The sequence below is a fragment of the Erpetoichthys calabaricus genome, chromosome 8 (genome assembly GCF_900747795.2).
Source record: "Erpetoichthys calabaricus chromosome 8, fErpCal1.3, whole genome shotgun sequence".
NCBI lineage: Eukaryota > Metazoa > Chordata > Cladistia > Polypteriformes > Polypteridae > Erpetoichthys > Erpetoichthys calabaricus.
The window spans coordinates 30,337,595-30,481,773 of NC_041401.2; the positions used below are offsets into that span (position 1 = coordinate 30,337,595).

General features: G+C 37.4%; 1 protein-coding gene across 3 annotated transcripts; it reads right to left on the reverse strand.

Moving 5' to 3' along the window:
* Positions 1-28,593: 28,593 nt before the first annotated feature.
* Positions 28,594-88,916, reverse strand: tank (TRAF family member-associated NFKB activator). 3 transcript variants are annotated; one of them, XR_007935527.1, is made up of 10 exons: positions 88,698-88,916; positions 73,467-73,577; positions 45,492-45,592; positions 44,158-44,279; positions 43,313-43,465; positions 40,150-40,226; positions 39,938-40,056; positions 36,833-37,296; positions 29,141-30,064; positions 28,594-29,110 (listed from the first exon to the last, which is right to left on the reverse strand). XR_007935527.1 is itself a non-coding variant. In XM_028806407.2 (10 exons), exons 4-10 carry the CDS (start codon positions 45,580-45,582, stop codon positions 29,873-29,875), a joined length of 1,218 nt encoding a protein of 405 aa, XP_028662240.2. In that variant the 5' UTR covers positions 45,583-45,592; positions 59,323-59,456; positions 73,467-73,577; positions 88,698-88,916; the 3' UTR covers positions 28,594-29,872. The 3 variants fall into 3 exon arrangements, 2 of the variants coding, with proteins under 2 accessions (XP_028662240.2, XP_051786543.1); XM_028806407.2 differs by adding an exon at positions 59,323-59,456 and having other exon boundaries at positions 28,594-30,064; XM_051930583.1 differs by having other exon boundaries at positions 28,594-30,064.
* Positions 88,917-144,179: the final 55,263 nt, after the last annotated feature.

The window sequence follows — 144,179 nt, forward strand, 5'->3', positions numbered from 1 at the left end:
GAAAGCTTGCATATTGTAATCTTTTTAGTTAGCCAATAAAAGGTGTCGTTTTGCTTGACATCTCACTACAGTTTAAGCAAAAGAAGATTAAGAGGAGACACGACTGAAGTGTTAAAAACTATGAAGAGAATTAGTCCAGTGGATCGAGACTGTTATGTTAAAACAAGTTCAACGAGAACAAGGGGTGGAAACTTCACACAAACATTAGGACGTTTTTCTTTACACAGAGAACCTGAAGTGGATAGGACTGATGAGCTTTGTTGGGCTGAATGGCCTGTTCTCATCTAGATGGTTCTAATGTTCTATAAGCGGCATTTCATGAATGAAAACCATGAGTGCTTTGTGACTGTGCTAAATATGAAAAGTGCTATGAAAAATAAAATGTGATTTCCTAAGATCAAGACAGGCAGATGAGAGGAGGAGGAGGATGGCGCATGCGCTGCGCTGATAGCATGCTGCTGCACCCACCACACAACAAACCACCTGGAAAGACAGTGAAGTACTTGGACTTGTTAGGGCTTCCCTTCATTTACTCTCAAGCACAGTCCTCTCCAATGTAGGACTAGGAAGTGAGGAACAGAGAGCTTTTTAACGGTTTTGGCATGAGGGTTTGGGTTGAGGTTCAACACCTATTGTGTATAGTCAGGCCTAGAAAGGCAGCGGGTTTGTTATTTGGTTCTTTTCCTCTCTTTTCAGATTCCCTCTTTTGTGTAACTTCTTCAGTAACAGTACATGTGAAGATCTGCCACTCCTGTCATTATAAATACAGATGATGCTATGGAAAGACCTAGTATGTCGTATCATCTTGGTCAGTGGAGTTGCTAGGTTTTTGTCTTGCAGAATAAAACACTGTGTACATACTCGCTTCTTCCCTTGTTCTATGACCGGAATGAAGACATATTTGGCCATCACCACTACCTCATAGCATCAGGAAAGACCTAGTAACTCCAAAAACTAAAAAAACATTAAATTTTGAAAAAAATGGCAGTTCCTAATTTTTCCCATTGCACGTGAGCAATATGTACAGTACACTGTCTACTTCCAGTCACCAGGCCATGCAGCAGCCTTTATTGAAGCTCTTTCTCTTTTTTTTCAATTATGTTTTTGGCCTCCAGCTTGTTATTATAAATTTTTGAATGAATTTTTTAAAACTAAACTGAAGAGATTTTGCTGTTGCCGCAGACCCAAGTGCTGGCCCGTCTCAACTTCTCAACCTGTAAACTTGAGAAATGTCACATGCTGAACATTAAAGATCTGTTGGTTGCCTATGTCTATGGCATCTGAGAATGAAAGTGCCTCTAAGGAACATAAAGTGGGATGTATTAAATATTGCTGTATCCAACCCCCACCCCCACCCCGGTAGCACTGTGACCACCATCACCTTAAGAGCTCCATTAAGCCCTATCAGAGGAGCTGCTCGTCCAAAGATGTAAAGGGCGAAAGGGTGATAATCCAGAGAGGACAAAGAGGGTTTATACATGGCCTGACATCATATAATGAGAACTGTTTGATTGCTTTTCAATAAGTTGTATGGACTGTTGTACCTCATAATGAGTGACAGCGAGTTCAGGTACTGTGACATTTTATGGACTTTGGAGAACTCGCTTAAACATTCTATTTCAGATGCTATTTTAGTGAGTGGAAAAAGCAGGAGGAGGACTGGACGTTTATGTGAATGAGCAATGGTGAAAAAGGGAGCACAGAACAACTAAAGCTAAATGTGTGAGCCAGAAAATGTGGACTGAATCTGAAGAAAGTTGTATCATCCTGGCTGAATTAGCAACAGAAATGATTCACTCTGTATCAATATGTTAATCATGAACCATTCTGAATGTTGATGACTTCAAACAAGAAAACCATCTTCTATCAACATGTTCCACTCATGGACACTACAAGCTGGACCTGCTCTGTTCAGATGCCTTTTAACATAAACCTGTGGTCCAATCTGAGCAGGTCTGACCTCAGCAGCAGCTCTCTGTTACTTAAGACTGAAGTTCTAATGTGTGTTTGGGAGCGTTGTTGTTTGTTTTTATTACTATTTATGATAATATACACTCTATATATAGTTATACAGTAACTATATAGTTATATATACTGTATATATAGTTACACACACGCGATTAGGGAGCGGCCAATGGGCTCATCAAAACGCGAGAACTCAAAGAAAGTGGGTTTCGAACAGAGTACTAATGTCTCTCTCTTTTATTTAGCTGAAAATCAAGTGAATAAACGCACCACTTGATAGACACACTGAGGATCCTTCTTCCGTGTTTCATAACAACTACCTCCCTTCCGTCCCGATCTGATGACTTCACTTCCGGCTCCTAACTTCCTCATCTCCGTCAAGTTTGTTTTCCCATCAGTGTACGTCATTTCCTGTCCGTCTTGTATATAAATCCGGTCATCTCATGATCCTGTTGTCCCTTGTGATGATTTCAAATCCCTGTATCGGTCTTAATAAGCTACCGGACCTTGCAGTATACGGGGAATTCATCCCCAAACCTTTATGAGTGTGATGTTTCTCATTTATATCTTCACAATAGATATATATAATTTTTTTTTGAGCTTCTGTAAAATTTTAAATTTTGTGTAATGCTTTGAGTTTGGGTGACTGTGATGGCCTGGGTCAGCTCCACACCACCTGTTCCATCTGGGACCCTCCTGAACCTGGATTGTTGACAGTAGTAACTCACTTGAGCTGAGCAAATGGGGACACACACATCCAGCCAAGGAGTAGGTGCAAAAGGGACAATGCTTTTATTAAAAATAATCCAAAATAGTGTTAACTAGTGCAGGTAAAAAATAAATAATACCTAACATTCATAATGGTGGAGGGTAAAACTCATCCAATAATGGAGAGACGTAATCCAATAGGCACAGGCAACCTTCAGTCCTGCCCATGCCCTCGCTGCTCATCACATGGCTTTCCATGGGTCACTGCCAAGCCTCCACACCTTTGACTCCCACTGCCATCTCCGGCCTTGTGGGGGTCGGGGGTGGGGTAGGGGAGTTTGGTTCTTCCAGAACATGTTGGTTGCTCCTGCTCCCAGACAGCTTAGCAGGAGCAACCCTCAACCTCCACTTGAGCATTGGCCACACGCTTCATCCCTGGGGCTTCACTCCCATCTGCCTGCTTCCTCACTTTCGCCCCGGCTCTCTCTCACTCGCTCCTGTCCTTCTATCCATCCTTTAACCTCCACTCTTGTTCTCTCTCTCCCTTCTATCCATCCTTTAACCTCCACTCTTGTTCTCTCTCAAACCCTTTTCCTTTTCTTCATTTCATTTTTCTCAAACCTGTTCTTTGTCTTCCCTTTTCTGTCCTGTGCAGGCTCCTTTATCTTGCCTGTTTAATTTGATGCTGGTGCAATATGCCGCTCCACCCGAGGCACAATTGAGGTGCCCAATTGATCTGCCTACCTCCGTATATGTGGGCAGTGCGATCAGCCAAGTACCCTACACACTTGTGTACCTGATTACAAGCCAGCACGCTACCTGGGACACAATTATTTATTTAAAAAGTGCCCTGCACCACGGACCACTCATCTCAGTGTCATATTGGTTACAGCTGCTGCCTCACACCTTCCAGAATCTGCTTTCAAATTCTCTGTAAGGGTGAAATTTGCACATTCTACTGATTTTATGTGGATTTTTTTTTTCTGGGTACTGAAATCTCTCTTAATCAGTAATATCGTGCCTACCAAAAACGTTCGACAAAGCAAGAAATTGCAAGAATGACTCAGAAAGGCTCAAATGGAATTACTTTTATAAAAGTCAAGTGGCAGAGATGATTTGAGGTTGGTTTAATTAAAAGAATCAATAGAGGTAGCCAAGTTTATTCTATAAGTCAGTGATAGCCAGGGCACTTCAAGAGAGGCCCACCGAATCAACAAACTGATGAAGAAAGCGGGCTCAGTAACGGGATGGACACTTGACCTACTGGAGGTACAAGTAGTGAAGGAATGAATGAAGACAGAACTGATGAGCATTAAGAACAAAGCCACACATTCTCGTTGTGACACACTAGCACTGAGGACTTTCATCCATCAAATTATTAAGCAGAAGTGCGTCAAGAGACGCTAAGGGGGCTCCTTCATACCATATACTGTATAATACCTTACTGTGACTGCCCTTTTTGTCTTTAGTCAAGTCAAATGTTTTCTTTTCTTTTAGTAATTGTAGTGTGTATTTGAGGGGGTTTGTTGAAGTATTTATTTATTTATTGAGCTTCTGTAAAAAGTTTTAAAAAATTTAATTTTCTGTCTATCTATCTATAATCAAACTTGTAGCCTACATTATTCTGAAAAATAGGTGAAGAATTTAGTCTCTTACTTGATCTTTCCTTCATTTTGCAGCAAAGTTTGGACAAAACTTTAAATGTGTGACCATCTTATGTAACATTGCCTTCAAATGTCACGGGCTACACTGTACCAGGGCTCTCTACGGTTTACTGTTGTTTAATGTCGTCTTCATTGCCCTGTTATATCTATAAAAGCAGTATCCCTATCATACACTATATATAAGAATGGGACTTCCTGTAACTCAAACATCAGGTTCTGAATCATATCTCTCTATTATAAAAAAAAAATCTTGGGAGGGAGACTAGGGAGATGAGACGTGATCTTCTCGGAAGACAATTTGACATCCCGCAAGAGACACTTTAACGTCACACAAGACAAGGCAGTGAGACAACATTTAAAGCAAGTTCATGGACCTAACCTAGCAGTTGTTGGAAAGCTTTTGGCAGACACACTTCATGAGCTCCCAGCTCTTAAAACAATGACAAGCAGAACACACAGCTCGCCAGCAGATGATCCGACCGCTTCTCCTTAGCGTGCGTTCACCAACCCAGAGCAACATGAGCGGCAGAGACACGAAGTGGCAAAAGGACAGCTGCTGTACAGGCTTTTAAATAATCGACGCAAAGCGTGACAAGCAGAACACGCAGCGCAGCATCAGCAACAAGCCGGCAGATGATCCAACCGCTTCATCTTAGTGTGCGTTCAGCCGCCCCCCCCTTCACAACGTGAGCAGCGTTATACGTCCTGCGAGAGAGAGATTTAACCACGCCTGGGGCCGGAAATAAAGGACAAGTACTGTTTTTACAAAAGTTTTAAAGTAAAAGTGAAAATAATGCACATGTAACAATTCCCATGAAAATAACAATCTCTTTAAATTGTATATCCGGTAAACCAAACCCGGGAGTGGGTGAGTGAAGCGAGCAGGGGGCAGAGGCCCCTAGTGGTTTAAAAATGAAAAAAAAAAAAAAAAAAACAAACAAAGGGGGCCATTTGTTCATTTGTTTTACATGGGAGTTCTTACACCAAGTCGATTGAGCTTTTTTCTCTTTCACCTCTGTCAAATGCCTGCTATCGTTGCCGATCAATAATTGTCACATTTCATCTGGACACATAGCAGTCACCTTGTTTATTTGTGGGACTCCTTATGCCTCCATCCCTAGGGCCATCTGGTTTTCCCAACTGGATTTTCTGATGAGATTCTTTTGGTTTATATTCACCAACTTCATCTGTTTTGAATTTCATACCTTGTTTTTTTACCATCTATTACAGAAACTTAAATAATATTGGGCTGTGTGTTGGTTGTGGTATTTATTATAAATAGTTTTGCACCATAGCATAAATATATTTAGAACAAGGAGGACCATTTGTAAGAAGACAATGGGTGTGTTGTATTGTTAAATCAGTTTAGAATTTTTGTAAGAATGAGCCGTTGTAGTTTAATTGCAGCTACCACATCTGTGCTTTCCGCCAGATTTTCATTGTACCTGCAATTACATTAAAAGATGTTTACTGTTGCCTGTCACCTTCATATAATCAGTTTTGAAGTTTTCCTCTAACATTATAATGTAGGAACTGCATGATATGGCTCACACAATCTGTCACTACAGTATTTAAATTACTAAGACAAACAAGAAATTTTAAAACATTAGAACAATCTTTACGAGAACAGGCCATTCACCTCAACAAAGCTCACCAGTCCTCTCCACTTAATTCTTCCAAAATAACATCAAGTCAAGTTCTGAAAGTCCTTAATGTCTTACTGTCCACCACACTACTTGGTAGCTTATTCCATGTGTCTCTGGTTCTCTGTAAAAAAAAAAAAAAAAAAAAACACATCCTAATATTTATGGAATATATATCCTTAACAAGTTTCCAACTATGCCCCTATAACCTGACATTCTGTTCATTTTCTTAATGGCCTCTGACTGCTGTCTGGCTGTTGATAATGTCGAGTCCACTATGACTCCTGAATCCTTCTCATAAGGTATAGTTTCGATTTTGAGACCTCCCGTTATGCGTTCAAACCTAATATTTATAAACTGTGTGCCTTCATCCATACAGTCCCTGCATTATGGCGTCAAAAGCTAACTTCAAAGCTGATTGGGTGAAGGTGAATGCCTGTTGTGGAATGATGACTTTTAATATCAGACTACCACAACAATGATAACGCAATGCACAGCACAAAGTTCAAGTTCATTATAATGTACACACAGATACAATGCAGTTCATGACTCCCACAGACTACTGACAATAATCCAGTATAATACCAATAAAACACAGCAGATCCAGCAACATTCAATGCAACACATACAGTTAGGTCCATAAATATTTGGACAGAGACAACTTTTTTCTAGTTTTGGTTCTGTACATTACCACAATGAATTTTAAATGAAACAATTCAGATGCAGTTGAAGTGCAGACTTTCAGCTTTAATTTAGTGGGGTGAACAAAACGATTGCATAAAAATGTCAGGCAACTAAAGCATTTTTTGGAACACAATCCCTTCATTTCAGGGGCTCAAAAGTAATTGGACAATTGACTCAAAGGCTATTTCATGGGCAGGTGTGGGCAAGTCCGTCGTTATGTCATTATCAATTAAGCAGATAAAAGGCCTGGAGTTGATTTGAGGTGTGGTGCTTGCATGTGGAAGATTTTGCTGTGAACAGACAACATGCGGTCAAAGGAACTCTCCATGCAGGTAAAAGAAGCCATCCTTAAGCTGCGTAAACAGAAAAAACCCATCTGAGAAATTGTTACAATATTACGAGTGGCAAAATCTACAGTTTGGTACATTCTGAGAAAGAAAGCAAGCAATGGTGAAATCAGCGATGCAAAAAGACCTGGACGTCCACCGAAGACAACAGTGATGGATGATTGCAGAATCATTTCCATGGTGAACAGGAACCCCTTCACAACAGCCAACCAAGTGAACAACACTCTTCAGGGGGTAGGCGTATCGATATCCAAGTCTACCATAAAGAGAACACTGCATGAAAGTAAATACAGAGGGTGCACTGCAAGGTGCAAGCTACTCATAAGCCTCAAGAACAGAAAGGCTAGATTGGATTTTGCTAAAGAACATCTAAAAAAGCCAGCACAGTTCTGGAAAAACATTCTTTGGACAGATGAAACCAAGATCAACCTCTACCAGAATGATGGCAAGAAAAAACTATGGAGAAGGCGTGGAACAGCTCATTATCCAAAGCATAGCACATCATCTGTAAAACACGGTGGAGGCAGTGTGATGGCTTGGGCGTGCATGGCTGCCAGTGGCACTGGGACACTAGTGTTTATTGATGATGTGACACAGGACAGAAGCAGCCGAATGAATTCTGAGGTGTTCAGAGACATACTGTCTGCTCAAATCCAGCTAAATACAGTCAAATTGATTGGGCGGCGTTTCATGATACAGATGGACAATGACCCAAAACATGCAGCCAAAGCAACCCAGGAGTTTATTAATGCAAAGAAGTGGAAAATTCTTGAATGGCAAAGTCAGTCACCTGATCTTAACCCAATTGAGCATGCATGTCAACTTGTTGAAGACTAAACTTCGGACAGAAATGTCCACAAACAAACAGCAACTGAAAGCCACTGCAGTAAAGGCCTGGCAGAGCATTAAAAAGGAGGAAACCCAGCATCTGGTGATGTCCATGAGTTCAAGACTTCAGGCTATCATTGCCAGCAAAGGGTTTTCAACCAAGTATTACAAATGAACATTTTATTTCCAGTTATTTAATTTGTCCAATTACTTTTGAGCCCCTGAACTGAAAGGATTGTGTTAAAAAAATGCTTTAGTTGCCTCACATTTTTATGCAATCGTTTTGTTCACCTCACTGAATTAAAGCTGAGAGTTTGCACTTCAACTGCATCTGAGTTGTTTCATTTAAAATTCATTGTGGTAAGGTACAGAACCAAAATTAGAAAAAAGTTGTCTCTGTCCAAATATTTATGGACCTAACTGTATAGCATATACAACACATACAAAACACAACACACACAAATGTTATTTTTAAAGTCATAACGGTGATCTCACTTCGCCACCATTTTGTCATGGCCGTGTCCATCTTGTTTGCGGTTACTATGCAGATTGCTACCATGCAACTCTCATCATGTTACGTGTAACATCCTCCCCTGAGAGTACTTCAGATGGTGAGGCGGTAGTGTGGACATTTGTGTAAAAAAACAAACATCTCTTCATGCCTCTTATCTTTCCTTTTTATGAAGGAAATGCCATTTATTAGTATTTTCTTTGACCTTGCCTCACTTATTTCACTTTTCATTCAGTCTATTGTTTAACTTAACTGAATATCTCTCTTCCTTAAAAGTTAATGGACCTCTGCTTTTCCTTCTGACTACACATTTGCCTTTTCTACTTCAGCTCTTCAACTCCTGGTCATAATTTCTCCAAGGTCCTAGAGAACACTCAGTTTTGCTTCAGAGTGCATCACAACACAAGCTGCCATTGTAGACTGGAAGACTGGACTGGGGAGGCAGACGTTACTGCAGGTAAAGCAGGACAGAAGTGGTAATCGGTACAGAAAAGACAAGACTGAGGGAGAACTCCACAAATAATAGCTGAAAAGAAGAAAAAGTGCCGATAATATACTGCAATTAAAATAAATATCCGTCTGCAATTTTTAATCCCTGTTTCAGGGTATTCCTATAGTTATTAATATTCTTTTTTAAAAAGAAAAGCTATTATCAATTATTTATATAGAAGGAAAAAAAGAGCATGTATTAAAAAAAAAATCTTCATTACAAATATCAAAAGCAGAAGGTGGCATGGCGTTGCCCGACTTTCAACATTGGAAAGAGGTCGAGAACGCTGAATGTGCAGTTATAAATGGCTGGTTTTGGAAAGACAATCTTGTACGGCGCCCACTCTCTGTATGGCTCTGTTCATTGCTAGTTTTAGCGAGTATACTAAGGACCAGATTTTTCTTCATTCAAAATATGGATCCAATGCAGAAAACACGTTCAGGAAAAGACATTGCTGTCTGCTGCATGTAAACTTTATTTCGAGCCATTTACAGGATTTACTGACATTTCGACTTTCAGAAATCCTGAGCTTCCGTAAATTGTGATCTGCATCTCGCATGGCATTTCGAACATTTAAAAGCCTGTACAGCAGCTGTCCTAATCTTTGTCTTTTATTTCCAGCCCCGGGCATGGTTAAATCTCTTGGCACAAAGTCCCATCTCGCAGGACACGAGTTCTTGATATTTTTTAGTTTATAATTTAAAAATGGAATAGCAATCTGAAAATCTAACCACATCACATTAAAGTTTGAAAAATTCTGAAAAGAATGATACCAAACATATATATATAGGGTTTAAAATAAGCCTGATTTAAAGCGTGACAAAAAATGTGACATAAAAACGTCACCGTTGCACTTTTAGGCTTAGAATTTTATATACAGTAGATTGTCTTAGTGCTCACCACTAAACGTCCTTCAGCAATGCTGGGAAAGAGACCACTCTATCAATACTGCAGGCAAGGTGTGGAAATCAATCATTTGCAACATTCATTTTCCTTCAGTTTCTGCAAAACACGCTGTATTCCAGCGGAAAACAGTCCACCACACACACCTTTCTAAAATGTATCAGGGTTGGACCCCAAATGTGAACGATTCCAAGCAGCTCCAGCCTCACTCAGGCATATGTTTTGGGAATGTCCACATTTACAGCAATTCTTTAAAGCGTTTTTTTCTTATCATTCAGACAGTGTAGGATTTATGATCATTGCAAGTCACCCACAGCCATCTTTGGAATTATTCCAGATAAGGTCAGACTGGTGATAAACTGACCTATGACCCCTACACTACATGGTTAACACATCAGTGAATTTTCCTCAATTTAGAGAATCCTTATGCATCCCACAGAAATTAATGGGAAAATAATCTCTATATATAAAAGTCAATGTATGTATGTGTGTGTATGTATGTATGTTCCAGGATCACGTCCGAACAGCTGGAGCGATTTCCATGAAACTTGGTACACGTTTCTCATTGGTCAACTAAAAATACTGTAGGGGGAAGTCAACCCTAACCCAAACCCAAACCCCTTCTGATCTCACGGTCTTGTATGCATGTTATTATCCAGTTGACACTCGGAACGACCACCAGAGGGCAAACTGGAGGTGACTGGCAGCATTCTTTATGTTTGAGCCCCACTGCGCCCACCTGTTGCTTTTGAGATTAAATAGAGTTGGCCAATTCCGAGCATCAACTGGATGATAACATACACACAAGACGGCAAGACAAGCACATTAATGAGTCTTCATTGTTTGTTAATTTATTTTTAAAATTGTGTTTTTTTTAATGATATTTTTCTAAAACAATTAAACAAAAAAATGCTTTATTTTCCTCCCAGACAATGCTGGGTATTTCAGCTAGTACTTTATATTATTTAAAACTATAAACTATAATGTTTTTGTTTATGTGAAACTGTGAAGAGTGTCTTTAGAATCAATCACAATTTCATTAATGTTATTTTAAATACCTTTGCTGAACTGTTGCTCGTGGTTCAGCTAAACTCCTATTGTTCTAATAAATAAGAGGCTGTATAACATAGCATGCCTCCTCTTTCTCTTTTTTCCCCATTTTTACTCCTAATTAGCTCTCTGTTCGGCGTAAAGGTGTGGGTTATGATTATACATTTTGATTCTTTCTGTGATGTATATGGGATCATTTGTAGTTCTGATTGAAAGGCCTTTTTAAATTTGTTTTTCCAAGTCTTATTTGTGAAAGTCATATTATTAATAAACTTCTGTAATGTGTTTATCTGGAACAGCGAAACCTTTATATTCAAAAAAAAAACGGACAAGCAAAAAAAAAAAAGAGAATGTGAACACCATAAATTGAGTCAGTGAAAACGAGCTCCTATAAAAGCACCTCATGATTGTCAAAGCACCTCATTTTCAATAAATGATGTCAAAAAACAGGCATGAGTGGAAGCCAATGAATGGATATTTTGGAAAGAGGGCCACAGAGCGATAAGGAATACTAATACAAAATGGCGGTGACACTGTGAGGCCCGATAAACAACGGTGTGTCATCTGCTGTATGTGAGTATCACATGACGTGGGTCAGAATACGGAGTCATGCTGGGGTTTCCACAGGACGGTCATGCAAGGCACAGAGAGCCCAAAGCACCACCATACCCAAAAAACAGCTGCGTGCCATCCACCGTATCTGAACTGTTAAATCAAGGAGGGTAAAACAGGAACAAACTGAAACATGACACAAGAAATGAATATTTTGGCCAAAAAATAATACATAATGGAGTTAAATTAATAGAATACTTACTGTTTTTTACATTTTTACTTACATTATTTTTATTACCTTTACAAGTAGTTTTCATAAAGTGTTTTACCCAGTTACCATAGGAACAAATGATTTTATTTGTATTTTTTTGAATCTTTACTAATATTAAAGTTTCACAGTTCTTCACATACACAAAAAAATATAAGCAAAATATTTTTGGTTCTAATTGTACCTGAAAATAGCACCTGTGAAGACTGGAGAGCGGAGACCATTATGCATAAATAAACTGTTAATTTGGGTAGAACTAAATATGCAAAAAATTCCTATGAACTCATCAGAGAAAAAAATGTTTTGTTTTTATTGAATGAAATATTGAATTAACTGAATAATACTTTTGTGTGTGTGTGTGCGTGCGTGTGTCGGGGCCCCACAACTCCTTTGAGCTGACGGTACACGTGAGGAACAACAGCCAACAGTCAAAGATCAAAATGGAGAAACTGAATGAGCCGCAATGTGCTCAGTGGCACTCTGTGCTCTCAAGATCACAACTGCTAAGATACAATCCCAGCATATCACCCCACCTGTCCTCCAGCACATGAATATTCAGCGATGCTTCATTACTACTCATATGAAGAAGTATCAGTATATTACCTTAGAAGGCTGCTCCCAGAGTTCTGATCACAGAAAACAAACGCATCATCTCTCAACTGGTTTGACCACCCTGACCCTCAATTGGAGTCACACCGTAACAACTTGTTCTCCTGCAGACAGTAAATGTTCAACATGCTGACATGATGCATTTACAATCTTATTTTATTTTTTTCAGAGTGGAATTCACCCAACCTTCGTTGGGTAGCTCAGGTTCACAATAATCTACCATGGCGAGCGGCTGGGGGCAGTACCCAGCCTGGATGCCTGACAGGACCAGAGGAGAGATTACGCCTCCTTCAGACCATGAGGGGGCGACCGCACTGGTGGCTATGGGGACCACAGGGAAGGAGCAGAGAAGCTCAACCCTATAGGGGCCTGGTGGTCACCACCAGGGGGCGCCCCGATGCCTGAAGAGCCAGGGCCATTCTTAGCAGTTTGGGGGCCCTATGCTGTTCAGAAATGTGCAGGCCCCATATGGGGAGGGGGGTTCCAGGGGGGCAGAGCCCCCCCTTGAGCTCAGGAAGCTGTTCTAATAAAACGTCCGGAAAAGGCCTTAGATGACCAGTAGGCCTACATGTACACTTGTGTGTATGCAGAGTGGTAAAATATTGACTTTGTTCTGGATCTGGTAAAGGCTGGTAATATAGGGATATTTCATGATTTTATGGGGATCTCTCTGAATGAATCCGAAACAAATCTCTAAAATTAATATTTGTTATAGTGCATTTGGCAAAGTTACGACGGCGTGACAATATTATTAGAGATTTAGGTGAAGATTGCAATTTGTATAATAAATTACCATAAGACTAAGAGATGCACTGAACTGAATTTCCTGGGACTGGCACAGACGGCAGGGGCATGACAGGGGCCCCAGGCCCACAGCCCGACAACATAAAAAAAAAAAAATTGTAAGTCACGGTCGGGGCGTGCCTAAGAACGTCCCTGGAAGAACCCTGGCCCTCACCCGGAAGTGCTGGGGGAAAGAAGACCAGGGACACCCGGAGTGCTTCCGGGTGCAGAGCTGGCACATCCGTCATACCAGTGAGTGCCGGGTGGATATAAATGGGGACGCATCCCTCCATTCGATGGCTGGAGTTGGGAGGAAGAAGGCAAGAGCTTGGGAGGAGAGGAGTGGAGGCGGATCTGGAGAGAGAGAGGCATTGTAGAGAGGCCTGGACTTTGGGGGGTGAAAGTGGGTTGTGTGCTGTGTCACTTTGATAATGTATAATAAACATGTGCTGGTTTTGGAACCATCAGTGTCCGCCTGTCTGTGCCTGGGTCATCTTCCACACTACTCTATATATATAAAATCCGAATTTTAATGTGATGTTGTTAGATTTTCAGATTCTTATTCCCTTTTTAAATTATAAACTAAAAAATATCAAGAACTCACGTCCTGCAAGACGAGACTTTGTGCCAAGAGATTTAACCACGCCCGGGTCCGGAATTAAAAGACAAAGAGTGGGACAGCTGCTGTACAGGCTTTTAAATGTTCAAAGTGCCTTGCGAGATGCACATCACACAGCACATCAGCAGCAGCAGCAAATCAGCAGCTGATCAAGCAAAGAGGAGGTTTAAAAAAAAAAAACAAACAAAAAAAAAAACTGTTTGTTTCCCATTGTATCACCATTTAAGAGGGGGTTTCAGAGGAGCAACTGCGTCTCCCTGGGGTGCGTTCAGCCCCGCTCTTCACAATGCGAACGGCAGAGACATGAAGTGGCTGGCGCGTAGCGCAGACCGGGGTTTGGCAAAAGAAGCGAGAAGGGGTGAGCCCCCTATTATTAATAATACATTTTATTTATGCACTCAAGGACACTGAACAAACAATAAATAAAAAAGCACATTATAAACAAAAGTTAAAACATCAGAAAATATAAAAATGAAAACCAAACAAAGCCACTGTAATTATAAAGTAAAAGACATTTTAAACAAATGGGATTTAAGTTTACATCTGAAAGTTGAAAATGATTTGATATTCCAAACCTCAGTAGGTACATGCTGAGTATCTCTGGCACTGCCCACCAATGGTTCAAGTCCTATCTGACTGATAGGCAAGAGTTTGCTAGTCTTGGCAAAGCATATCCAGTCACACAAGGAGTTCCTCGGGGCTCTGTCCTCGGCCCTCTTCTCTTATGTATTTATATGCTTCCCCTTGGCCATATTATTCATAGCTATGGACTGGGTTATCATTTTTATGCAGTTGACACTCAGCTCTATTTCAGTGTCAAAAGTGCAACTTCATCAGAGTTTTCTCCGCTCACAACTTGCCTCAGTAAAATTAAAACCTGGATTGAGCAGAACTCATTAAAATTAACTTGCAAGAAAACTGAACTCCTGCAAATTGGCACTAAAGCGCTAATTAAGAAATTGAGCTCCTTTTCAGTCACTCTTGACGGTGATCTCATCAGACCTTCTTCTGATGCAAGGAATTTTGGTGTCATTTTTGATTCCTCCCTTTCTTATTCCGCCCACATTAAGAAACTTTCTTACTTTCATCTCCGTAACATATCCCGTGTTCGCTCCTTCCTCTCCTTTTCTAATGCTGAGAAACTTGTCCATGCTTTTATCACATCCCACATTGATTATTGTAACTCGCTGCTGGCAGGTGCCCCTTCTAATCTTGTATCACAGCTCCAGTTGATTCAAAACTCGGCTGCAAGATTCCTTACACGAACCAACAACAGTGAGCACATCACACCCATCCTGCTTCGCCTTCACTGGCTCCCTGTGTCTTACAGGATTGAATATAAAATTCTATTAATAACCTACAAAGCTTTAAATGGCCTTGTACCGGACTACATCGGTGACCTTCTAAATCACTATGCTCCTGTTTGCCTACTAAGGTCCTCTGATTTTGGTAACCTTGTTGTGCCTCATACTAACCTGCACTCTATGGGTGACAGGGCCTTCAGCTCTGTAGCACCCAGACTTTGGAATGACATCCCGAAATTAATTAGATCAGATGACTCCATTCATTCTTTTAAAAAACAACTTAAAACTCATCTGTTTAGGAAGGCTTTTAACTTAACATTCTGCCCTTTCTGCCTTCTGCCACTATGTCCAGGTGCTCAGGATAATTTGTGTGTCTATTACATCACAAATTAGGTTTTTCTTTTAGTATTGAATTTAGTATTTTACTCTGGTTTATTGTCCTTTATTCTATTTAATGTCTTTGTTATCTGTTTCACTGTTCTATTCAGGAAAACATTTGTATCCAATGTTACATATACCCTGCTGTTTTTTTTTCCCTAAGACTCTGTGAAGCGCCTTGAGCTTGGGAAAGGTGCTATATTAATAAAATGTATTATTATTATTATTAGGTAGTGAGTTCCAGAGCTTGAGAGCAGAATGGCTGAATGCTACACTCCCCGTGGTGGTTAGACGGGTGAGAGGGATGGTCAGATGGATGGAGGAAGAGGATCGGACAGATATGGAGGAGTGAGGTTATGAATGGCCTTAAAGGTTAACAGTAGAATTTTAAAATAAATTCGAAACTTAATCGGAGCCAATGAAGCTGCTGAATGAAGACCGGAGTAATATGGTGAATAGATGGGATTCGAGTAATGATGCGAGCAGCAGAATTATGGACTAGCTGAAGCTTATGGAGAGATTTATTAGAGAGACCAAAGAGGAGCGAATTGCAATAGTCCAGACGAGAAGTAACCAGACTGTGAACAAGAATGGCAGTGATATGAGGAGTGAGGGAGGGGCGAATACAATTAATATTATGTAGGTGGAAGTAAGCAGACCGGGTGATGTTATTAATGTGAGAGTACTATCAAGGATGACACCCAGACTATAAGGACTGTGGTATTACTCTTTAGCAATTTGTTTTTTCACATACTTCCACTGAATCACAAAGCTGCAAAGTTTGGTATCCAATATATAAACCTGTCTCTATCACTAATCTTGTTATTGTCTGAATACACCATCATGGAAGTCTCTATAAATGTTTCTTTAGGTTTTTGGCTCCTATACTTTGCCACTGTCGGCAGACGTCTGCCCAAAAACCAACAAAGATTTACAGTAAGGAGAGAGTAAGCCGTTGTTTTATTTTATTAGGAGTTACCATCATCGATGATCTATAGTAGGCACAATGCATCTTGGCTATCATGAAGGGGGCTCGTCAAAGCTTTCACTTCCTTAGACATCTGAGGAAAGCCTGGATGTCTCCACCCATACCAACCAACACCTACAGATACAGAATGGTGTCCATCCACAGTAGCTGCAGTGGCACCTTTGTGAACTGGTGATACAGATATGGCAAAAGGGGTGAAATGTCTCTAGCATGACCCACAAACCAGAGTAGGACCTTCACTGGCCTCACCTTAAGCACACTGAACCCAAACTCAACAGGCTGGCCTGCCCAGGCCTTAAAATGGGGTTAATACTTGTGAAGTTTAAAAACATGCTATAAATGTTCAAAACATAGAAAACATCCTTCAAGGAAAAAGACAAACCATCAAACGTCTGGCTTGAAAGACAAACATCTTTATTAAATAATTCATTTAAATAGCAAAAGGAAAACACAAAAAATAGGGCTAAACAGGAAAAGGGGCAAAAAGATTTGGCAACAATGGCCACCAATTCCAAATTGAAATCCAATTATCAAATCTGAAAACAAAGCAAAAAGTAATCAAAAAACAGAACAATACAAGATGTACTTACAAAATGAATAACAATCCACATCTTCTCAATGAACTCCCTCAGCTGATTACAAAGGTGCAGGGGAGTCTCAGCCGCAGTGAAGTCATGGTGGCCCTGCCTCTTGGGGATCCACCCACACAATATAAGGATTCTAGCTGTAAGGTGCAAATAAGTAAAACATAATAATTAAACAATATTTAACTAAAATGATTAACAAAATTCACATAAAATAAAAAAAACAGAAAAATAATAATTCAAAATTAATAAAAATGAAAGAAACATAAATAAGCCTGGGGATAAATGTTGGCTGGCACATATTAGCACCTGCTCAGCCCAGGGCCACTGGCGCACACTTGCCTTCTATATAGGACACGCTGTATATAACACGTTTTCTCAGAGTTTCTAAAGCCCCCGTCCATCCTGCGCAGTCAGTTCTCTCCCTGCTCCATTCAGGTCTGTTAGCCCTGATCCAGTAGATTCGTGGACAATTTTTATCTTCAGGTCATGAGGCCATTCAAAAGCCAGTTGTACTGACAATCGCTATGCTGTCCCTTCTATATGTTATTTAAGGTTGTATTTAAGATATGGAGTTGTGCTCACCGTCTGTTCTTGGCATGGTACTGCTGTCACTTCTCTGTGGGAGACATGCAAGTGAGAATTTCATTGTTCTGTGTACACATGATAATGAATTTGATCTTGAGCTTATAATGCTCATAGCACACCAAAAAACTCCAAATTTCACTCTTGCACTGCTATCTCAGGATTCATTTTATGTTCTAACTGATAAGGCTATGTTTGACTCTACTCTACTGTGTATCGCCTCTTAATTATCTCTCGTCCTCTATCTACCAATAACTTCTTACAGCCCTCTTAATCCAGTTTAGGTTTTCAGGAGACTGTTAGTCAGCCCTTGTGCTTATTTAGTCGTACTTTATCAGAGATTTGAATTTTTTTGAATCGTGTTATTTTGAATAATACTCTTGAGGGCTGTGTTAAGTGTCTTGTGGTATTGTCCTCTATGAAAGGTGTTTTATTAAATACAAATTCGCTGTTTCACCAAGCTTGTATCCTGTTATCTAGTGTGCACACCAGAAGAAGAAAAGGAACCAAAACTGGCAGAAGAAAGATCACAAGTTCATACAGATGCTGATGACACCACTATAAAAAAAAAATGTGAAGAAGATTTGATATCACTTACAAAATGTTGGACTGATGCTATATTATATATATATATATATATATATATATATATATATAAAGAAGAGCAACATTTTATCAACCGTATACCTAAAAATAGAGGCAGATAACGAAGATATCAGGACTGTTTAAGATATTTTGGTAACAAAGAGAATGCATTGGGCATAATGAAAGAATTGGAAATTATGCTCTTGAAAAAAAGGTAATTGGGGGAAAATGTAAGTGGTTAGCATGATGTCACATTAGACAATTTCTGGTAGGAGGGGACATCAAACTGATTTTGTTACCTGAGCATGTCATATTACATGGCTGGAAATTGCTGGGGATGTCATATTTCCAATGTATCATGAGATTGCCCCTTTTTCTGACAGCAAATAACATGTTGGCATGCGTACAGGTGCAGTGAGCTCAGCCACAAACCCCCATCCATTCTATCAGTCCCACAAGCCTCTCTTCTGTTTGCATGGTCCAAAACACTTGCGTTCCAAATCCCTCATCTCTGTATTATATGTATTGTACTTCTGGGGGGCACTCATTGGTTGTTAGCTCTCATGCACACAAAGCACACCTATACAAGTAGACAAAATTTAACCCTTTTGTAAAGGCAAATCACAGGCTGGTATGATAGGTTGCTGGTATGTCACACTACACAACTGAATTCATGACAGTGTGCCACGACAGACGAGCTGACTTGCTAAGATTAAGTACAAGAAGCATTTCACTGAAAATCTCTGGAAAAGTCGTATGAAGTGACATGGCCTTAAGAGGCAACCTCAGACCCATTCAAGGGATTACTGGGGACACACTGAATATCACCTGTTTCACATTTATTAGTAGGAAGGCACCAGCACCACGTTTTAACATGATACAATACAACTTATTTTTGTATAGCCCAAAATCACACAAGAAGTGCTGCAATGGTCTTTAATGGGCCCTGCCTCTTGACAGCCCTCCAGCTTTGACTCTCTAAGGCAATAAGAAAACACTCCCAAAAAAAACTAGTAGGGAAAATGGGAAACCTTGGGAAAGGCAGTTCAAAGAGATATCCCTTTCCAGGTAGGTTGGGTGGGCAGTGGGTGTCAAAAAGAAGGGGAGAGGCAATACAATACAATACACAGAACAGAATACAATTAATCCTTAATACAGTATAATAGTAAAATAGAAATATAAAAAATACAGAGCAGAATTCAACAGTAGATGATATCACATAGTAGGATTCAGATTTGTTCAGTCTTGGAGGCCTCGGCCCTCAAGCTGCCTCCACCTATTAGACATTCCACAGCTGAGTCAGCGCTAGGCCAACCAATCTGATGAAAGGAATACTCTACCCAATGATTCCTGTGATCCTCCATCAGGGATGACTTCACCTTAGGCAGGCAGAACAACTTGGCAGGTGGGCCGTGGCACCAAGTATCACATTTGAGTACCGAGAAGAAAAACAGAATAGGTGAGGGTTAGCAACAATATTATAACTATCATACTACTTATATTTTAGTGCTTACTGTATGACTAACAGCAGAAATGCAGTATGTACAGTTAATCTGCAGCTCTAGTCAGGATATGCTAAACTGAAGTAGTGAGTCTTCAGCCGGGATTTGAAAGCTGAGACCGAAGGGGTATCTCTTATAGTAGCAGGCAGACCATTTCACAGTTTAGGGGCCCTGTAACTAAAAGCTCAACCTCCCATTGTTATTTTATTAATCCTTGGAATCATAAGCAGACCGGCATCTTGAGATCTTAATATGTGCTCTGGTTTGTAAGTCATGATTAGTTCAGATAAGTAAGCCGGACCTCAGCCATTTAAGGCTTTAGATGTTAAAAGGAAGATTTTGAAATCTGTCCTAAACATTACCGGGAGCCAGTGTAAGGATTTTAGAACTGGTGTTATGTGTTCGTATTTTCTTGTTCTTGTAATAATTCTTGCAGCAGCATTTTGGATTAACTGGAAGCTGTATAAAGAATAATTTGAATATCTAGTGAGCACTGCATTGCAGTAGTCAATCTTACTAGAAATAAATGCATGAATTAATTTCTCAGAATCCTGCTTACTTAGACAACACCTTCATTTCCCAACATTTTGAAGATGGAAGAAACATGATTGGGACAACTTTGTAATATGCGCTTTAAAAAACAAGTTAGAGTCAAACACAACTCTTAGATTGAGGGCTGACTGAGCAAAATGAATTGGGACTCCACTTGAGATACATGATGACAAAATATTGTTGCGATCAGCGTCATTCCCTCCAATAATTAACATCAACACCGAGTACTTAATGAGCACTGTAGACCAACACTGAGTACCAATGTGAGCGAGTACTTTTATCAGAAAGACAAAATGACACAGCATTTTCAACAACAAACATATGAGAACAACAGATTTTAATTTAGTAGGCCATAGTGAACGAAACACATTTTGCTTTTCTTTTAATTTTTTTAAAAAAACAATAAACAAGTGTAATTTGAATGACATTTATTAAAATTAATAACTCTTGTAAATCTTGTTAATATTTAACAACAATTGATATGAATTGGAATTATGACTAATAATAAAAATAATAAAAATTACAACTTAATTCTAATTCTGAATTAAATATCTAGCTTAAGTAAACTTTGAAATGTTAGATGCAGGTTCTTTGAAAAACACAATAATATTTCAGCTCTAGTGCAGATGAGTTGATTTTTCCCATCACTCCTGAAGCTATACTAAAAGCCCCTCACTATCCACACTGGTACACAGTGCTGGCAGAAGCTTTCATGCTAAAGTAGCCAATGAAGGACATCTAATATTACTACTTGCCCAATAGTGAAGAAAGGTGAAGAAACTGGAAATGTTTAAGACAGAAAGCACAGTACTAAATGGTAAATTACCTTCAGGGACAAAAGGAAATGTTGGCTCAGCGTCTGGCACAGGTGTCTCAACCATTTAAAACAACTTAGAAATGTTCCTGCACAGTGTGTTGCTGCAAAGAAAACAAGCAGGTATAAAAGCAGCCAGCAGACATTGTAATACATGAAAGACCACAAAAAATGGGCCAAGGAAGTCTTATGGAGTGATCGGTCCAAACTGAAATTTTTCATTCACAGTATGCCATTAGAGGAGTTGTTGTGAAACACTTGAGGTCTGTTGGTGGCCTTCTGTGAGGCACAGTGGTGGTTTTGTTGGTGTCTGGGGGTGCAAATCAGCTAACAGTATAAGACAGTAGTTCTCAAACTCAATCCTGGGGACCCCATGTGGCTGCAGGTTTTTATTTCAATCAACTTCTGGCTTTAATTGAACTCCTCGTCTAGTTAAGCAAGCTGGTATTTCCTAGTTTCTATGTCTTAGATCAACGTAGAAATAATAAAACTACTACAAATCTGGCTAATATTTATTAGAATGTACCAAGCATTAATGAAGGATACATGGGGATAATTTGTGTTTTTTTGTAACCTGGATTTTAAGATTTTTCATCAAGATTTTCAGTCTGCTTTGTTTTTTAATCCATTATTTACTAATAAGCACCTTAGTGGGACTGACAATGAAGTAGTTGCAGCCTTTTAGCATTCAGTGTTGTTAGCATATTATCAGGAAAACATCAAAAGTATTAAAGCTGTAACAAAAATACAAACATTTCTAAATGTCTTATAAAAGTAAAAACACACTGCTTGGTTTGTATAAGAATAAGGGAAAAACAAACTGCTCAATTAAAGGTAGTGTGGCACAGTGGTTAAGGCTTTAGACTTCTAAATCAGAGGCTGTGGGTTCAAAACCTGCAAGTGAAATTGTTTGACCCTGAGCAGGTCGCTTCATCTGTCTGTCTGTGCTCCAATTGGAAAAAATCGGGAGTGGTCTCCCCTAGACTTACTGGTATACTCAGATATGGGGGTGGATATTTGAGGAGTAAACTGCAAGGTAATGATTATATTTTTATATTATGTATGTTAAAAAAACATTAACATAAAATCAAGTTAATAATATATTGAAAATTTTTATAAAAGTAAAGTTGAATAAATCAGATTCTGCAGCTGCATGAATAAAAGGTACTACTTCCAATTAGTGGAAATAGCCCAAAAGTTGATAGAAATCGATGTTTTCTACCTAATATACTTGTATGTAAACTTTGGTTGACCCAGGTTAAAGTGTACTCAAGTTATCGTGTTTACACACACAGACATAATTCTAAAAATGGTATTTTCGGACTCAGGGAGGTCTAAAATGTTGAGATTCATCAAAATCTTGAAACAGAATTTTTCGGAAGATTCCAATACTTTCCCCAAACTTCGTATATGAGAAAGTAAAAACAAATGTAACCAATTGTATCTCAAATGTTGTAAGTTGCCTTGGATAAAAGCATCTGTCAAATCGGAAAATGTAAATGAGATCAATGTGAGGTAAAATGACTCACTAATTATGAAACCGATTAGAACAAAAACCAGCAGCCACATGAGGTCCTCAAGACAGAGTTTGAGAACCACTTGTTTAGAGGATAAAGACAAAAATCAATGGAACTATGACAGCTTAAATTACAGATTTCAAATCACCATGCTGTAGGTTCGGAAAAATGACTTAACAAGAATAACTTAACTATTCAGCAGGGTAACAACACCTAAATGCACTTGAAATGGAACAGCAACTGTGTCTAAATGTCCACCTCAGAGTCTCAACTCAAGACAACTGAAGCTGTGTGGCATCACTTGAGGGGAAAAAAAGCAAAAAGGTCTAAAGATAAGTGATGGCAAATCCTACAAGACACTTGAAAGAATTTACCACTTAAGTGCTTGAAAAAAATTACACTGCAGCATACCAAAGAATTCCACATGAATTGCTACGTTTTTCCCATTCTAAGAGAGGACACACAAAATAATTGACTTGTTTTTAAAGAACAAGACATTCTTGTCAGTTTTTATTGCATCAATGCTTATTTGTGTATTTTCTAAGGCTATATTTCCAGAATATCTCTTGATTTTCTTGTTAAACAAATAGTGCACTACTCAAATATTATAATAGTTGTTTAAATAGTAAATATTAAGGATGTATAATGTATATAAAATTCAAAGAGCCAATAGTATAGCATTGTGTTTTGAGGTACCTGGTCCTATTTATTCAAAATAAATAAAAATATAAATACACTACAATTTCAATTCTCTGTATTTAGAGGCCCAATTTAAAGGACCTCAAAAGAAGAGTTGTCGAAATATATAAAGAAGGAAAAGCCTGCAATGTAATTATTAAATTGTAGGACTTTATTAGTCCACTGTCAGGCAGATGATGTACAAATGGAAAAAATGAAGCAGTACCTTTGGAGGCTTCCCATGAAGATCACAGCAAGGGCAGACTGTAAAACCCTCACAAGGTAACAAAGAAGGCATCTCATGTAGAAATCTATCACAAGAAAAACAATATTGTAATTATGGTGTCCATTGAACATTAGCACACAGAAGACCACATCTCTAGCAAATGTTTGATTCGGAAAGATCACTTGGATATTCCACAACACTTTTGGAAAAATGTTGTGTGTTCAAATAAGGCAAGAGTTAAATCTTCTGGTAAAACTTGATAATGTTATGTCTGGTGAAAATGGCTGGGCTGTTTGATTCCATTACATTCTAGGAAGAGTTCTGTGCATATGAAATTGATTCATTGGGCTTTAAAAACATTCCTGATATGTGGACAAAATAGAAATCTTTATTATGTAAAAGGCTACCTAGCAAGACACTAACAGATCAAGAAAACCTGAGCTTTGCTTGTGTTATTTATTGTACTGTATGTAGAAAAAATCCTTTTAAAAGCATGAACCCATTAGTATTTACTTATGGATCCTGATTAATAACTACATAAATAAAGGTTCTTTCTGGATTTTTCATGGGGACGGTTCTTTTGGGAACTGACCACTTTGGGACCTTTACTTGTAAGAATGAACACCAAAATCTCATCCACCATTTTGGTGTGGGACATCTTACATCATTATACAAAAATTCTACAGGGGAATACCAGTGGCTCAAAATAAAGCTCACTCCAACAGCAAGACCATGCATGACCTGACACACAATAGTAAATTGACAACAGAGCAACTTAATAAAAATAATATTCTATTTATATAGCACCTTTCCAACATGCTCAAGGTGCTTACTTAAACAGAAGACATCCTGCATTTTACAATGGCCAAATGTAACTAAAATGAGTGTGGTGTGATTCACTGCCAGCTGTTCATGCATGAAATCCTAGACAGAAAAGGAACTGCAACAGAGGAGCAGATCAAACACCTTCAAAATGGTGCACTGCTCTGACCAGCAGACTCAGGAATTATTGTTATTGTGGTTACTGCTTTTTAAGGAGGTTCCATCAGTTACTAACTCTACTCTAATAACTAACTAAGAGTTGATAAAATCCAGAAAAAGAATATAATGGTCAGCTCCAAACTGGCCGTTGTGAATGTCACAGTGTGTGTGTGTGTGTATCTGTGAGTGGATCCTGAAGTGAACTGACACTCTGCCCTGCCTTGCAGCTCCCTGTGACCCTTAATTAGATTAAGCAGGACTAAGAATTAGATACGTTGAAGCAGTACTGTATGATAATGACCACTTTGGTCATTGCTATTTGTTTAATCCTATATCATCTTTAACTATTATTCTGACTTATATGGAAATTACATCACATACATGAAAAGAATCCAGAAAACTCCACAGGATTCACAAAATACCTAATTTTAGCTTGATAGTGGCCTTTAATATACCAAATGCAAAGTTTTCCAACATCTGTTTCTTCTGCATGCATTTTGCCTGCTCAGTTACTTTGTTATGGATTGATGTGGGTCCAGCTATAAACAAGATGAAGTGGCCGTGAGCCTTTGGGGCTTCAGACCTGTGAAAGTGACAATCTGGACTCAAGTAAGATGACACAGTTCAGACGGTCAAGGAAATGATAAGAGCTGGGAACTCAGGGAATTCCAGATGCCTCAAAATCACATTCTACTTGGATACAGAATCCAAGGTATGGAATACATCATGTTAAGGGGATTTTTTTTTCCATTAAATACAAATTAAATTGTTATTTAACACATAGTTTATCTTGGTGCAGGAGAGTGGAGATGTATTGCATGCTGGCAGACATGCAATCAGATTCACTCTAAACTGTACATGTGACAATACCAAAACTATTAAAAGATTTTATATTGTGCAGAAGTACTTTTCCCCCTTTCCACTATTCTTAAATCCCCTAAAATGGAAGGACACAGGTAATTTAAAAAATAACAAGTGTTAAGCTGCCTACTGAATTAAATATTTTTCAGTTTCATGGTAGCTGCTGTTTTTCATCCGAGTGTTTCTCCAGTGTATACTAAAACTACATGTAATTATATATTTATTGGAAATGCCCCTAAATCACATTATACACACTTTTTTGTGCTATGATAATGATTCCCTTGACCGTTCTGTTGTATGTAGAGTACAGTGAAATTCTTAGTCGCATGTTAGACCAACCTGCAACACACTACCATTCTCCAGCACAGCATAAACAAGTTCACGGCCAGTGATGACAGCAGTCACTGCTGCCTTGTTTAGTCCAGCGCTGTTACTCTGCTTTACCTGATTACTGAAGAAAAACCTCCAACATTATGTAGAGATATTCTTGTTAGAAGAAAAAAAAAAAAAAGGATTTCTATAAAACATTTATAAATGCTGGGATGCACTAATTCCACCAGGACACTGAGTGGTCTGCTTGTGGATTGTGCAATAAAGCTTAATATGCACATAGTGGCTTTTATAAACAATATGTGAATATATCAGAAATAAACAAACAATTTGTGTTTATGTATGCCACAGTTTTATTTTGCAAACCTTGAACTAGATAGTGCCAAGTAGATTGGTGTGTCACCCTAGCTGGAAGTTGTACTATGCTGCTTAACCGTATTTAGCTTATAAATCATTACTGAAGTGTTCAGAGATTATACAATGTTTGTTCTCTTACTTTTGTTTAAACCAGTCTATTATTTTCACCTCTGTTTACATACATGTAAATGTAAAGACTACTGTATATCTAAAGTAGACGGTTGAGAATCTTTACTTTCACAGACAATTGAACTTAAAACAATATCCTCTATAATGTTTTTGAGACATTTATGCACATCAACAGAAACACTTAAAAAATCTTGTTGACACACTATGCAGTAATTTCTCTGCTTTGCATACAGCAGAAATAGGCAGACTAAAATTTTAATGCATGAATTTGTTTTCATATTAAAAATGTACATTAAACTTACTTACATATGTCCATGCTCCAGAGTGATTTTAAACTAAATAGCTCCAGCCTAAGTTGCTTAATCAAAGTTACATTAATCTGATTTCATATAGGCCCAGACTGTATAGAAAACAGAGGTCAAACTTTAAAAATCATAATGTTTAGGTTCAATACACAAAGTATATAAATAGACTATTATGAGGAAAAGATGCAGTTCACAGCCAAAGTCCTAACTTTGATTTGCTGCAATAAAGCATTCAATTAAAAACAAAGAAGTCTGATACTGTTAAAAGCTAAGGAAATTAAATACAAAGTTGTCTTCTCCCAAATGGTTCACCCAAAAGAACAATATTTACATGACAAACTTTATATTGCATTTGGTGCATATTTCCAATTTGAAATATTTTATTAATGAAAGTAAATTAATTAGGGAAAGCCTGCTCTCCTTAGGCATCTGAACTTTATTGTTGCAGTACCAATAACAAGGAATTGCGGTTCTGTCTAATACCAATCAAAGTCTTTAAGAGCAGTTTTTAGTTGATGTAATGCATGCACCGCACCAAAGGTTGAGCAATACTCAGAAGCAGAAGTAATAAAACCAGTTAGCAGTCTTCACACCAGCTCATCGACATAGCACAAGTGTTACAAATCCACATTAAAGGGGCTGCAAGGTCCTGCATGATGCTCTGTTTGAACAAATGATCCTTTTTATAGCACATCATCTTGCAAGTTTGTGAAAATTATTAAATTATTTGCCATGCTGTTAATAAACATACTGCTTAATCAAATGGAAAATTCAGGCAAGATGCTAAAGCATAACATGCACTAATTTGCTTGTACTGAAACCTAAACCTCGCACACATGTATAAAATGTGGAGAAATTTTTACAGACACCTACGTTTTATTTATTCACGCCTTGCCCTTACCACAGAATAAGATAAGATTACCCAAGCACAATTTCTGTTTTGTATATCTCCCTGATAAAACACTATATTTTGCCTTTAGATCACAATGGAACAATAATGTTTTCCCCAATGACTCCTATTTAATGAAGAAATGTTTGGGCCTTTTTTCTTCATCACACAATGAGCTATTAATTAGATCCTAACCACGCAATGGCAGAAGAAAAAAATACCCTCTGTCTCTTTTGTAATGGTTCCAATTTTTTTGATTAAATTCCCACAAATCTGCACTTCTTACTTACTGTTTGCATGTTTAGATTTACACTATTTCTGAATATTATGGTTTTTCCCAGAGGCCATAGTGTACATGATCATAATCTGAAAGATTAAATAAGTATTCCTAACTGATGTTAACTTTAAACTATGGTTATAGAATAAGCCTGAAGATAATTCCTGAAACCACAAGGATAACCTACCTGATGTTTCTAATTTGATGCTTGAATAGTAGCTAGTACCTGATGAGTATTTTAGTCAGGATTCTGTAGTATATCACAGCATGCACAAAATCAGCCATTCTTAAGTCTATAGGGGATGATCGAGCACTTTACGTGTAATGCTATAAAAAGGCAGCAACTGATTTTTGGCTGATACTGCAGCACCAAATGCCTGAATACAGCCTTCAGTCTTGAATAGAAGTTAGTTGTAAAGTCCTACATATACATTCTAGTGTACTCTTCTACTTACATTTAATTGTAAAATATTTTTTCTTAAAAAGCAACCTTTATTACAAAAATGAATATATAACATACTAGTACCTGAATGCACTCATCAACAGTATACGCCATTTAGGGTATTAAGAATATTTAAATAGTGTTACTTTCCACACATTTCTTCAATTTAGACTGCAGACACTGTTCTACAAGATCTTGTGCCATAAAAGATGCACAAAGCATTACATGAAAAATGAACCTCATTTAATAACTATTTTAAAAAGACAAACCCAACAACAGTATTTAATATGAGGTGGTATTAACAGACAAAATTTATACAATATAGTAAAATATTCTAATACTTATACAGTATATCTGCAATAACACTTAGCCAGAGCAAAATGAGTGCACTATGATATGAAATTCATTCACAAATTAAAGACTTTTTTCCAATAATGTACATGAAAACACTGAGTGTGCTAATGTAGCATGTTCAAATGTGCTGCGTTAACAGCATAATTTATTAGTGGAACTTGCACAAGTATAGTATTAAAGCAGCCATCTGGAAATAATTAGATGTTCTTTATACATACCATAACTTTTAACATGCTACTTGCATTCCTTATCAAATAGTCTTTCTTTTAGCCATATTTGAGCAATGGAATTATAGTTGTAGATTCAATAAGACAATTTTTAAAACTTGAAAAATGGTCACATAAATGTGATTTTTATTATTCATATTCTTTGCATGTGCCAAAACACTATTCCTTCATTTTAAAAAGTTCAATTAACATGAAAAAATACAGTATATCTTCCTAAATTTAAGTCATTTCAAAATATATGTAAAACTGTTACTTAAATGTTATATAGCTATCTGGCCTTCAAAATAAACCAAATTTAAATTAAAATCCCATAGTAAAAGGAGTATACCGCCTAGAAATCCCACCTAGTACTCTGAAGCCAACAGATACTAATATATAGTATTGAGAAAAAAAAACAAACTTGATAATAATTTATAATTGGCCGAAAGATATTTAAAACAGACATTTGTTAATGTACAACTCACTCCTTATTTCCACATAAGCTTATCTACACATTGAGTCTTTCTGTGGTAAATCTAACTGTCTGTATATACATTACAATTAGGACACCTGTAGGTTAAGTGACTTGTGTAAAGTACCAAGCCAGGTAGTTAAATGGTTTATCCTAGTAGACCATACTGACTGACTGAGCATCCTCTGATGCCCTCAAACCCCTCAATTACACTGCACTTTAACTGTCTACCGTATTTAAATGCCAAAACTAAAGACTATCCGCAACTCTAGAAAACACCCATCCTACAGAAATCCTGGGGGAATAGGAAAGGGTTACATATATAAATACAAATAATTTGAATACCCATATTATGTAGTGAAACAGTACATACTCTTCAGTATTTTGATACATTTATTTTCTGCCATTATGTACTTACAGTGAAATAACAGTTAAGCATTTCTTTTTCCTGATTTCCATAACTGCTTCCTAGGTTAAAACAACTTGGAAATTTATTAAAAAGAAATGTAAATAAAACAAATGGAATAACCCTGCAAGAATAAAATATGACTATCTACGTAAATATTAAATAATGCTTTTCAGTTTAAGACAATTAACAGATATTTTCTTTAAAGGTCAAAATCAAACTTGCATGTTTCCTGTATTACAAGACAAAAATACATGATGTAACATTTCTTTTTTATTATGTAAAATATTCCATTTAATTGCATTTTACCTGTGCACAATGATAAAATCTTTTAACCACAGCTTAGGGGATTCAATAAAACACAAGTTTCAGACTTGGTATTTATTTATTCCCTAATTAAAATAGATTAATTTATTTAATATTACATTTACAGAGAAATAATACAATTTCCTTTTTTAAAAACAGTTTTCCATAGTTTGAAAAAAAAAAAAAAGTTCTTTTATTCAAACGTTCAAATGTTTACATATTAGAATCCTTTGGTTGCTGAATCTACAAAGTGTGAATTAAGATGCCTGAGAAGTTCCATGTTGGATTGAATGCCTGCTGGGAGGAGAGCTTGGCAGAACTCACACCTATTGGGGCTTGCATTTTGTTCAGTATCAGTAAAGCCTTCCTGCAGCAATTCTTTTTCTCTGCTGTGTTGGGGGCTCCAGAAGGGCTAAACATAACGGGAAAAAAATAATTAAGTTGTGTTTTTTTCTACAGAATTAATGCAACACAAATTATTTTCAGCTGTGCTTAAATTTACAGCTGAGAATTTGGCAATGCTCACATTTTAAAATTAGGAACCCAGCATTGAATCATATTTTCCTTATAGAAGATATTTTTAAACAAAATACTCGGTGTATTACAGTGATCAAGACCATGCTAACTAAGCTACTTTTAAAGTATGCACAAGGTATATGGGCAAGATCTGCTACTTCAAACATTTTTACAGCTCTTGTAAAATTCCATTTATTTAATATGCATTAGCTCTCATAACAAGTTTTGTATATCCCAGTATTGTTCCTTATTATTTGTCTGTACTGAACACATACCCATTCCAAATACTGCATTTGTGTAAAAGTAAGGTAGAAGCAGTCACTTAAAATGCCTAAGCATTCAGCACTTTAGCCGTGTTAGGGTATAACACGATCACTTCTTAAATACTGCCGCAAGCATTTTAGCATTAATATATAACTATGTTCACCATATCATCAAGTTCATATTAAAAAAATATCAGTTTACTCTATTATGAAAAGTCAAACAATATAACCAGCATAGAATTGTCAAAAATTAGATATTACCTTCAGAATTAACAACAGTTCTTTACTTTACAGGAACATGCGTTTTCCTCTTGCTTTAAGCATTTGGTGTCATTGCAAAAATGTAATCAAGCTATATACACATTATAAAAAACTACAAAACCAGACATAGTGCATTAAATTAGGCTTATACTGCAAAAACAGGCAAATCCATTTCAAACTGAAATGTTTTGAAGGCAGGAAAGTCACAAGCTGAATTTTGTCTCTTTTTTTAACACCCTGTTTCCTTCTACAGGAATTAAGATTTCAATTCTTAATTACTAAGATGTGTCTACTTGGTTATATTTATTAAATCAATGATCATACACAGACATTTCATGATTTCTAATAAGGTGTTAATCTGAGAATTCCTAAGCTGGTAAGTTATCAGTATACAGTATTTGGCAAAATACATTACCCACATATAAACTGACATAAGTAAGTAAAGATGATTTGTATTCCCTTTTTTCTATATCTAATCCATAAAAAGTCTGATTATTTTACAAGGAAATGCACAGTTGTGTTTCCTGAAAGTTAAGAGTCACATATAACTGCAAAAGTATATAAACTAAAAAAAAGATTTAGATTAGATGAGAAAATTTACAATTAAATTAAATTTGGAAATAAACATAAATAAAAACCAAAAGAACATACCACTCTCTATTTACTGATCTTATTTAATTCTGTTAAAGGGTTGCAAGGAACTTGAGTCTATTGTATCAGGACTGGGCCCAAAGCAGGAACCAACTATACACACTGGTCTGTCACAGGGAATAGTCATGAATACACCTAAATTCGGTCATATAAGCACAATCTACAGGTGCAGTTAACAAACTATATGTTAGGAATAAAGGAAGAAACCCAGAGAGTTCTCATAACAGTGAGGCAAGTACACAGAGAATATGGAAGTCCAGCATTAACAGTGACTTCATAATGATTCAAACATAATCACCTAAAGTGTAAACAGCAGCATTTACTATTACACCTATCTGTTAAAACCAGAAACTTGACACAAAGATAAAGAAAAAATGTCATGCTGTAGAACAAACAGTTACATGCACATGTGATAAAGAAAGATATCTGAAATAATTAGGACATTATACAAAATTATACAATAATTAAATACAGTATGAGGCAATAGCTGAAAAAAAAAAAAAAGTCTCTATCTGTTAATAGATTAATAATGCAATACCTACACAGAAAAGATAAAGAAAAGAACAAACCTTAAAAGGGTTGTTTATTCCATTGCCTTCTCATTTTTGTTTTGTACATTTTTTGTACTAACTTAACTGCAGCATTTCTGTTCAAGACAGCAGTTTTATTATCCGTGACACCTGTTTATGATTTTACAACAGACTACAAGAAAGCCAGAATGGGCAGAACCAAATAACCCATAGAAAGGGAAGTTAGTTTTTTTTGTTTTATTTTTTACATGCAGCATGAGTGTAGACATCAGTGAATGCACACATGGTTCTTGGACAAAATATTTATAAAGATTCACCTACATCTGTCTGTCTCATATCTACACACATGACTTCCCAACAACAATTTATATCTTACTTCTTATAACTTGTGTTAAAAATACTGTGATATTTACATATTAAAGGATATTAAATCAGAAAAAATAACCACTGTAGTTACTCTTGCTAATGCGGAATTGTAGAAAGATTGGTAATTTCAGATACATACAAAAAGTTAACTCATGAGTCAAGTAAATAATTAATTCAATTAGAACTAAGTTCACTATCAACTTTGATTAACTGTGTAGTCTTCCATTCAGTCTATGTTCTGAAAAATAAAAACACTGTGTTAAATGAAACCATAAAGCTGCTTAGAGACATTTTCAGTTGAAAGGAGTCTAATTAGCATCAAGACATTTTATAGGTTTCAAGCATTCAAAAAATGCTTAAAAAATCACAAGTTGCACCAACAACCAATTGTTCACTTTGCTTGTAACAAGGTGTAGGAAATGAACCTGACTTGGGTTTCAGATTAGTTTCAAATGTGAGCTACAATTATGATGACCATCAGTGATATGCATCAGGGTCACCAGTAAAAGGTAAACGAGAACAGAGCTAAAGCATGGCAACATCAGGACACTACGGAAAGCCACTCACTCACAAGAAGGCTTACAGAAACAGCACCATCAAAGGAATAGAGGATTTCACAACAGGCCCTAACACATCAAATATGGACACTCTTACTTTCTGCAGTGATGTGGCAACCTCCATGGATTGCCAGATAATAATTTGGGGGCTAATCAAAACTGAATTCACACATGGACACTATGCAAAAAACAGTGCAAGGGTGTACTTTTGACTGCCAAATCACCAGTGTCATGGCATAGTGAACTAACACTTAGGATAGTTAATTATCTCTTCTGCTCATCAGGGGCAGTTTGGCCACATGATAAAACATAAATGTGACCCTGTGTCCTATTATGGGACCTTTTGTGACAGCAAACCTAGTATCAGTTCCAATAGCAAAATGCTTGACCAAACCTGGGAGATGGCTAAGAGGGAACATTTTCAGGAGTAATGCACACATACTCAGAAATGATGCTATGCTTTAGTCATATTAATAATAAGAAAGAAATAAAAAAACAGCCACATCCTGGTTTAAAAAAATGTAAATCAACCATGCTTGTATTTACAAGAACTGGCTGCATAATGTTTCATGGAGTGCCTGTTACTGTAATGTAAGAAAAAAAAAAAAACACTTTTTTCAAACTGGAGTGCAAAGTGAAGGAAGTATTTCTCCTTCTCCAAGACCTCAATGAAGTTGCTACAGTCAGGTGATTAACTTGTTGAGTCATCATAGTACAAATTTACCTTACACACATGCTATATAACCAAACATGCAAAGCTGCAATGAATAATATGTAGGTTCTACAGCAGGTTCCACAATTAAAAAATGTCTAGCAAGTACTTTACATTTTATTCATTTAATGTTTCATGTCCCAGTACAGATGTTTTGGTATTTTAGATGTGAGTTAAGTTTGGGTTTTTACAAGGTTGTGCTAGCAGCATCTACAATAAGGAATTCAATTTCTTTAATTCCAAATGACCAGAACTAACATGCATTATTACTACTTTCTCACTACTAGAATTGTGTGTATACCAGCTCAAGTGGGGTTATGACATTTTATTTTATTGTACAATTATATTTATATATAAAGTGTATGACAGTAACTATTCTCTGAAAAAGCAAATACTGTAAATACTGTACATATTAACAGTCCAAAAATGTTTTCCGCTACTTAACAAGTAAAAGGGAATACTGCAAAATTCTGAGTATTAATTACATAAAAGCAATTATGTACATATCAACCATTGTCATGTGCTCTAGCTTATAGTAGTTTACAATTTAATATTCTTTAAGCAGGAACTTAAAAGCATGGCTTAGGGTGCACATCACACTTCTTTGTTACAATCTGAGTGTTGTAGCTGGTGGATTATAATACATAAATTCAAAGAACTTTTTCAGCTTGCATTAAAATCAGCCCTATATTTTGTAAATAACGACAGTAACACATCTCTTAACTTTTACATTGAAGGACCTACTGCTGGTTCAGAGCCCAATTATGAATAGATAAGTTGAAATTCTGTGTATTTTTTGGGTTTAGAAGTGTTTTTTTTGGTATGCAGTCATTACTGTCCATCCTATAGGCTGACAGATGTTAGATTAATTTATGTATTTAAAATATACAGTATTACAGTCTTGCTTATATATATATATATTTTTCCCCCTAAAAATAAGGACAGCAATAGTACAAAACATTTTCAAGTGTGCCTTAAGGTAATTAAACAGAATAACATTTTGAAATTTGTTACGTCAAACAAAAAGACTAAGTGTGATGCAAATAACTTCATTGATTTGATATACTTTGATTTACTACTAAGGTTTGGAAAGTAAACAATACATGCTTGTATTTTACTGCATATTACATACTGTTTTCACATGCGTATGACATTCATAAACAGGAGAAAAGACCTTAGTTAATTTCCTTTCAAATTATTAAAAATTAGACAAATTCATCTGCAGTTTAGACAATGTAAATATGAATCTGCCACAAAACTAAATTAGACAGTTGTCTAAATTATAAGGACATATTTGAAGAATCCTTCAATGGCACAGCATACTGTGTATTCTTAGAATTGTAAATACATATGTGAATAGAAAAATTCAGTTGAAATAAAAATTTTCAATAAAAGTTATTGTTGAATTACCTTACTCTGTCTAAAATATGGAAATAACTCTATAAAGTAAACACATCTGTATGAAAATAGCAGAATAAATTATAATAAACATATATTTAAGGCTTAGATTTATGGCTAGACTTAACAGCTAACAACAATATTGGAAAAAGTAGAATTCCATTAGCACTGAAACTATCCCAGCCTCATTGAAAGCAATAAGATTGTTTACAATGTAATTTTATATATAGCTCAATGGGAACAAATAAAATTGTCACTGCATTACAACTACTACTTTCGATGCGACCCATTATCTTTTCATAACAGAGGAGTCTTCAACACATTATTATCTGCAAAAATGTCAATTATCTAACCCTCTGCCCCATGCTGTGTGACAGCTCAACACCAATTCCTTTTTTATTATTATTTTAAAGCCGTGTACTTCACTATAAACTTGTAATCACATACCAGCTGTTTCATTTATTTTAATGCAGTTGGCATGGTACAAAGCAGGGTGCCAACAAAAAGAAAAAAAAGAAAAAAAAAAACAGCTACACAACACAACTAGTAAAAGAACAATCAAGAGAGATAATAGAGAAGAAAGAACAAATAACAAGTTAACATAATGGAATGTGTGTTTCACAGCTCCACGGGACTTCTACATGTCATAAGTGAAATAGTATAATTTAGATCACTAAAACCCTTACCACTACAGCTGTGAAAAATAATGCAAAAAACTATGCACTCGCACACTATATATTATACATGTATACACACACACATATATATATATACATACATACACACACACATTATAATATATATATATATATATATATATATATATACACACACACACACATACATACATACATACATACACACACAAACACACAAACACATACATATAAAAACATTTAGCTGGATAAATCAGCATTAGATAATTTTAATAAATAACTCCTGAGACTTCTGAAACTTGACTAGAGTTGCATGCCTGTAAAATGGGTCATTAGACAGTGTACAATGAATGGCAATTATAATTTACTGTTAAGAATCAAACACTTAAAATAACAGACTGTTTCAAAATAGGCAACCCCTGTTAAAGTGTTAATTTAAGACAACATAGTTTTAAATTGTGCAGAATACATATAAAGCATTTGTTATTTGTAAGTTTTGTCTTGGATGCTTCTGCTCTAGTAAATACTGGTACTGTAATACACAGGTAAAACACATCTGAGTTTGTTATGTTCACTCTGTGTGAAATAACTAGATACTAATATGGTAAGCAAACAGGTCAAATTTTAAATTATGAAAAAAATAATAATCACATGCACTTGACACTGCTTTTGTAGATAGTTTTTAACCTGTAATTTCCAGCACTGGAAGACATTCAACAAATACTTTTGAAATTGTGTTATAAAAACAACACTTTTATCTAACTTGGTTATAAAATTACAAAAAATAAATAAATACACATAAAAACAAAAACAAAACAAAAAAAATCTGGTTTTGCATTTCCTCGCTTTTTTATAGGAAGCTGAAGTCTTTCCTGTAAACATCTGGGGCATGATTACAATAAAGGGCATAGTGAATTACATAAATCATGCACAGGTAAATACACATATACACACGTTCATATCGGGCCAATTTTCAGTATCCAGTTAATCTAACACGTGCATTTTTAGGATGTACAAAGAAATCACACAATCTGGAGAAAACCCAAGCAGACAGAGAGGAACATGACAACTTTATACAGACAGTGGTCAGGTTGGGATTTGAACCAAATGATGAGAGAAAATACTGCCGAATTTCTAGTAACTAAATGAACCTACAGTAGCTACCCTATGTTAAATTAGAAAAAGATTAAAAAAAAAAAAAAAAGTCTTACTCAAGTACTGCATTTTTTATTATAATGTATATGTCATTTTTATGTTTATATCATCTTACCTGTTCTGGCCCACGTACAGTCTCAACTGAGAAATGAGTCAAAACTGTGGTTGAGGATGATGATGATGATGGTGGTGGTGTTAAAAAGTCTTTGTTAACATTTGGCAAAGCTGTGCTAGGTTTATGTGAGGGCAGATGGCCCCAGTTTTGAGCCTGTTCAAAATGGGCAGCTTCATCTCTGTCTTTCTTGAAAATTTCAAAGGGGTCTGTATTTCCAATTTCACCAGCTTCTACTTTTTCCTGTGTACTGTTCAGAAATTCATAGTCAGTTTCTTTAGGGGGATACTTGACACTAATTTTAGACAATGAATCCATATACTCCTCATCTGGGCACACTCCTCGGGATGTTATAGATGTACTGTTTAGTTCTTTATCCATATCTTGCTTCTTTGAAGTATGGAACGGTCCTTCTGCTTGTTCAGCTGTTACATCAGTACACTGTATTGGCATAGAAAACTGACCCTCTAAAACAGAAAATTGTTACCAAGGTTAGGGTTAAATATTTGCATAATAAAATGAAATTTCAAAATAGAGTAAAAACCTAAATACTTTCAGAGATAAATCTAAAAATATTAATTTGCATGAATTGCAAAGTTTGTTTATATTTTATATTTTTTTTATTTTTCCTACTTAGCTTATTATTAGCTATTCCAATTTTATATTTTCTACATTTTTTTAACTATTTATAATATGGGGGGGGGGGGCAAAAGAAGGTTTACAGTTGAGAATAGGCAAAACACAGTTTATTCTCTTATTTATTAATTATTGTTTTATTTGTCTTTTTATTTGTCTTCTTCTCATTATTATTGTCATTAGCAAGTAGACCACAAGAATATGTAAATAATGAAGGCCAGCAATTTCACCACTTACGATATTGTACCTAAGTGCAATGCGCCACTGTGTCATTCTTTTGAGTTAATAAAGCTACTGAATTAATAAAGCTATTGTATTAATCATAACCTGCATGTCTTTTTCCATACGAACAACTGTAAACCTACTTTTTGCCCATCCCTGTATAATCAATGTGGTTTCACATTTTATTTTATGATCAGAATTCTTTTAAAACATATTTAATAAGACTTATTGGTAATTCATTGCTTCCAAACTTTCAAAAACAAAACAGAGAATTTTCAAGATGGAAAAATGTGTTTAACCTTTATATTAAATACACACATACTTTAAACCATGGAAGTAATACAGTATTTTATTTCAAAAATTATTTAGTTTTTAATGCAATGCACTATTCTACTTAACATTTCTATTATTATAAGTAGAATTCAATGAACAATAATAGTTTTAATTTATTTTAAAGTGCTTTATGATAATGTCCATCCATCCATTATCCAACCCGCTATATCTTAACTACAGGGTCACGGGGTTCTGCTGGAGCCAATCCCAGCCAACACAGGGCGCAAGGCAGGAAACAAACCCTGGGCAGGGCGCCAGCCCACCGCAGATGATAATGTCCACTTTGCATAATAAAGTTTTAAAATATTTTAATTCTAAGCATGAGAATATAAATAATTATTTTATAATGTCTTTGTGATAATTCTTCATACAGTAATAATACATAATAAAATTTCCAACTATGTCTCTTAATTATCTTTGAACCCTGGAATAAAGTTTTGGGTAGGCTTTGTTGCTCTATTTTTTTCTCTTTTTTTTTTTTTTAAACTAAATGTAACTGTATTCAACGATTACTAATTAATGAAACATTTCAGTGTATATTAGCATATTCATGAAGGTGTAGTTCTCAAATTTGCATATGCATGAGATAGCTTTGTAGCTGATTTTTCAAAAAGTGCCGGAAGCATATTTAAAGCACCTTACTCCGTTAATTTCTTGAGCAAAGTCCCATTAGTAAATAAGATGTTAAAATACCACTCATCAATATAAAAATAAAACAATACAAAGCCTAATTTTCACAACATACACATGTCAAAAAATCAGTTTAAGGATTCATGATAAAAGACAGAAATTTTAAATTAAAAAGAGACACAGAAAAACAATCTTATAATTATAAAATAATTCCATATAAGAATGTTTACAATCACAGATAATATGTATGGCAATTCACAGGTGTTAAAATTTAAGATTCACTTTATTATCACTTTAGAATTAAACTAAACACAATGATAAAGCCTGAAAACATAAGGCTCTTGTTTATATCCAGTTACATGGACTGTTCAATTGTAATTTTTAACAAATTCATAACATTCAAAAATGCAATCTTTACTTTTATAAGAATTACTGATTAATTATTATAGTCTACCTTGTTTACTTAGTTGAAATATAAAGTATTTGGCATACTGAGTCAAATATATTACATTTATATGCAATATTCCTTAAATACAATAACAATGAATAGTAGAGCCTCTTCATTGCAGTAGAATCAGCAGTAAAATAAAACAATCAGGTATATTTACCCTCCAAATAATGTCATATCTAAAACTAAAACAAAAAAACTTCTTTATTTTTAGTATAACACAAACTTATTTAATCCATTTCAGCAACTCATGGGGCTGGAGGCTATTCTGTCAGCACTGGGACAAGGTATGACCCAGTCCTAGACAGGACCCCAGTCCACTGTGGGGCTCCCTCACACACATACCCATTCACACTGGCCGATTTTGGGACTGGTGATTAACCTTACCTGCACAATTTTTGGGATGTTAGAGAAAAGAGGAAAAAAAAAAATAACAGTGTTCTTGGAAGAAGACCCACTTAGACATAGGGAAAGAATGAAAAGTCCACACTGACAATGAATTGGCTTGTATGATTTTGAAATCCTGGCTGCAAGTCCAGGATGTATTTCTGTCATGCACCTAATGCTGTTGGGGTTGTCTCTGGCTTCCGATGTCTGCAATGGGATCAAGCCAGATGGATAATAGATACATGGATGTGATGGATATTTCTGAAACATTACATTTATTTGCAAAACATATCATCTTATAAGGAACCAGAGACCTCTGGAAAGCAAAATTATACACAATTGAGGTTTGCAAGTGCCTCCAACATCCAATAAGCCCTACAAGAATAAATCATGTATGATATACAAAAGTCCTTTACAGCAAAGACAAATATGTAAAGTAAGATCTCTCTTACCATGTATTGATTCATTTTTGAACCATAATTTATTAAGATGTTCCTTCTGTTTTCTTGTTAGATTTTGTAAGATATGCAGTTTGCTCTGCACTTCATTAAGAGCATCAAACAATTCTGGCCTTAAAGAAAGAAAAAAAAAAAGTTAAAAATAAGTACAATCTCTTTGTAAAGCAATTGATTATACCACACATACTTTGAGTAACTTATTTCACCTTTCATCCTTAGCTATTCCAGTCGAGGAAAAATGTAAAGTTTTCTTCATCTCTGGATCTGGAGTTTTCCAATTTACCTTTCATATAAAAATATAATTTAACAAATAAGAGCCTTGTAATTTTAACTTGCTACAAAATATTAAATTTACAGACATATAGCTACTATAGTGTACTTATTTTGAAAGGCAAAGTAAAAATCACCCAAATCTTTCTTATTATAAATAAACAAAAAATTGAATGACCTTCCTTGATTGTCCAAGATTTTACCATCAGTTTTTAGGATATATATTGACTAGAGACTGTGGTGGGTTGGCACCCTGCCCGGGATTGGTTCCTGCCTGTGTGCCCTGTGTTGGCTGGGATTGGCTCCAGCAGACCCCCATGACCCTGTGTTCGGATCAGCGGGTTGGAAAAATGGATGGATGGATATTGACTAGAGAATGCACATTTAGACACTACAAGCATCCCATCCTTCTTGGAAAAAAATCTTAAGCTCCCTAAAGGTTGGACATGTTTAAGGGTAAACAGAAATTAACTACTGATATATGGTTTGGATTAAACCGAGGTCTAGGCTTTAACCAAAAAAAACTTGAGGACATTGACATGTTTAGTGGATTTTGGAATGTGCATCTTATACCACTGTACATGTAGAATTAGATTAATTTCCTCACAAGACTAGATATTCTGCAAGAGGTAGTAGTAAGCTTTCTACCAGAAGGTCTCTGTACTTTGCTCATCATTTACCTATCAAGACACTCTCTCAACCATGCAAAATGGTAGAAGTATGAAAGGCAGTTTTACACTTGAAAAAACTGTGCTTGGTGTCAAGGGCAAAATGTCCATTATTAGTTGTATGAGACTACACAATCATTTGGTATCTTTATCTTTCGTACAGTTAGATAAGTAAAGTAATTCAACAATTATTGTCATAGGTTGTTTCTCCCATCTCACGTATAGAGCATAGCTACTGAGGCTTGTCAATGGCCTTTACATTACAGTCGTTCAAATCTTTGTACTGACTTTTACAAAATAAGCTTTTGCAACATTTTTTTCTATTTCTTTGTAATGAACATTACTCCATATAGGTTGCACTACTGAATTAATTTATATGACTTCCAAAGACAATAAGATGAATCATAGCCTGTTTAATTGGGTTACACCAAAGATGGTAAATACTTAGAGAATTGGAAATCTGTCATTATTATTAAAAAAAAGTATCTGTAAAATATACCTTTCATTTTGACACTAGTTTTTTTGCAGTGAGTAACAGTAATGAAACTCTAATTAAATATATAATGAAGCCATGCTGTGAAAAAATTACATGTTAAAAAAGTAAGGGGGGTTATTAAGTGCTTATACCTGTACATGCCTAAAGTTTTAGGGCCCTTAACTTGTGAGATAATTCCTTGTTGTACATAAAAATCAAAACTAAAATAAGCTAATTAGAGAAAGGAGTAAGTACTAGCAGTTAAAGAGGAAACATAGACCCAAAATGTATAGTGTATACACTGGATAAAATGTATAGTTCACCACAAATATTACTTAACACACATAACATACTATACTCACCTACTGCTTTCAAACAGCAGATATACTTCCTGTGTCTTGTTATTTTTACTACTACCAGTCCATTCTTGTTTTTTTAATAAAATTACACTAAACCATGTTACAGAGCTCATTTGATCAATATGCTCAGCTTTAATTTTTAAAAGACCGAAAGAATTTATCAAAGTGGAAAGCACTAATCCCCATTCTTACTTGATTTTATTAGTTTCTGCAATATTCTGTATTGAAAATATACAACAATATGTACAACACTAAAGTTCTTGTTAACTTATATGTGTGAATTCTAATCTTCCTTGTGATTTTCAAAGAACTCAAAACCTTTCAAGCATTTATCCTTTCCTGATGACAATAAAGTACCTACTTCTGATTTTCTTCCTACAAAATATTTGCGTTTTCTTACTGTTTAAAATTTTGATGTAAAGATTAAAAAAAAAAAGAAAAATTATTGTCAGTGCTAAATCAATTAAAGAAAAATCAGCAGGAACACAGTCAAAATGTAACTAGAAAGTAAAGTATAATCTTTATGGCGATGAATAAAATCATCTTTACTTTTGTGTGTTTTAGACATTATTAAATATACATGTACAATCTATGCCTCCCCACAATCACTGACATTTATTTCTATTATGACATGTGCAGTCATTAACCTCATTTTGTTATCTACATGATGTATTTAGTTTTACAAAAAGTATATTTTTGACGCAAAATGGTATCTACTGTTGAATAGTTGTTCCAAAAAACAGGGGAAGTATAAACTAGGAACTTTTAATCGTGAAAAAGAAACATCATTATTTATTGTTCCATCAATTTTGTTATTCAGGCACTTAAAAACACTTAATCTAGGCCAACTACCCAAACCTATATTTCTTTGGGACACAGGAGGGTAACTGGAGTACTTGAAGCAAAAACAAGTCTCACATAAAGAAAATAAGAACACTCAATAGTGAGTGAGAGACAGAGACAGTGACAGGGCCAGAATCAGACTACAGTCTCTGAGAGCTGTAAAACCACTATGCTGTTCACTATGTCACCATGCCACTCATTTTTATTTACAATTGGAAAAGTTGTTCTTATCCACAGATAATTACATTAATTATTTTTAGTAGAATATATTTAAAATAAGATGGTAGCATCAGTTCCAAATAGTGTTTAAAGGCCTCAGTGGAAACACGTCTCTGTGATTTTTTTTTTTTGACATTTATCCGGCACACATCTTTAAAGGGGATATCCTTTATAGAAAAACTCAACACCTTCATCAGCTGATATCAGCTGCAACCTTTTTCCAGTTGATGCAAAACTAACTCTTTTTCATAAGGCACTAGTCATCAGGTCCTTTACACCTGCTTACTGATTAAAATAATATCTTATTTACTGCTTCTAAATTAGTATAGTACCATCACTGGCTTATTTAAACAAATAAAGTTAAATGATAATCACTACAGTGTTAATATATGACTAAACCTCAGAGAAATCCTTCTGCTTCAGCAAAGCATTTAATCCAACAGCGCCACTTAGTGGATACATGTTGAGAATGTAAACTAAAACAAAGTAAATAAATACAGGAGTACCACATATTAATAGAACAAAAGCAACTTACTTCAGAACCACACTCGGTCTGGCTTGAGCAGCAGGGTTTGGTCAAAATACAAGTTTCCTTTAACTGTTGTTGCAAGTTTCTAATTTCTTCATCTTTAATGCTGATAATATGTTTCTGCTTTTTCTCTCTTTTCTGAATATCATCTAGTTGGTCCTTAAAAATGCAATTATTATATATATATATATAATATATATTATATATATATATATAATATATATATATATATAATAATATATAATAAAAGAAAGTACAATCAACTTCATAATCCCTTGTAATTTACGATTCATAAAAAGTAAATCTCACTCTATTTTTATTTTTGTGTCATTATTAGAATAAATAAACACACAATAGAAAATGTTCCTGATTTTTACAATAACTGATTTATAAAATTAACAGATATTAAAGCTCTAATTCAGCCCTTAATACTGGCCATTCTGGATTTATTTTAAACAGTGGACACTATGGAAAGCATAAAATTTTTAATTTTCTGAGCTAATGCATTTATTAATTTTATGACATTTAGCAAAAATAAATACATTTCAAAGAATAAGTATGAAGTATAATAAATACTACACATATGAAATTAAAACTAAGAATTGAACCTCTTTATATCAATTGTGTTATTCTCTTATCATATTTAAAAAAAATTTACAGTAGATACAGTGAATGTTTAAATCTGAATAGAATTGACACATTTTGTATTTTATAACAATCACACAGCCATAAACATGCTTATATACACAGATTCTGAACTGAAACCTGCTACATCTGCTTAGTAATATTACCTAAACTGTTCCTTTAAATACAGTAAGTGAATTTAATTGCATTATCCAAAGAAAACTTACCATCAACTGTTTTTCTCTGTGTGTTGTTGTAATTTGGCTTTCATTTAAGGGACAAGGAGACACTGAGCCAAGTACAAATGTCTTCTGACAATCCACGACAGCATCAGAACCTTTGGTATTTCCTAGAATACAAGATAATTATGAAATCAATTCTTACTAGAATGGTTTTCAGTTTGTACAAACCCGTAAGCAACTGTATTAAACTTTAGGATCAGAGGTCAAATTCAATTTAAGTAACTTTCAGGGTTACTTCTGAAATAACATTAAAAAGAGGCTGCATTGTTCAGAGCATCAGTAATAATGCTTTAACTATTCAATAGCTGTAAGATAATTTAATAATATATTTTTAAGAAATACCTTTTCAGAACAGATTTATTCAAGTAGTGTAGTCACTTATCAAGGACTTTGCTTATTAGAAAATACATTCACAGCAGCTCACTGTGTGTTTCTTTTTTCAAAATATAATTATCATGAAATTCTGAGTTAGAAATGTATGAAAAATGAAAGCTCTTTTGACATTTAAAACATGGTTTGTTTTTATTTCTCACATGTTCAGAAGAGTTTTAGCAAAACACTTGGGGAAAAAAGGGAAACATAGTATATGACTTGATTATGATATTTTTTCTAATAGACTTTAGTAATAGTAACAACAGCCTTTAAGTCCTGAAGCCAATTAAAAAGATAAATGCACAGATGTTGAAGCTTACACAGCTATGTTTTCCAAACATCTGTTTAACATTATTGATATAATTCTCTATTAAAATATTATTTAGTGCTATATTACATAAGCCTCACAACATGAACGAAATTAAATAAAGGTGTCCACATACAAATGTTGAACTCTAGTTTGGATTTGATTTTTGACAAATGTAATTTGCTATTTAAACCACCCATACATTTTTGAAACCTGCTTAATTTAAATTATTAATTTAAGGCTCTAGGTGTTTAGGATGTGTATATGTTCAATATACAGTATTTTTAAACCACGTTTGAAATAAGCATTTCAAAATTATATTTAAGTAACAATCCCACAATATTTTCTTTTATTAATGAAGAATCAGTGGTATTTTGTAAAATAATGTGCTTTTAGTCCAAGAAGATCTTGTACTGTCTATTTTTAGAGAATATTTTATTTGGATGGGTAAAAGATTTTACTCAAGAAGTACTACAAAATGAAACATCTAATTTTCCTATTCATATAAACACATTTCTGCTTAGCAAATTATTTTTAATTTCTATGTATGAATTACCAATATGATAATAATGGAAATACGGCTTACAATGCATAATTAGATAACAAATACATAAACTAAGGCATCACTGTATTCATTTACCTTTTATGACTGGACTCTGTTGTACTAATTTGGCAATAAGCTTGTTTTTGTCTTCTAACGGCTGCTTCAGCTCAGAAAATTTGGCTCTCATATGCCTCTGTCTGTAGAAAACAAGAAATTATACAAACCCATTAAAACGACAAGTAAAAGAATGAATGGCATAGATGTTTTTCCCCAATCACTCACATACTGTTTCAGAATAACATACTGAGGGTTTTACAGACAAGAGCTCACAATTTTAGTGCTTACGTGCAACATACTGTACATGTTTTTAATGAACCTATAAGAGAGCTAAATTTATTAATATGTAAGATGATGTAACAAAGAAGATACTTGTATATAGTGCCATCATATAGGCACCAACAAGCCCAACAACAACATAGTATTCCTGTAAATTTTCTAACTGTCTTTAGTAATGAACACTATCAAAATAACATCATTGAAAGTTCTCTTTAGAGGAACACCTCTCAGTAAAGAGTAAGATTATAGTCAGCAACATTTTTTCCTTGGAGTTTTGCTGTTAGTTCTATATGTCACTGAAAGAGATTTAATCAATGTATATTTGAATATGCATATCATGGTGAAAAATGATCAGTATTACAATCTGTGGAATATCTTATGACCAACTTTAACCAAATAATATTCAGAGAAATCTAAACATTTTTCTCTATTAAAAAAAGGAAACCAAAAACACAACTAACAGCTTAGGCATTTTGATAACATCTGATTGTGTTCAACTAAGTAAGTTTCATTAAGCCCTATGTCTCCCGATTCATTTTTATATTTATAGTTTTCTTGTCAGTAAAAGAAATGTTTTTGTGTTTAGTATGAATGCAATGCTATTATAACTAAGATTCTGATAAATACATGTAATCATTAATAATATGGAAATAAAATTAAAGCTTTATCTAAAATTTTGTGCCAGACTGAGAGTCTGCTACATTTGTCATTATATTGATATCACATTTACTTCTCTCATTGTTTAAAAGCCAAAATCACTATATAATGGAATCAGTAGTGTGTGTGTATGTGTGTGTTTAGGCTATAACCAGTAACAATGAAATTATGCCAGTAAAAATATTGTGTTGGCATATATGATACAACATTAAAAAACACTGACAATTATGACAGTTTTTATAAGCCACTTGTTTTGTCAAATATATCCTGTACCAAACATGGTCAGATGGGGTACTCTCTTTTCACAAATGAATTTTACTAGTTTGGTAGCGATTAAAGGCTTAACATTTTTGTTGTCTAGGAAAATATATTGGTCATTTATTACAAGAAAAATGCCAAAAATACAGATGTTATATTATGAATACTGTGTAAGTGATCAAAATTGTGCATGTATCGATCTGCCTCCATGTCTGTCAATGCTTATTAGGGGAGCTATAGATATTAATCTGTTTTTTCAAATTAAAGACATTTCAATGGACTGCTACAGAAAAGGGCTATTCATTAAAATGCATTTATAACAGACTAAAATATATTATCATATCATTTTTGAAGTTTCATTTAAGGTATTGTATAATTTGTGAAGATATTCCTTCAGTCTTACACTAGCTGTGTGATTGCTATCTTTTTATAGATAGACTTAAAACATTCTCAAACCTGCTTAATCGAATGTAATTTATAATAAACCAAACAGAATTATTTAGCATGTGAAAAATATGTACATAATTATACTGAAAATAGTAATAAGGGTTGCAAACTACTACAAATTACTATCCGATTTATTTTTTTGAAACACAAATGATTAGAATGCTAATTCCAAACTTGTGTTTTTTGTTTCTCATTAATCAGTTCATGTTTTTCTGCTAGTACTGTCTGTATTAGTTCCTTTGGAGTTAACTGGTGACTCTAAAAAGTTAACTCAAGTAACACACTGATAAGTACTGAAGAAAATAAAACAATATGCACTTACTTTTCTTAACTAATTAAGAGCAGCAAATGGAAAAGTAGTTAGTCCTGCTAACTATTGCTAACACCTAAAACTAGTTGTTTTCTCTGTAGAGTCTGCAATTTTTTCTCTGGGTACTCGGGTATGGTTCCACATCTCAAAGACAAGCATGTTAGGGTAAGTGGCAACATTTAAACTGACCCTGAGTGGATGTGTGCATTAGATGAGGTTTGCCTACTACTGACAGTATAGGCTCCTACTTCCTGTAACCCTAAATTAGACTATGAAAAATGTGAGAATGTTCCAGAAAATGTAACTGAAAAAATGGTTAATTAAAAAGTGTAATTTTATGCCTAACATCATGTCCCGAAAACTGAAAGCTTCTGTTACAAACAAGATGAATCTTTATTCTATAGAATTAATTTCAGAGCAAACTCTAGTCCAAGGAATGTAACAAAATTATGAGATTAAAATCTAAAATAAACTTCTACTGAACATGCAAACATATTAGTATCTATCTATCTATCTATCTATTTTAGTATGCAAAGTAAAACAATGAAGGACACTTACAGTAGTCAAAGAGACAAAAACTTCTAGAACAATGAAAGTACACAAAATATATCGAATGAGTATGTTTCCACACAGGAGATGTTACATGTTAATGAGGTATGTTATGAATAAAAATGCTGTCCAAACTAGAAACCAACACACTGGTGACTATGATAGAAGATCAGGCTTTATAGTGTCTAGGGGGGGTGTCATATGGAAGCATAAAGAAGGAAATTGACAGTAAGCTACAACTATAGTTGGAAGCTATACTTTTTAACTGTGCAGTCTGTGTGTTGCTTTCAGATAAAAGGGTGAACAGACAAGAACTCAACACAGTTTGTAGTTGAATGGATTTATTCTATGCTTATAATAAAGAAGAACATTTTGAAACTAATAAGGAGCTAAACAACAGAATTTTCTAATTAATACATAAATACAATTATTTTAACCAACTGAACATGTTTTCTATATATTAACAGAATTCAAAAGATGAATTCATTTGATAAGATGTTAATGGAGGGCAGTATTATTTGAGTATTCTTTGGCAAAATAATGTAAACTACATTCAAAGTACATAATGATCAGTGATATAATGCACAGCTCAGTTTTCAAAAATCACTGTCAGCAATGAGCTTTACCCCTGAGACCAAGCCACCTTCCAACAAAAACTGAAGGCTTATTCTGAAGTGGACAACATCCCAGTCTCTCAGTTGGTGGATATCAATGGAGACCGGTGATTAGCTGAGGTATTCAAGTATTTAAATAAAAATATTACAATATTTTAAAAAGGGACAGGGCAATCCATTGACTGGTCATGCTTAGAAACCATCAGTAAATCAAATTACAGAGTGTACAACCATCCCTTGGCCACAGATGTCAATCTTTGCATGTACAAGCGGTTAACTAAGAAAGGCTACTGGGCAGTCTACCACTATCAAACTGCAGTGCATAGGCTATTCATTACAACTGACAATGTTATACTTTACAGAAAGTACACAACAATGTTAAAAGCATAGTAAGAAATGTAATATGGTCATCCTTCACAATGTTTTCTACAAATGACTGACTTCAACAGTGGAACAGCCTACAGATCACAGCACAATTTCAAAAGTGTTTGGTTCCCACAGAGTCTATTTCCCTAGCATTGCCTGGGCATACCTGCACTCTTCCACAGTACCCATTACAATTTAATTATGAGCAAATACCTTCATCATGTTTAACAGCAATTTTTAATGTCCTGCGGGAGTAATGTCTTCCAGGGTGATCATACCACAGTCAATACAGCAATGATCACAACAAAAAAGTTATCCATATGTCACAATCTTTTCAGGCACAAGACCTAATCCCATTAAGTATTTACAGGAGCACTCAAACAACACTGCTGCTGCTTTGTTACCTGGCCTATGTTGTGCACCAAAATTGAAGCTCTGTGGGCACAATGATCTATATTTTATTTACTTATTTATAGTTTGTGGCTGTCTGTTGCACTTTGTTTGTGATATTTGTTCCATCTTCATATTTTGTTATTTTAGACATGATGGCACAGTGTTTAGCACTGCTGTCTCACAGATCAAATCAAATATTTGGACAACATTCAGCAAACATTTCTGTGATTTTGCTGTGCTTGAGGCAAATCAAATTGAGCGGGGTTTGCTCTTCCATAGTGGAAATGATATATATATCCTGTAATCAACAATATTTAAGAAAACAACAAAAAGAACATGTTATGATTTAAGAAACATAATTAAAATGAATTCAAAAGTATAAATGCCTTGGTTGTATTTTACATCTCCAAAAGGAAAAGAAAATTAGTTATTTTACAAGGAAACAATGTGCTACATGATTCTTAACACAAATGTTTGCTTTTGTTTTTAATCCCTTATTGTTGGTAATATCGTTGGTAATATGAAAAATACAACTTACTGTATATTACCCATTACCTTGTTCGGTTAACAAAGTTATTACAATAGTAACTGTGGGAAAACTGTTAATCTCTCATCTACAGGGCTAAATAAAAAAATAAGTCATTTTAGTTAAGTGATAACTTTTGCTTTTCCCCATATTCTGTCAATCCATTTAGTTAGGAAGTGTTTGTTTTTTCATGAAGTGCCAATTCATATAGCTTCCAATATAAACATAATTTTGAGTATAAACTCTTTTAACATTAATAATCAATTAATGTTGTCAACACATTCATGACAGGTATTTTCTGTATGTGCTGTCAAGTGACTATTGTTTGATTCATACTGAATATAAAGCCAATTAAGTTAAAACATTCACACCATGAAGGTTTGCTTGTCACTTCAATCTCCTGCGCATATTCCCTTATTTTATTTCTGTCATATACCTTGTGCCAAAACCCACATTGCATGATATTTTGAGTACACCAGGTTAAAGCTATTTGCTTGAATTGAAATAGTATTAACACTAAACATGACTAAAACCTGGTGAAAGAACAGCAGGTTATACTGCCAATGTAAAAGAGGTATTTTAAGGAATCATAGAACATAACAATAAGGACCCTATGTATCTATGTGATAAGTGGTCTGTGGCATAGTGCAGGTTTTTAAATAAATAATCAAATCCCGAGAATGTGCAGGCATAGAATGGGCACAGGTGGGCGCATGAAGGCACTCCTCCAGTGTTGATTACGGTGCTTGGCTGATCGCGCACTCATGTGCAGATGCAGGTAGACTAGTCAGGTGCCACATTCACACCTCAGAGTGGGCGGGGGGTCTCATCTGCACCTGACCGAGAAGTATAAAGAAGCCTGCACAGCAGGAAAAAACAAATAAGAAAGAAGGAAAGAAAGAAAAGCAAGCAGGATCGGGACACCCCAGTGTGAGAGGGGATGGAGGCAGACAGCTAGGTAGAAAAGAAGCGTTGGGCTGACGCTTAAAAGGGGGCTGAAAGAGGGCCAATGAGCAATTTTTGGGGTAGTTGGAGTGGTCCAATATTCGCTCTTGAATAAGGCCAAGTACATGGTAGCAAGGCTCAGTGCAGTGCCCTGCTGGGAGCCCACAGGATAGCAGGGATCCGAGCCTATGAAGGAGGTTGGTTGTGCCTGTCAGAAGGACATCTCCTCTGTCTGCAGGATCCCGTGTGGGGTAAGCAGAGGAGACATCAGTTGTAAAAGAATGCACTGAGGCTTGTGCATTTTTTTAAAGAACAGATTCCTTCATGTGATTTTAACTTTGTTTTAATGAAAAGGAAACATTTATTATTTGAACATTTTAACCTCCACATGGACACAATATTTTTGTGGATTGTTTATTTATTTACTGACAATTAATTGGATGCACTGCACTTTTTGAATAATGATTGGTTTTATGATTGATGTTAATAAAAGCAATATACTTTTTCACCTACCCCTTGCTCTAAGTATGTGTCCTCATTTGCCTCGATCATCTTTGTACATGACTATAGATGGTTTCGGTTCCAAGAGGCTCCAGGAAGTGACAAGGGAACGTGGAGCTAATCTGGACCGTCACAATCTATTATTATTTTACAGGTGACAAGGTGTCAAGATGAAAATTTAAAAGACACTTCTGTTATTTGGAGCCTTGCAATAGTGTCCTCATTTGTATGACTATTGTCACATTTTTTTGATCTATATGGAGTCATATACAGTAGTGTTTTATACATGACTCATGATATTTTAATTTCAACAAGGTAATCACAGAGATTAAGAAAAATATATTTTCATATATGTATTTCGATTTTAGAAGTAAGATGGAATATTAGGATAGGTAACTCAAAATCACACTTATGTTAGAGCAGACAGCAATTCACAATGAGAACACAGCCTTCACAGATTAATCTCACTGGTGTCTTTCTAGAATTTAATATAAAGTACAGCATCTTTGATTCATTGTGAACCATTTTAATGAGCTTTAAAAATGGCCAAAATCCTTGTTTTGCAACAGACTAAACTGAATTCCTAAAAATCAGTAAACTAGAGCTCAAAAATTTACTGTAGGTTCAACACAAGTAAAATTACAAGATTGCATTTAAAGTGTTTTCCTTGGATAAGTCATTTGTAGTATATAAACTAACGTGTTGTTGTTTTTTTTCTTCATAAAGTCACTTGTCATAAAATCCCACAAAGAATTCATACTTTCTCATCATTTTTGAAAGACAATACATATGGATTGTACATAAATTTACATTATTCAAGAAAGGAGGGTTTATTTGTCATGTTTCATGGTTTTGTGCACACTTTGTGATTTAAAACTAGGCTATAAAAATTAATCATTTTTGCAAATTTGATGACGTCTGCAAGTATCTGCCTTTAAAATTTCATTTGGACTGTGTCTTTTGTTTGCATTACTATATGGTGATAATAAAAAAAAAATCCAGCTACAAACAATGCCTTCAATCTCAGAATACCTAAATACATTTCTGTCTGCTGCTGGGCACTACCTAGGTAAAAAAGATACCCGGAACAGGATGGGGTGTACATGCAGATATCACTGTATTCAAGGTCTTTTCCACACAACACTTTGCATTTGATATCTTTCAGCCTTTAAGATATTTAATAGTTGTATTTACAGTTTATTCAATGACAAAATAAAACAAGGAGTGCTGCAGGCTATACAGCGCATCCAAAAATAAAGAAAGCCTTACAACTACATGTATAAAATGCAAAGGAAGGCCACCACTTTTATTGAAAGAAGATGTATTTGTGCATTTATCAAAAAAATAAATAAATAAAAAAAGAACAAATACAGATGCCCAGGACTATTATATGAAATAATTCATTTTTTCCTATTTAAAATTCTGTATTTCCTACTTTTATAAAAAAATATGACATATTACTTTTCCTTTGCCTAAAGCAAGATAAATTACAATTCTTCCAATTGCACAAGATAGGTTGGTGCCCAGACCATACTGTATAGGAGATAACAACCAATTTCTTATGTCATAAACACATCCCATCTGGTATTATTTTAAGTAACATCATTAGGGAATTAGGAGTGATTAAAAACCCAAATTCATCTGACAAATGAGCAAATATTTTCCTCCAAAACAGTGTGTGGGGCAGTCCCAGAATACATGACCTAGTCAGACTGGTGCTTGTTGACATTTTTGACAATTAGAATTATGTCCCTGCTAGATTTTAGATAATTTTAATCTTGAAAGATATATACAATTTACAGTTTTAAGATGAATCACTCCATGCTGCACTCAAATTGATGGAGTGTGTCATATGAAAAATGAAATTCCATTTCTAGCTTGTACAGTACTAATAACTAACTATAAGATCCCTTTCCACTGTTACCTATAATGTGCAAACTTGGAATTTATGAAATGTCTGGAAATACTGCAAACATATTTCTCATCACTATTTTAAATATTTTCAATCATAAATATTGAAAAAATGATTAGAAAGTCAGTCATTTTACTTCAAAGTTTTAGCTTATACATAAATAAAGTGTACTCCTGGATGTCTACTGAAGCACAACTGGTCAAATGATGAATGCACATTGTCAATATAAAGTTCTTAAAAAATTAAAATACCTGAATATATACATAAATATATGATTACCACGGACTAGAGCAGCAGGGGAAAAAACATCTCTGCCTTAAAGTATTTCTTATTCTTCTTTCACACCTGAAGTGCAGCCAGAAGAAGGTCCTCAAGCACCTGGAGCACTTCTGGGTGCCCTATAAAAGGAGTCAGCTGCCACTACTCCGGGAGTCAAGAGTCAGGAGGAGGTGGACAAAGCTTGCTGGAGAAGGAATGGAGGTGAGAGAGAGGAAGAGAAAGAAAAAAGATGAAGAATAGAAAGTGTTTTATACAGTGGTGTGATCTGTGCATAACTGTGCTGTACAGGTGGGAAATGGGGGAAGTCGTTTCCAACGTGGAAAAAGAAAAAAATAAATAAAACGTGTGCCAAGCTTCTGTCCTGCATATGTCTGTGTAGAGTTTGGGTGGCAGGAGCACCGTCTGTAGGCCACACCAGATTACTAGATTCTTAGAGAATAGATGTGTACCTTTAACAAACCTGTTAATATCTAGTGATATTATGGAGCAGAGCATTTTCCTAGTGAAATTTCGAGCCAAAAGAACAGAGTTTACATTTCTGATGATGATTAGAAAGTCAGTCATTTTACTTCAAAGTTTTAGCTTATACATAAATAAAGTGTATTCCTGGATGTCTACTGAAGCACAACTGGTCAAATGATGAATGCACATTGAGCAACGAGATTGATAAGAATCATACTTAAGAGGGTCATTTTGGATCAACTGCAATACATGCCTATCTCAGAGTTTTTGGTAAAATTTTGTCTTCCCTAGTTTACCCCCAGACATACTGCAGCCAGCTTTAACGGAGCTTATTTAACCAATAACTTTTTATAAAATTCAGATATATCACCGTTTCGATCCGAGACTTCCCTACTTCGAAAATTTATAGTATCTTGAATTTCAAAGCACCTCAGTGAATTGTCCAGCTCTTATATGGGCAGTTCTACTTTATTAATGAGTTCATAAGCCTCAGTTACATAAGCCTCACCTTCATTGCACTCTGAAGTATATAAAGTCTAATTAAAATATCTAACATAAAAACCTTAGCATTTTCTTTAACATGTTCATTATCTTTAGCCCAACTATGCTATTCATCTCTATTAATGTAATATGAACTACATTTTATGCATTATGCTGTTTTTACCACACTCATAATAACAATGATTTGAATTAAACATTACTTGCTTTGCTTCTTTTGTATTTAAGAACTTAACATTTTGTTTGTAATCTTTTTTGGGAGCACTTGAATGTGAATTTGAATATTTATGATCATTTTTACAAAACTAAGTAATAAGTTCAGTTTTCCTTCTAACTTAAGATTTATTTTTAAACTAAGCACATGAAATTATTTTTCTCCTTAAATATACTTTGTTTCCTACAGTGTTTACAGATATGTCTGATGAATGCATTAATCTCCTGTGAACACTAGAGAGCACCAGAGAGTGCCTAACCCCAGACACAATCTCACAGACACAATTCCCATTAAATAAAACCAGTTTGTTTTTACACCTACCTTCCACATAGGTTCCAAAAGTGCAATAAACACAATTCTCACTTTTTCTCTTTCTTTTCTTCTCCTCTATTACTCCAAAGCGATCTCTGTCCACTTCCACCCAATTCTGACTCACCTGGATGAAGTTGAGTGGTTTCTTTTATCCTGGACCTGGGAGTACTTCCGGTGCAAGGGCATAGCCCGAGGGAAGTACTTCCAGGTCAAACAGAAAGCCCATAAAGCAGGGATGAGGAATCCCTAAAACAGCCCCTGGCGGTCCCCACTGAACCCGACAAGGCTGTTCTTGAGCACTACAATATCCAGTGTACCTTGTGGGTATCTGTGCAGGGAGAAGCACCCAGGGAGGCTACCTCCTATTATGTCAGGGGAGCCTGTGGTCCTGCCGGATTGTCTCCCCTTGTCCTTCCATTATACTGTCCTCCCAGCTGGGTACTGTTCCTGTTCCTGGTCCAACCAGGCCAGGACAGTAGCATACCCACTGTCAAATTGGCATCTTCTGCCTGTCTTCTGAGTGAAACAGGATGATCTTCACCCTGTTTCTTGTGGCATCCTCGAGCTGGTCTCCTATCCAATTAATCCCGGTTATCCATCCCGAATAGGATGCCCACCCATGTGCACCATCTTTCACACTCTATAAAATGTAACAATTTATGTAGTAATTAAATAAAGTCTTTGCTCACTAGTTTTAATGGGTTAAGGCATGAGTGGCAATTTAAATAAGCAGAGTAAAGTAAGTTCCAAAATAAGTATGGTCCAAGATAACACTAGGTTGGTGTGCTTGTGTGTATTGCAGCTATTAAAAGGATTGTTGGTAAACACTAAGGATGAGATGATTCTGGAGTTTGGAGAAGCAATGGAAATGGTTGTATAAAACACCATATTAAAGAAGGAGAACAACAAATTGATTACATATATAAATGGTGGTGTAAGAAACACAATGTTAATAAGGGCACTTGATTGGGACATACTGAGAAACGTGAAGGTGGCCCCTGGAGAAAGTTGTATAACACATCATTTGGTCGTGGGAGATCTTTTTAATTAGAGGTATAAGGAAAAGTAAGAAGTATATACTGAGGCTGAAGGTTTTGAAGCTGAAGGAGGAGAGTATGATGATATTCCAATGACATAACTACACTGACTCATACTGTACCTATTTGCTTTTGCCAATTAACCAAACAGCATTCTTTGGGGTGTGGATGGAAACTAGAAGATATACAGAAATATAAAAAGAACATGCAAACTGACAGAGATAGTGTAAAAAATGTGTGAAAAGGGTTGTACTTTTTATATTTTCTGGTGTATTTTTCTTATCAGAGAATTCTATATTTCCATAAAAATGAATAACTTGCATATTGAAATGCCCCCTTTGGGTAAAGTTGCAAATGGTTCCAGATGATCCCCACAACTAGGATCAATGTGAAAGAAAATTAAGGATAGTTAGCAAATGCAAGTTTAAAGTAAAAGACTTATTACATTAACAGGGTAGGTTTTTCTTTAACCTGCCTCTCGTTGTGTCAAGTGTTTCTTTCAGTGGGAATTAGGTTATTCTCACACAATTGAGCTGTGTACATATTTGAACAGATTATTCTCCTTGGCAAAAGTTCAAGCAATGTAGTTGTCACAAGAGATTTTTGGAGTTCACCTGTAACAGGGGGGAACACTGTGAGAGAGCCCTTTCCACACCTATGTATTTCAGCTGTAGTATGACTGGTGAGGCTTCTTTATTTGGATAATGAAGGAAACAGTCAAACACACACACAGATGGAAGAAAACAGAAAATGATACTGCTAAGAAAAGCCCTTACATTTTTTTCACCCCAGCATAGAGGATATGGAACCAGCATTATTCAGTCAGACAGTTGACTAGCATATGCCTTCTTATAAGCAAGCCACCTCAAGCCCTTAAAAAAGGCTGACTGAAAAGCTAAGTTTCTTCAGTTTGGATTTTTCAAAATGAGGTTTCCCTTTTTCTTTTATTCATTAAATACCCTTACGTCCTTTAGTATGAATTGATTTTATACTCCGAGTTAACCTGAACTTATATATATATATATATATATATATATATAAAAACAGTTACCTCTTTTAACTAAAACTCACATTAAATCTGTTTACAAAGAGCATGAATCGCAACTATACAAGGCCATTAAGGACACCAAAAGAAGATATATGGTCAAATTGGAACTGAGTTTCTCCACCAATGATTGTTCTTCTGTTTGGAATATTTTAAAAGTGACTTCTGGTTACAATCGCAAGCACCCACCTGTATTTACAGAGATTTTGATACAGTCTTGGGCTCAATGCAAAGCCCCAGTTTATTTCAAAGAATCCACAGTCATCCTTGTGCCTAGGAAGCATACAATATTTTCCTGTCTAAATGATTACAGGCCAGTGGTGCTGAACTCTGTAACAATGTAGACATTTGAACATCTGATTCTTCAGCATCTCAAACCTGACTCTCCTTGACTCACTACAATTTGTCTGCTGTGCTAACAAGTCACTTGAAGGTGCATTAATACAATGATTGATGGACTAACTTTACTAGAGCGCCCTGGTAATACGTCCATGCAAATATGACAAATAACAAAATAATGAAAAAAAATGTAAAAAAAAAAAAAAAATGTATTAGAAAGGAATGGTTTTATTATCAACAGTAATTCTGTCAAAACTCTGAAAATGTAAATAAAACCAATGAAATCTGTACAGAAACTGTTAATTACTTCATTTTCACCAGAAAAATGTCTAAAAGTCTATATTTGAATGAAAGTCCTTGAAGCATGGCACTACACAGAGTGAAGACTTACAGACACATTTGCAGCAAATATAAAACTTTTCTTTGTGCTGTCTATGCTTATTGCACACAATATATTTGATATTTAGAGAATTTTTGCATTCTGTGGCGGCTCAATGTTCATGTAGTGGTGTTCTGTTATGGCAATTCAGATGCCTTGTGATGAAAAAACACCTTAGGGGCAGCTATCTGCGACGGTTCATGAAGGTACAGATTCCACATTATCCAATTGATTGTCACTATCTCAATCATGTCATTATCATTGAAATATTAAACTTGCAATATACACATATAAATTATTTCAAAGCTTCAGCAGCTTTGTACCTTTTTCACAATGACATAACTACCAACTGCATATTTACAACGCTGTTTTCGGAAAGCACGAAATGGCAACTTCAGTAAGTAACTGAGACATGGCATTAGAGGTCGATAGTGGCTGTATACTGAGTTATGAATTATTTCATACATCGTGTCTTGACAGGCTCAATGACATACAAGTTAATTTGTACCTTGCGTTCAAAGTGTTATACATTGCTCTCCACTACATTTTGCAGAATTTAGACATTTCAGATACTTATGGCAATATCATACTTGTGGGTTTCAGTTATGCATTTAACACAATCATAACACAGCTTCTCCACTGCAAACTTCTCAGTATGAATGTGCACTATGCTACATATCTCTGGATATCTGACTTTCTAAGGACCAGATGTCAGACAGTAAATGGGTGAATATCTGTCAGGGCTCCTGACACTGAGCACAGGGCTCAGGGCTGAGTTCTGTCTCTTTTTCTCTCTCTCTACACCAAAGGCTGTACCTCCAGTGACCCAGATTTTAAACTGCTAAAGTTTGCTAATGACACCACCCAGATTGGCCCGATGACAGATGGGGAGGAGGTAGAGGATTGGAGGAGAGGGATCAGCTGACCAGTTGGTGCACCCTCAACAATCATCATCTGAATTAAATGCCTACTTTTACTAAAAGGCAACTACAACTAAACTAAAACAACTGAATGGCCTAAAATTGGTGTTTTAGACACTAGCCTTAGAGACATTCTATTAATATCTTACTGTGATTGTGCAATATAGTAAAGTAATAATCTATGCAACATGAGTTTGTGGAAAACAGTCCTCCACACTTGTAAATAAACTTTTCTTATGGCTCACACAAGAACAATAAACATATACTGTATAAATCTCTGTCTTGAAATTCAAATAGTATGAAACCCACAAATCTCAACTGTCTCAGAGTTATTATCAAGTTGATTGGCATGCGTGCTTTTATTGTCAGTTGCATCCTTTAGCGACAGCAACTGATGGCAAATGGAAAAACATGCAAAAAATAAAGAAGGAGAAAACTACTCTGGGTGACTAGAGTATTAGGCAAGAATACAAAACTGCTTAAAATCATGTGAATTTCCATTTACAAAAATTACAGTACAGTGTAATGTACCATGTTTAAGAAAGGGACAACAGCAGTGACATAACTTAGCTGAATAGTAACAGTCTTCTACAACACTTCAAGGGATTTTTTTTAAAAGTTATCTTACCTTAACCTTAAGTTCCTTTTTTACGGCTTCTTTTTCAAAGCATGCTTGTCGATAAGCTTCAAAAGCTTTGGTAAGTGGTTCTCCAATGTTTCTATCCATAGTTCACACTTCAGTAACATTACTATTATTTTAACCTGAAAACATATCATAATACAAAAAACACACATTACTTTGCAAACTATAGATCCACAGTAGATATGATTAATTCCATTGCCTAGTGTGATGTACTGCATACTATATATACACACAAATACAGGATATAAAAAAAATAAGTAGAAAAATAATTAATCTTATGGTATGCCATGAAAAATAGCAATTAATCACAATTGAATAATGGCCGAAATAAAGACAAAGGTTTTTAATGAATAAAGCAATTTTATAAGTCGTTTTATAGGTCACAAACAAATGTACTTCAAATGAAAAAAATGTATTTAAAATAACTGTCTCATACAATGACAAGACATATGACAAATTTAGAAATCTGCTCAAACTCATCTCTGGTCATAGCAGCTTTAGGTTGTTGCTTCAACCACTTTCTGAATTAGAAGCCACTTCCTGTTGTTAATGGAGCCTTCACCCCTTCTTACATGACTTGCCTCAGTTGTTTATCTGTAACCTCATAAAACAATAATAGATGGAATTTTAGTTCATAAAAACTTCATATAATCTTAATTTAGTAATTGCTTTCGACACCTCTGTGGCCAATTTACTCTGATGACCTTTCCGTCTGTATTTAGTTAGCTGGCATAAATTCAGGGCCCTTAATTGTTTCAGGTTTGTAACCAATTAAAACTAAGCTAAATACAGCATATAATAGGTCAACAGTGACACATTTACTTACATCTATGCGTGTTCATCATAATACAGCTATTTGAAAGGAATACTATGAAACACTGAATAAAAATATGTGACTTCTCCATTCAGATCTATAAAGTATTTTGTTGATTTTCTCATAAAAGTAACACATACACAAGCAGAAAAACCACTGATGCTACATCATTAAACCACCTACAACTGAACACCACCAAAACCAAGGAGCTGGTGGTGGATTTTAGGAGGACCAGGCCCCTCATGGACCCCATGATCATCAGAGGTGACTAAGTGCAGAGGGTGCAGACCTATAAATATCTGGGAGTGCAGCTGGATGATAAATTGGACTGGACTGCCAATACTGATGCTCTGTGAAAGAGAGGACAGAGCCGACTATACTTCCTTAGAAGGCTGGCGTCTTTCAACATCTGCAATAAGATGCTGCAGATGTTCTATCAGACGGTTGTGGCAGAGCGCCCTCTTCTACGCAGTGGTGTGCTAGGGAGGCAGCATAAAGAAGAGGGACGACTCACGCCTGGACAAACTGCTGAGGAAAGCAGGCTCTATCGTAGGCACGGAGCTGGATTGTTTGACATCCGTGGCAGAGCAACGGGCACTGAGCAGGCTCCTGTCAATCATGGAGAATTCACTGCATCCACTAAACAGTATCATCTCCTGACAGAGAAGCAGCTTCAGCGACAGACTGCTGTCACTGTCCTGCTCCACTGGCAGACTGAGGAGATCATTCCTCCCCCACACTATGCGACTCTTCAATTCCACCCGGGGGAGTAAACGTTAACATTATACAAAGTTATTGTGTTATACCTTCATTTTTATCACTCTTTAATTTAATATTGTTTTTTATCAGTATGCTGCTGCTGGAGTATGTGAATTTCCCCTTAGATTGATAGATACTTTATTAATCCCATCTATTAACTGTGAACATCAGTTCTATTTATGAAATTGTTTTATTTAGAGAAACCTGCAGCCAATCAAGAATCATAGTGGAGACTAGAGGTGGGAGATATAATGATATGATTTTGAAGCTATATTTCAAGGAAATCTGCAATATAGGAAACAAATACTGAATAACATTTTATCAGTGATTGCAGCTTGTAGACAGCAGCATTTATTAGTGCAAACAAAATGAATGGCACTTTCCATCCTTGCTTTCCAGTTTGCTACTGTCATTGATGACAGTAGTTAATTGGAAAGATTAATCCATTGCTGCAAGGTTTTAGTATCAGCAACTTTATTATAGTGCAATAGTAGTGAAACAGCATCACATACCGTGACACAGCATAAGTCGAATGTATTTTTTCCCTGGAAATCTTAAATAAAAGCATAACGTAACTGCTTAACACTTAAGTTTAACAATAACTAAAGTAATGCAGCGATGGATGGCATTGACTTCCAGGGGGCTCTGCAGCGCTGCACCTAAAAGTAGACTTTTAATTATGACCTCTTTCATGTTGGGTTTCAACAGTTGTTGTTAATTTTGGTTAGTAGCTTTTGGCAATGGAAATGTTTTATTGAAGTTGGGGGATTGAGTTTGCCTACCACCATTAACCAACGCTGCCTGGTGTATCAGGTTAGGTCAGGATGGGATGTTGCTGCCCCCAGCACACAACAAAACACCTTGGGATCATGATTGGCAACCCCTCAGGCAGATAAGTGGTCCAGTCCAACCCTCTGGAAACCCTCCTCTATCTGCTACAGCCAGGTGATATGTGGGCGTTTCCTTGGCCTGGTCCAGCCACTTGGGTCCTCAACAATGAGGATCCTGTGTGCCAGATCACCCTCGGGGGAAATCGCACCACATGGCCGTAGTGCCATAACTGGCGCTCCCTTACAATGCAGGTAATGTGCCTCATTCGGGACTCCGTGAGCAACCACTCACTTGACACAAAGTCGAACCAGAGGTACACAAGGATTCTCCAAAGAGAGACAGTACCAAAGGAGTCCAGTCTTTGTCTCAAATCAGCTTCTCTGTCAAGAACACCAGCGTTTGACAAGTTACTACATTCTCTCCAGAGCTGAACAGCCTCTCTGAGGCAGTGCTGGTAGCAGGGATGCACAGGTATTTCCTGGCTAAACAGCTGATATGAGGAAAAGTCACCTCATTTGTTTCCCACCACATGAGGGGATCACTTTCACTGTCTGCTGGTGGACAGTTCAAGTAGCTGCATAGTTCAGCTGGGATTTTCTCTTTCTTAGTGAAAATAACCCATTTGAACAATTCGTAATTTGTTCTATTTGTTGTTGTTTTATTTTTCCTACCTGACACCTATGGGGCTAAGTAGTACGGTTACAGCCATCTATACATATAAAAGGCAAAGCCCTCACTGACTCATCGCTAAGTCTCCCACTTTCCATATAGGTGGGAAGCTGAAATTTCACAGGCTCATTCCTTGCAGTGTACTTACAAAAGTTAGGTATGTTTCATGTTCTATTGCAACACTCAAGGGGGGGAAACGGGTGTACCCCCTAAACTGTATATACAGTGATCCCTCGCTATATCACGATTCGCCTTTCGCGGCTTCACTCCATCGCGGATTTTATATGTAAGCATATTTAAATATATATTGCGGATTTTTTGCTGGTTCGCGGATTTCTGTGGACAATGGGTCTTTTAATTTCTGGTACATGCTTCCTCAGTTGGCTTGCCCAGTTGATTTCATACAAGGGACGCTATTGGCAGATGGCTGAGAAGCTACCCAGCTTACTTTTCTCTCTCTCTTCCGCTGACTTTCTCTGATCCTGACGTAGGGGGATTGAGCAGGGGGGCTGTTCGCACACCTAGATGATACGGACGCTCGTCTAAAAATGCTGAAAGATTATCTTCACGTTGCTATCTTTTGTGCAGCTGCTTCCTGGAACGACATGCTGCACGGTGCTTCGCATACTTAAAAGCTCGAAGGGCATGTATTGATATTTGATTGAAAAACAAACTCTGTCTCTCTCTATCTCTCTCTCTCTCTTTGTCTGCTCCTGATGGAGGGGGTGTGAGCTGCCGCCTTCAACAGCTTTGTGCCGCGGTGCTTTGCATACTTAAAAGCCAAACAGCCCTATTGATTTGTTTGCTTTTCTTTATCTATGTGACATTATCTGTTCCTGATGCGCACTCCTTTGAAGAGGAAGATATGTTTGCATTCTTTTAATTGTGAGATGGAACTGTCATCTCTGTTTTGTCATGGAGCACAGTTTAAACTTTTGAAAAAGAGACAAATGTTTGTTTGCAGTGTTTGAATAACGTTCCTGTCTCTCTACAACCTCCTGTGGAACGCAACCCCCGCGATGGAGGAGGGATTACTCCTCACTATTTCTGCAACTTCCAATATACGTACGAAGCCCAAATTTCCCATGCTCATCCTTTACAATGTACTTACAAATGTTATGTTTCATTTCGCGCCATGCCCCGTAACGAATTTTCGAAAATAACATCTTCTTTTTGGCAGTTCTCACCATTATGCTGTAAGGAACTTTCGGAACTGACCTCTCCTTTTGTCAGTTTCATTCCTTATTTCCGTTAACAGAGGTTTTATTTCACGGCAGACACGCACAAGGGTCGCCCCCAGTTCCCCTTCCTTTTTACACACGGCCGCAGTCCGTGCACCTACCACGTGGTTGGCTCCCTGCCTATATACATCTTATGTGCCTCCTCACTCACTTCCTTACTTTCCTCAGCTGTTTGTCGTGCTCACTGCTCCCTTCTTCTTTATTCCACCGCTTCAAGCCTGTTATTGTTCGTCTTGCTTCACGTCTTCCTGCTGCTGGTGACTCCTGCCTTTTCATTTAGTTTCTTCACACTCTTAATCCTCCGGGCATGCCTCCGCATACTCTACTTTTGAAGGTTGGCGCACCAGTTATGTTACTACGAAAACTTACAACCAAAACTTTGTAATGGCACCAGGCTTCAGATCAAATCTCTGCACAAGAACCTCACTGAGGCAACTGTCTTCACTGAAACTGGCTCAGGGGAGACTATTTATTCCTCGCATCCCTCTCATACCCTCTGACCTCCAATTCCAATTCAAACGCCTCCAATTTCCAGTAAATGTCTGCTTCACTATGACAATAAATAAGTCACAAGGCCAGACTCTAAAAATGGTCAGCATTGACTTGACACACGATTGCTTCTCACATGGCCAGCTGAATGTTGCATGCTCAGGATTAAGCTCAGCAGACAGCTTGGTCATTTTACAGCCCAAGGGCAGAACTGCAAACGTCGTTTACAAAGACATCCTTACATCCTAAATATGTGCATTTCTCATACACAACATTTACAATCATAAATTAAACTCTTTACAATCATCAAATTCACTCTGAATACTAAAATAAACATACGACAATTACATTGACAATCATGTTACGTTATTTTTAAAATGTTTCCTTTTCTTTTTCATAAGAGAAGATACATTTTGAAGTATGTCACAGCCATTGATATAATCAGTCTGTGAAGGATTGGAGCCTTGTTTTCAGCTGGTTCTTGCCTTGAGCCATATGCTGTTCGGATAAGCCCTAGCTCCCTGTAAACTAGTGATAACTGTGGGACTATACAACAAAATAGTGCGTTGCAGCATCCACATTATGTCATCAACCACTAGGATAACTCCAAGCTGACACCCAAGCAAGCTTTCAACCCACATCAATCTCTCGACAGTAGTCGTTAATATCTATTACACCTAGTTGGCCTGTGGACAGTTCCTCAGTTACTTCCACTCTCGAGGTGTTCTAGAACACAGTACCTGATGCACAGGATCAACTGGAATAAAACACAAAGTCACACTAAAATACATTCCGTCGAAAGCAGAGGATTTAAAAATCTGATTAATCAAACAAAACTAAGGTATTACATGCCAGACTGACTGCAATTTAGTAGAACATTATTCAGAATCCATATAATTATGTTTGGATGAAAGTTGTCCCCATTATGAGTCAACATCCCTGTACATCAAGATCGGCTGAGACGACAAGTTAAGTTATTCAAACACAAACACTTAATTTAGTGAGTCACATCCTTAGATGAGTACAGCAAATTGCAAAATTGTTTCAAGAATGCACCACTGCATTCAAAGGCTTGTTTTCAAAGTGAACTCTATTAGGACCACCGAAGCACAAATTTAGCTGTCATGATATACTCCAGCACAACCGGGAGCAATAAGTTGTAGTTACTGCAGCTCACACGAGCCACTGATATGGGAATAAATGCTTGAGACAGCAACACACATTTCACTAATAGTGTTTCAGAAATAGGAATAATAAAGCAGTGGTTCTTACATTGCTCTCAACTGCAGTCCTCTAGCATGGTAGAGAGAGAGAGCAGCAAAATTCCCAGTGCTTGTTTTTCTGGTCAAATCATACGTCTTTCCCTGCTACTGTATGACTGTACCCAGTGCGTGACCGTTTTCAACTGCAGGCAATACTTTCACAGCAGAGAGGTCTCTGGTTCTTACAAAATGTTGACATTCTAATAAAGCATATATTTAAATTTGGATGGTTTTGCACTGTATTAAGTTTATATTAAGAGTCTTTAGATTTGTAGGGTTATTACTGTCATGTGTACAGTGAAATTCTTAACTTGCACGTGCTAATCAATATGTAACAAGTCTTATTTTACTGCACTTTAATTATTGTATGTTAATAGTTATTTTAATAAAAGAACTTACAAAAAATTAGGTTAAAATATGGTTATTTGTGTACTTTGAGCTATGAGTGTCTAATAATAATGAATACTAAACATACAGTACAATTGTTTTATGAAGATATCATTATGTGGCAATATTGTAACATGAAGCCTGAATTACAATATGAATTGTATCATGGGCTAAGTGTACTGTCTCACTAACAGAATCTCAAGATTCTTCAGAGAGAATGAAACAAAACAAACTGAGTCTCATTCCTCTGAACCATACAACAAGATACAAAGAAATGGAATCCTGAGAACACAAAAACTCATCCACAGGCTAAGACAAAGGTGGGGCCAGATAGTGTGGATGAGCAAATCTATTACCCCCATAGACCAGTCCCAGTCATTACAACTCTGATTCTTAACACCTGCTGCTATGAATAACATTATCAAGGTAAATGAAACTCTCTTAATACTTCCACATTCTCATTGCACACATGGCCTGATTGGAAAAAGCCACGGTTTATGATTTCACCTGAAAAACATACAATCCTAATAGTTTAATCTCCGCATCTAAAGCCACAAGAGACAACACCGGGATATTTGGAGATTCTAAAAGAATGTTTCAGATGCAGTTGGGCAAAATTAATTTATTCACAGCTGCAGAACACTCCAATTTTGTAGCGAAAACAACCTGTCTTCTTTTGCATACATGCTCAGCATGGGCAGAATTTTCTTAAAGAGCAGTGTACACAATGATCATTGCATTTTACTACCTTACCTTGAAACCTCAGTCTTCCTTGCAACTTGTTGCATGTTGATTGTGCACATGCACTGTACACAGTAGATGTCATGTTTATTAACACATGCAACTTAGAATTTCAATGTACACTGTACATATCACAATACTGTGCCTATGAGCATTGCTGAGCACCAGTGTCAATTGGAAGTAGTCTCTGGAAGGAAATCATGAATGAACCAAAACAAACAAAAAAGGTGTGTATCTACAGTTACTCAGCACAAAAAAGCCATACAGGTAAATTGTGCAAAAATAAAAATTCATATCCAGAATACAAAACCAAATAAAATAAAATCGAATATTTTAATATATTAAAAACTGTTTAATGAGTTGGGAAATATCCTGTAAGATTCAGCATCTCAAAGTACTCAGAAATGCCCCTTTTTTGCAGGAAATGTTGATAGAACTCTCAAAACTCAAATCAAAACCCAGCAGCAAGACTAACAATTTAAGCTTTGTTGCTTACTTATTGAACATATACAGTAGACAGTGCAAGTCAGTATAATTTGCAGTATAATAGAAATAGTACAAACAGGAGAAAACTCAACTTAGTTCAGTATTGGTAAAGCTTCACAAAAATAGAATATGTATTGGGTTGCACAAGTATTCAGAGGCCCAAGAATTTTTACATGTTGCTGAATTTCAAACGATATTTGCATTTTCTATTTTTCCAAGCTGCACTTTAATGCAAACTCTTCTACTTAAAAGAACAAAAACTTCGGGCATAATATCATTAAGTATTATGCTGTAATAATTGCTTTAAATATTTTGAGGCAGGTGTCTACGAGATCTTCACATTGTATACAAGTGATTTATGCTTTTCCTCTTGGCAGATTTGCTCCTGCTCATTAAATTTTTGTAGCAAACCTAAGGTTTCTATTTCCAAATTGTCCCAGATTTTCAACAGAGAACTTTAAGTCTCAATCCAATTTTGCTTTAGCCATGCATATAGCTTTGTTGTACTATAAAGGGCAAATCTCCTCCCAGACTTCAATTTTTTTTTTTAAACAAACTGAAACAAGCTTTCTTGTAATATTTTGGTGCCATCCTCCAACCACTTCTCTTTCTGCTATGATAAGCTTCACTTTTGCACTAGCTAATGAGAAGCACCCCGATATCATAATGCTGCTGCCACCAATTTCTTTTTATAGTAGGGAGGTTGGTTCTTAGGAATTTTGGCCAAAAGTGTAATCTTAGCCTCATTTGAACATAAGATATTTTCTCAAAACTTAGGTGGTTCAGTTTAATGCTTACCAGAAAATCCTAGGGAGGTCTTAAGACAAATTATTTGGGTAACATTTCTTTTTTGGCCATGCTTTCAAACAGGTTAAGTGAGTTTTTGGCAGTGGCCACACATAAAGGAGTATTATACAAAATAAGGTAACGTATTGCATAAACAAAAGCTCATAGCTATTACCATTTAAAATTACTTCCAACAAAACAAAACTTCATTTTTTCTTTTTTTTTTTTTTTTGAGCATGAGACTGTAAAAAAAAATAGGAGCTTGAACAAGATGTTTAAGTAGAAGGGGGTATGGGGAATCAATACAGTAGAGAGTTTTTCACTACAAACTACCATGAAGACTTCTAAGACAGTTTCTAGTGCTTCATTAGTGGGAATGTAGAAGCAATGCATTTAACTGGTGGTATCATAAAAAACTTTTCCAACATTTCAACAGATGGAAAGCCACAAACAATAGCACTACTGCAGACATTCTTACTGTATACCAAATGCATGTCATGGATTAAGGTGACAGAGCCTAATTTAAAACATGCAATATCCTGGCACTATTATATTACAAACAAGTACTTTAGAACAGATTATAAACCAAGCCTATCTTGTTAACTCCACCTGAAGTATTTGAAAGCTGATTTAAATTGATTTAGAATTCAGAAGAACCAATATTTCAGTACTAATTTAGTGCAAAGGTCAGTTTTTTAAAGTATTGGCAGTACTGAAAAAGTTGTACTGCACTCATGGGTGACTGCAAGTAGATAGATCTCTCCAGAAGGCACAATATGACATGATAAAAACCGAGTATAAAATAGGTATAAAAAATAGGTCACAATGTTGGTGATCCACTACCACAGCAACACATGTCAAAAAGAAAAACAGCAGAGGTTATGTCTGGAAATGTTTTTGTGTTTTTGTTCAAGTTATTGACATTTTTATCCTATTATGGAATTAAATCAGAAAAAGATTTGTGAGTGAAATTAACATTGCCCATCAAATGAAGTGTAATGTATTCGCGATCTCGTTCTTTCGGTCACTACCCATAGCTCATGACCATAGGTGAGGGTAGGAACATAGATCAACTGGTAAATTGAGAGCTTTGCCTTACAGCTCAGCTCCTTTTACACCACGACAGACTGATGCAGAGCCCGCATCACTGCGGACGCCACACCGATCCACCTGTCGATCTCACGCTCCATTCTTCCCTCACTCGTGAACAAGACCCCGAGATACTTGAACTCCTCCACTTGAGGCAGGATCTCGCTCCCAACCTTGAGAGGGCACTCCACCCTTTTCTGGCCGAGGACCATGGTCTTGGATTTGGAGGTGCTGATTCCCATCCCAGCCGCTTGCCACTCAGCTGCGAACCAATCCAGAGAGACCTGAAGATCACGGCCTGATGAAGCAAACAGGACAACATCATCTGCAAAAAGCAGTGACCCAATCCTGAGTTCACCAAACCGGACCCCCTCAAAACCCTGGCTGCGCCTAGAAATTCTATCCATAAAAGTTATGAACAGAATCAGTGACAAAGGGCAGCCCTGGCGGAGTCCAACTCTCACTGGAAACGGGTTCAACTTACTGCCGGCAATGCGGACCAAGCTCTGACACCGATTGTACAGGGACCAAACAGCCCTTATCAGGGGGTCCAATATCCCATACTCCCGGAGCACCCCCCAATTCCACAAAACACATGTAGACTGGTTGGGCGAACTCCCATGCACCCTCCAGGACTCTGCTAAGGGTGTAGAGCTGGTCCACTGTTCCACGACCAGGACGAAAACCACACTGTTCCTCCTGAATCCGAGGCTAGACTATCCGACGGACCCGCCACGACAGGCACTGACCACCTTATGGCCACAGCTCCGGTCAGCCGCCTCAACAATAGAGGCACGGAACATGGCCCATTCGGACTCAATGTCCCCCACCTCCCTCGGGACGTGGTCAAAGTTCTGCCGGAGGTGGGAGTTGAAGTTACTTCTGACAGGGGGCTCTGCCAGACGTTCCCAGCATACCCTCACAACACGTTTGGCCCTACCAGGCCTGACCGGCATCCTCCCCCACCATCGAAGCCAACTCACTACCAGGTGGTGATCAGTTGACAGCTCCGTCCCTCTCTTCACCCGAGTGTCCAAGACATGTGGCCACAAGTCCGACAACACAACCACAAAGTCGATCATCGAACTGAGGCCTAGGGTGTCCTGGTGCCAAATGCACATATGAACACCCTTATGCTTGAACATGGTGTTCGTTATGGACAATCCATGACGAGCGCAGAAGTCCAATAACAAAACACCACTCGGGTTCAGATCGGGGGGGCCATTCCTCCCAATCACGCCCTTCCAGGTCTCACTGTCATTGCCCACGTGAGCATTGAAGTCCCCAGAAGGTATGCCCTCTAGCACCCCCTCCAGGGACTCCAAAAAGGGTGGGTACTCTGAACTGCTGTTCGGTGCATACGCACAAACAACAGTTAGGACTCGTCCCCCAACCCGAAGGCGGAGAGAGGCTACCCTCTCGTCCACCGGGGTAAACCCCAATGTACAGGCTCCAAGTAGGGGGGCAATAAGTATGCCCACACCCACTCGGAGCTCTCACCGGGGGCAACTCCAGAGTGGTAGAGAGTCCAGCCCCTCTCAAGGAGTTTGGTTCCAGAGTCCAAACTGTGCGTCGAGGTGAGCCCGACTATATCTAGCCAGAATCTCTCAACCTCGCGCACTAGTTCAGGCTCCTTCCCCTTCAGAGAGGTGACATTCCATGTCCCAAGAGCCAGCTTCTGTAGCCAAGGATCGGACCGCCAAGGTCCCCGCCTTCGGCCACCACCCAACTCACACTGCACCCGACCTCCTTGGCCCCTCCCATAGGTGGTGAGCCCATGGGAAGGGGGACCCACGTTGCCTCTGCGGGCTGTGCCCGGCCGAGCCCCATGGGTGCAAGCCCATCCACCAGGCGCTCGCCATCGAGTCCCACCTCCAGGCCTGGCTCCAGAGGGGGGCCCCGGTGACCCGCATCCGGGCAAGGGAAAACGCCGTCCAATTTTTTTATTCATCATAGAAGGTCTTTTGAACCGCACTTTGTCTCATCCCTCACCTAGGACCAGTTTGCCAAATTACAGTTGTATCAAGTAAATATAGATGCAAAATTCAAACAAAGTGTCTATTTGGCTTGTCTACTCTGGCAATGACATGAATTTCTCTATCTGTTCATACCAAAAAAAAATTCATTTAGTGTTTCAATGCTTCAAATGACATGGCACATCTACCTAATAAGACATGTGTTGTGTTAACAGAGATGTGTAATATCCGAAACAGGCAATTAGTAGGACAATCAAAACAGCATCAAAACTCATTGTTAAATATGAACCTGCAAACACTAAATTTATGCCATTCATTTGGTTTTTAAAGGTAAACTACCATTTATTAGTATAATCTGTAACTGAAAACATACATCATGTATTCGAATGGTATGTTGAAGAATGTAATGTTGTCTCACAGTTTAAATGCATTGAGTACAGGTAATGAAAGCACATGTCATTTTCAAATTCTGGATTTGTACATAGGCATAAGAAATAAAGTGTGATCATTCACACAAGAAACCTTGAAAATAGGAAAAACAAAGATTGGTTAACGGGAGTTCTGAAATTAAAGATTCATCTAAAACTGAGTTTGATTTCACACAGAAAATTTTAAACTTTAAACTTAAAGCACCATGAGTTTCTGACATCTGAAACTTGAATTAATTTGACAAATCCATTAAACATTACTCTTCAGTAATATTGTTAACCAGCTAATTTTGCAAACATAAATCTTACAATAGCAAATACTAAAAACCAAACCAATTAGTTCAAGGATATACAAGACTCTAAAAGCATGTTACTAAAACAGCTTTAAATGGTTGGCTTAAATGAAAATATCTGTAATTATCTTGAAATGCACTAATTCAACAGTTTGAATATTTAATATGGATTTTAAATAGCAGTTTTTAGTTACTGGACAGAAAATGTCGGAGAATAAATTTAGAATGTACAAATGCTAAGATAAATAAGGTAGTTCATGATACATCATTCCTTACAAACCCTATGCAGAAATCCCACCAACATTATAAAACCAATTTTGTATTACATTGTTGGGAATCCCCATCTCCGCCACACATTAAAATTCAAGTGTTGCATTGTATTTTGACATTTATGTTAAACACTAGTTTACTTCAGTGCTTGCTGGGTAACTACTTGATGGAAATATACCAGTATGTTAAATCTATTGTTACTGTTAGTATTTATATATTATCTATTGTTACTGTTAGTATTTATATATGTTAGTACTAGGGGGCTTTGCCCCCTGATCGATTCGCTCGCCAACCCCCATGCCTGCACTATGCACTAGACTCTTTGTGGTTCTGTCGCTCGCATATGGGGATGTGGTTGTACAATTTAAACAGATTTTTATTTTCATGGGAATTGTTACATATGCATAATAGAACTATTTTAATTCACAGCGAGTAATTAACCATATTAAAAAAAAGAGTAAAATGTAATAATTTGAAAGTAAATTATGTTTCATGTTGTGTTAAGAGTTATTTTTGCATAATACGATTTCGTTCTGTTTGGCTTTGAAATTAACACGCACATACTTTTTAAACTTACACTTTTACTGTAAAACAATTTTTAATTAAATTTTCATCAATATCGCATTGAATTCTGATTCTGTGTTTGGACTTTCATCGTGACAACGCAATGTATAACCTGCCCGTGAATGAACTTCGTTTCTTTCCCTCTATTAAATAAAACAACTTTATCGAATGTTTGGCTCAGAGATTTGTTAATTGGCTTTGATAAAACTATTCTAATGGGAAACTGTTAATGTTTTAAAACGAATGGCATATCAAGATCTCCTTTGTTGTGTAATGTTAGCAGCGGAAGATGTACCACATTACCTTTCTTGGATACATCCCTCTTTCTACAGTAATTTGTGAGGTGGAAGACCGGACGGTGTTAACGGATGTAGGTATTCTTCGGGATATTGCAAGTTGATGTTTTCATCTTCCGCACCATCAACACAAACTGTTTCAGCAAAGTCTATTGATACACATTTAACCAATTTGCCATGTAACCAATTGACATTTTTGGCGTTAATTCATTTTTACTCATTTTTGTTGTTGATAACCCTTCGTGATGAAATTCTTCAATAAGATTTAGACATAATACGTTGTCTTTCATTGGAACTTAAAGTGAGGAAAACGTTAAAATTTATAAGAGCTGAGAGAGCAGAAACTGTCTGTCAAAAGCATTCACATGAATGAGAGGTGAGATTACCGTGTGCGTGGTTGAAAATGGTTGAGAGGAGGGCGTGACTTGAAAAATTCACATGGCTAAGGTCTCAACTTGCAGGACTTGAAAAAATCTTCCAAAAAGTCTCGTCTTGTCACAGGATTTTTTTTACATAATAGAGAGATTTATATATTTTATACTGTATTATAGAATAAGACACAGTATTATTCATTTCAATAAACACAGGGACTTTAATAGAATGCCATTAAGTGGGATTTTTGTTTTGAGAAAGGTATTGAGTATCGTAAAATCTAACTGACATTGGTATTGAATACAAAATTATGGTATCATGACATCCCAAGGAACTGAGATTATCAAGGAAAAAGCAGAAAAGTAAAAAACCTCACCTGAAATCCCTCATCACATTCTGCTATAGTGATCATAGGCTTATCCGTATGCTTTTTTTGCTCTCATCCTGACTGTGAAGAGTTCAACTCCGTATGAGCTGCAACAAAGTTCTGTGAGCAAAAGAAAAGAAGTCTAAACACCTTAAAATAAAAGTTAAGTGGCTGTGAAGCATCAGGTGATGCTCTCCCCCATTATGTACTGACAAAGAACATGAATATTTGTGAACTAAAGAGTGTACAGCATAGTTTGCTTGAAAGCCTAATTATTTTTCTGAAATACATTTACATAGCCCCAAGAATTTTAAAAGCAGATGCTATATACTGTATATTAAAACAATACTGTAAATATGAAACATTCAAATCTCAAATAATGGCTGAGAGCCCAAGTACAAACAGCATACCACAAATATTTACCCAGAGCTAATTCTAGACAATACAGCAATGTGTTGCATGCAGTAGGGAAGCCTTTTTACAGTATCGATAGTTCAGCATAGCTTGACTGCATATAGACAAATTACTCCAGATAACATAAAATATATGAGAAAATTATGAGATAAAAATACATATAAAAATGGTTCACAGTGTTTTGAAGCAGCACAGCATTAACACATGTCAAAAAGAAAACAACAGAAGTCATGACTGAAAATGCATTGCATTTTAGGTTGAAAAATTTCACTTCGCAAGAATATTGTCTATAATTAATTTAAAAAAACTACTTTTATCCCATTACAGAGTTAGTTCAGAATTAGATTTCTTTGTACTTTCGATATATGACACATCACGTTAGTAGTAATCACTTAACTTGTAGTATTAAGAATTAATAAGAGGCGAGATGAAGTGATGATGAGATTAATCAACTTTAATACAGCGTCCTACACAATCCCTAAAAAGGAACAGAAGCTGCACACTCTGATTGCAATGTCTATAAATGACCATCCAAGCATTCACACATTTTCTAACCAACTTATACACTTCATGGACAAGAGGAAAACCTTGTACATATGTTCACTTACGCATATAGGACTGTGGGATGTAAGCATAAACTTGCTATAACTGTTGTTTGCACAACCAATGTGCAGTTTCCTCCCACATCCGACATTGGTAGTAGTTTAACAACAGTAGTAGCAAGTCAAAATCAAGGCATGTTTCAAACAAAACTGACTTGTCTACACCCATGAACAAATGAGCTGTTCCATTTGTTAATAACAAAATCAAATTTAGTGCTTTGAAGCACAAGGAACATCTCCCTATTAATATGAAATGTACCGCGTTAACAGAAGTGCATAATCACACATTTAGACTTTTGTAACAAAAAAAACCTACATAATCAGAACACCTGCACAACTAACCTACAGCTATTAATATGTAGAAATATTTGCACCAAAGAACTTAATAATTACTGAATAAAGTATTGCCTCATGCAAATGTCATTTGTAATAATGGGACTCACCCTGTCATTAATATTTATCTGTTCTGAGGAATTCTGTTCTGTGCTCAGCACTTCCTGGCATGCAGTTACAAAACATGAACCTTCAGATTACTAACCAGCCATCTCAATCATATGGAGAAACAGTTCCTAACTTTTGCTGATGCAACATAGCTTTCTCTCCTGCATACCCCTCAGTTTTTACAATATTACTACATGCATCTGATTAAAACTAGATTGCAGCTATCTACTTGACATGGCGAAAAGCTCCTAACTTTTGTGGAGGCCATACTTTGCAACATAACTTCCTCTCCCGTGTGATCCTCAACTCTTACAGTATTAATACATGTACCTGATGCATTCTAGTTTGCATACTGTTACATGCAAAACCATCAAAATGGAATATTTACATGCATCCTTTGAACTCTGGATATGTCTTCAATTAATTAGCTAAACAAAACCTGCCCCCAAACGGAGACATTCTAAAGTTTTCAAATGGCACCAAGAACTCATCATTTCAAAAGGTGACATTTCCAAAACTTTGACTTCTCTACTATCTCCTGCTCTACCGAATAGAATGTAAGCATGTTAAAGCAACAGGCAGAGCCTTCTCAGAAGTAAAAACTCAACTAACAAGTTCCCAAAGCTTGCAGGAGGGCTGACAAAGTCTTAAAATCACAGGCCTACAATGAGCTAATATGGTAAACTAAAAGGAATATGGTTGATGCATTTGCACTTGGAAAAGACAACTGGCATAATATAACACCATTAAAAAGCAGAGTTTGCACTATTATGTAAAGGTTAGGAGCATGCTATGCATGCATTGCCGCATCCACCAAATGACAAACCACATCAGATTAGGACCCAAGTAAAGCCATGCAATGAGTGACACTTCAGCAAAACATTATTTTAGATGGAATGGAACAGTGTGAGATTTAATATGGTGGCTGGAGTGTCAATTCTGCCACAAACCCCCAAATTTTCCCTGTAGGTTGGAGGACCTACTTACAGGGCTGGATGCAGGTTAATGTCATACCCAGGATGGAGCAATTGCAGGTTAAGGGCCTTGCTCAAGGACACAATTGAGTGGAATCACTTCTGGCATTTATGGGATTTGAACCAGCAACCTTCCAATTGCCAGTGCAGATCCCTAGCCTCTGAGCCGCCACTCCGCTGTGGAATACATTCTTAAATGGATTGCCAGATTGTATCACTTTATATTTGCCCTGAAAGCCACTTTCACTAAACATTCTTCATTCAAGAGTTACTTTCATTTGAAAGCATTTCTTCACATGTGACTTTTAAAGAACACTGCACAACCTGTCAGCACTTCATACTTTATACATGCACCAGAGCAAAAAAAAAAAAAAAACACTGACAATAAAATTATTGCTTATATTATGCAAACATTACAAATATGCTGGAACCAAAATATTTTCACAACATCATAAGGTTTCAAAATAACCCTCATAAAAAAAGATTGCCTTCAATATTATTTTTATTAACCTTTGTTATAATAAGGTTTTATAAATGCAGCTTTGCAGACATGTATGGGAAAAACTATAATAAAAATATTTTTTATATTTTAGTTGTGTTCTCATATAATGCAAAAAGCACCTTCTGTCAATGTCATGTCTATCTGTCTGCAACAAATTAATTGGCTCCCCCACTAGCCCAGTTTTGTGAATTGTAGTATCCTTAGAAACTGTATGAACCACCGTACCTCACTAACACCCTGCAATGGGTAGGGTCATTAAAACCGTTCAGCGGCTGGAACTTTGAACCATCCCGTGCTTTGCTCAAAGAACTGAACAATGTTTCTGCAGTGAAACTAAACTCTGACTGATAAAAGTGAAAAAACTGCAGAATGACATTAAACATAAAGGAAGAATAAAATGTTTTAATTATTTGATTATGAGTACTGTAGACAGATTTTAACAACAAAAAACTATCAGGATTAAACTGAGAAATGGTTAAGTCACCAGTGTTAAATTAATAAAGTCCTTTAACATTAAATTTAACACTGGTGTTTTTTCTATTCACAAAAACAAAGCACTTTCAACACTATCTGATGAACATGCTGCTGATCTTGTTCGTACATGTGCATCCAGTTCATAATAATTGCTTTCTGATGCAGTCTTAAGTCGGGGGGGTGGGGATCATTCACATATTTGATCCCACTTTCCTCATTGTTATGTGTTTTGAGTGGTCAAAACCTTATGAATTTTATTTAGTAAAGCATTTTCTGTCAATTACAAGATTTGTCAGAATTACAGGTATTACAATTTTGTCTGTAATCATTTATTAGGATATTATAAACTACTCAGCATGTTTTGGGGTAAGCTGTAGCCTATTTATTTGAAAATTGAAATCAAGTTACAAAAAACTAAATAAATAATTAAAATTTGGTTTTCAAAGCTTCACTAATTCAAAAATACAAATAACATATTGTGGACCTCTTCTGCATAAAAGGGAGTCTTGGATACATCATTTGGTAACACTGTATTGCAGACAGAACCACAACAGCATTTATAAAAAGATAATCCTTATTTAACCTGAATGTCCCGCCCATGAAGTGTGACAAAAAAGGGATAACTCACAGGTTAAATTCAAGAAAATAGCAATCACAGTCTTAGTGGCAAACTGCTCAGATGCTTTAAACCAATGTTTACAATACCAATGCTTAAGATTCACTGATTCAATGGTTTTTCTGAATATGTTTTATTGATGTACATATTTTTATTTATAGTGATATCTAGTGAACTTCAGTTCTCTTCCTTATACAGGACTTTTTGTTACATTCTTGTCTTGATCTGTATACCTTTGATACCTTTGTGTGCCTTTTGAGGAAACCAAGAACACAGCAATGTGTGGCAATGTATTTTGAACCGATATTTAGGAAGTTTACTGTAATATGTAGGTAATGGCGCCTTATTAGGAGTGCAACACTGCAAGTTGGGTCCATGCTCCCTGTGCCATTTAGGAGCCTCTTCAACCTGCGACCGTTGATAGTTATAACCCAGATGAGCCAGGCAAATGAGGCCACACACATGCAGCAAGGGGTAGGTGAAAAGTTATTAAAACAAACTAAAAACCAACAGTTTCTAAAGTGTAGTGCAATCCTCTTAATAAATAAATAATCCAATGAAACAACACTGCATTTCTATCTGTGGAGGTTAAAATCAATCCATAAATAATCCATTAAAAATCGAAGTTAAAATTCTAAAGCTGTGATCGGTTCAAAAATCTCAATCCCAGGTGCATCCTTTTAAAACCAACGTTTACCTGGAAAAGTTTTGGGATTAAAATGCTCAGAGATCTTTATATAGACAACATATTTACATCTTTTGAACAATTACGTTCAAAATTTAACCTCCCAGCTACACATTTCTTTTACTATCTTCAAATTAGAAATTTTGTTAAACAGAAATTGCCCGATTTCCCCCACCTTGCACCCTCCACAATGCTGGAAAAAATACTGCTCAATTCCGAGGAAACAAACACTATTTCCGCAATATATAAAATCTTATTAGAGTCCCTACCGTTCAAAGACCCAAGAGGACATTGGGAAGAAGATCTCTTAATCAATATATCAGAAAAAGAGTGGAAGGTAGCAAAGCAGAGAATTCACTCGAGTTCTATATGCGCAAAGCATAGAATTATTCAACTAAAAATTATATATCGAGCTCATCTGTCTCGCTTAAAACTGTCCAAAATGTTTCCAGGCCAGGATCCAACCTGCGAGCGCTGCAACCAAGCTCCTGCCTCACTGGGTCACATGTTCTGGGCCTGCACCAAACTAACATCATTTTGGACAAAAATTTTTAAGTGCCTCTCAGACAGCCTTAGTATCACAATCCCTCCTAACCCACTAACAGCTGTGTTTGGTGTCCTTCCAGATGGACTGGAATTGGAGAAGGACAAGCAAACGGTGATTGCATTCACTACACTCTTGAAACGCAGACTTATTTTGTTAAATTGGAAGAATCCTAATTCTCCTCTTATAAGTCAGTGGGAAACCGATGTTTTATATTATTTGAAATTGGAAAAAATCAAATTTTCAGTTAGAGGATCTGTACAAAATTTTTCCAAAACATGGCAGGATTTAATCAATATTATTTTAGAATAAGAGAAATAACTATTATTGCATTTAACTCCCTTCTCCATCTCTTATTTATATAGATATTTACTTCTCCCCTTCTTTTGTCTAATGTTGCCTTATTAAAAAGCTTAAAGAAATTTTCCTTTAGCTAAGCTCTCCTTCTCAGGGGTGGGGCTTGATTTGTTTTCAAATTTGTTGGGTTATAAATTGATCTGTTTGTATGGAATGATTACAATGAAAATTAATAAAATAAATATTTAAAAAAAAAAAATAAAACCAACGTTTCCTCGGTTTATCCCCTCCGGGATCTTGCAGCAGAGGAGAAGCCCAACCAGCAGGCACATCCAACCTTCTTCTCCAGGCTCGGGTCCCTTCTAATCACAGGCACCCAGCATAGCTCCCGCTCCAAGCGTCTCCCACTGCCTCTCCCCAGACTTACATGGAAGCACACTGCTAGGAATTGGGTTACTCCAGCTACCCATAATGTTCAGCCAAGTCAACTCTCTTCATTCCCCGTCCTACACTACTCTCAGGGCTCTTCCTCCCAGCGGCCTGCCTCCAACTTCTTGCACTTACTCATGCACCTCCTGCTGCCTCCGTCATTACTCCACTCATTTCAACCTCCGTCTCTTTAATTTGGCTCCTCCTTGTTTTCTTTCTGGATGCGTTTCTGGACTCCCTCTGTCCCATTCAGGCTCCTTTTAGTTCTCCTATTTGATTGGGTTCAGGTGCAACATGCAGCCTCCTCCGAGACACAACTGAGGTGCCTGACCAATCCACCTGTGTCTGTGCACATATGTGGGGTGATCAGCCAAGTACTTCAATTAACAACAGAGTGAAGCACGCTTGCACGCACATGCACCCGATTGTTTATTAAAACTTACCCAATGCCACAAACCATTTATCATACAGCTCCCTGCAAAAGGCTTCCCGCGGCATGGGATATCTCCACTCTCCCTCCAACCCAGTGCAACTGGTGGCCTAGGTCCATGGCATGGCCCCACACTGCACTAAAACAATAAAACCACTAAAAGCAACCCTTTCTTAAAACAAAACCCAAGCCCCTCTTTTTAAAAACAATTTTAAGAAGACAATAAAAGCAGTAACAAATAAATAGTCCATTAAAAAGTTCAAAATTCTAAAAAGTCCTTAAATTAAACAAACTCCTCTGGATTTTTTGCCTTGTATGTATATAAACATTAAAATACACAAAGGGCATTTTGAAGAGAATATGCTTCAATAACAAAATTAACCCGATCACTAAATAATTACAACCACCTATTTTATTCACAAAGCCAATTGCTAAGGTTTTTCTTTCACCTTCAGACAGTAAGAGGTACACTCAGAAAGCACACACCAGGTGCCATTCAGAACATTTTAGCAGAGGATAGTACTAAATAAGTCCACATAAAGAAAAACAACATCAGGATTCTAGACTTCTGGATTAACTGAAAGGCTAAAAAAATCTCCCAAATGACAAAAATACAGCATTCAAATCCAGTGATAAAGAGGCTCTGAAGGACACACAGCAAATGCTAAAATAAACAGCTGAGTGAAGGAAGCTTACAAAGATAAAATAGAAAAAATAATTAACTCAGAATAAAATGAGATATCCAGAAAGGATTGGTCATAACTAATTGACTCAAGAAATCCAAGATTCAGGTGCTAGAAGGGAATGTGGACACTAACACCCTAAACGAATGTGTAAATAAATTTTCCTTCCCAATGACACTTTCTTACAATGACCTACACCTGGCCTATTCAAATGGTTATCCAGAAACAACCTCCAAGTGGTCCAGCCTGTGGTCCCGCCAGAAACGCAGAGAAAAACCATAAAAAAAAAAAAAAAAAACAGATTTAGCAAGCCTTCAGAAATTCCTACATAAATTCCTATAGTAGTACAAACCATGAATGCAACTCTACGTAACGTATGTGAAGTATTGCTACTATCTCATATTCTATTTGGTTATAGCTTTTTAATTGTTTTCTTATGCACTTTATGATGTGCCCGTGTCAGATGGGTCGTTGTCCTGCTGAAAGATGAACCATCGCCCCAGTCTGAGGTCAAGAGCGCTCTGGAGCAGGTTTTCATCCAGGATGTCTCTGTACATTGCTGCAGTCATCTTTCCCTTTATCCTGACTAGTCTCCCAGTCCCTGCTGTTGAAAAACATCCCCACAGCATGATGCTGCCACCACCATGCTTCACTGTAGGGATGGTATTGGCCTGGTGATGAGCGGTGCCTGGTTTCCTCCAAACGTGACACCTGGCATTCACACCAAAGAGTTTGTGAATGTCTTTGTCTCATCAGACCAGAGAATTTTCCTTCTCATGGTCTCAGAGTCCTTCAGGTGCCTTTTGGCAAACTCCAGGCAGGCTGCCATGTGCCTTTTACTAAGGAGTGGCTTCCGTCTGGCCACTCTACCATACAGGCCTGATTGGTGGATTGCTGCAGAGATGGTTGTCCTTCTGGAAGGTTCCTCTCTCTCCACAGAGGACCTCTGGAGCTCTGACAGAGTGACCATGGGGTTCTTGGTCACCTCCCTGACTAAGGCCCTTCTCCCCCGATCGCTCAGTTTAGATGGTCGGCCAGCTCTAGGAAGAGTCCTGGTGGTTTCGAACTTCTTCTACTTACGGATGATGGAGGCCACTGTGCTCATTGGGACCTTCAAAGCTGCAGACATTTTTCTGTAACCTTCCCCAGATTTGTGCCTCGAGACAATCCTGTCTCGGAGGTCTACAGACAATTCCTTTGACTTCATGCTTGGTTTGTGCTCTGACATGAACTGTCAACTGTGGGACCTTATATAGACAGGTGTGTGCCTTTCCAAATCATGTCCAATCAACTGAATTTACCACAGGTGGACTCCAATTAAGCTGCAGAAACATCTCAAGGATGATCAGGGGAAACAGGATGCACCTGTGCTCAATTTTGAGCTTCATGGCAAAGGCTGTGAATACATGTGCTTTCTCAATTTTTTTATTTTTAATAAATTAGCAAAAATCTTAAGTAATCGTTTTCACGTTGTCATTATGGGGTGTCGTGTGTAGAATTCTGAGGAAAAAAATGAATTTAATCCATTTTGGAATAAAGCTGTAACATAACAAAATGTGGAAAAAGTGATGCGCTGTGAATACTTTCCGGATGCACTGTATATCTCCTGCTCTGTGTTCATGTGATATTTAATAGTGTAATGTAGAGATAGCTATTTGCAACATTCACAAAATGTCTCATTTTTGTTTTTATCGAAACAAACTGTCAGAGTAAGCATTTTGATTAACATGTCAACACTCATATTCTGAACAAGTATTTCTCTGTTTATATATTGTGAAGAAGGCCTGGCTGACAAGAGGTTAACCATGGGGAAGCACCACTAAGATGATACAGTGCAGGACCAGGTCCTACAGAAAGTTGCCAAGGAGGCCTTAGTGGGGCACCCAAGGTCTGTACATGCCACAAGGGAAACTCAGGGGTCAGTACATCCTGAAGGTGTGGTCCGTGACTTGTGCGGAAGAATATTCCCAGCTACAAGGCAGGCCAAATATCACATCAGGCTGTTCAATATCAGTTGCGCAGTTGAAGTAAAAATCAGGATTTAAGTTAGAACATGGATTTAGCTGTCAACACAGAGTGGGTAATGAGGAAGAAAGAGGTTAGCAAACATGTAGGAGAGTGTTTTCGTACCTGGACACTTATTGATGGTGGGCTGCCAAACCACCCGGTAGTCTGTACAGACCCAGTGAGACTGCTAGAGTACCTGCTGTTTTGAAACTTTATGTCCTCCCACTCACTCTTTAATAATTCCTACTTTGTGTGTAATTTTTTAATGAACTAGCCACAGTAGCTATTAAAGACCATTAACAGAATAACTCAAATACATTTGCTATCTCTTCCCCTAAGTGTACCTTCAGTATCTTTAGTCTGTGTCTGAGGGAGTGAACCTCCCATCACCAGGGCTTCCTCTCTCAAACGAGTTCCTGTAAAGCCTGATTCTCAGACATTAATTTCAAGATGCCTTTCTCACCTCCTGTCCAGTTTTGTACTTCCCGTCTTTGAAGGTACTCTCTCAGCATGCCTCATACGCTTCTACTCCCCCTCATGTGTCTCACACTCACACTTCCTCTTTTATTGCATCACCAAAGCCAAACTGACCAATCTCACCAAAGTCACAATTATCAATCAGACTGCTCAGAGCGACTGGACACACAGACCTTAGGGTTTTATTATAGATTAGGTAGCATTTAAAATGTTTAAAATTATGACAAAAACACATACAGTCAGTCATTTTCCAACCTGCTATATCCTAACACAGGGTCACGGGGGTTTGCTGGAGCCAATCCCAGCCAACACAGGGCGCAAGGCAGGAACAAATCCCTGGGCAGGGTGCCAGCCCACCGCAGAAAACACATGCAGTATCTTCCAAATGTTAAATTCATAAAGAGTTGTTCTGCAAGAATACTAAATCATAAGTTGAAACTTTCTATAAAGTTCTTGAAGTCCAGTGCTTAGGAAAGTGGCAGTAATCTTGTTTGATTTTTCTTTAGGGGCAAATCAGAATGATTGTCAGACAGAGCAGAAGTCAGTACACTAGAAGCTGAAATGGACAACCAATATTCACAAAGCAAAAACCCAAAGGTCATTAAACAAAGCTTGGTAACCAGATGCTATAATGAACTGTTTAACCCAAACGCTATGTCTCTCATGTAATCTTAATTTTATTTGTACACAAAGCTTTGGCTTTGCCATGACATCATGCATTACATATCACATGCACTACGTGCCTTCGACATGCAGTATCATTGAAAATTTTAGTGTACATGAAAAACAAATAAATAGACTAATGACAAACACGAGGCACTATTGGAATGGCAAAAGCAAAAATAAAACAAAATAAAAAAGTACTAATTCTGTAAACTTGATAAATCTGAAGTTAGTAAAAGATAAAATTTGTATATAAATAGGCTATTTTTCACACTGGCAATTGAAGATACCAGGATCAAATGGAAAAACTACACCCTGGAAACCTTAAAATATTTAGGAAATATGAGATTAATAGGAAAAGACAAGCTATCAAAATGGTTCTTACATCTCTATACAATTGACTAATACTACATTTCTTGTTCCAGATCAGGATCATAAAGTGGTACAACCTGCCATGTGTATATATAACTTATTATTGGGCAGAACTGTGTCACAGTGGTTCCCGCTACATCCACACAACTATGGGAAACTGGCTTGAAAGCCTGTCCCTGCCACTGTCAATGCAGTGTTTGCAGATTCTTTCCACACCAGTTTTGATTTTTATCCAGCATTTTCAAAAAATGTGCAGGTTAATTTGGTTGGTTACTCTAAATTGCTCTGAATGTGTCAGTATGGGTGTCTGCTTGAGTGAACCATGTAATTAAATGGCTTCCAGTCCAGGGTTGGTTCCCACTTTATGTACACTGCCTTCTCATACCAAAAAAATGTATTATGTAGAAATGGAAAATGAATGGATGTATATACTATATTTAAATTTTATATACAGTAGATATATGTATATAAAAAGCATACAAGCATATTGCAATAACTTTGGTCTGTAGAGGAAGTATCATAAAAAACATAAAAGCAAAAATGGACCTTACGAGACACCAACTGGGAACAGTGTGCTTTGGAAGAACAAGTCAAAAATGTAGCTAAATGGTTACAATTCCAGAGGTGAGAAAGGTTAAATTAATATTCTTTTTCTGAAAGCTGACCAAAGTACACTGATATTGATTTTAACCATTAGAATTTTTAGACTGGTGTCTAAACATGACATTAATTATTTTTTAAATATCCAAAATAATAATGAATTGCACTTTTTTTTTGTTTTCAAAAAACAATAAACATGTCATATAACACAGAATTAGAAAGCTGGGTTCACGGACAAATCTTCACTTTTGTCAGCACAAGGCCTGAATTCAGTGAGATTACACTCTTTGTTGAATGCTAGTGATCTAAAATTTTCTATTTTTGTCATATACTGTATCATTCTGTGAAATGACGTTTTTAAAAGCCTTTAAAACTGCTTTATAGTACATACCCAGCAAATGGATATAAACAGTCTTTGTTCTAAGAGCATCTCTAAGCTTTAAACCTGGTGCATTAACACAAATTCTTAGTTAATACTGAACCAGGCAAGGTTCCTTATGTTCATGCAAAAGAAGAGCCTTTATGCTATTGTATGTTATTTTATAATCATTTGCAATTTGCATCTCCACTGGTGCATCTGACTCATATCACAATACATTTAGCAAACACAACATACAGGTCTACTTACTTCTTTTTATATATGAATTGCTATTTTTTGTTTGACTGTTTCTTTCTGATATTAGAATGTCTCAGTTTCTTTAAACAATACATAGATTTGAAACCATTCACTTTTTTATCATCAAGGTACATGTTTTAATTAAAAAAGGATTTGATTATTAAATTTAAAGAACGGCATATATGATCTTCAAAATTTGGGAACCCATGTCTGGAATTTTACATAAGCCCCGTATACTGCGTTGCCTAGTAAATGAAAAATTTGTAGAAGACTACAAGAACTCCTGGTTGATAGGAGGCAGCACATTGACCCTAGCTGGCGAAGATGAGATCCTGTGGATCACATTAAGTTGACACCTGGTAAAAGTGACAAAAGGTCAAGTAAGCTGCAAGCAGGGCTGCATAATGTCCCCAACTTGAAAAGGTAAGCCTGTGTTTCTTTTTTATTGGAATCAGGAGCATGAAAGATGCCCAAGAGACCCTTCACTTTAGGAACTATGCAGTACACAAAGGTGCAAGGACACCTTGGTGGGACTGCAGCCTAGGTTCCATATAGCAGCAAAGGATGTACATGATCTCAGAAATGACCAGATAATTCAAGACCATCTCAGGCTAAGTGTGTAGTTGGAAGGAGACTATGAGGTGGGTAGTGGCCTGCCATAAAATGGTGTAAGTATATACTTTGTGAGAGAAAAAACAGTGGTGAAAGAGAGTGCCATGCTGGAAGTATTTAGAGGTGGGCAAGAATGATTAATCACTCCTAAAGGTATAATAGTTTTTTTTATTTGTGTTCCTTTTTTGTACTTTAAATACTCTCTTTGTGTGATATAAATAAATATGCCTATTTTTATACAATGTTAATGATGTGGCATTATTCCAGGTGTGGAGAGATGCCAGGAGGATGTTTTCCTTGTATTCTACATTACATAACCACCATCGGAAACAAACTGAGAGCCACTGCAAGCAAGATTAAGAGTTCTGGGTGCCTTATTGCATTCTTCTGTCTCTTTTTGTTTTCATCATAGTGCATCTTTTACAGTATGTCTGTGAAGGGTTGCTTCTTGCTTATCATTATAAATTTATATGGCTCATAGCATCTGTTTCCATGTCAATCCAGCCATCAATTTATCCATTTTTCAATCAGTGACAGAAATATTTCATTTTCTTATGTCACACTGTCCTTTAACAATTTTAACTGATTTACCATTTGGAACTAAGACATAAAAATAACATTAAAAAAATTCAAATAAAAGTCTTGTAAATTGTTTGGAAGAGTATAATGTAAACATAAATGTTATTTGAAAAATCTATTTCACTTTCAAATAGAAAACAAATTCAGTGAAGAATATTAGCGTAATATATATTTGTTATACATTCATCAGAATGCAAAATACACACGATTTTATCACACATAAATTCTTAAACCATTCCTAATGAGCACAATACATTTCTCTGATAATGCATTGACAATTTCTCATAGGAAGTCTAATATCTGTTCTTCACACAGGAACATAGTAATCTGCACTGGATGCATTCTTCTCTTCACTTACGGTAGTTTGCAAAACTTTAATGTAAAAGATTAAATGAAGAAATTCAAGCATTATTTATCACATTCAATTGCTAGCAGTTTTCTGTTAATTTTTCTACAATAAAAAAATAAACTTGAACATTCACAGGATTGAACAACTTAATTCATTTTTATTCTTTTTACACAAAGTACTTTACCAAGTAAATAATCTGAAATAATGATAATAAATAACATGTCTGCAGGGAATTTTACTTGTGCCTACGAGTGCAGTAACAATTATGTAATTATCTAACAACATTTTACCTTCAGAGTATTCAGAAATAGTCTCAATTTACTTTTTGCTGAAGTTCCGATATATAAAGCACTTGCAAAAAAAATGTGTATTTTATTTTATAGTCACTAAAAAAGTAAATGACAGTGACAATGTGATAAACACTGCATTTTATCATTTAACAATGTTAAAAAAATGTATATACAGTAAACAAACCTTTAAATAAATCATATGTATTATACATCTATAATAGTCTTAACAGCTACAATTTTAATTTTCAGTATTTTATATTTTAAAAATGTATTGTGATAGGGCCAGGATAGGCCAATTAACATAAAAATGACACAATATAAATTGACATGTTTTGAAAGAATACATTCCTTAATAAAAAAAGAAACATGTAATTTGTAATTTAATAATACAATATGTTTAAACTGTTTTTGGAAAGAAAAAAAATGAAGGCAAAATGCTGAAAGTGATTCAGTTATAATAATTAATTTAAATTGTTTCAATTCAAGCAACATTGTCAAAATATCCTTTTAATTTTTTGCAAATAAAAAGGGAAAAAATGAAATGCAGACTGTGCAATCCATTTCAATTTCAAAAATAACACCCAGTACCACACAGAAGCAAATTTAAGGCAGCAGAAACCTGGGTAATGCTGAAAATAAAATAAACATTACAGGTATATATACTGTATATTTACACACACAGATACAACAATGATATACATACTACATTTTTAAAAGTTACTACATAGGTTCTTCTGCTCTGCCACTCACCTGTGTTACAAACAGACAATACACTTTTCTCTATTTCTTCAGATTTAGCTCTTGCCATCAAACTCTAGATTTTGGTTCCGCAAGAGTAAAATGTAATAGATTTAAGAACTCTTTCAATCCTTGTGCTATAATCATTTTGAATTCTGTTACTTGTTTTTAACTATTATTTTGTGTTAAGTCAAAGGTAATTATTGCTGTTTGTAATAATCTGGAGTGTGTGTAATTATGCTAACACTAATTTTTAAATGTGTACTTTGCTCGTTTTCTCATATCTGCCCAAAAGATTTGAACTTTCCAGCTGGAAATAAATTTCTCTCTGGGCTAATAAAGTCTACCTAACCTAAACAAAGCTTTAAGACATTTTTAAGCATATGTATACACCATTATGTTCACGTTGAAAATGATTAATAAACCTGAACTCTTGAAATTGTTTAAACAAAATACAAATACAATTAATCCGAATTTTATCATCATGAATGGAAAAGGTTGCACTGTGGAGATGATGGGAAATTACAAAAAAGTAACGCAAACTGGACGTCTGCACTAAAAGGCTGATACGAGTTGAGGAAAGCAGGCCTTGAATAAGACTGCAGCGTACTGTCCAGCACTTCCATTGAAAAGTCAGAGTCACATCAAAGACGGCGTGTCGGTAATTCACATTTGACAAGAGATAAAGCGTCGGTCTCAATACTACAAGAAGACAATCAAACCTACTATTCAGAAAAATTAAAAAGATAATCAACTAAGAGACGCACTTTCGCTTTACTTCAATGCAATTAGCACATGTAACTACTGCCTCACACAAAAAAGGAGAAACTTGCACGGTGTACTTACCAACTTTTCGTTTCGTTTTATACCGAATTAGGGTTTCAACTGCATTAAATGTCGGCTTTTTAAATCGAACAATGTATAATCCCGTGTGTACTATTTACCTAGTCATGGTCAAAAAAAGAAGGGACAGGTTTTTAGGCCAAATAAAAGGAAACTCCTCGCCTCTGTAACTCTGCGCCGACCCTGTCATGTCAACAATCTCGAGCCGGGAACTTCCCACGGGGGAATCCCCGCGCAAAAGACTTCCGCTTTGACAAGCGCACAGCCAATCAGTGCGCGAGCTGCTCGAGCGAGGAAACGTTGTGGGTCTGTGAAGCCGAGAAGTCGATCCGTGGCTGCCGGTGTTTGTGGCTTTGGCTTAAGTACGAGTTTAAGATGGCACTTTTGTAACAATATTTTCCTTAATTATTGGGTGAACGCTCATTCTTTCTACTTTACTATAATAAATACAACATGCATACCAGTACTCTCCCTTTATCTTCAGACGCAGACCTGAGCAGAGCAGCTTTGTAATAGAGGTGGGTTTTTAAGTTCTGTAACCCTAAACTCGTGCTCTCTGCACATAATTATTAAAGTTGCATAAGTTTTTTGCCTTCCAGTCGTTGTGTATTCTGCTCTTCAAGGGCAATTTGGGGGAAGGGGAGGGGGATATTTAGGTTAAGTTTTACTTCACAAACATCAGTGCAGGTAATATACATTTTAAATGCACGGGGAAGCAGGAGCCAGCTCTAGACGGATACCAGTAAATCGGAGAGTAGAAAACAAGAGCATAATACTTTATAATATAATGCAAGGCCAGAGCTATTCGCCTAGCCTTAACTTAGTTGAAACAAATAATTTTCCACTTTCATGCTTTAATGTTGTATACCTAGAAGCTAATAGGCACTGCTTCTGGGCTAAGAGTTGCATAAATTGGACGCATGGGTGGTTTATTTTGCTCTTAATAACCGTAATCTTGCGAAGACGTGTTAGCACAAGGTTCGCTGGTTTTTGCAAGCTTTCTAATGATAGCATTCTCTTTCTATACCTATTCAAATTAAGTAATTTCCTGCATAAAAAAGGAAACAGCATTTTTTTGTGTACATATGAAAATATTTGACAAAAACGGGCCATCCAACCCATAATTGCTCATCATTCCCTATAGTAATTTTTGCAGAATATCCTTGAAACGGTATTTGAAAGTTCCCAGACTACTAACTGCTAATACGTGACTTGGTTAATTATTCCCAGTGCAGTTTATGGTTGTCTGTATAAAGAAAACATTTTTAATGTTTATACAGTGCATCCGGAAAGTATAAACAGCGCATCACTTTTTCCACATTTTGTTATGTTACAGCCTTATTCCAAAATGGATTAAATTCATTTTTTTCCTCAGAATTCTACACACAACACCCCATAATAACAATGTGAAAAAAGTTTACTTGAGATTTTTGCAAATTTTTTAAAAATAAAAAAATTGAGAAAGCACATGTACAAAAGTATTCACAGCCTTTGCCATGAAGCTCAAAACTGAGCTCAGGTGCATCCTGTTTCCCCTGATCATTCTTGAGATGTTTCTGCAGCTTAATTGGAGTCCACCTGTGGTAAATTCAGTTGATTGGACATGATTTGGAAAGGCACACACCTGTCTATATAAGGTCCCACAGTTGACAGTTCATGTCAGAGCACAAACCAAGCATGAAGTCAAAGGAATTGTCTGTAGACCTCCGAGAAAGGATTGTCTCGAGGCACAAATCTGGGGAAGGTTACAGAAAAAATTCTGCTGCTTTGAAGGTCCCAATGAACACAGTGGCCTCCATCATCCATAAGTGGAAGAAGTTCGAAACCACCAGGACTCTTCCTAGAGCTGGCCGGCCATCTAAACTGAGCGATCAGGGGAGATGGGCCTTAGTCAGGGAGGTGACCAAGAACCCCATGGTCACTCTGTCAGAGCTCCAGAGGTCCTCTGTGGATAGAGGAGAACCTTCCAGAAGGACAACCATCTCTGCAGCAATCCACCAATCAGGCCTGTATGGTAGAGTGGCCAGACGGAAGCCACTCCTTAGTAAAAGGCACATAGCAGCCTGCCTGGAGTTTGCCAAAATGCACCTGAAGGACTCTCAGACCATGAGAAAGAAAATTCTCTGGTCTGATGAGACAAAGATTGAACTCTTTGGTGTGAATGCCAGGCGTCACGTTTGGAGGAAACCAGGCACTGCTCATCACCAGGCCTATACCATCCCTACAGTGAAGCATGGTGGTGGCAGCATCATGCTGTGGGGATGTTTTCAGTGGCAGGAACTGGGAGACTAGTCAGGATAAAAGGAAAGATGACTGCAGCAATGTACAGAGACATCCTGGATGAAAACCTGCTTCAGAGCGCATCATATTCAAAAAGACTTGAGGCTGTAATTGCTGCCAAAGGTGCATCGACAAAGTATTGAGCAAAGGCTGTGAATACTTATGGACATGGGATTTCTCAGTTTTTTGATTTTTAATAAATTTTCAAAAACCTTAAGTAAACTTTTTTCACGTTGTCATTATGGGGTGTTGTGTGTAGAATTCTGAGGAAAAAATGAATTTAATCCATTTTGGAATAAGGCTGTAACATAACAAAATGTGGAAAAGTGATGCGCTGTGAATACTTTCCGGATGCACTGTATGAACTAGAAACTGAAGTTGAAATTAACACTTAATCAAATCCCGTCCGTGTCCCATGTGTATAAATTAGTGAAATCCATTTTGAACCAACTGCCAACACTCATCCACTAATTCCCTTCATTATTTTAAACATGTTCATCTCTTAATTTCTCTTTAAACTGAAAAGGTTCAGTTTCTTTGACCTTTCCTCAAAGCTCATAACCCAGCAGTCTCGGATCAGTCTGGTAGCAAGTGCCTTGAGCATGGGAAAGGCGCTATATAAATAAAATGTATTATTATTATTATTATTATATTTTACACAAAGAGCTTAGCTGAATAATGCAACCTGATATTTTATTGTATTTTAAAACAGCTGTTTCAGTTCCTGAAACCACTGTTTTGTAGACTTGAGCATTAATCACTAGATGAGCTATAAAGATATCAGAGCAGTGATAGTGTATAGTCCTAAAGCTGTTACTTCCTAGCTACAGTTTGATATTGTTGTTTTGTGCTCTACCAATAGTCTGGCATCTCATCATCTCAGCCAAAGTTGATTCCAACCTTGCTTCAGCCCCTGAACTGCATTATGTGGGCTCAGATAATTGAATGAATGGATAGTTTTATTAATATTTCTTTTAAGGTACATATTGTTTTAGAGAAGCCTGCATCGGGAACCACATATTCATTCTCTTCTTTCTCCTCCTTTTGTACCCTCATTTGTCACCTTTCAATACAATCTTGCTTGAGTGTATTCTTTACTCTCCCCTGTAGACTGCTTTGCTCAGTTCTCTGTAGATTCCACAACTAATATTCTCACCTCCTCTCTATCCTTTTATTGATGCTCATTGTATTTAGTTTTCTTGAACTTCTTTTACCTCTCTTCCTCTAACTAACCTTTAACACTCCATTTCTTCGTACTGGGAAATGCAAAACACTTAAACTGTCTTGCAATAGGAGAAACATCCATCTTCTGGAAACATATTTCTGACGACTTTTTTCTTTTTCTTCAAAGTGATCAGGAGAAAGAAATGATGGGGTTGGACAACAGAAAGGTTCAAGATAGAACTAAAGGGTAAAGGGGATTTTATTATATAGATTCAGTTACTGTTAGAAAAATTACTTGAGTTCTAGGAGCGCGAACGCAAGTAATTTTTCTAACAGTAGCTGAATCTATATAATAGAATCCCTTTTATCCTTTAGTTCTATCTCTAACCTTTCTGTTGTCCAGCCCCATTATTTATTTCTCCTGATCACTTTGACACCTTCTTCACTTCAAAGGTTGGCAGTGTCCAGAAACAACTGAAGACTCCTCAAGTGTTTTTTAACTTACCTCTTACATGCTCTTTTCTTTCTCTTCTGTAATTGATTTTGAGATATCTCACTTGTTCTGTAATCAGAGACCCATCTTCTTTCACTAAACATTATTCCATCACATATTTTTACATCCATCTCTCTTCCTCTATTCCATACATGTCTTTTAAACTCCTAACTGAGCATATACATGTTTCCTAGAGAATTCACGAACAATCATGAGTTTTATTCTTAAGCCAGTTCGCATCTTGGCTAATATCAAGAGCTGTTTTCTACCATTTCTGTGAAAGACATTGGAATATGAGATAAATCAATAGTTCTTGTTTCTGTGGGACAACAGCCTACAGGACCTTCCTGAGTCTGGTTTCTGCAGAGACCATACCACAATGATAGCTCCGCTTTCAGTCACACATGCTTTTGGTTCTACTTGAATTACTTTTTCCTTCTTAGTTCTAATCTGTTTTGATATCTGGTATACTTTAATTATTTCCTGTATATATTGTCACACATGTGTGCTTGGGGAGCAACCTATGGGCTTAGGTAAGTGTGATTTACCACTGAGCTACGAGAGAGTACTGTCTAGTAACATTCTCTCTTCTCCTTCTTCCTCTGCAGAAAGGAAGACTAACACCTCTCCCACTCTGATGTCACTTCCGGGGTCAGTCTACCTGGACCCACTGCTTCCTCCCAGAATTCCTCATAAAGGGAAATGACTCCATCTTAATATAGACCAACCTGAGAACTGATGACGTTTGAACATTTCGTACTACCATGAGTTTTCTTTTACACCTTTTGCATACCTCAATATATGGGGTTTGCCTTCGGGTGCCCCAGACCCTTTATCTTGTGCCTTTTGTCTTTTTAGAATGGTGTAGTCAGCAGGATATTTACAGGGAATCCTGAATCATGAGTGAGGCACAAAACATTGTGGAATTCATGCAATGGGTGATGGCGGAGGTCCAAGCCTTAAAACTCCAGGTGGGGCAACAACAGACCCAACTCGCGGAGGTATGTGGATAAGCTCGCACAGCTCTCCAATGGGACTTAGGGATGGAACTTCCACCCTTACACCCCAATGACGATATTGAAACTTGTTCATTTTTCGAGCATACAGCTGTACATCATCACTTTGATCGCTCAGAGTGGGCACACATAATAGAACCTTTCCTGCGGGGACCAGCGCAGCGCACCTATTATGACCTTGACAAGGAGGTAGCCTGTGACTATGATAAACTCAAGGCCGAGGTGCTATTGAGATATGGCGACACTCTGGACCAGCAGGCTGGGGCCTGTCATGAGTGGACCTTTGCTTCCAAAAAAAAAAACCTGCACCTGCTCAAGCTTACGAAACCTGGGGCCATGTAGGGCGGTGGCTTAAATCAGTGACCAACTCCTCAAAAGACATCACAGAGTCGGTAGCCTGTGACTTCTTCATACAGGCCCTCCCAGAAAATCTTGCCCATCCAGTCTGGAGGCAAGAATATAAATCAATGGATACCTTGATCTCAGCCCTCGAGCGACACTGTGTTGCCTCCCAAGTTGAAAGCACCAACAGGTTCACTGAGCGGCATAGATCACAACAAGGAAAAGTCACTACAGGGGAGCCCTCCTGGCGGGATACTGACCCTAAGGCACATCCGACAGAGAAGCCACCAACACCACCCGCTGTTAGAAGTGCAGAGAGCTTGTCCACATGATTCCCAACTGTCCCCGATTCAGCGAGCCCATGGATTACAGACGAAGAAGGAGGAGAGAGAGTGTTATTAGACATTCCCCCCTTGTGCCTCAGCGGTAAATCATATGCCCTTAGTTTGCTCCCCAAGCACACTTGTGTGACAATATTTTCCTTACGTATATTAAGTGTCACAGGATCAGTGCTGTAATGTTTTACCGCCTTCCATTCTGACTAGTTCTTAAGTGCCTCATTAGAAGCTACCATACCTCTTCATAGAAACTGTCTACAAGTGTGCTTTAAGGATTAGTGCTTGACTGTGTTTTCTTCTCTGTTAAGTCATTTGGTGCAAACCATTATTTGTTTACATGGATTTTCTTATCACTTCAATGCCAATAACATCATGTTCTCCCTTTCATTTCCTTTCAACTGACAGGTTTCATCTCAGATCACCAAATACTTCTGTGAATCTCAGTATAGATGAATAAACAGCACCCTAAATTTAATCTCTGACATTTTTTATTTGGCTTTTGCAAATCCACAGATATTTCCTCTAAAAGTTGTCCTTGACAATGTCACAGTCTAATGAATGAATACTCCTAATGTGAACTTGGGCAGTTCCCTTACTTTTAATGAATGTTTTCTTCACTAATCCTGTTCTGTCACTTCCTTCTTTCTTTACACAGTCCTACAGATCAAACCATTGCATACAACCTATGTCACTCAACTCCGTGTTTAAGCTCTTGGTGTTTCCAAGATGTTTGTCACTTCTTCATGGTAGAACCCCCATCTCTTTGTAAATTCTTGCAAGAAATCTCCATTTTGCTTTATCCCATCTCCTAACTGTCTTTTATCTAGCCAGACATGTTAAAGTGGTAGATGTTTTTCCAGTTTTTGTTCCCAGGGTATTTCCATGATCATCCAAAAGTTGCCCAATACGGCGAAGACAGCTCCTATAGCTCCTCTTTTTTTTTTTTTTTTTTTTTTACAAATCTTGTTAGGAATGTTTAGTCTTGTTATACCATGTATTCCACCTAAAACAGTGTTCTACTTCTGCAGTGATCCTATTAATTGTCAGTCAACTGTAGATGTTTGCTAGTTGCATTTAAGCTTTCAGGCTGACTGTAATTTTACGTTTCTTGTGCTCCACTGTTAATTTTGTTGTCCTTTGGTTATAAAGTTAATACTTTCTAATTACTAAAATTTGTTTATATATGTTGATTTTGTAAATTGCCTTTCTTTAAGCTATCTTCCAGTTAATGAATAATAATGATAATTTGGACTTTTGAAGGGATATACTTTTCAGACTTTTTAAAAGATTGTTGAAATTTTAGTTTTACTTGTTTTCTCCAGTTAGTAAAGAACCTCACTGGCCCAACAACTCATGTTTGATTCCTGGGTGAGCTATGTTACTTGCAAAAATTCACAGATGTTTCTGCACTTATGTGGTATATTGATAAAGGGGGGGGGGGGGGGGATGACACAGAATTTAGAAGTCATTTAGAGAACTTTGTTTCTTGGTGCAAAGAGAATTGTGTGTGTCTTAACATCAGCAAAACCAAAGAACTGGTTATTGACTTTCGTTGCTCCAAAGAGTCTCTATGTCCAGTCACTATTCAAGGAGTGGATGTGGAGGTGGTCCACACCTCCTCTCATTTTTGTGATCATCAAGCCAAAATCATAATGTACACCCAAAAGTGTCCAGGAAGCAAAATCTACAGTATGTTGTCCAGTGTATTTCTCAGGCCTTAATTTATTTATTTAGTTTTCTTTCCAAAATTTTTAAACGTAAAACAATTTTAAGTGATGGTAACATAGGCTGAAATGGGACCTGTCTGCTCCAGTTATCTGGTGGTTTTCTTTGCAACATAATATTCTCCGGCTTCTATTTGAGAAAAAAAGAAACAAGGTTTCTGAATCTTAAAATGCAAGTCAATTAAAATGCAACACAGTCTGGTACATAAGCAGTAGTAATTGGTTAATAATGAAGAAATGACTGGATCGAAAATATGCACCGACAGTGGCCCTCTAGGTTTTGACACTCTTGTCCTACATACTGGGTCATTCAGTTTCATAAGTTAGGGCCAGGGAAGGAGTTTAAGTTGAATTTAATATAAAATACTGTATGATATCACTTAATGTATGCTTATCTCAAACAAATTGCAAGTCATTTTATTAAATCTTCAGAGATAATTGATACTCTGTCTGCCTTTTTAACCTTGATTGTGTAACTGCAAGTCACATTTCAATGGTTTTCCTGCACGAAGTATCAATAGATTACAAAAGTTGAAAATGCTTCTACCAGAGCTTTGACATAGATCATATCTAATGAACACATCACCCCTCTAATGAGTAGACTATCTTGCTTTTTTGTCTGATATTATCATCAAAATTTTGCTAATGACTCGCTGTACAACTTGTTAATGCTGACACCACAGACTTACCAATCAAATGAGATCCTTTTTCTTTATTCTAGACATTCATTATTCAAATCTTAGTGATTCTCTTTTAGCTTTGTCTCTACTCCCTTCTGAAAAACGTCTGCTTAAGTCCAACTATGAACCTTGATCAGAGTCGCATTAATATGAAGTCTGAAGTCATTTTTTTCTCCTACATTCTAATCAGCTATACTTACAGCTTTATTATGAAACTGACTCATCTGTTTTAAATTTACTGCTGTATTTTAATACATAATGTCAATCTTCTCCTATGTAATACCACTTCATATTTGCTTATACAGACTAACTTTATTTCTTTGTAATATGTTACATATTAAGTACTTGCTGGGTTGCTCAGCGGTTTTCCTGTGAACCTGCTCTGGATAAGTGGGCTTAGAAGATGGAGGGAAAGATGATGATATATTTTGGCCTTTTACTACGAATTTTGCTCCTGTATGCTTTGTAAATCTCTACTGTATCAGGGCTCCAGACAGAAAAAAACATTTGGGAGCCATTGGCTCCTAAACCCAAAATGTTTAGGAGCCAAATGCATTTTTTTTGGGAGACTTAATCTCTACCGCATGCTAAATGTGAAATAAACAAATAATATTTACTTGTATTGTTTATTTATTTCTTCAGGTCTACCTCACACTGCCTTTCCTTTCTCCTATCTGAGCTATTTGACCTGCCTACTAGTGTTAGGAGCCAAATGCATTTTTTTTGGGAGACATAATCTCTACCGCATGCCAAATGTGAAATAAACAAATAATATTTACTTGTATTGTTTATTTGTTTCTTCGGTCTACCTCACACTGCCTTTCCTTTCTCCTATCTGAGCTATTTGACCTGCCTACTAGTGTCCTCTGCAAGGTCTTATAGATAATAATAACAGAAGAATAAATGACACATAAATGTGAACAGTGCAAATGTTTACTAATAAGCAATACTTCAAGTCCAGTGTCTTTTACACAACATGTGTAAGGAACACTACAAATACAAACACTGAAAATGTCTTACACATAATAACACAAGAATTAACACAATAACAAACATTATAAACAATCATTTCTGAAATTATCATTTTGCAATGAGTGCACACATATAAAGAAATTAATTACTCTTCAAGTTCATTGTCACTAACCATTACAATGTCAGCATCATTAGGCCAGCCAGTATACTTTGGTCTGCGCTTTTTTTTGCTGGCTGACAACCAGCGCTTTACACTGGGCTCTGGGTCAAAAAGTTCAAGTGTAGGGCCCTCTGTACTGATCCTTGCCAAGTCTTCCAGTGTTTCTACAAAGCTGTGACATCACAGCCATTGTTTGATAAGAGCTCCCTGTACCATTTAACAAGTGTGTCTATCTCACACTTGCCATAGCTATCAATGTCCTCTGGCCATGTATCATGACAAAACACTGAAAATAACTTGATGATTTCTGATCCCTTTGAATGTCCATGCTGTGTAACACTTGACATCATGTTTGCAAACCTGATCTCCAATTCTTTAACAGTAATATCAACTGTTTTTCAATTGCGGCCTTTAGATCACTTCTGAATGTGGCCTGATTTTGGGGGCCTTTCAATTTAACATTTTGGAAGGTTATGACTGTGTGGCTACTTGCAGCCCTCTCACTCCTACTTGTTGATGGCCCTTCCTGTTGCACTGAACCTTCGGGCTGAGAACCTATGTGCTGTAAGAATTCCTGCAGCTTCCCTTCTCTCAAAGCATTTTCCTTCAATCCTTTAATTGTTACCACACAGCCCAGAATTGCAGCAACTGCCTGAGGAAGTATATGAGAATTTTTTTGAAGTGTAAGGCACAGCTTTGAGACCTCTGAAAAAAGGTCATGTAAAAAGTGACAAAAGGCAACGAAAGACAGGCTTTCCATTTGCTGAACAATGTGTTTGGCTCTTCCCTTTATGTCTATGTTTTTGGACATGACTGCAAGGTGCTCCATATGATGATGCACAGCAGTGTACTGCCCCTGACCTGTTGCATAGTTTGAATGGAGAAAAACTGAGAGTGCCCGATAAATGTGTGGCAACCAGCGCTGAGTTTTTACTGCTGATGGGGTTCGTACTGTGCATGCTAACTCTGCTCCTATAGCCTTCAGCTCCCGCTTGCTTTTGGGACTGAAATGATACGTTTTCCACACTAGTTGTAGAAGGTCATAAACTTTTTCAATCATTGGCATTCAATCATTCAATCATCTCCTGTTGCACCCATGTTCACGCTTGCACCATCTACTCCAAAAGCACTCATTTTATGTACCCACCAATTTGGGTTGGTTGTCAGCATTCTGAAGCAGTGATTTAGTGGTGTTTTGAATCCCTTCTGCATGACCATAATCAATCTCAGCCAAACCTACTAGATGAGTCATAGGTATTCCATCAGATACATAGAGTACCTACAGTATGTGATGACATTGTCTTTCCCTGAGACATTTGTTCCACAATCAGTTATAACAGAGATGTAGTTTACCTTTAAAGCTTCTTCCAGCACATTACTTTTTAATTCATCTGCAATGCAACCTACAAACTCTGCACATGCTGTATCATTATCATATGTTTTTGACACATCCATGCCATTCTTCTTCATCAGCAGAATTTGAGATTTAAACTTTGTGAACGGTATTTCTTCCAGTGCTGCATTGAATTGTATTTTTAATTCTTTCATCTCATTTTCTGTCACTTTCTCACAAGCACGTTGCACTGCCTTTGCTATGGGGGTGTCACGAGGAGCAGACCTAGCGATCACATAGACTCTGGCATTCTTGTGTTTCTTACTCTCACCATGCTTTTTCACAGTTTCCTTTTTAAAATGGCTCATACCACAAATGAATTCTGTTTTACCAGCAATTTCTTGTCCGGCTTGTGCACAAAAGCTGCAGTACATTTTTCCCATGTCATACCGTATCCAAGCGAACTCCTGTAACCAAGCCACTTTAAACTATCTTCCAGGCATCTGAGCCGCGGCCGCAGAAGACTTTGCTAACTGGACGGAGTTGTCATCCTTTAATAACTGTACATTTCCTGACGCCGGTGGCTGTACCTCAGATAACCCACTGACTGAATTATCTTCGGTTCGTTCAGAAGTAGACAAGGCAGAATTTGGACGAGTGGGCATTGAGAAAAAGTCGGAAATTTTTCGTTTGGCCATTTTGCGTGTTACATGGAAACTTAGAACATTTCGCGTGTTACGTGGAAAGTTAGGACGGAATTCGAGAAGTAGTCGTGGCCCGATTCACTTCTATTTCAGATAGTGTAATAGGAAAGGCAGACGCGAGCTGAGAGTGTTCGCACATAATTAAAAGCCGTTTCTGCTGCTTTAAATTTAAAACTTTTCTTAGACTGAGAGAGAGAGTCGCCACCGGTGACTGGAATGAAAGAACTAGTTGCAAAATAGAAAATCAGGTCGCATTGGCGACCATTTTAGTCGCCATCTGGAGCCCTGCTGTATATTATGGCACATTCTTTCAACAATGATTGACTTAATGATTAACTGTTTTACTTTGAAGGCCTGATGTTCAAGCTAAAACTATTGATCTCTGATATTAAAAAAGATCCTGTTTTTATTATATATAGCTAGTGGAGCAACCTTGTATGCCACCCTTACCTAGAACAAAAGTGCATAACCAAAGCTCTTTATCAAAACTACAGAAATACTATACAGAAATAAACACAAGAATGGATGACAATCCTTTTTAACAAAAGTTGGGCTTCCTGAAAGTATTTTGGTAATTACGACAGACAGCTTGAAGATCAATATAATTATAATTTCAAATTTCAGATTGACTATATGATGTAGGAATCTGGAGAAACATGAAATTAATTATTATTGAATTCAGTTTGTTTAGTTATTCTGACATGTTGCATTACTTCGGATTTTGCTGCTTTTTTACATTTGTATTCAACATCAGATGTGTCTTGTTGTAGAGTCCAACAATAATTGGCTGGCATTGATGGATTCCACTTGCCCTGATACCGCTTTTCTGTCACTGACTGCAGCCAGATTAACACAAAAGATGTCAAAGTTTGAATGCAGAAAATTAATTTTTAGTGACATGTTACATTTCATGGTTTTGTATGCCTGTCCTCAATCAGCTGGATGTGTGTTTGGTGCTCTGTAGTTGCCAAGTAAATTTTCAGCAACATTCCTGAATGCCTTTCATGTGATTTTCTTTGGCCTAAGTAGCAGATCTTAAAACTGCTTCTCAGTGATGATGTGTCTGATCTGTGGACCATCAAACATACCTTCATTAATCTTCATATCAGTTATTTATGGAAACAGTTTTCTTAAATATTGAAATCCATCAGCTGACTTGCTTATCCCTTTGATTAAATTTTTCATCAGTCTAAATTTTATGTGAAGAGGAAATAAAAATAACTTTGTTGATTTGAGAAGTCCTTTACGCGTCACACCTTTCTACCCTAGAACCGAATACTTAAAGAGCATCAGGTATTTTTGTTGTTTTTGTTTTTTTTACTATAATGACACTTTTAACCATGGCTACCCAAGTTGCAAAGGAAATAACATTACTTGGTATATTCCATCTAGATAGATAGATAGATAGATAGATAGATAGATAGATAGATAGATAGATAGATAGATAGATAGATAGATAGATAGATAGATAGATAGATACTTTATTAATCCCAAGGGGAAATTCACATACTCCAGCAGCAGCATACTGATACAAAAAACAATATTAAATTAAACAGTAATAAAAATGCAGGTAAAAACAGACAATAACTTTGAATAATGTTAATGTTTACCCCCCGGGTGGAACTGAAGAGTTGCATAGTTTGGGGGAGGAACGATCTCCTCAGTCTGTCAGTGGAGCAGGACAGTGACAGCAGTCTGTTGCTGACGCTGCTCCTCTTTCTGGAGATGACACTGTTTAGTGGATGCAGTGGATTCTCCATAATTGATAGGAGCCTGCTCAGCACCCGTCGCTCTGCCACGGACATCAAACTATCCAGCTCCATGCCTACAATAGAGCCTACCTTCCTCACCAGTTTATCCAGGCGTGAGGCGTCCTTCTTCTTAATGCTGCCTCCCCAGCACACCACCGCGTAGAAGAGGGTGCTCGCCACAACCGTCTGATAGAACATCTGCAGCATCTTATTGCAGATGTTGAAGGATGCCAGTCTTCTAACGAAGTATAGCCGGCTCTGTCCTCTCTTGCACAGAGAATCAGTATTGGCAATCCAGTCCAATTTATCATCCAGCTGCACTCCCAGGTATTTATAGGTCTGCACCCTCTGCACACAGTCACCTCTGACGATCACGGGGTCCATGAGGGGTCTGGGCCTCCTAAAATCCACCACCAGCTCCTTGGTTTTGCTGGTGTTCAGGTGTAGGTGGTTTGAATCGCACCATTTAACAAAGTCCTTGATGAGGTTCCTATACTCCTCCTCCTGCCCACTCCTAATGCAGCCCACTATAGCAGTGTCGTCAGCGAACCTTTGCACATGGCAGGACTCCGAGTTGTATTGGAAGTCCGATGTATATAGGCTGAACAGGACCAGAGAAAGTACAGTCCCCTGCAGCGCTCCTGTGTTGCTGACCACAATGTCAGACCTGCAGTTCCCGAGACACACATACTGAGGTCTGTCTTTAAGATAGTCCACGATCCATGCTACCAGGTATGAATCTACTCCCATCTCTGTCAGCTTGTCTTAATTCTTACAGCACCACTGCCTCTGTCCAAGTGGGAGAGTGATCGGTGTAGCATATAGATGATGGCATCCTCCGCTCCCACCTTCTCCTGGTATGCGAATTGCAGAGGGTTGAGGGCGTGTTGGACCTGTAGCCTCAGGTGGTGAAGCAGCAGCCTCTCCATGGTCTTCATCACATGTGACGTCAGAGCGACAGGCCGGAAGTCATTCAGCTCACTAGGACGTGATACCTTTGGGACTGGGGTGATGCAAGATGTTTTCCAAAGCCTCGGGACTCTCCCCTGTTCCAGGCTCAAGTTGAAGATGCGCTGTAATGGACTCCCCAGCTCTGACGCACAGACATTCAGCAGTCATGGCGATACTCCATCTGGACCCGCTGCTTTGCTGGCACGAAGTCTCTTCAGCTCTCTGCTCACCTGCGCTGCTGTAATTGTGGGTGGGGATGTCTCTCCTATGCTGGTATCAGCAGAAGGATGGGTGGAGGGTGCAGTACTCCGAGGTGAGAGTGGGTTAGGGTGGTCAAACCTGTTAAAGAAGTTGTTCATTTGGTTTGCTCTCTTCACGTCTCTCTCGATGGTGGTACCCTGCTTTGAGCTGCAGCCAGTGATGATCTTCATCCCATCCCACACTTCCTTCATGCTGTTATTCTTCAACTTCTGCTCCAGCTTTCTCCTGTACTGCTCCTTCGCCGCCCTGAGCTGGACTCTGAGTTCCTTCTGCACCCGCTTGAGCTCGTGCTGATCACCGCCTTTAACGGCCCTTTTCTTTTGGTTCAAAAGGCCCTTGATGTCACTTGTAATCCATGGCTTGTTGTTAGCATAGCAGCATACAGGTCTTACTGGAACTACAATGTCCATCCAGAAGTTGATGTAGTCAGTGGTGCAGTCAACAACCTCCTCAATGTTCTCGCTATGTGATCCCTGCAGGATATCCCAGTCTGTAGTTCCAAAGCAGTCTCTCAGTGCCTGCTCTGCCTCAGGGGACCACTTCCTGAATGAGCGTGTGGTTGTAGGTAGGACCCTCACTCTTGGTTTGTAGTGAGGCTGAAGCAGAACCAGGTTATGATCTGCTTTCCCAAGCGCAGGCAATGGGGTGGCGCTGTATGCGTCTTTAACGTTTGCATACAGTAAGCCAATAGTCTTATTTCCCTGTGTGTTACAGTCCACATACTGGAAGAAGGCAGGTAATGTTTTGTCCAGCGTCACATGGTTAAAATCTTCAGCGATTAGCACAAGTGCCTCAGGGTGCTGCGTTTGTAACTTAGCAACAGCAGAATGGATGATGTCACTCGCTATCTCCACATCCGCCCGAGGAGGGATGTAAACAATAACAACAATGACATGTCCAAACTCTCTGGGCAAATAATAGGGACGCAGACTTACGGCCAACAGTTTGATGTCCCTGCAGAAAGTGGAGATTTTGACGTTTACATGTCCAGAGTTACACCACCTTGTATTGACATAGAGAGCTAGACCTCCTCCTTTGTGTTTCCCGCAGGTACTTGCGTCTCTGTCCGCTCCAACTGTGCTAAACCCGGGTAGCTCCACGTTAGCATCTGGGATGGTGGTAGTTAGCCACGTTTTGCAAAAGCACAACAAACTGCATTCTCTGTAGGTTCTGACATTTTTCACCAGCACAGCCAGTTCGTCGATCTTATTTGATATTGAGTTCACATTTCCCAGGATCACAGAAGGCACCTGGCTTAAAACGCCACTTTCTCGCAAGCCGCTTCATTTTTAGCTTAGTGCCGGCTCTGCTGCCACAATACCGCCTTCTTACCTCGTCGGGTAAATAGGGAACCACACTGACACTGGCATTTGTTCTCAGTTCCTAGTATAAGTGATACTATTTTTAGATCACCACGGATCTTCCACCTACAGTTGTTATACTGTATGTGTTTCACCAACAGTTCCATGTTTTCATAGTTTTTTTTTCATGTGTACTATATATATATGGAAGGGTGGCCATTATTACCATTGTGGAACAAAGCAACTTTCAGGCTTAACACTGATGTATCAATAAACAGATGCGTTTGTTGAGGGTCATGCTTTCAACCCAAAGCTGTGAACAGCCCATCAATATCAGTGCAGAAACAGAGGTTGTCAACCTGTGCAATGAAATGTGTCCAATCCTCTTGGCGGCTCCAAACGATTTTCATACCTGGCGACAACAAACCTCATCCTTGTAGTCTTAAACCAAGTATTTTTGACAAGGCCATTTCATTCTGACTCTGTTATCAGATGAATCTCACCAGACATAAATAGTTCAAAAGCTGAATATCTGTCAGTTTCCAAGCACATTGTGGCATCTTCATCTGCCTCATGTAGGCTTCATGTCTCTGATGGCTTCAGTAGTGCAAACTGTTGCTGTGTGGCACTGGTCTCATAGCTGAAAGCAGATTGGAGTATTCAATAGAATTCTTATTTTTAGTAGAGAAGTCAGAGACATTGAATAGGCAGAAGTAACATTCCATCATGTGACCCTTATGTTCTTGTCATATCATGCAATGCAATCGACTTCTGATTACCTCTGAGCCAAGCTCTCAGATTAACAGCTTCTTGTTGCACAACAAATGTGAGGAGTTCATGATTTGTATTTATCACCAATCTCACAACCAAAGTAGAGGTCCTACACTTTCTTAACAAGTGCAGTCATTCTGTTGTCTTTGAGGCACAAATGTAGCAGAATATATCGAGGCTATTGCAGTATTGGTGATGCATTTCTCCTTTAATAAATTGTACTCTAGACAATAAATGCTGAGTACACAGACTATGCTGTACCTGTAAAACATAAGGATCTGCATACATACAAACTAGTATCAGTGTCATGCAAAGCATCTACATATGCAAGCTGCTTTTATAGCAGCCATCGTTAATCACCTGCCATCATTAATCCTGACTAAACATGCCCAGGTCTGCCTAAGTTTTAACACGTCCATTGTATGTTGTGTAACATGCTCTGAGTGCATACCAGGCATGTCTGGACTAAACAAAACAGCTTACTTTGTGCAAAACATATTAGTAGGTCTAAAATATGAGATGAAATCACAAAAACAGGAGATTGCAAAAAAATGGTATGCGATAGGAAAATGTAAAGGTGATTTTTTGTGATCAGCAGGCCAAAATTCATAACATACACCCAAAAGTGTTCAGAATGCAAAATCATTGAGGTCCAAAATCAAAATAACAAAAAAATAGGAATAAACAGATGTAAAAAATGATCTATTGCCCCTCCGCACTACACTACACCACTTAAAAATCTTTACTCAGTAGGGTGATTATCAACTTTCACAATATACAAATGCTATGCCACAAATAACAAATAGCCATCTCAGTCTCCTCCCAAGCTCTCCTTTTTTCTCACTTTATCTTTGGTCACACTACATTTGTGCCAGTCTAAACACTTGCCCAACTGATCTGCTAACACTATTATCAAGTATATGATAGCCTAGAAGTTACTTTATACTCTACTGTAAACCAGCAGCATGTATGCAATGAAGCTCTAAGGGGCGCTTGCTATTGTGCAACAAACCCATCAGCTAGCAGCTTTGTCAACAGCTAGGTGGGCTGAGTTTTTCTTTTTCTTAGTTGGCTGAGAAGGGTTACTTCTAATCCCAATATCCTGAGTTCACATTTCACCTCTGCCATCTTGGAGAAGATAGCAGCAGAACAACATCCTAGCAGTTCTTCGCCAGTACCAACCACTCTTCGGCATTTTCTGGGGAAAATTACAGAAACCTGAACAAACTGGAAAGTCCATTGGCCTGCCCTGCAGAACTTTATCTAATAAGTGTGGGAAATCCAACATTGTTGAGCTGACCTTTTTTCTTGTTTTCCTGCAGACCGTTCACGGGAAATTCCACCTGGCCCTGATGACGCCACTACCGGTTCCAGGCCTTCTGATGATGTCACTTCTGGTTCCGACCCTTCTAATAATGTCACTTCCGGTTCCAACCTTTCTAATAGCGTCACTTCTGCTATAGAACCAATGGACGAAAAGCCATCTGGTTCTGGCCCCTTTGATGATGTCACGTCCGGGTCCAAGCCTATGGAAGAGGACCTTTCCGCTTCTGTCCTTGATGACCTCACTTCCCTTTCTGGCCATTAAAGCTGCCATATTCTAAAAATCTCATCAGTTCTGTTTTGGACTCCATTCTGAGCACATCAGTGCTAAACAATCACCCTTTCTCAGCCAGGGAATATTATACTGGTGGCTGCCCCAAAACTTTTTATGACTTTTGCGCCTGCTTTTTGGGAAAACATCTATAAGGCATACTACTCCCAGTCAGGAGTTTATTAACAGTGGTATCTAAAGTGCCTTCCCTGCCAGCGGCGTTAGCTCTTGTCTCGTAGAAGTTCTGCCCTGACAGCCTTCTTGCCAGCCCATCATAAAACTTTTGTGTATAATGTATATTTTCTATATGCGATTTTCTATATAAGCTTCAATGGTATGTTTTATTTTTATGTTGTATGTGTTTAAGACATACATTTGTTAATATCATAAAATATGCTGGGCTATAGGAATATATTACATTGAATATATACAATATAATGAGCATATCAATGTAAAGGACACATAAACAGCAACTCATATTTCAATGGAACATGAATCTGCACAATTATTGATTGCAATTTTAAAAATTAAGAAAAAAAACTTAGGTTTGTAAACTCTTGACTGATAAGGTAAATTCTAATAAAGAAAGTTGCTAAAGATGGAGGCGCAATGCTGCAGAATCAAGTGTCCCTACTTGAAAGCTCTTAGATCTTGACTGAATTCCTGGCATGAGTCCTTCTCATTTAAGCTTTTATGTGTCCCTTTATTTGCGTTTGTTTTCATTAATAAATTACTTCCCCGTGTAAAAAATAAGACAGACCATAATTAAGATTTTGGGCTCCATCCTGGTGACTCTGTATAACTGAAGTTGAATAACAAAGAAAAAAAGCAAGCAATACTTCCAGAGACATCTTTCCAGACATGAGTTTTCAAGTGAACTGAACTCAAGATGGTGGATCTTCCGGTATTAAGTCCTTTTGGCAGGAAGAGGTGGGTCCAGGTACACAGACACCGGCAGTGACATCAGTGGTGTGATAGCCGTCAACCTTCTGGTCTGCAGAGGGAAGGAGAAGAAAGGCATTTGGACACAGAGGCAACCATTGGAGTGGCAGGGAATTATAATCGCCAGAGCCCTTAAGCTGTCCCCTATGCTCACATGTGTGACACTTTAAAAAAAAATCCAAAAGCAAATTGTTAACTTCATTTGCCACACATATCAGGCATTCAGATATCAGTGAGTGTAGCTTTATGCTGTGTGTGTCCTGTGACAAATCAGAGTCTCCTCCAGGATTCATGTCTGCTTCACTTCTGTTACTATACCATTTAAACGTTTTTTTTTATTTGCTGCAAGATGCCCCCTGAACTGACACCCCACCCCTTCCCCTTAAATATGTTGTTTTACATCTCATGTGCTATGATTAGTAATTGTTACAGATGAGGGACACTATATCTGCTTGCCAAATTTCTTAGTTTGAATGAAAACTGCCCAATACTGCTGCCGTTAATCAGGATCCCAAAATTTCTGTTTGTAATATGTAATAATTTTAGAATTTAAAATGATTTCTGCATCAAAGAATTTTCACTAATGTATTATTTGTAACATACACCAAATGTCCTCCTGTGACCAAATAAAGTTTAACACACAGAGGATATGACCATGGTTTCCGACCATGTTTCTGTATTCTTGTTGCAGAATTCAATTTACTGTAACAATTGGAATCTAATGGGACTGGGACTCCTTTACATAAATATGATTTTATTTAAACAAGGCTAATTACACTTCTTTGAAAACATGATGCATCCTGCCAAGGTAAATCCCACTCTGTGGGATTAGAGGTTGGAATTCACCTTTGAACAATACTTTGCTGTAACTAAAATCAGCTGTAACTGTATTTCCCACTAGAAAAGGATTTGGGAATCCCAGTACCTAGAGCAGGGACTTCCTCAACTTACATTATGGTCCCTCTGTATCTATTAAGTATTTTTTTCTTGCAGGCCAGCAAGCAGCATATTTTAGAATGTTTATTTTTGGATAATTAATTTACTGGAACGTGGATTGGCAAATATAAGTCATGTTTCATCCAAACAGGTCTAAGCATTCATGTTCTACCTCCATGAATAATCTGCATGTCAGGTATAGCATAGTGATTATCTCCAGAATGTGCAGTGATAAACTGCTTCTCTGCAAAGTATATGATGGTAAATGTGTCTGAGTGTGCCCTGCAATGGACTGGCTCCCTACCCAGGGTTCCTGTCTTGCGACTAATGCTGCCAGAATAAGCACTGACTCCTCACAGCCCTAAAAAGATTAAATGGGTCAGACAATGAATAACATCATTGAACCTGATAATCTCTGGTCTGGGTAGTGGGGAGTAGGGTTGTCAAAAGTTTTCTAAATATTGATAATTATCAATTTTAACATTTTAAAATTACTTCAGTACTCATTTATCATGGCATCAATTCCACAGCCTAAATTATAATGCACTTCCAGTTCTCCATTGCTCGAGTTGCAGCCCCGTTTCCATCCATTCACAAATCTTAATAAGATGGTAGGTTTCAGAGCCTTCACCAGCATGCTTAGCTGGAGTGGCGTCTGCAAGTGCTTCAGCTTTGTAGCAAATGGGGACAGAAAAACATAAGATACAAGCCTGTACGCAAGAATTGCAAGTGAGGGAATGCAAAAAATTTCAAGAGGTATCTTATTTCTAAATTATGGAAACATTACTAAGTATCATCCTGTACACTGTTACTTTTGTAACAGGGATATGACGTTTACTATCTTTCTATACGTTAAACATGTAACGCATCAAGACAGTGGTCTTCAATTATTTTTACCAGCGGGTCTCTTTTATTCTGCTCTCTTCATTCAGCAGTAACATTCTTTAGCACTATAGGGCTCCATCACTCCTTCAGTTTTTAAACTCTCAACATAAAGTCTGCTACCATGGCACATTACTTCCTTTTATTTCATTAAAATTATATTTCATAACATTTACTATATAGTGTAAGTCGCTGCAACTTTTATTTGCTCAGCTACATTAACAGTGTGCTCATATACATCCAGATGTGCTTCGGAGTGTTTATTTAGTATGCCAGTGCTCATTTGCAGACCAACAAAAGCATGATTTCAAGTGTAATACAGTATTTGTTCATTTTTATACTTTCAATGATGTTTTTGAGGTTTTTGTGCATGGGGAATTCATTTCTGAACTATGTTTCACTTTGGCTTCATTTTATGGGTGTTGTTTTTTTATTTACTTAACACCTTAATGTTTGTGATGTTCCTGTTTGTATTTTCAGGAGATCCTAAATTAATGATGTCACCGGGAGTTCCAGCATACTGTAAATATTTGGGGCAGTGTGCAACAGCTTCAGTATCCTTCAGTAAGTATTACAAACAAACATCTTTATTCTTATCAATAGTTACCTTCGTTTCAGATAGGCCCCTAGCATTAGGTGTTATTTTTGTTTTTTGACTCCTACTCTGTTTCCTGACCTTCAACTCTGCCTTACCCTTGGTATTATTTGTCTTGTTAATTGCTCTCTGTGTCTGCCTTTGACACTTACTTGTTTATGACCACATCCTTTGGTTCCTGAATCATCTCCTAGTTGCTGCTTTTGTTCACAATAATGCTTGGGCACAATCTTTATAGAGCCATAACATGAAGAGCTTGCTATAGCACATTTGTTGCTATGTTCGTGGGAAAGAGGTGAAATTTCATGTGAACATCCTCCCAAGTTGGACAATTCAGAAAAAAATAGTGCCATTTGAATTAGCCAAATTGTAACATAATGTTAACTTTTCAAATGAAAATTAAACAAATAGCCAGGCCAGTACTAAGTAGCATGTTTGTGGTATTTGGAGTTAATGTGGAATATGCTAAGTTCATTCTATTTGCTGTTAATTTTCATTTAAAAAAGAGTTAATCTCTAATTATTTTTTTGTAGATTGAGTAGAAATTCAACAGTTACCTCGCATTTCTCCTAAAACTGACTGTAATTCACATGAACATAAGAAAGAGGAAAGGTAAAAGGTTACAAACTGTAATTCCTTCATACTAGGGTGTTGTACCGTGTTAACCATTATGAATGTAGTGAGAAGTCAAGCAAAATTACACCTTTTATTGGCTAACTAAAAAGATTACAGTATGCAAGCTTTCGAGGCAACTCAGGCCCCTTCTTCAGGCAAGATGTACATAAGGGGCCTGAGTTGCCTCGAAAGCTTGAATAGAATTGGATAGATACACAAAGACCCTATTTGACAAAAAAAAAATCAGCTCTAACTCTTCCGTGCATAATCTGTGTGTTATGTTTAACTCTGAACTCCGTTTTAACGCACAAATGAAAAACTACTTGCAAGTCTGCATACTTTCATTTAAGGAATATTGCTCGAATTCGTCTATATCTTAGTTTAGATGCTGCTAAAATTCTAATTAATGCCTTTATCCTGTCTTGCTTTGATTATTGCAATGCTTTATTTAGAGATCTGCTAGATCCGCATATAATCTTTAAATGGTGTAGGATTCGGCTGTGCACCTTTTGACGCGTTCAAACATAACCAAGGTTGTATGCCAACTGAAAAGCGTGTCGAGCTTCACCACTAAAATTTTATCTTCACACCACTAAAATTCCCTTCACATCTCCATTTTGATAATCCAGTTTCTGCCAAACAGCGCTCTTCGCTCCGATTCCACTCATCCTCTTGTGGTTGGTTCCTAAATCCAGGTCCAGATCCTTTGAGACCCAAGCCTAGACATTAGACAGCTGCAGTGTTTAGACATGTTCAAATCCAAACTTAGCGCTTTTTTAGTTAAGCAAGTTATATGCTAAGAATATGCTAAGTTCATTCTATTTGCTGTTAATTTTCATTTAAAAAAGAGTTAATCTCTAATTATTTTTTTGTAGATTGAGTAGAAATTCAACAGTTACCTCGCATTTCTCCTAAAACTGACTGTAATTCACATGAACATAAGAAAGAGGAAAGGTAAAAGGTTACAAACTGTAATTCCTTCATACTAGGGTGTTGTACCGTGTTAACCATTATGAATGTAGTGAGAAGTCAAGCAAAATTACACCTTTTATTGGCTAACTAAAAAGATTACAGTATGCAAGCTTTCGAGGCAACTCAGGCCCCTTCTTCAGGCAAGATGTACAGAAGGGGCCTGAGTTGCCTCGACAGCTTTAATAGAATTGGATAGATACACAAAGACCCTATTTGACAAAACAAAAATCAGCTCTAACTCTTCCATGCATAATCTGTGTGTTATGTTTAACTCTGAACTCCGTTTTAATGCACAAATGAAAAACTACTTGCAAGTCTGCATACTTTCATTTAAGGAATATCGCTCGAATTCGTCTATATCTTAGTTTAGATGCTGCTAAAATTCTAATTAATGCCTTTATCCTGTCTTGCTTTGATTATTGCAATGCTTTATATAGAGATCTGCTAGATCCGCATATAATCTTTAAATGGTGTAGGATTCGGCCGTGCACCTTTTGACACGTTCAAACATAACCAAGGTTGTATGCCAACTGAAAAGCGTGTCGAGCTTCACCACTACAATTTTATCTTCACACCACTAAAATTCCCTTCACATCTCCATTTTGATAATCCAGTTTCTGCCAAACAGCGCTCTTCGCTCCGATTCCATTCATCCTCTTGTGGTTGGTTCCTAAATCCAGGTCCAGATCCTTTGAGACCCGAGCCTACAGCTCCTAAACTTTGGAATTCAATTCCGATCGGTATTAGGCAGCTGCAGTGTTTAGACATGTTCAAATCCAAACTTAGCGCTTTTTTAGTTAAGCAAGTTACATACTAAGAATATGCTAAGTTCATTCTATTTGCTGTTAATTTTCATTTAAAAAAGAATTAATCTCTAATTATTTTTTTGTGGATTGAGTAGAAATTCAACAGTTATTTCTCCTAAAACTGACTGTAATTCACATGAACATAAGAAAGAGGAAAGGTAAAAGGTTACAAACTGTAATTCCTTCGTACTAGGGTGTTGTACCGTGTTAACCATTATGAATGTAGTGAGAAGTCAAGCAAAATTACACCTTTTATTGGCTAACTAAAAAGATTACAGTATGCAAGCTTTCGAGGCAACTCAGGCCCGTTGAAAGCTTGCATATTGTAATCTGTGTCATTTTGCTTGACTTCAAACTGTAATTCCGAAAATTCAGAGGGGATGTCAAGTTTGCCAAGTGCAGTTGCGTACCTTGTTCGCAGGGCATGGCAAATTAAGGCCATGTCAGATTACACGACTTTTTCTGAGATTTTCACTCGCAGACTTCATTTTCATAATCTTAGTGTGTTGGAAGAAGTTACAGAGCCCACCTATGACTGCCAGTCTGACAAACTCAGTGACATTATCCAACAACATCACTGGTTTGATTTTCTCTTACGGTGTTGACATCTGAGAGCTGACAACCAGTGAGCTCTCAGCTGACAGTACAATACATATAATCGTACTGTGAGGAATAAGGAGCACGGGTGTTTCAGATGTAACAAACAAAAGAGAAACTCTGATCTGTCTACTGTTGTTTGTTTTGCACACTGTGAAGGAAAATGTACTTGAAACTGACTGCCTGTTCAACTAGGACATCCAGACATTGTACCAATACATTTAAATTAGAAGATGAGGTCATATACAGTATAACATTTAACTTTATGTTTTGTTCTCTGATAACAGTTTATGTATAATAAGTCTGATTTCTTTGAACCTGAGTTTACTTATGATGATAAATTGGACTGGACTGCCAATACTGATGCTCTGTGCAAGAGAGGACAGAGCCGACTATACTTCCTTAGAAGGCTAGCATCCTTCAACATCTGCAATAAGATGCTGCAGATATTCTATCAGACAGTTGTGATGAGCACTCTGTCCTATGCGGTGGTGTGCTGAGGAGGCAGCATAAAGAAGAGGGACGCCTCACGCCTGGACAAACTGGTGAGGAAGGCAGGCTCTATTGTAGGCACGGAGCTGGACAGTTTGACATCTGTGTCAGAGTGACGGGCACTGAGCAGGCTCCTGTCAATCATGGAGAATTCACTGCATCCACTTAACAGTGTCATCTCCAGACAGAGGAGCAGCTTCAACAACAGGCTACTGTCAATGTCCTGTTACACTGACAGACTGAGGAGATCGTTCCTCCCCCACACTATGCGACTCTTCAATTCCACCCAGGGGGGTAAACGTTAACATTATACAAAGTTATTGTCTGTTTTACCTGCATTTTTTATCACTCTTTAATTTAATATTGTTTCTTTATCAGTATGCTGCTGCTGGAGTATGTGAATTTCCCCTTTGGATTAATAAAGTATCTATCTATCTATCTATCTATCTATCTATCTATCTATCTATCTATCTATCTATCTATCTATCTATCTATCTATCTATCTATCTATCTATCTATCTATCTATCTATCTATCTATCTATCTATCTATCTATCTATCAAGACTTTTATTATGTTTAACTAATCTGGGACTTTACATAATACTTGATGGCACAAGGGATGTTACTATAATGTACAATTTATCTGTATGCTGATTTCAGTAAATTAAATTATATTTAAATGTGTTATATAAACTAACCGAAATGATAAAACAATTGCTCTTTTAGTTTTAGTCAATTTGCCATATTGCATTGAAAAAGAGGGGGCTTCACCAATTGGTGTAATAAAAGGACATCCACAATAGAATTAATTTATAACAATGGCCCAATGTTCTTCTTTACCTATTAAGTATTTTCCTTAACAGTTTCAAGATAGAATGGTAAATTAAGAAAAAAGTTGCTGTGGCTGAACTCTCTGTACCTGTAAAGCCTTTGCACGGGCACCAGCTCCTTTATGCAGCACATTATTGGCAGTGAGATAAAGGGGTGAACTTGCAATGCTTTAGAAATGTGAAACTGCAAGGAAGCCATTAAGCAGTTGGCTAATTTGACATACTCTGTGATTTCTAGTCATGTAATCTGACATATTCAGCCAATGAAGTCAGCAACCTCAGTTGTCAAGTTTCACATCCCCTCTGAGTAGTAAAGTAATGTGACATTGGTTACACCAGATGTTTTCAGCACCAAAGTTTTACAAGAGCACCTGTGAAGGCTTCACTGGTATAGCGAATACAGTTACAATCTCTAGCATTTTTAAAATTTATTTAATTCTGTTGTGGTACATAAAACAAAAGACATCAGATAGATGAGCTTCTCTTCTGTTTTTCAGGTGCTAAAGACCTGTTCATTATTCTTCACAGCTGTATTATGTGCATTGTACTTCCAGCTGAGTGCTCATTGTTTCTCAACTCTCACACATATTGAGCCCACCCCTACAACTTAAGACAAAATCAAACCTGCTTGATTCTGTCAGGCAGAGTCACAAACTCTTTAGACTGAGTCGCAGGGTATGCTAAACTACATGACTTCTCCAACTCATTAAAATTATGTAAATGAAGTCTGCAACTGAAAATTGATGGAGAAGTCATGTAATGTGACTTGACTTTAAGAGATAAATGGTAGGCAGCCTCGACTATAAAGTGTAATCGATGCATTACACATTTTAATAGAACTAAACAAATCATTTGTTAAGACCTTCTGACACAGCAGTAACTGACATTTACATGCACCTACCATATATACTCGCAGATAAGTCCTCCTGCGAATAAGTCAGGATTTGATTTTACAGTATAATTTCTGGTATTTCATAATGTCACTCGTATAAGTCGAATGTGGAAAACTCAAGCTATTGGTACAAGGGATTGTGATATGCTAACGCCCACCTGAGAAATTAACCATGGAGTACACAGCCTTTTTTTTCTATGTGGGTGCGGCAATACACTGTATCAGCACGTGCTCCTAATCTCTCTCTCTCTCTATTGTGCCTACGTGACCACACGGTAAAACCCGAACTATTCCGAACCAACGTTTGCACTGATTTGTGTTTTTTGTATCTCACGCCCTCATACACCTTTATCCTAAGAGCATCCCTTATCTATAATGGAGCATTCGATCAGATGAAAATATGAAGCTGGTTTTAAATTAAATGTCGTTGGAGTAGCGAAAGAAATTGGTAACTGCACTGCTGCAACAAAATTCGATGTATCCGAGAAACTGATGCGAGATTGGAGGAGGCAAGAAGATGTTAAAAAAAAAAATTAAGTGTCACATTTTTAAACGGGCATACAAGTCGGTGTCTGATTTTATAATCGATTTTTTGGGTTTCAAGACCCGACTTATACGTGAGTATATACGGTAATTAGCACGTTTTCTGAGGTGTTACCCAAGACTGTAGGTTATGAGTTTTAAAAAATATCATGACCAAGGGGAAAACAAAGGTGGAGATAAGTAAAGTTATTTTAAAGCAAAACGTCTGACAAAGAGCTGAAAGCTTATGGGAAATTCCACACAAATGTTAGAAAACAATTCTTCATGCAGAAAGAGTTGACGCAGTACCCTGAACCAGCTGTAATGGGGGTGTGGGCCTACTGACATAATTTTTTTTTTTGTAAGAAAGAAAACAGAAAGTAAAGCAGTTACAGAGGTGTTCACTGCTGTTTATTTATTCTATTGCTTTATTGTTTTTTTGACTGCATAAGTAAATACTTCCTCTCAGTGTGTATTTTTTCCTCCTCATTTGAAATAACTTGTGCATTATGATTTTATTTTTAACAAACTATTTTAACTTTAAATTTAAAAATAGACATTGCACAGGCAATGTTTGTTTTATGAATTTTAGGGGTAAAATTAGAGATAAAATATCCCAATGTAAATTGAGTTCAACAATATTCTTAATGGAAAGGTATTTTTAAGGTTTCTTTAATGTGAATCATTTTGGAAATACTTAGTTTTACTGTGTATTTAAAAAAAATCTGTATCTTTATGTGTACTCGATATGTAATTAGTAACTGGTAACGTTTGTATTTGCAAGAACGCTGTGCAAAATAAACTAAACAGAATTGAATTGAGGTTTGCCATGGTGCAATGATGACACCACCTCAGCACACCATAGCAATGCCATCTGCCATTACTCAGGGGGTTTGTTTATTTGTGGTGGAGTTGTGAGTTCAAAGGATTGGTATTGGGTCACAGTTATGGCACCAAGGATTAACCAATGTCCATAATAATCAAGCGCCTCAGAATTACTTCTAGGAATTGAACTAAACATCTGACTAGAACAGGGGTCCTGAATCATGGTCCTGGAGGGTCGCAGTGGCTGCAGGTTTTCCTTCCAACTGGTTTCCTAATTAGAACTCAGTCCTTGCTGATAATGAAACTTAGTATTTAGCTGTATGCCTTGTTAGTCCAGTTGGGACGGCAATGTCAAACCTACCTGACAGACAGAATCATAAGGCACTTGTGGTGGTCAATCCCAACATTTCTTGTGTTGTTAAGATCCTGCATAAATGTAATGGCTTTCTGCTCACAGGCTTTTTGTGTTTAACGGACTAGCACATCAGAATATCACTTGTAAATGGCTCCTCTCACCTACATCTTGTGCTCTATTTCATGGTTTATTTTTTTTTTATATTGCCTTTTTCATAGTAAATGTTGCCACACTTAATTTTTGCTCCGTTACTTAGCAACAGTTTAGTAGTTGACATTCATGTTTACTGAGAGTTTATTTAAGGGAACATCCCCCCTATATTCTTTTCTTTCATTTAAAATGTTTTAATTTCCAGGCACTTAGGATTTTCTTTGACTGTCTGCTTTCTGTGTACCTGATCACTTTTTTTTTTCCCGCACATTGGTTTTGTGTTGTGTAACATGGATATGTCACGTTCCAAATTTCCATCTTGACTCATAGATTAATGTATTGACTGTTCTGTTTAACATGAACACATCTTGAAAACTTATGACCCTGGAATTTCAGGCCCTTAGCTGTCAGGTCTTAATAGTGCCAGCCTCTTCTCTGTATCATTTTCATGGACTTAAAAACCTGAGCTTACGTTGATAATATGGTTTAATCTCACATTTTACAGTTAGCATGCTTTCATTATTTTGACATCCTGTGCAACGATAGCTCTTTCTTTGAAATTATTGCTGATTGAATAAGCTCAGACCCTTCCAAACTGGAAAAGCAGATAAACGTAATTAATAGGCATTCTAATAATTCCATTATAATAAATAATCTTTCTGCTATAAATATTTCACTGTTCATCTTTAAATTCTCTGTAAATACATGACATGAAGGTTATTTTTTCTGATAACAAAATATTGAAACCAGGAGAAAATATCATCTTTAATTGCTGTCACATTGGATTTCCAAACCGAAAATACAATGATGAAAAAATCAGAATGAATAAACAACATATAAGATGGCAGAGATACTGTCATTTGCAACTACATCAGCTCAGGGATTTACATTTAGAAAAATATTGATTGCACATTTTATTACTTAGATACGACTACTTAAAAAATGATCCTGAGTTTTTAATATTCCACTTTCTGGAAATTCTCTTCCTTGGTTGTTGCCAGCTGGTTTCAACTTAGCTTGCTGTATCTTAATATATCTTTACATATTAATCTATATTTACATGACATTATCATCTGTTTACATTATTATCACTAAGAGACCTAGAATCCCAAAAGACGGCAAAGATTTACTTCACCTGTAAAAAATTTTTACTTTTTTTAAAGTTTTCACATTTTATTGTTATACAATATTGAATCAAAGTGGATATAATTAGGCATTTTGACTCTGATCAACAAATAAAGACTCTTAAATGCCAAAGTAAAAGTATATTTATGCAGAGTGGTCTAAATTAATTACAAATATTAAACACAAAATTCTTGATTATGTAAGTATTTGCCTCCTTTAATATGAAATCCCTAAATCCTGACTGGAGCAACCAGTGGGTTTTAGTAACAAAATTAGTTACATGGAGATCACCTTTCTATTGATTATATTTAAATGCACCTTCTCTGGACAGACCCACTTGTGGTGAGTTAGTATGGCGGCCTAACCCACACAATGAAGACCAAAGAGCACTCCAAGCTTCTCCATGAAAAGGTAATTTTAAGGCAAAAGTTATGGGAGGGATAATTGAAGGAGTTAAAAGCTACAGTGGGTCAGTTTGGAGACTGTGCAGACAGCAGTGCCTGGGTTCTTTAGCAGTTGCAGCTTTATAGGAGAGTAGCAAAGGGAAGGTCACTATTAAAAATAAACACTTAGCATCACGGCAAGAGACTCCCAGAAAGCATGTGGAAGATTCAGAAGTCAGCTGGAAGAAAGTTCTATGGACTGCTAAGAAGAAAAAAATTGAGCTTTTTGGCCATTATTCAAAACACAATGTTTAAGCACTGCACATTTACAAAAGCACACCATCCAAACATGAAGCATGGTGGTGCCAGCATCAGGCTGTGGGGGATGCTTCTCTGCAGCACTCCCCGGAAGGCTTGGAGGGTGGAGGAGATATTAAATGATGCCGATGGAGTCTGGAACAAACCAACACATTGGGAGAAGATAGAGAGAATGTTATTTGTCCCCAGGGAGACAGAGGCTCTTTAGATAGATAGATAGATAGATAGATAGATAGATAGATAGATAGATAGATAGATAGATAGATAGATAGATAGATAGATAGATAGATAGATAGATAGATAGATAGATAGATAGATAGATAGATATTCACACTCACTACAGTCTGAACACACAGCAGAATTACTAAAAGGAAGAAAATTAAAAAGAAAGATAAGTTCTGACCTGACTGTCCCTGTCCCAGTCCCATCATGAAGCCTAAGCTACACAGGAACAGCCTAAAAACCTTTCACTTAATATTAAAGACTTGTTTTTTGTTGATCAGTGTCAAAAAATACAAAATAATTCCACTGTGATTCAATGTTGTGTGATAAAAAATGCGAAAACTTTCAAGGGGGTGAATACTGTTAATGGGCACAGTAGTTGTATTTGGTGTACACAGTTTTATTTTTAATGGGTAATAGATCTGTTCTTTAGCACCTAGCATGGCCCATCCATTCTTCAAAGCTAGTTGTTGCAATTATAACCCTATCTGGACACCTAAACAGCTTAACTGGCTGAGAACTGCCATAGACTAGGCAGTGTAAAAAAACACAAAACACAAACAAAAAGATTTTGTTAGAAGAGTAGTATTAGAAGAATGATACTGGTTGTCAATCTGGATGGGGTGAATAGGCGAAGTGAAAGGTTTTATAGCAGGAGAGCAGGAAGGGCGTGTTGTAGGTCAGGAAGTAGCATGATGTCATCTGAAGGGTTGGAATTGAAAGATTCAATTGTTTTTTTCTTCTGAAGGTCTGTATGAAGAGAAAGAGAGGCATTAGTACTCAGCGCCAACCCTTGGTCCAGCATGTCAACACCCTGATTCGAACCCTTTGACTGCCTCCCAAGTACACGTGTGTGACAGCAGCAAGGATCACCCTGTTATATGCAGGGTCAGTGTTGTCATAAATGCACTGTGTACTCTTACACTTTTAAATTTTTCATGTCTTTTAAACATGACATTTTTTAATTTTGTTAAAATGATGAGATATCCATCATCCTAACCTGCTTGTCCAGGCAGAATCTTGGGGCAGCTGAAGCCTATTCCAGCAGTCACAGAGTGCAAGGCAGGACACTAGTTCATCACAATGCATACAGTCTGGGGGGCAATTTAGCACAGGCAGTTCACGTAAATAAACTACATGTCTTTGGACTGTGGGAGGAAAGTGAAGTACTCGAATGGAACCCATCATACATAGGTAGAACATGCCAACTCCACCCAGGATGCAAACCCAAGTCTCCTTATTGTGAGGCAGCCACATTACCATGTATCCATGTGAGATAAAGAAGATCATAAAATAAGGGCATGTAGCAAATCACTGTTCAATTATAGGGCTTCTTTGCTATTATGAATGAAGGTTACATAAGCAGGCCTGACGGTGTGCTACTTTGCAAACTGCAATGCTGTTTTATTTGAGCTTATGTAACCGCATTAAGCCAACAGCACATGCAGCTGAAGCTTAAAAGACAGTTTTACTCAGTATTTGCTCACCTGACCATTTCTGGTGACTTTCTTTGAGCTTCTCCAAATCAGACCCTGTACAAATGTATTCAGAAGATATATTCAAGATCATTTTACTCTTCCTTGTTTGCTTCATGTTAACACAAGTGTTTGGTATGAGATTATAAGACCTTTCCACTCTTATGTAGAATTGTCATTACATCTCACACTTTTTTACAGTCTTTATGCATAGCATTATTTTTTATTATATTTATTAGGTCAAATGTGTTTAAGCAAATGTGGGGACCTGAGTACATTCTTTACCGATGCTTCCTACCATCTCTATGTCTGTTTATTAATTTGTGATTCTCATTCCCAATGGTACCTAAGGTAGTTTTTTCTAGGATCAGTTTTTTCTTAACATTTTCGCCAAATATATATAAAGGATATTGCCCCAAACCCAGAAAAATGCCAGGGAAGCCATAAAAAAGACCTAAAAATGTGTTTTATTTGTGAAATTAATCCAAAAATAAGGAATAAGTAAGTATGACAGTGCACGTCAGCCCCACACTACTGGGTCCTTTCGGGGAGCCTCTTGAACCCAGTGCCGCTAATAACGTATCCGAGGATGAACCAGAGGGAGGAGAATACTCACACAGAGCAAGGGGTAAGATGGGTAAGAGTGCTCCAGGGCTTTTATGAAAAACTAACAAAAACAACCAGTGTTCAAAAGTGCAGTACACAAAGTTTAAGACATAAATCTATATATATAAAATTCTTTTCGCGTTTGAAACGGAAATGACGTATGACCACGCGATATGAAAATTACGTTGAGAACAAAGTGGACACTGGGAGGCACGGAATGTCGGGCTGCTCTGCCGGGTCGAGAGCTTCACAGTTTCGGGCAGCGTCCTCTCTTCTTGCACTGTTTGTGACACTTGAAGTGCCCCGTCGGCTCCTGGGAGAGTGGAAATCTTTGCGAATGAGTGTAATCGGCGCCATCGAAGCAGGACGCTGTATGTAAACTGCCCTGCACAACTACTTACTGTCCCTTAAGGTGAGCTCGGGTCACTAAAACCCCGCAACATTCAAGGTTGCTTTTGTAATCAATTATTTTAAGAAGATGGTGAGTTTACATCTAAAAAGATGAACAGACTTCTTCATGTAAAGTGTTGGATCTGGGAATTGTTTGGACCTTCTGCCCGTTAAGCACGGAAGGGCAGCGTCCACATTTATCAGAATTATTTTTCACTTAAATCACAGGCACATAGTGTAAGGTTGTCAGGCGCTGTAATTCCTTTTTGTATTCAGCGCCCTTGCACCGACCAATTAACCAGTTCCACATCATCCCTCCGTAGGCACATGATGATGTGAACGTGTCTGCAAAAAGTGGCGTCTCCTGCCCTGCAAAAATACTATAAAAGTCGAGCAGCCGATGCACGCGCGTAGCTGTGCCGGCCTTAGAGACGCTGTCCGCGCTTCTGCCTTAAGTGAAAGTAAGCATTTTTAATTTTTTTCCTCCTTCCCCTGAGCTATAGCCCAAACAACTGCAAAAACGGGATCCCTTTTCTAGACCGCGGCAAACTAATATTAAGGCGTTTCGCATTTTCTTTTGCACGTATACGGTTATGAGGTCGCAGAAGGCACGAACAGGAGTGGAGGACCGACAGTGCCATCCCGGACAGTTAATGGCTGGGCCGTCTCTCCAATCTACACGAGACCCGCTGCGACGCTCCCCAAAAGGCGCGTATATTGTCAGTGAAGACATCTCTCTACACTATATAAAAGAAAAAGGCAACTTTCCTTTCTTTATACCTTTTTTCCTTTTATCCCAAACCAAAGCCTTTCTCTCTTAACACTGCAGACGACTCAAAACTAATTTTCTTTAATTGCTGGTAATGCCGGTAAGGCACATTACCACAGGCAGAAATTTGGACGTTCACATAGAAAATGTAATTTCTATACCACAGCCGTCGTGTAGCGCCTTTCAAAAGGGATCTACTACCGAGAGATGATCCATATACATTTTAGCTGCTGTTAGTACTACTTACCTGTTGTGTTATACCGTCTTTAAAATGTAGTTTACCCGAAACCACTCCAGTAGTGCTCAATGTACTGTATCTTTACTTCTTAAAACATTAATGTTTTACTGTTTAATAACTTATAGACTACATTTTATTTTTTTCCCTAGCACTCAGTGAACGAAGCCACTGGGTAATCAGCTAGTAATCCAATAAAATGAAGTGAAAATGAAGGTTAAAATCAAACAAAAATAATCAAGGTTAAAAACACAGACAGAAAAATGTCTTTTAAAATCTGGTCCCTGGTGCATACCTTTGATATTGATGTCAACTCTGCTCATCTGGCACGGGGCCTCACAGTACAGGAGACGCCCTGCCAACAGACACAGATGACCTTCCATGGGTCCGGGTCCCTGCCATTCCATGGCTATAACAGGGCTCCCAATCCAAACTCAAGGCTTGGGCCCCCAAAGGCCATGGTGCTCACTGTGGGGCTTTCAGTCCCATACTTATGCCTTCCCAGACTTATGTGGCGAGTCATCCCTTTCAACAGCGCATCACTCTGGCTCTCTATCACTTCTTCAGCTCCTGAGCATCGGCCTCACAGTCCCCTGAAGGAGCTGTCCTTCCTGACTGCCTGCCTCCCCTCTCTCTCTTTCTCACACCAGCAATCTCCCATCTTCCTGCCTGTTTCTTTCCCTCTCGTCTCTCTTCTTTTTAACCTCCATTCTCCCAATTGATCTTACTTTCGTTTTCTCTCAATCAGTTTTTCTTTTCTCATGCCAGCTCATCTTTATATGCCTCCATGGGTGCAGCATCCCAATCGCACACCACAGAAAGCCAATAAAACAATCGAGACAAACTGCACCTTCAAGTGCAGGTGCCTCTCACCCTAATTACTTCACCGACCTCCCACAGCCACGCGAGTACACACACCGATGGAGATCGAGCAGGTCAGTTACTTATTTATTTATTAAAGCAGGTCCTGATTGTTAAGCACTGGACCTGCTATACCACAGTAAGTAGGAAACAGAATAAGTAAAGACAAAAAAATAAAGACATGCTACCCTTTGGGAAGACAAATGGCAGGAGATTAGGGTGTTATGGACAGTTGTCTTTGCTCCTAATAAATGGGTTCGCTTACAAATTGCAAACAATAAAGAGCGACATATCTAAAGAAGCAGTCACGGCATTGTAAAAATACAGACTTCCATGAGAGTATCCATCCATTTATCCTTTTTAACCCAATATATCTAGTGCAAGATTGCAGAAAGTCTAATCTTATCCTGACAGAATTAGACTTATGGCAGTAAATAGTCCTAAATGAGAGATCGGGCAGAAATAAAAGGTCACTCACACTCACTCACATCAAGTTAGATTACTGTTCCTGTCAAAATATCATACATGTGTTTGGAACATGAGAAAGGACTTGAATTTGATATACTTTATTAATCCCAAGGTGGAAAATTCATGTGACCTTTCGGGGTCAGAGTGCAGGGTCAGTCATTGTACAGCAGCACCCTGGAAAGATTTTCCAGTTAAGGGCCTTGCAATGTACGATCCCTTCTACATTATATATATATATATATATATATACACTAGCGGGCTCTGCCCCCTGCTCGCTTCGCTCGCCAACCCCTGGGCGGGCGCTATGTGATAGTCACTTTACGGCTCTGCTGCTTGCATATGGGGAAGCAGATGTACAATTTAAACAGATTGTTATTTTCATGGGAATTGTTACATATGCATAATAGAACTAACTATTTTACATTACAGCGAATAATTAACCATAGTAAAAAAATAGTAAAACATAATAAATTGAAAGAAAATTATGTTTCATGTTGCATTAGAGGTTTTCTTTGCTTTATACATTTTCGTTCTGTTTGGCTTTGAAATTAACACGCAAATATTTTTTAAACTTACACTTTTACTGTAAAACTTCAGTAAAAGCAATATTTGGAATCACATTGAATTTTGATTCCGTGTTTTGGACTTACATCATGAAAATGCAACATATAACTGCCCATGAGTGAATATTGTTTCTTTCTCTCTAATAATTTTCGAATGTTTGTCCCTGTGATTTGTTAAATGTCATAGCAAAAGCTATTCTAATGGGAAACTGTAAACATTTTAATACGAATGGCATATCAAGATCTCCTTTGGTGTCTAATGTTATCTGTGGAAGATGTACTACATTACCTTTCTTATCGCATGTTAAAATTTTATATGTTAGAATTGTTCAACCAATTTTGAATACAACTAACCTTGTCCTATTGCATAGCCCATCACTCATATATAAATTACGCAATAACATTACGATACATCCTTCTTTCAACAGTAATTCGACCGGTGGAAGACCGTACAGTTCTAAAGGTTGTAGATGTTCTACAGGATATTGTAAGTTTATGTTTTCATCTTGCGCACTATCACTACAAACTGTTTCAGCATAGTCTATTGATGCGCGTTTTACCAATTTGCTGTGTAACCGATCGACAATTTTTGCGTTAATTCGTTTGACTTCATTGTTTCTTGGTGCTACTATTGCCTGTGTATTCATTTCTGCTGTTGATAACCCTTCAGGATGAAATTCTTCAATAAGATTTGGACATAATAAATCTTCTTTTATTGGGAACTTAAAGTGAGGAAAACGTAAAAATGTATAAGAGCTGAGAGCTCAGGAAATGTGTCTGACAAAAGCATTTATACGAATGAGAGGTGATAGGACCGTGGGCATGGGGAGGGCAGGACCCCTTCTACGTACTTGAAAAAAACTCTTGGCAATAGTCTCGTCTCAAAATTTTCTTTTATAATAGAGAGATATATAATCAAAAATCAATTCCAATAAAATTTTATGTCGCTTAACACAATTATATGCAATAATTATATTCATGTGTTGTACACATATGTATATGCATATGTATGTATACTACACGTTAGGATTGTGCCAGCAACAAGGCATAAAGCAGCTATAAGAGATTATTATTAGAAGTGACAATTATGGCCTGTACTAAAATAAGTAAAAATTTGAGGGAATAATTGTCCCTTCAGCTTTTTTTGTATAATTTTATTTTCAAACTGCATTTTATCTCAATATAAATTGCTGTTTACATTGCTATTGTTAAAAACACCATAGCAAAAAAAATTTAAACAAAAAAATTAGCTACTGTCCCTGTTGGAAGTATTATTTTTCAGTATCAAGAAGTAAACACTTGAAGAGATTCCTCTTTTCACTCTGATTCCCTTCTGTAATGGCTATCACATTCAAACTGGCATTAGAAGATTCTCTAAACTCATTTTTGTATTAAACTATTGATGAAGAAATATGTGTACTATTTGAGCAAAACTGTACTTAATAATGGTTTCTTACCCCCTCCCTTCTCAATACTGTGCAAAATTGCAATGTATGATCCCTTCTGGTAGCAAAAGGATTTGAACGGGCAACCTTCCAGATATCAGCACAGGCCCTTAGCCACAGAACTGCCACCACCACTCCACATAGTACATGGGGAAGGCCCAAAAGAAAATGGGCAGAACATACAAAGACATAGAAATAGAAATCCTAGCGATGCTAACCTCTACAATACCAACCTACTCAGTTTAACGCCTACCTACTAATTTCAGAATTTGGTTGAATTCATATAAGATATAAGATTAAAACCTGCAGGCACATTTGTGCTGTGCCTGACAATACACTATGGGGTTAATTAATTCTTGTAGTTAAGCTATTTCTTGAAAGTCTTCAGTATGCTTTGTGTGGGATGGACCTTATTGTTAGTAAAAGGTCAAAGTTGTATGAATGACAGTGGAAAAGCATAATTAATTTGCACACAAAATAGGTCAAAACTTAGCCCTGTGTTTGTTGCGAGTGGTGTGACACTTACACAGTTACATCACATACTGTATAACAGCATGGTTAGGCATGATAATATTTAATGGCAGCAAAACACAAAAGCAGTTTGTCTGCAGGAAATGAATCGGCAAGGCTTACAGATCCTGTACGTCTAGCTGAATATCACAATTTCAGCAAGAGGAATTTACATTATGTCTGTGGGCATCGTGAGCCAGACTGAAGGTGTGTAGTTAGAATATCACGGGTCTCAGCTCAGAGCGCTGACGAGTATCCCATTGGACTCCACATGCAAAAGATGTGCCTTTCGGCTTGTGATAGTTTGATTCTAATTGAGAAAAATATGTCAAACAGGACTACTTGCAGAATGTAATACCTCCTTTGGGTTTCAATATGTGTCAGCGTCATATTCCTCAGCACTCAGAGCAAGGTGAAAGAAAAAAGCTAGACCATTTCCTTGAAATTTTAGCACATCAGAACCCTAACGTTGTTAGACTTTAAAAGCTAAGCAAGGTCGGTCTCTGGATTGGAGGCCTTCAGCAAATGCTAAGTGCTGCAGATTGTGGTATTTGTGGCACTGCAGGGAGCTTTATCACTGTATCTAAGTCTCATGCCAATTCCCATGTGTTCCCTTGAAGGGGAGAGAGTGAGAGCCATCAGTCACAATTGTACAAAAAAATATTGTGGCGTGATTACAGCTGCCCCAAAATGTACACTTTTATTATTTTTGAAAATAAATAACACATTTCTGATAATATAAAGCTATGTGTTGTACTTCTAAAGAGGAACCCAGATCTTGATTGATGGCTTTTAGATTATTCAATCCATAATTTATACCAAACATTTTGATTTTAAAATCTACTGAAATATTAACATACACAATCACATTTTGCAGGCAGATTTTGGCTAAATTGTTGGACTGATAGTGTAAACTCCATCGCTGACACACTGTGATCCTAAGCAAGTTCTTTAAACTGCCAGACCGTCAACTATAAAAATATGGAAATAATATCACTCTGAACTTGTGATTTGCTTATTATTATAAATAAAAACTTCAGGTATAAATATTAAAATATAATACTTTTCCCAGTTTTTCCTTTGTGTTTTTCCATTTTACCACTTCGTGTTAGCACACATGCCTAATCGCAACGCTGCCAGCCTTGTGCCAAATTCTGACTCCATGCCAGATTCCTCCCACGCCCACTTCAAGTGAATTGCACACAGTTTATACTTATATTAATAATGCTTTGAACACCTCTTTGACACCATGTTTGCAAAAAAAAGTGGTCCTTCCACTGTGTTGCCCTATGTTAAATTAATGATTAATTACATACATAATGTTCCACTTGCTAATAAAGCTTTTAGCCTTTATTTTTGAATTTTTTCTTTTTACTGTTTTCTGTTTTTAAATTATAGATTTCAAATAGAAGCGAGAAAATGATCAGACTATTAAAAGGAGTACAGGTGAGCATTATGCAGTATATAGAAATGGAGTATAAAGTACTTAAAGTAGTGTTCTCATTAATCATGGCAGTGGAGAGAAGTGATGAGCTACATGTTGGTTAGCACATGCAAGCAAAACTTGCACTGTACTATGTCCTGTGAAAATAAAGATCATGTAAAACTAAAAGTGCTTTTAATCCTCATAAATAGCACCCTTCTATATTTCATTTGTTCCACAATATGTAAAACATTTCTAGTTGGTCTGCAGATTTGATGTTAGTGAGAGTTTACCGTGTGAGCACATTCATGGGAATGGCAGCATTAGTTCTGCTGGGGAGGAAGAATTTGACTCTGTACTGGGCTAGGATCCAAACCCCCAGGACCCCAGAGTGGATCAAGTGGCAATGCTGCAGATTATACAAAATGAAACAATACAGCATAGCCATCCATTTTCCGACCCACTTTTTTTTTACAAGCCTGTATAATTTTCTAAAATGTATATTATTCATAAGATAAACACTTTCACAGTTTGTATTCTCACAAGCATATCATATTGCAGTACAAATATATTATTTTTATAAAATAACATCTCTCTCAGTGATGAATTTTCAAGTAATTATCATAATGTAGCATTTCAAAATGTTAAAACATTTTACAGGGAGAATATTTTCCCATTTCTACAGTGTTTTCTAATCCTTGCAATTATACTTAATTTACTTATACTTCATTTCTTACACTATATTATAATTGATTTTCTTATAATCTTGACACCCTTGAAGAAGTGCCTGGATGAGATACTGGGACAACTTAGCTATGTGTTAACTAGACGAGCTTGGTGGACTGAATGGGCTCCTCTCGTGGGTCAAATATATAATTTTCTTAGAAGGGAGACTGTAAATTAAATGAGCAAGATTATTTTCTCAGCAGTTCTCTATTTGTTTTGGTGGTTTCTGTGAATGTGAAGTTTTCTATCTATCTATCTATCTATCTATCTATCTATCTATCTATCTATCTATCTATCTGTCTGTCTGTCTGTCTGTCTGTCTGTCTGTCTGTCTGTCTGTCTGTCTGTCTGTCTGTCTGTCTGTCTGTCTATCTATCTAGTATTCTCTCTCTCTCTATATATATATAGTATATACAGTAGATAGTATTCTCTCTCTCTCTCTCTCTCTATATATATATATATATATATATATATATAGTATAGATAGATAGATAGATAGATAGATAGATAGATAGATAGATAGATAGATAGATAGATAGATAGATATGCACACACACACACACACACATATATATTTGTTTTGGTGGTTTATGTGAATGTATTATATGTACTATATAGATAGATAGATAGATAGATAGATAGATAGATAGATAGATAGATAGATAGATGCACATGCACAAACACACGCGCACACACACCCACACACACACACACACACACACATATATATATATATATATATATATATATATATATATATATATATACATAAAATCAAAAATCAATTCCAATCAAATTTTATTTGTCACACAACATAACTGTATACAATAATTACGTTTATGTGTTGTACACATATGTATATGTATATGTATGAATACTATACATGTTAGGATTATGTCCGCAACAAGCCATAAAGCAGCTAAAAGAGATTATTATTAGAAGTGACAATCATGGCCTGTCCTGAATTAAGTTAAAAATTTGGGTGAATAATTGTCCTTTCAGCTTTTTATAATTTTATTTTCAAACTGCATGTTATCTGTTATCTTATTGTAAATTGCTGTTTACATTGCTATTGTTAAAAACACCATACAGTCAATTCAAATGCCATTGAAAGGATACATTACATTTTAAATAAAGGGAGATTACCTGAATATACAGGATGTACTGAACATATTGTACAGCACACTCATCCATTCCTTTTCAGTAGCTTATCTTTCTTGATCAGGGTTATATAGAATCAGCCCTTAAGTTGACACCAAGGAAAATGGCTAAAAAGGAAGGTTAGTGAAAACAATTACATGAAAAAATTAGCTACTGCCCTTGTTGGAAGTATTATTTTTCAATATCAAGAAGTAAACACTTGAAGATATTCCTCTTTGCCCTCTGATTCCTTTTTTTAATGGCTATCACATTAAAAACAGGCATTAGAAGATTTTCTAAACTCATTTTTGTATTAAACTTTTGATGAAGAAATATGTGTACTATTTGAGCAAAACTCTACTTAATAACGTTTTTTTACCCCCTCCCTTCTCGATACTGTGCAAAATTATGTGAAAACTATGTTCAATGCAAAAGCTGTGTCATCTGTTGGCCAAAACTGGTGGGCATTTTACGTACTTTTGCTGAAACAGAATGCAAAAACGATAAATATTCAGATCAACTGGGCTTCTTAACAGTTTAACAGAAGGTGTCAGTTCCATTAAAAAGGACAGAATTTGAATAAATACTTGTTTTGGCCAAGCATTTAAACATCCATGTTTTGTGAGATATGTGTGGGTTATATTCAGAGCTTGGACCTTTCAAAATTCCTACGATTTCTTTATCTTATGAATATACATGTATTTTTTTTAAAAGAATTGTCTGCTATCTTTTAGCTTTTAATCCTTTTGTCCCAATTTAGAATTGTATTGTAAGAGAGAGAGAGAAGTGCAAATAAAAAAACTATCATAATTTGTGAAGTGTAATAAATTGTTGAATCTTTTTAGAAAGTGTAAATGTAATTATTTGGCATGCATTTTTGAAGCATGCAGTGTTTTGAATGACCTTCTTTTCCTATTCCCACCGCTGGAGTGCCAAAGCATAATCAAGGTGCTTGTCAAAGGTGTTCTGAGGTATTACAAGCTGAGGGCCCCTATATTTGAAAATGACACTGGTCATTTTTGGGAACTTTGCACACAGTTGCCAAAAAGCAAAATTTATGACATCAGTTGCATGTGAAGCTTGGTGTGACAGCAGGCTTGAAATGTTTAAAGTGTTAAAGCTGCTCCTGTCAAATCTCTTTAATGCAGAATCACCCAGGTGTAAATGAAAAGCAGCTGCACTTATCCATTAACATAACATGGCATAACATTCTCAAAGCCTCTTAATCCACTTGAGAGTTACAGGAACAGAAATGGGCACATGGTGTGGTACCAGTCCTGAACAGAGTGCCAATGCACCTCAGGGCCGAGTCACTCACAACCATATGGGACCAGATGATACTTACTAAGCCATCAAACATACATGTCTGTGTCGGGACCAGAAGGGAAACACATGCGGACCCAGGGAGAACTTGCAAACTCCACACTGACAATACCTGCACATGGTATTTGAGTCCAGATGGCTGGATTTATGAGGCAGCTGCGTTAAACACTGCTCCACTATGCTGCCCTAGGGCTAGTCAATTATATTGCATTTAATACAGAACTCTTCTTTAAAGGCACTATTATTTCATAGTACATTTATGCAACAACCTCAGTTCAAAATTAAATGTACATTCAAGCACCCAAATGAAGGCCCCAACAGTTAATTTGTAATTGTCACCAACAACAGTGCCTATAAAAAGTATTCACCACCTCCAAAGTGTTTATATTTTATTGTTATACAACAGATCTCTTCAAAGTGGTCTAAATTAATCACAAATATAAAACACAAAATAATTGACTGCACAAGTATTTAGGTTAGTATCCTTGGAGGCCATGACAGCATTGAGTCATGGTGCACTGGTCTCTCATTGGTTTTGTACCAGTGGGCACTGCCATGTTCCCCCTTCTTCTCTCCAAAAATGCTCAAGTTCTGTCAGTCTGGATGGGTGAACAGACCTTATCAAGTCCAGCCACAAATTCTCAGTTAGATGTGTCAGCCATTCCAGGACTTTAATGTTGTTTTGAAGCTATTCTTGTATAGCCTTGGCTTTATGCTTGGAGTTGTTTTCTTGCTTGAACACAAATCCCAAGATGCAAGTTTCCTGCAGATTGCATTGTTTTTTTTTTTGTTTTTTTGCAAGATTTCCCTATATTGTGCTGCATTCACAAGCTTTCCAGAGCCTTCTGCAGAGAAGCCTCTCCATAGCCTGATGCTTCCACCTCCATGCCTCACAGTGGGGATGTTGTGTTTTTGATAATGTGCAGTATTGAAACTTGGCGTTTAGTCTGATGGCCAAAAACCTTAATTTTGGTCTCTTCAAACCATAGGAAATGGTTTCAGCTGACTTCAGAATACCCCATGTGCTTTGCCAAACTCTAGATGAGATGTCACATGCTAATTTGTTAACAGTGGCCTTCTTTCGCTTTGACACTCTCCCACAAAGCTTTGTCTGGTGAAGCACCCAGGCACTCTCCAATGTTAGCTTCTGTAACTTGTAACTCCTTCAGAGTTCTCTGACGTCTCATGGTGCCTCCCTCGCTCGTCTTTTTCTTGCACAATCACTCTGTTTTTACGGATGGCCTGCTCTAGTGGGTTTGCAGCTCTGCCATACTCTTTCCATTTCTTCTTGATTGATTTGACTGGACTCTAAGGAGTATTCAGTGACGTGGATATTTTCTTGTCTCCATCCCCTGACTTGTATTTTTCAGTCCCCTTTTCACTGAGTTGTTTGAAGTGTTCTTGTGTATTCATTGTGCAGGTTAGGCCACCATAAAGACTCCCTACAAGCTGGCCTTTCCAGATAAGGTGCATTTAGATGAGAATCATTGGAAACCCCAGAAAGATGACCTCCATTAAACTAATTCTGTAATTTCTAAAGCCAATTGACTATATCAGTGTGTCAGATTAAAGATAATGATTATTTATGGGATCTATTAGGTGTTTTATATTTGTAATTAATTTAGACCACTTTTGCAGAGATCTGTTTTTACTTTGACATTAAAGAGTCTTTTTCTGTTGATCAGTTTAAAAAAACTCAAGTTAAATGCATTGCAATTTGATGTCATCCATCCATCCATTTTCCAACCCGCTGAATCCGAACACAGGGTCACGGGGGTCTGCTGGAGCCAATCCCAGCCAACACAGGGCGTAAGGCAGGGAACCAGTCCTGGGCAGGGCACCAACCCACCGCAGGACACACACAAACACACCCACACACTAAGCACACACTAGGGCCAATTTAGAATCGCCAATCAACCTAACCTGCATGTCTTTTTGATGTCATATAATAGTAAAATGTGAACATTTCCAAAGGGTGTGAATACTTTTTATAGCAATTCAAGTGAAGTCAAGTTGGGGATTATGCACTGGTACAGTGCATTGCCGCACCCACTACACGATGAAACAACTCGGTATCCCGGTTGGCAACCGCCCAGGCAAACACACGGTCCAGTCCCACCCTCTGGAAATGACCCTCTATCTGCCGCAGCCAGGTGTTATGTGGGCGACCCTTTGGCCTGGTGCAGCCACTCGGGTCCCCAACAATGAGGATTTTATGAGCTGGATCACCCTCGGGGAAACGCAAGACAATTGGTCCTGGGTATGACGTTAAACTGCATCCGGCCCTGCAAGCAGTCCTCCAACTTGCAGGGAAATTATGAGGGTTGGTGGCAGGATTGGCTCTCCAGCCACCATAAAAAAACCTCACACAGCTCTGAGATGACAGAAAAGACTGTTTTTTGCTCTCTGCGGGAGTAGCTCTGCTGCAGCCGCCCATAGGAAGGCTGCTCGCATCATGAAGGGGATGAGGGAAAGCCCTCGGGAGCCCCATCCTTGGAAGAGTTGAAACCGTTGGAGATCCAATGGGGTCAGGTCTGTTGGGGATCGGAAATGGTGTGGTGCTGAGGCGTCGCATTTTGAGACGGCCCATACAGGTAGGCGCATGGAACATCTTGTCTCTCCAGCAAGATGATCAACTTCCTTTTTATAGCACAAAGAGTAAAAAACAAAAACATCCCTGTTCTAATGCTTCTCCTTCACTCCAGACATGAGTCCAAAGTCATTTTTGGATAGATCATCTTCATTTTTGCTGTCAGTTGGGCTAAGGGGTGAACTTTATCCTGTTATACTACTTGATAGTTGGAAATGTGAGCAGCATGATATCTTGCATGTGTGATTTCTATAATTCATTTCTTTATCTTTTTGTTGGAGACAGTGAAAAAAATTATCATGTGAGATGATCGCGATTGGCGAACACTCATCAGCATTAGGTACTTGATCTTCCCCTTTAAACAATTATGAACCTTGAGTCGTGAATGCAGGAAATTTGTGAACAATGTAAGATATCTGGGATGTGTTTTTATAGATTGCGGTGGGTTGGCACCCTGCCCAGGATTGTTTCCTGCCTTGTGCCCTGTGTTGGCTGGGATTGGCTCCAGCAGACCCCCGTGGCCCTGTGTTCGGATTCAGCGGGTTGGAAAATGGATGGATGGATGGATGTTTTTATAGAATCCAACTAACAGCGAGATAACTGTGAGAAAAATCACATCTGGTCATAAAAAGAAGGAGATAAGTAAAGGATGGAAAGGAGTAGCATGTTTATAAGGCATATGAAAAAAATTTGGATTTGTGCGTCAGTAGTCTTTGCACCCTAGGAACCAAGTTACCTGAACTGTTCTATAACATTTCAGTAATTATTTACCGCTCTGATGCTGATCTTTCTGATCATAAAATAGGTCATTACGATAGCAATTGATGAGAAGAATTCATAATTAATTGCAGAATTACAGCATTTGAGGGCTCCTATAAAGTGTCTCTTTCTCTTGCACGATTTGGCTCAAAAGCTAATCAGCACATCGTCATCTCATAACAGGCTTAAGTTTCAAGTTTGGTGTTTTTCCATCCAGACGTTTTAGCTCTAGATGGTCCTCAAGAAACTGTGACACACAGACAGACGCCATCATTGAGATATTAATGTTTTGGTATCAGGGGTCCCTAAAACATCGAGATTCGTCAAAAACCGGAGATCGAAATTTTTTTAAGCATAATAGGAGGCATAAGGTACAAAAAATAAACAGAATAAGTAAACTCATGTAGTCCTTCTGGGTCTTCTTACATCTGGGTTATGTGCAGGGTGGTTGCTCCACTCTTCTACCAGCACAGACCCAACCTGAGTTTATGAATTAGCATGAATCAGAGGCAGGAAGACAAACCAAAATTTTGAAGAAGACTTGGATATCAATAGGTAGATGGAAAAAAATCCTAACTGTGACTAAATATTTTTTCCACTAACCATACTAAGAGTTGCACTGACACATTGAAGATTTTGGATATCTATAAATCTGGACATGGTGAAAGGTACACACACCTGTTTAAACACAGAGTGTCACTGATAAAGAGTGTAATGCAGACGTTTCGTCATGTGCCAAAAACAAGGCACTACAACACAGCAAATACAGGCAAGATGGCGTAGAATCTGAAAACAACTTAACTGTTGCTAATCATGATGATTAAGTAAAGGAATAAACAGAAATATGAGACGTTTATGACAACATGCTGTTTCAAGGATCAGTATAAAATCAAGAATGATTTGTTGTATTTGTGTTCTCTAATAATTATATGGCTGCTTCTCCAAGTTTGGATGTCTTTTTTAAATCACATGTACCCATTAGTATTATAATAATAGCCTAATTCTCATCCCTATTAATTAATTTATAATTAATTAATTACATTTGTATAGTGTATTTCTCTCTACTCAAAGTGCTTTACATAGACAGAGGTTAACTACTTTCAACCACTGCCAATGTGTAGCACCCAATTGATGCAATGGCAGCCATTATTGCTCCAGTACGCTTACCACACATTATCTATTGCTTGGTGAAGGGCTGATAGAGATAACCAGTCAGAGACAGGGGATGACTAAGGTGCCAGAATTGACAAGGCCATGATGGACAATTTAACCAGGGCATTGGGATAAACCCTACACTTTTTGAAAGATGCCAAGATATCTTTAATGACCACAGAGAGTCAGGACCTTGGTTTTATGTCTCATTTGAAGGACTACACCATATTTACAGCGCAGTGTCCCTGTTACTGCACTGGAGCATTCGGATCCACACACTGATCACAGGGTAAGTGCCTCCTGCTGGTCTACTAACACCTCATCCAACAGCAGCACAAGCTTTTCCCAGATGGTCTCCCATCCAAGTAATGGCTGGGCCAGAACACGCTTAGTTTCAGGTGGATGGCCTATTCTGAAGCATTGGTGTTATGGTTGCAGACATACAGACCTCTAGGATTCAGCAAGGCTTGTGTAACTGCTAAAATATTAAAGTTTATCTATGTGTTTATATGCAAACCAATTTAATTTGGCTTGTTTTTAAAGTTTATAGAATTAATACCACTGATATACAGTCCAGTGGTTCTTAAACTTTTTTTCTCGCCACCCACTTTTGCCTTTTTTGTATCTTTGCAACCCACAGTCACTGTGGGGCACCATCCAAGCAATCCATTCACCTTGTAGAATCGCTGCCAGTTATCATCCTGGTTGCCGGTTTCCTCTTGCCAGTGGCGAGCAATTGCAAAGCAATCTGAAAACTGTTTGTGAACCTTTACCATTCAGTACTATTGTGTTTCCCGACTCGCCACGACCCAAGTTCAGACATCCAAAATGGGCCACGGCTCATAGTTTAAGAAGCACTGATATAGTCCATTCCTATTCTGAATACTTGTTATGCCTGCTGTTTAGTAATTAACAGAGTTTATTGTTAGATTATGCTCATATTCTTTTGATATTATTTGAGCTTTCCTGGGTTTTGGTTGTTTAGTTAATAAGTAATTGAGAACTGATTCTCAAACATTTAAAATTCAGACAAATAACTAAAGCCTTCTATTATAAATAACATGGCAACAACTGATACCCCACAGTGGCTCCAACATACCCACACCTTGCAACCCTGGCTGCATGAATGACAACCAGTGCAAAAAAACTAAAATTAGTTTGATGTCATTAGCACATTGCCCAAAATGTGAAAAAATAATAGAAATACATATCTTCAACAGGTTTCTGTCATACAATGGAATCTTAACAAAAGCAAAATGGACATGAGGCCTCACAAAATAATCTAAGAAACAGAGTCTGTCAGAAGAGACTCACCTTAAATCAGCGAGCTCCCAAACACTACCTTCTGGCTTCAGACAGAGAGGACTTAAAAATGGGGAACTGCAAAACAACTCAGAATGTTCACAAAAATTTCAAAAAGCTCCAATGGGAGGGAGGATAACTGTCAACCTCTGGCCTGTGAACAAAAAAGGCAACACAGGATCTTTATAAAATGAAGATGTATTAACAAAAGAGAAAATTAGGCAAAAATGATATTTTTTCTGCTTTGTTTTTGTTTTAGGATATCCGGATCACGTATTGGGACTTGTTAGCTGAGGATTGCCTTTTTGGCAACTCTTGTTTGTTCTTTTTTGAGGTTTTCTTATTTTTTCTTTGTATAAATACCTTCATTTTATAACGATTATGTTCATAGACTGTTTTCCCAAGCCAAGATTTTACAGTTTCTCCTCCTGTTGAAAGGCACTTGGATATTTTGGGGCATTTAAATTATTCTGAGGCTCAAATCTCTTTTTGACCTACAAGGCCTGCTGGAGGCCTGTAGGGTTAGGAATTTAACCCATTTGGAGTGAGGCTTAATCTAAGCAGGCATAGTACTCCTGTTCTGGCTTGTGAAGGCTTTAGGAGGCCTCACAACCTTTTTGCTTTCATTGAGGCTCCAGATCATGACGACATGTCCCAGTACACCATCCAGAAAAACAGACCAAGACAACAAGGCAAGAATATTAAAAAACATCCATCCATCCATCCATTTTCCAACCCGCTGAATCCGAACACTGGGTCACGGGGGACTGCTGGAGCCAATCCCAGCCAACACAGGGCACAAGGCAGGAAATAATCCTGGGCAGGGTGCCAACCCACCGCAGGACACAGACAAACACACCCACACACCAAGCACACACTAGGGCCAATTTAGAATCACCAATCCACCTAACCTGCATGTCTTTGGACTGTGGGAGGAAACTGGAGCGCCCGGAGGAAACCCACGCAGACACGGGGAGAACATGCAAACTCCACGCAGGGAGGACCCGGGAAGCGAACCCAGGTCCCCAGATCACCCAACTGCGAGGCAGCAGCGCTACCCACTGCGCCACCGTGCCGCCCTATTAAAAAACAATAAAGTCAAAAAGAAATAGGAAAGCCTACAAGACTCCACAATAAACAAATGATCACTTGTTTCTGAGCCTTCTCAGCCTGCTTAAATAGCTGGAGGGAGGGCATCAATACTGGTGATGTCATGGTGTTCCCGTCTCCAGGACTTCCACCCACAATATACAAGGGACATAAGAATACATGATTACAGACATTGAAATGTGATTAAAACAAAAATAGAAGACTATTAACAAAATAACTACAAAAAGGCATGAAAAAAAAGGAATATAAATAGAGGCCAGGGAACACACCCTGGCAAACGCATAATAGTTTATTTTTTGTATATAATTAATTAATTACCAATTATTAACCTTAAACTGTTAAACCTAACCTGCCATAATGTTTTTCTTTAAAATTATTATTGAGTTTTATTTAAAATTTTAGCATAGTGATATCACCCAACATTACCTTGATTAATAAGGTTTCTTTTCATTGCAGTTTTCTAACTTACTTAAAATCAGGAGGAATTTGACATTTTTAAATGCTTGACTATGATGATCTGATTCTGACACACTTTTCCTTTTCAATGTTGAGGTGGATGCCTATGACATTGGGTTGAGGGTTGTTACAGTCTATTCCTCTTCCTTATTTCTCTTTGAACTTTTCTCCATGCAACGCAGTTGCTCGTAATTTGTCTCTGTGTTATGGCTAAAGGTAAAAAAATAAACAGCAAAACACAAAATCACTACAATAAACAATGCATTAGACATGACCCATACCACAGATTACCAAGTTGTTCTTATTTCTGGTTTGGTACAGAATAAATAAACAGCCTGATAGCTTTTTGTACTCCGTGCTTTGCCAGCATTGGCTGTGTTCACATTTATTTGCTGATTTCAATGCCCAACTTGCACCCTTCTAGACACTCTTGATGTGTTTCCCCCAGGGACAAATAAAGTTCTACCCAATCTAATCTAATCTAATCTAATCTAATCTAATCTAATCTAATCTAATCTAATCTAATCTATATTCTAGTGGATAGAGAGATGGGTGGCCATTTTTTGCAAGCTCTGTTTTCATTATTGTAGAAGAGTACTCTACCTTTGATTATAGATTTCCAGTTTATCTCCTGTGTTTTTGGATTTTTTTTATGATTTGCTGTTACTTCTAATATTTCCTGTGTTTGTTTTGCCAAGTGAATTGATGCAATAGTGAAACTAGCATTTGGAATGCTACCTTTCTTTCCATGCTTCCATCATTTCAAGAAGATACAGTATCTATTAGTTGCTGTCTAATGTTGATTGGCAAAATTTGTGTTTTTCACAGCAAATTTTATGGTTTTCCCACTGACCTTGTTCTCCAAATTTTCAAAGAAAATTCATCATGCACTTGGCTTAAACAAACCTTTCTTTCACCCAGTGCCCCAGGATGCTTTGCAGGCCAATGTGACATCACAGAGTAGTAGCAACCATATTGGACGGGAATATCACTACCTAACTGTGCTACCTGCCCAATTTGCATTGCGTTTCCACAGAACTTTCATGCATGTGTATTATAAGCGTACTCCACTTCACACTGTATGGCACTGCCAGATCTGCTTTGTGCATGTGTGAATAATTTACAGGATATGCACGCATGTGTAATGTTAGTACCCAATTGGTATTCTAGTCAGATCTGCACCCTGCATGCGTTAAAAAAATAAAAACATGCAGTATTTTCATTTGAGGAGTACATTTCATGTCCCTTCTTGTTCTGCATAGATTATTTATATGTTGCATCTTTGATGCAGAATTAAGCATGTTATGCTCCTCACTTAGTAGTTCAGGTTGGGTAATAAGGAGGACAGCCCCCCCAATTATATAACGTTGATCTCTGGCATCACAGGCTCTGTGGTTGTTAGTTAGTCACAATGATAGGAGTTGCAGAGATGCAGAGAGAGGTAAAGTATTCAGAATATTATGGAATTGGAGTTCAGATTAATCTCTGGGAGACATGGTGGCACAGAGGTTAGTACTGCAGCAACACAGCTCAGGTCACATTTTTGATCACAATAATCAGTCTGACATAGCTGGCAACTAACTCTCAAGGACACTTAAAAGACCACTGGACCATTATAATCCACTAGTGCAGTTTCTTCTTCCTCATTGACTTCAATCCATTTTGCAGTGTTTGCTGAGATTCCTGGAAATTTCTGCGTTTTTGCTGAACTCAAGGCAAAATTAATTCAGCACGGTTCTCTCATCACTACTGCTGACTTCTTCAATTTGTTTTTTCTCAGTGCTTTTCTTAATTCCTGGAGTAAGATGTGAAGTGTGGTCATGCTTTTTGAAGCCACCCCTTTTTCAGTGGAGAATCTCATCAAAAACACCCGCCACTTACACTGTAATACGATTGTATTTATGACCTGCATGGTACCTGAGTACATGTGCTAGAATGTTACATGCTTTCTTCTCCTTTCTTTAGAAGCCCTTTGCCTTCTATTGGCTTCAGTTGGGTCTCAGTGTTTGACTGTCCATCAAATATCTTCATGCCTGGCTTACAGTAAAAGTCTCCTTCCTGTTGCATTGGGCCATGACAGGTTAAAGCAGTGACTTATTGAAATGGACCTTTCAGGCTCCCCTCCTTAACTTGACATTTTGTACTTATCTTACACCTCTGCCACTGGTTATTGCTAATTGTCAGCTTGTGTATGAAGTGGTTAGTGTTAGATTCTCACTGTATTCTAATTAGGGTACTTGCCTGTTTCTTTTGGCAGGGTTATGACTCTGAGTAATGTTTTGAGAATTTCGCTTCTAATTTGCACAATCCTGATCGGTTGCATTCTTTCGTTTCTCATCCACAAGGCAGATGTATTGGCTTAGGTCATTCAAATAGGATATTGTACGCATCTCACGATAGAAGTATGCTTTGGTTGCTTAGTGGTGAGGTTCATGATAAGCACCTTCAATCTGTTGTTCATTAATTCATTAACATGTTAAGTGACACACTTAGGGTCATAGAGTGCAATAAAGGTGGAAATTGAACTGGCAACCTTGAAATCTGAAACTCAAAACAGTATCTATTTACTATGTCACATTGCAAACATACATTTATAATGAGCACCATAGAAAACAGTGAAATGATGTGAGGCCTTAAAAAAAATTCATAAATCCACTCAGGGCCTTCCCTTGCTTACCGGGAAATAGGCCTCACCTCAGGCAGCCTGACCCTAAAGTCTTTTAGCCACTGGCCTAAAGGGGTTTGGGCTTCAAAAGTTCAAAACATATTAAGAATGCTACATAAAATTACAAATTTACACAAAAAAATGCCCCTCTAGGAAGTGGAACATCTTTGGCTAGATGACTCAAGTTCAAATATCTTCCATCCATCCATCCATCCATCCATCCATCCTTCCATACATACATTTTCTAAACCCCCTATGCCCTAAGCAGGGCCATGGGGGAGCTGGAACCCAAACCAGCAAGCATAGGGAACAAAGCAGGAACAATCCTTGGACAGGTCATCAGTCCATTGATGGTTAAACACATTGACACATGCACACTAGGATCAATATGGCAAAGCCTAACCTGAGTGTCTTTGGACAGTAGGAGGAAACCAGAGTTAGAAGAGACAAGTCCAAAATGAAATCCATTTAAACGAAGAAATATTTATTAGAATTTCAATATTAGGTGAATTGAGAAAAAACACTGCTGGGATTAATTAAACAGCAAACTTTTCTTAAATTAATTCAATTCTCGAGAAACCAAGACCAAAGCAAGTAAAATCCACAAACCAAAAAATAAATACAATTGTTTACTCTTACAATGGCAATTACTGTAACCACTGAAGGATCTGCTTCCAGCTTCCGAATGTAAAGGCAGAGGGCAGTCCTTCAGTAATGACATCAGGCTGGCCACAGAAACCAAGACCAAAGCAAGTAAAATCCACAAACCAAAAAATAAATACGTTTACTCTTACAATGGCAATTACTGTAACCACTGAAGGATCTGCTTCCAGCTTCCGAATGTAAAGGCAGAGGGCAGTCCTTCAGTAATGACATCAGGCTGGCCACACCTCTTTTGGAGGGTCCCTACCACAAGACAAGCACAATACATAGATACTAGATAATAAATAAACAGAACAATACTAACCAAAAATACACAATTACAATAAACGTGAAAAAAAAGAAAAATAAACAGGAGCCACAGAATAAACCCTGACTATAATCTACAAGTGTGATACCTCACTGCCTAAATATTTGAATCAGTTATCTTAATCTGCATGTCCAATAAGTGTATTTGCTTGCAAGCTATTAGTTTATACTTGTAATTGTTGTAGGCCTTAGCCAGTAAAATCCCTGCTAATGTGCTACGTCATTGACCTATGTAGTTTGATAACTCATGTGAACAGTAGGGGGCACCACTGAGCTCTCAAACCCCAGACACACAAGACCCAACACCACTCTGGTTCAAAATAAATGACTTTTTATTCCACACTGCTCTTAAGAGGACAATTAACACAGCCAATACACAGTATAAATACTTATTCATCAGCCTTTCTTTTCTCTCTCTTTCTCTCCATCCACCTCCCTCCTGCGAGTGTTGTCTTCGTTCCTTCCGGCTCTGACTCGTTGAGGCCAAGCAGAGCAGTCCAACTTAAACAGGATCCTGGGAGTATTTCCGGTGTCTGTCGACATTCTGATTGAAGTACTTCCGGGTCAGGTGGGAGTATCTAGAAAGCAGAGATGGTTACTCCCTGCAGTTCCTCCAGATGGTAGGCATAGTGTACCACCAGACTCTACTACGGGACTACATTTCCCATCATGCCTGTGGGGTGAAAAGCAGGGGCAATCAGACAAGAATGCTGCCCTCCAGTGTATCAGGGGAGTATAGGCTCCAGGATGGTCTACTCCTCTGATCCTTGCATACTTCTGGCCTCCATTCCTGGCAAGGGATAAGTACTTGACCTGGTCAGGACACTAGATGATCCCTGATAACACACTCTGTAGGAACCAAAATGAAAACCTTATTGGAAAATCTAACATTGTTTCTGTATGCTTTCTTTCTGCTTTGTATACAGTATAATCGAATTGAAATGCAAGGGAAGCAACAGACAGAATATTTTTACGTTATTGTATAAAATTATCATACATGTATTTATCCAGTTAAGATGTGGCTTCACTCATTATGGTAAAGGGAAATGCTGACTTCTCAATGTTTTTTTTTCCAATTTGGACCATTTTGTGTGTTCAACTACAAAAATCTAACCTTCTCACTCCCACCCTCGCTACTTTCTACAGAGGCAGTAGAGACAGTGTATTGACCACCTGCATCTCTGTCAGGTACCAAGGCTGTAATGCCCTTCAATGAGTGGTGATAGTGGATGAAAAGATCTTTGGGATATCTCCTCCCATACTTGAATTCTACTACAGACACTGCCAAAATAAAGACCGCCGATATTTTCAGAGACCACACTCTCCTCCACAATGGACTGTTTGCTGTTCTGCTCTCTGGCAAATGGTGCCTAAAGTATACACTGCAGAACTGCCACATTTTATCCTACCAACCATTAGACTCTTAAACAACGATCAGTCTGTTAAGACACCTATCTGTGCAATATACTGGTGATTACTCCTTTCTTTCTAGTTGTTATTCTTGTTTATTTTGCTGTCTTTTTCGTGCATCTAGTTGGGCCCGATGATGCAATTTCATTCTGCTCTTCATTGCTGTGTGTGGTTTCGAATGACAAGTAAAGTTAAATTCAGCCCCATACCAAACAGAAATACTTAAAGAGACTAGGCGCTAGTTTAGTAGGTAGTAAAGCTAGGATTTGAAAGCTTTTTTAAAAACTTAAAATACTACGTTATTGTGTTTTCATGGGGTGAAGGAGAAGAATAAGATTTTCAGTGGATTAGTAATATTGTCTGTGAAGTTCTGGAGTACTGGGTAGCCCCTGAGATCAGTTGCCAAAATGAGGAAGGAGGTGGTGCAAACATTAAATACCCAGGGATTCCTTCTGATCGGTAGACTAGAATGTTACCAGAGCAAGCTTTTCTATCTGAGAAGATGTAGGTCCTTTAATGCCACGGTTTTCAAACTTTTTTGAACAAGTACCACTCCGCGAGGACCAGTAAACTGAAGTACCACTGTCAATGAATCGTTAATTTACGCCCATGTTGTTTTGAAGAAAAAGTCACTATAATCACTATAATGACTATAATTATGACGTTAAAGTGATATTAAACTAATTAAGGAAATGGGTGCCCGTGCTAATAAAAGCCGGCTTGGAGTCTTCCATGCATTTACAATAGTATACTTATACTATATATGATTATAGGCAACATATTGGCATTCTAGCAACATCGATTCATGGAAAATAAAGGACCACACGAGTACCACTTGGCATGA

Bases quoted from the DNA above. Each gene is read 5' to 3' on its own strand.
- tank (XM_051930583.1), bottom strand. The intron at 40,057-40,149 runs GTGAAATAAGTT...TCTTTCTTTAAG, and splicing joins GGAATAGCTAAGGATGAAAG to GCCAGAATTGTTTGATGCTC. The intron at 30,065-36,832 runs GTAAGATGATAT...CGTTATGTTTAG, and splicing joins CTGTACGTGGGCCAGAACAG to CCCTTCTGGAGCCCCCAACA.